The sequence below is a fragment of the Copadichromis virginalis genome, linkage group LG17 (assembly GCF_057382275.1).
Source record: "Copadichromis virginalis isolate Kocher_CV1m ecotype Utaka linkage group LG17, C_Virginalis_male_GT1.1, whole genome shotgun sequence".
Lineage (NCBI taxonomy): Eukaryota > Metazoa > Chordata > Actinopteri > Cichliformes > Cichlidae > Copadichromis > Copadichromis virginalis.
The window spans coordinates 17,969,991-18,099,192 of NC_140634.1; the positions used below are offsets into that span (position 1 = coordinate 17,969,991).

The window sequence follows — 129,202 nt, forward strand, 5'->3', positions numbered from 1 at the left end:
GAGTATAACCAGAAGACTAGCAGCTGACTTAAGTCCTGTGTTGCAAAGAGTCACACTGCAGTCGAGCTGAGCTGATCAGACCGACTCATATGATGATGAGAATCTGTTCTCATCTATTAATTACACAGTAGTTACTTGCAGACCTGCTCCAGCCCATCTGATGCCGATTCCAGTCTTGCCGAGTCGGACCACAGTTGTTTGGAGACTGGTTGCCTCCCACTGAGCAACCTGTGCAATTATCTTGCAATCGAAAGTGTCCAACCAGAGGTTTAGTGTGTGGTTTGTCAAGAGTTGGTCACTGAGAGCAAAAACGCAGTCAGCAGGCAACAAAGCATTATAAACACAAACCTCAGACACGGCATCTAAACTCCAGAGAAAAGAAATACCCACTACTGCAGTCACAGTATGGTTCAGTCCACTTTCTTGGCCTCAACATCAGCTCCATCCTCATCTTCCTGTTTCAACAAACCAGGTAGGGCGGAGCAACAGACAGGTAAGGGTTCACTGTGATGTCAGAAACCTTGTTTGCTGTGTGATGGCATGGGAAACAAAGCTTCATGTATTATTTCTAAAGTGACTGTTGAGGATAAATATGATTCTGCATTTAAAAAATACAACAAACAGCAGATGAAACACATCTGAACTGATTAATCGGTTTAAACCAACTGAACACCATAAATATTATTTACAGGCCAAAATAACTCAAATTTACCAAATACCAATTCAAGAGTTTCATTTTTTAAATTTTACTGCCAAACATAATTTTCTGAACACATTCACCAGGTAGACCTACAACATTTAATGTTATTGCAGGTCTGTGAAGGTCCATAAAAACCAAGAACATCCACAGATACGGTGACCTGTGCAGAACAGGTCATCGTGGTTCATCATGTTCTCCTGATTGACATCGTGTGCAGTGTACAATTCACTGCTAGTGTTTGTGTGGCTGGATGAACAAATGAATGCATGAATGAATTTTTTAATGGTTGATTATATGAATGATTTTATGGCTCCTGGCTGCATAGGGGATATTTGAATATTGGACGCATTTACATTTGGATGGTTGTTTGATTGGGTGATGTATGAGTAGGCGGTATTTAGATGGATGGATGGCTATTTAAAGTGTCAGTTTCTTGATGGGTGGATGATGACTGGATGATGTATGGGTAGTTTGACATTTGAATAGTTTCCTGAATGAATGGATGGATTTTTATGAGAAGGCCGTTGGAAGCCATCCTAAAGCATGACAGAGATGTCTTCAACATTTTGGGATCCAGAAGAAGTTTCCATGCAGGACCAGCTGTCATTTGAATTTGGCCATTTAACGTTGCAGGTTGAAAAAAGAGGGAGTCGAGGGAGTTAATGGCCCACCTGATTTAAAGATGCATTACTCCACCCAGAGCAGGTTAATGCACCTCCGGAGAATTGGATGTGCAGTCCATGGTTTCACCTTATTGATCAGTACACTTTCGTCATGCCTGCTGCGCACTCGGTCCTGCACATACTCAATAAAGCTGTGACAACACATGATGACACTGAATGACTGGCGACTTTGACGGATTGTATGTCTGAGTCCGGACATGGAAACGCAGCAGCATTTCTCTGAACGACAGTCGACCTACACATGATTTATTTCCCTCCATCGACTGATGGATCAGTGAAATGTGACACTTTGTCAGATGGTGCCAGAGAAGAACGTTTTTAAATCTCTTCAAATGTCTTTAACATTTTAATTTCATGCAAATGATTTTATTCCATACAGCTGTCTGTTACAGTTAAACTGGAGGAAACTAAAACACTCTGGATGGGAACATGTAAAATTTACAGTGAAAGGCTTAAAATATACTGATTTAGCATCTGATGCTTTTATCTGTGGAGACATTTATTATACAAACTAAACTCTTAAAAACAATCTGTGTAATGTATGAAAATATTTTAACGTGATTTAATAAGGGCAGGAAAAACAAAAAATATAAAAACTACATTTTTAATTTGTATGGTAAATATTATCCTGGAATAATGCAGAGCCATGTTCTGTACGTGTTTGTTTAGTCCATTATCGAGTTGGGAAACAGCGACCTCTGTGGCCGTACTGGTAATTACAGCCCTGTACTTTCAAGCAGCGGTCCCCAACCCCCGGGCCACAGACCGGTACCAGTCCGTGGGTCATTTGGTACCGGGCCGCGATAGTTGAGGCTTGGGTGTGAAATTGATGGTTTTCAGGGTTTTTATTGTTTTTATCGGTATTTTTTATCGTTTTTATAGTTAACTTGGTTTCCCTGGCTCTTTCCCCGTGTGTTATGAATACATTTTCTTATTTATTTTTTTTGTACCAGTACTGGTTTTATTTTGTTGTAGTTATCCGCAACACCTTAAAGGCCGGTCTATGAAAATATTGTTGGACATAAACCAGTCCGTGGTGCAAAAAAGGTTGGCGACTGCTGCTTTAAAAGTCTGTAGCTGTGCCACTCTGATGGAGGAACAAACAAAATGTCATCATTTTAATGCTCTGTGGATTGCATCAATAAATCAAGTATATCTATTTACACAATCAAATATATCTGTAATCTGATTGGCTGTGGCCAGTTAGTGAGTTCCTTGCGTGTATCGCTGCTTTTCCTCTTCTTTATTACCTAACACGTGGCTCCCTGCTGTGGGCAGACTGATGCATCACCCACACCAGGTGAACAGGTCACCTACCCGTGCGCCTCCGAGTCTCCTCCACCACACATACATCTTCCCAGGCTTCTCCACCACCTCATCCTAACAGGCTGAACAGCTGCAGAGGTTAAGAAAGGCTCCACCTCAAACTTTCAACCTGCTCTAATGTTTGTTGTAAGCATTGCTTCAGATGCTCCACTTTGTTTCCTCCCCTTCTAAATTCCCACACGCTTGTCCTTCTGAGTCCATGCCTCCTGCACAAATGAGTGAGTGTACGAGGAGGGCAGAGAGAGGGAGTCCTGCAGAAGTGTCTCTGACAGCTGGAGGTTTTCCCGGCAGTCTTGTGTTAGAAGTGTAAAGAGGCAGATTAGAGTCAGTGTGGCTCTGAAGGACGCTGGCTGCAGCGCAGCTTTGATGTATTCTCTCACTAAAACGGCTTTGCAGTAAATAAAAGTGCCAGAAAAGAAAAAGAGAGCTGGAAAAACCGCTTTCGCTCTGGCAGGGAGAAGTTCTCTGGATACTCGGCTAACTGAGCACTCAGTTTGTTTTTCCCGTCCTGCAGAGCCCTGTCTTTGGCACGTCTGCCTGTGTTTGGATGAGGAACAGTTGGACGTGTTTTACTGACCTGGGCAGCTGCCCAAACATGAAACCCAGAAGAAAAGCCGGTTCCACGAGCCGTGCAGCCCACATACAGGATTATATTTAGTGTCTGCACAGAACCTCCAATTCTGCCACTTTATGCAAGTTACAGAGATTCTGAGACATCATCTCCATAAAAACATTTTTCACGTGTTTGAAAGTGAAGCTGAGACACAACCACTGCAAAAGGAGCCACTTTATAGTTTAAGTACAACTGATTTTTCTTCTTTACAAAACAGCGGCTACAACGTCTCCTGGGACTGCTCTTTATTTTAAACTTTAGCTTTAAGGTGTTTCTGAGGCCTTTTCTATCCACATCATAGATAAAGTGTGTCAGTGCTTTCCATTAAAATTCATACCTCTGTGGCATTTATCAACTTGCCAGCATTCAAGAGCATTCAGAACTAGAATGTCTGACCTGAAGAAGTCCACCTCTCTGGCTGTAAACAAGACTGAGAGTCTGCAGATGTGTTAAGTGGATGCTGACCAAGGTCACTTTGAGCGAGCCAGAGAAATCTGCGAGGACGCGAAGTGATTTAAATCTAAAAGTAACAGAGCTTTAAAAAAAGGAAAAGTGTAGCAGCTTCAGCTGAAATGTGAAAGTCTAAAGATTCCCAGCCCTGCGTTCACCCTGAAAAATCTCATTTCAGCTCTGATCTCTTTGGTCGCCAGCAGGCCCTGAAAGCATTTTTAAGTGACGGCTGTTAGGAAAAGAACAACTGGGTGTGACACGAGAGGCGGGAGGCTGCAGTGTCAGCTCTCTGTCACTGTTTGTTGCAGGTTTAGGATGAAGGAGGTCAGAGAAACAGATCTGATCCCCAAGGGCCAATCTGTCCCCTCCACCTTTCATCAAGAGTTTCTCTACAAAACTTTCCACTCGGCGAGGATGCAAGCGAAACCAGAGGAGGTTTGGCAGGAATGCATCTGTCTGGGTTTGGATACTTCACTCACCTCACTGAGTGACCTTCAGACAAGTCAATGCTGATGAGGAGAGAAACCATCTGACTCCACTCAGAGGGAAAACAGTCTAAAAATACAAGAATAAAAGTTTTGTGTCCCAATCAGACACCTCAGCGTGACGCAGTCTGAGTTTCCTGATTTAGCCGCCATTTGCCTGAATCGTTCTTCAACCTACACACAGACTCTGTGGAACCAAACAGAAAAGCTAGCCTTCAAACACAACGAGTTTTACTTAAAAATGTCGTATACATTGGGTTGCACTGAATCACAGCTCAGACACTTTCTGCTCAGTTTTCTAGTAAATATTTTTCTCCTGCCACACCTGGTCCCTCCATGGTTACAAGCCAGGTTTCCATTTCCTGAGGTTCTTATTTAGGTCCACTTAATGAGCTGATATCATCAAGACCATTAACTGCAGAAGCAATGTAACAGCGCTTCTTCATTAGCCCAGTTGTAGAACAAAGGAAGCTCTGTGAGGCTCATGCTAATGCTAATCTCCAATCTTTAAATTCAAATGACAAACACACATATAAATATACACCTTTCTAGATTTGCTTCTTTCCAACAGCTCTGGGCTCGTTGTGTAAAAGAAATAATGCATTAGGCATCAGTTTTTCTGTGAATCACCTGTATTTATTCCTTTACTTTGACAAATCTGCATAAAGTCAGCCAGGTCCTGGTTGGAGCACATGCTGCAGATGTTTTTGTCTGTGTGAAACAAACAGGTAGATGTGTACAGTCCGGTGAGTCTGGACATAATGTTTCTGTTTCCAGCTAAAAGACTCACTCTGGCTGTAATCTGTTTACTGAATTTAGTACAGTGATCTGTTACACAGGTGTTGGGTCATGTATTACTTGGAGGAGAGCTGGAGATCCTGTCTGTGTCTGTGCTTGGACTGCTGTACTGCAGTACAGACAAATGTAATTGGATTACAGTAGTGCATTACTTTGGAGCACATTACCTCATATTGGCTCATATTGCTTCATATTTGTCCTTCTGTGACTGCCAGCGTTAAATAAATCAGCAGGCATTTCTGGCAGCTTAACTACATATTTTACTTGATGATCTAGCAGCTTGTGGAGTCTGCAGGTCTGAGCTCGACAGTTAAACCTGACTGACGTTCCCTAAACAAAGCACGACAGCGAGCTGAGAGCCGCGTCCGCCAGCGTGGCGGGGAAAATGGAGCAGCGGTGGTGGGAGAAGTGACACATGAATTTTCTCTTTGGGTGAGACTGCTCGGTCTGGGAGAAACCCAGCAGCTGAAATCCTCCCAGGCTTTGTTCTTTCATCTTTTTTCTCCCAGCGTGACGTTCAAACACAATAACCAGGACACTTTGCGTATACGAGGTGGCCTACATACTGATTCATAAAGCAGCCTGGGTCTGAATGCTGTTCAGAGCTTGTTATCTGCGCGTTCACAAAAGCCAGAAACATTTGCGATGGAGCGAGTTCTCAGCAGCACGCACAGACCTGCTCGCTTTAGGCTTTAATAATTAGAAGGAACACCTGAAAGAACTTCAGCTGTGACGGTTGGACGTCAGCCTGAACAGTGTTACAGTCAGCTGGTAAATATATTTACTCTGAAATGAAATTAACTTGCCACACCTTTGAAAAATGAGTCGTTATTTCCCTAAAATACCTGAAAATTAGTTTCAGTTTAGATAAGAGCTAAAGAGCCTGTTTACATCCTGAATGGGTGTTTTTGACTTGGAGCAGGGAGGAGGCTGAACTGAACCTGCATAACCATCAGGAACGTTACGCACCCTGAGGCTGGGGGCTCGCTGTGTGTTCGTGTTCTTCTGACTGCTTACACATGTTTACAGATGTGATGTGACCATCTTTTATATCCACAGTGACCTCACCCACCGCTTTAAGCACCTCCATTAAAGCCATAGAGAATCACCTCCAGACAAGGACTTACTCATGTTTCTGACCACAAATAACCACATGAGGTTCCACCTATGTCCTTTAACACAACCTATACTCACAGCCCAGATGCAAAGCAGTCTGGAGACGCCGTGGCATTGGTCACATAATTACAATTCTGTACCTTTTTTAATGAACCAAGAGTTTCATTATGCAGCAGAACTAAGGGAGGGTTTAGAGTCGCCTGATCCAGTCTACAGGTTCGGCCTCTAGTTCAGCTTTTAGAACTCTGAGTACTTCAGACTGAAGACCTCTGTTAGAAGAACATGGATAATATAAGAGGAAAGTTTTGTTTCTTGGTTGTTGATTTTGTACTAGCTCTGCCCTCTCCTCCAAACATAGTCGCTGTTGATGACGACCATCCAGGGTGACCTCCTGAAACCCTGCTTTAAAACTGTAGTCCAAAACGCAGGTGGTGACGTGTCTTCAACATGACTTATGCAAAATAATAAACAGACCAACGCACAACCGCCTGTAATAAATCTCAGAGGTTATCTTGATGTAAAACGAGTCCGTCTGTGTGAATGTTTGGACAGTGTGGGTCTGAATATTATGTACCTGTCGCCTGCATACGTTCACATCTGAGAGAGAGGCAGATGGTAATCCAGGGGCCTGCAGGAAGAATAAATCACAGCGACACCTTTAAATGTGCAAGAGCTGTTATCAAGATAAAAACAACTGTAGTGCCTGGTTTAAGTCCTGAGGTGACGGGTGTGATGAATCTCTGAGACCTGACGGGCCGTTTCATTTCCAGCCATTCCCCTCTGGATGCAGACGGAGGTATGGCTGAATTAGCTGGCTACTCGGCCTGATTGACTTTGCCTCTCTTGTCATGTTTTATTTTCCTCGTTTTCTACAGGAATCCCCTCCGTTCTTCTCATCACAGCTGAAATTGATTTTGTCATTACGAATAGTCTGAAAACAAACCAGCAGCTCATCACGTTTTCTATTAAAGAAACAGCAGGACAGTTATTTCTGGATCTGTTGAGGTCAATAAGGCTGGCCATGTTAGGTTCAGCAGCATGTCATTGTTCAACCAAATCTGCCTTCTGCCTGTGATTTGAACCATGTGACATTGGAGCTCAGCTGGTATTGGCCCTGTTTCTGTTCCATTAAACCAGACCTTCCCAAAGTGTGGGTCCCGCCCCCTAGGGGGGGGGGGGGGGGGGGGGCGCAGAGCCATTGCAGGGGGGGCGCGGCATGAAAAGGGGAAAAAAAACAATGCTTGGACACTGCTAGCACCGGGCGCCCACACAAACGCAAAGCAGGAGATGAAGCATCGCTGAATATGTTTCCAAACCAACTTCATTCTAAGCCAAAGACTAGAAAATATGGTGAAGCATGTCTGCCCTTTGGCTTCACCTGCACAAGTGCCGAGGTAGGTCTCCCCTGCAGAATTGGTCTTTCCTTCGTCGGGAGCAGCGCTGGGCTGTTTAAATCACAGACAAACAGTATCCCACATTCTTGATTTTTAGTTCACAAACACTTGTTTTAATGACTAACTACTCCTGACATTTTGGTGATGTTAGCTCGTTATACAGTAAAGTTACAGTGGGATACAAATAATATCAGGCTGATCCTGCCACGATTTGTTCCCCCTGTCTAAATCACAGACAAACAGTATCCCACAGTTGTTTATGTTTTTAAACCCATTTTGCACAGAGAGGCATTTTTTGAAAAATTGATTGATTGCAATGTTGAATATTATTACACAGGAAAAACAACAACTACATGTAAAATAATCACACTGTGATGCCTCTGCCTTTCTAAATGGAGGGACAGAAACTGCGTGCATATATGTAAGCCTTTAAAACCTGAAGATAGAGACAAAATACTATTAATCTGACTATCTGCCATTCTGCAATTCATCTCATGTAAACAATAACGTGGCGCACAGCGTGATGTGGAAAAAGGCACATACCTTTAACGTTGCGTGACGAACTCTGTATTCCTCGTCCGTGCATAAACCCAAAAAAGGAGTTTTAAAAAATCACCGTTTTCGGTGATTCCAAACGCCGTTTACGTGTGGACGAAACGGCTGCGTTTTCAAAATCACCCGTGTACGTGCGGACGCAGCGTAAAAGAGGTAGTTTATTTTCTTACTACCTGCAGATTACTTGTATTTGCTTAATTGTTTACTAAATGTTTGAGGTGTGAAATAAACTGCAATGGAGCAAAATATGGGTGTGTGTGGTTGGAGGATGTGTTTGTGGGGGGGGGGGGGGGGGCGAATATTTTTCTTGTCAACCAAAGGGGGGCCCAGCAAAAAAAGTTTGGGAACCACTGGGTTAGAGTGCATCTGGGGAGATCTGGAGAAACTCTACAGAAAGGATTAGTTTTCCTGCTGTTTTTAATGAAATATCTGACCAATATTATAGCTGCTGTGAGGTTGTTATGCTAACAGACTGTCCAAGCAGTCTGAACTCCAAACTGGAGCTCATGCTTGGACTCTGTAAAATTCTACTATTTTATTGCCGGTTGTTTAACAGTAATTAGCAGGTACCCGTGTCTGTAGCTTGAAAACCTAGCTTGATAGTGTTTACTGATGAATGATCACTTTACCTTCTCATCCATATAAGAGAGCTTCTGGCTCCAATTAAGCAATGTGGCAACAGCTAATGCTTCAAAATGCAGTGAACATGTGATGTCACGGTGTCTGCGTCCATCTTTTATCCCATCTAGGCTAAGACCACACCTATCCTAGCTAACCGCCCAGCACACCATGCTAACTTGCCCACAGGTTCATAACACTGGAGGGCTTATATTTTTGAAAACAGTCTCTAATGATACTACTCCATGGACCCTGCACCACAAGACTGTCTGAGTTTAAAACCAAATAAAATATTGCTTTAAAAAATTTGACTGGACAAACATCTTAATAGATCAGCGTCAGCATCTGTTTAAGTCTGGTCTGGGGACGCACCATAAACATTTGAACAACGTTTGATACCAAAGCAATATCTGTTAACGGGATGATTCTGCTAGATATTCTGACTGAATCTTCTGATTTTAGAAGAATTTATTGGACGTTTCTTTTCTTTCTGCTCGGTTTGTCTTGCTGATGTGTAAGTCCATTACAGTCCAGATCCAGTGGTGTTAATCCCGTCTGAATGAAGCTTACATGCAGCTTTCTGCGTCCGGTGTGTGCATGTTTGTTAGCTTGCTTTGACCATCTTCAGTGAAAGGAAGCTGCCAGTCCATCACTGCTTATCTTTCCTGTGCAGCCTCCTCGTTGACAGTTCACCATTTTTTTAAAAGGTGACATCTGACCAAAGAGGAATCCCACCGCCACGGTGTCTCACCTCCCCCTGAGGATTATCCAGCCTATGAGCTGCAGTGTTGTGCTGATATTAGTTAGAAGCTGTGTGGCTGTGTCGCTCTGCTCACAGGTGAGGGTTTCTCTCTAGGCGTGACTGTCTGAATGCTAATGAGGTGGCGGATCGTGCCAGATCTGCTCACGATGTCTGAATGTGTGAGTCAGACCAGATGTGCAGGTCACAGCTGCTGAAAATAAATGCAAATCAGAAAGTGATGAATCACTTTTGAACTCTGGCAGCTCCTCTGTCATTTGTACAGACGTAAGCACACAGACGGCTCACAAGTGAGACTCGTGTCATGATATTTGATCAAGTCAGCTTTCACAAAGGGATACCCATCATCAAAAGTGATATACTAATGAAAGAGGCGAGAGTGTGAGTGTGGCATACCAAACACCATCCATGCTACTGTCAAAGGTATTAAATAACACTACACTACAAACCAACAAAAGGTGTCACAAAAAAATTATTTAAAAAAACTGGCCCTTAGAAAAGATAAGCATTACCCAAACAATATCGTGTGCCTACAAAATGAAATAAAATACAGCATGAAAGAGTTAGCTGCCTCCACAAGGTGCTGTCTGTATAAAAATATATAGCAGCGAAGGCTTCATAAATATGAGAACACATTTACTGAACATTAAATAATGACCTGTCTAAAAATGTCCAAACCTGGATAAATCTACATGAACAGCCACATCTATGCTTCCTGTTTCATATGGGACGCACTTGGATTCATTCAGAGTGAATGGGGCTCTGTGGAGCTGCAGGGAACTTTGAGAGGTGAGAATAGCAGCCTCCTGATGGCATCGCCTTCGCCAACAATTGCCAACTGCTTCTTCCACACACATGAAGCTTCTGCTGGACTTTAACTACACTGCTAACATCTGCACAACATAATCTCCAGCCATCAGCGGAGGATGCCCTGTCCTCAATCCTCAACCAACCAATCAGCACACAATAGGAGAATGAGGGTGTTTTTTGGACAAAATCGGCTTCACTGTGAGAAAACCTGAAAGATAAAAGTGTTTTTCTTCCAGCTTGTGCATGTTATGATTTATGAAAACTAAAATCAAATGTTTTTGTCTAGAAGTGGAAATCTTCATTTTTTTTACTCCATTAAAATTAACTAAAGGAATTGACTCCAATCATCTAGCACATTAATAAAAATGAAACCAATCTAGCTCATTATTACTTTTGTCTAAATTAGAACAGTTAAGCACCTGATTTAATTCTCCTTATCTAATCAGTCCTGTAATCCAGTCCAATCACATCATTAATTCAAGAGCTACGCCACTAACTACATTTCTATCAGTAGAAGAGGAACCATCTAGCCCATCACTGAAATCATCTGTGATAATGATTTCATTACCTCTCTCTGGAGAATTAATAGTTGACACCCTGCAGTCTGCAGAGGCAGGCCTGTAATTGAATGTGTAAGATGAAGAGTAATGTCAGTTAACTGGCTGTAGATTAGAAATGACACACACATGGAAGCCAGATTTGCTCTGTGCAGAACAAACCATCGCTTTAAGTCCTGAGATGATTCTGTGTGTCAGAGATGAAACTAATGAGTTTAAAAAGAATAACATCTTGGAGATAAGTAACGAGAAATGAAAATTAGACACCAGATTTTTCTTTATTTTATTATTATTATTATTTCTTTCTTTTATTTTTTGTTCAGAGACAGCAGCACTGACTCAGATCCTCCTCAGCCTGTGTGTGCTTACACCTTTGACCAAAAACTAAAACTTTATTTTATCAGAATTCAATGAGTAAAGTCTTGTTTTTATTTTTATTTAAGTGAATATTTGTATTTTGTTCCACAGACGTTTGGTTTGATGTTTTATGCATGTTTGATATGTGCATTAAAGTTAAACTGTACACATGACAGAAAATAAGGAACAAAATAATAGGCCCTCTTTAAAGGTTATCTAGCTCAGAGTAGTGAGGGTCAAAGGGGGCCGGATTTAATCCTTCTGTTCTATTTGAATCACTATTGGCCTCCTGTTATCCCCATGAAGTTCATGTGCTGAACATTTTTCTGGTGCAAGTGGAAATGGCGTTGGGGAGGGAGCGTGACTGTAAACCGCCACCCGGGTGTGTTGGTGCAGATAGAAGCGCCGCAGAGAAACTGGTATTAATTGGCGCTGGGAGTGTGAGGATATCCTTGCTGCCCAGAATGTCACCTTGAGATCGTAGCAACGGAAAATCAATTAGAGCCTGTGATGCAGCGCGGCAGGATGAGGAGCCGCCGCCGTCGCCGCTCACTGCTTTACATTAGCTGCTGGAGCCCACAGGCCCAGGGGCCGAGTGTTTGACTATTCAGCTGATCGTCTTCTTTGATGTCAGAGAACATTTAACACCAAATAGGACAGCTGATTACCTGTTAACATGTTTATTAATGCACTGTAATCAATAATTCCACATTTCCTCCTGGATGTAGTGCATACATCACAGAGACAACTACTCATCACTTCATTCATGCACCAACCCCTCCAGTCCAGGCTTCTGTTTTTCTGCCTTAAGCTGTTTCCGCCATTATTTAGACTCTCCTTCAGCTGCTTCTCCAAAAACGATCACTCAGACTCAAAACCAGGACTCACAGCTGCAATCACTGCTGGAGGAGCTGGACATCATCTGCAGGACGAGATCACACCAACATTATTGCTCACAAACTACCAGGTACATAAAATATGTGCAGAAATTATGAAAAAAAGTTATCAATAACTTATAAATAATGAAAGCAGCACTAAGAGGAATGCCCCTGTCTGCCCAGGACAGTCCACTCGAATGAATGTGTGTGACTGAGGAGACTCGTCCTTGGAAACATCAGACATATGACAGAGATGGCGATCACTCATGGTGCCTGCAGCGGTCTGCAGTCTCAGGGAGGATGAACTGGGACATCCTGGTGGAGCTCGTAGTAGAAGCATCTTCAGGATGGAGAGGTCTAAAAACACCTCACGGTCCATCAGGAGGAACTGGAAGAACTTTGCTGGGGAAAATAATTAACTGCTTAGCCTGCAGCCACTAGGATGGATGGGTGGATGGATGATGCTTTGTTGTATATGAGGACAACAGTGTGGAGCTCTGCTAGCTGTGGTAGACATTTTGGACTGACTGCATGTGTCTTCTGTTTGCTGTTGACTTTTAGAAGCTTCTTCTCTGGAAACAGCTTCTGGCTGTTGTTGAAGGCGATCAGCTGATGAACTCCAGGGCTGAAATCTAAAGCCAGCATGAAGAACTAAAGCTGCAGTTCTTAGAGTTGTTAGATGCCCCCACAGATAAAAGGTCAGTGATGATGGACCTTTCATCTGTTCTAAAGGGTGCTGCCAGCATAATTAGCTCACGTGTGTGTGGAGTCTGTTTCACATTTTTGATGAAGCTTCAGGACTGAAGCATCATGACAGAGTGTGGATGGTTAAGCTTTTCTTCATGGCATCACATGAATCACACCTCCTGACATGCAGACTCTGGATGCTCCTTTGAAAGATTTAATATTGTCAACATTTGGATGCCCCGGGGTGTCTTTGGGGGTTGCCTGCAGCTCGGCCGCCGTGTGCTGCATTAAACTGTGGAGCTACTGTGCATGGAAACAGATAACGCTGTGCCCATACATCAGTGCACGCTGATTATCACACCGCTCGGGGTGGATTTATGAGTCTCAGTGCGAGCTGCTGTCTGCAGCTCTCAGGACACCATGAGGACGCTCTGCTGCAACACTGACATCTGCTGGCTGTTGAGCTGCATCGCAGGCTGCAGGATCTGCTGCTCAGAGGCAATCTGAGTCCGGAGAGGAGGATAATGATGGGTGAAATGAAGCGCTTAGAAAAGTCAGATTAGCAGAATTCACAGAGGAGCTCCTTTCACTTCATTCAAACAGTAAAGTGAGGAAAACGCTTCACACTGCTTACAGCAGGAGCACATGTTAATACACTTGTTTTGTGTACAGGGTGGGCCATTTATATGGATACACTGTAATAACATGGGAATGGTTGGTGATATTAAAGTCCTGTCTGTGGCACATTAGTATATGTGAGGGGGCAAACTCCTCAAGATGGGTGGTGACCATGGTGGCCATTTAGAAGTTGGCCATCTTGGATACAACTTTTGTTTTTTTCGATAGGGCTTTGGAGTTGACGTCACGCCATGTGAGGGCCATGTGATGTTACACCCCTGAAAACAGGGGGGAAAGAATCACAAGAGTGATTATGACTTGCGTCTCTCATGCAGTAGTTTATTGCAGTAAAAATGAGCAGAAACGTTTCACATTCTGTACTGCTAAATGTCACATGGTGGAAGAAAAACACTAAATAATAAACCGAAATACTAAAGTGCTTACTATACATATACTTGAGCAGGTTTCCTGACAAAATGGCTGACAATCGCGGCGTTTTTAGCTCCTGCCGTTATCTTAATGGCCATTACACAGTACAAAACTGAGGCTCAAAACCGCCACATACATGTGCACAAAACTGTAATATAATGCTTCTAAAGCTTACAACACAATGAAGGATTACCTCTTAAATATCTTAACAGTGTACACATTGGAAATATATCAACTTTTAAACACTTTTACCTGAAAACAGGGGGAAAAGAATCACGAGAGTGATTATGACTTGCATCTCTCATGCAGTCGTTTATTGCAGTGAGGAGAACGCGCGAAAGCCCCCTAGTGGAGAATAGAGACACTACTAATCGATCCCAGAAAAGGCTTACAGGCCGATTACTGATGTATAGATTGTAGTTCTCTTAAGTAACATGAAAGCCATTAATATAACATGAAAAATAATAAACTCTTAACCATTTTCTTACCATATTTACATTATTTTCGTCCTTATATCAACTGATATGAATTAGTATTAACTGAACAGTTTTATATGCAGTAGTCCTTCAACCTGTCACAGTGACACATCAAACTTATTGGTAATGTCACAAGAAAAACAATGGTATGCTTGGTTTCAACGTAACTTTATTCTTTCATGAGTTATTTACAAGTTTCTGACCACTTACAAAATGTGTTCACTGTGCTGCCCATTGTGTTGGATTGTCAATGCAACCCTCTTCTCCCACTCTTCACACACTGATAGCAACACCGCAGGAGAAATGCCAGCACAGGCATCCGGTATCTGTAGTTTCAGGTGCTGCACATCTCGTATCTTCACACCATAGACAATTGCCTTCAGATGACCCCAAAGATAAAAGTCTAAGTGGGTCAGATCGGGAGACTTTGGGGGCCATTCAACTGGCCCACGACGACCAATCCACTTTCCAGGAAACTGTTCATCTAGGAATGCTGGGACCTGGCACCCATAATGTGGTGGTGCACCATCTTGCTGGAAAAACTCAGGGAACGTGCCAGCTTCAGTGCATAAAGAGGGAAACACATCATCATGTAGCAATTTCAAATATCCAGTGACCTTGAGGTTTCCATTAATGAAGAATGGACCCACTATCGTTGTACCCCATATACCACACCAACCCATCACTTTTGTTGGTCCAACAGTCTTGGAGGGATCCATCCAATGTGGGTTAGTGTCAGACCAATAGCGGTGGTTTTGTTTGTTAACTTCACCATTCACATAAAAGTTTGCCTCATCACTGAACAAAATCTTCTGCGTGAACTGAGGGTCCTGTTCCAGTTTTTGTTTTGCCCATTCTGCAAATTCTGTGCACCGATCTGGGTTATCCTCATTGAGATGCTGCAGTAGCTGGAGTTTGTAAGGGTGCCATTTGTGAGTAGCTAATATCCACCGAAGGGATGTTCGACTAATGCCACTCTCCAGTGACATGCGGCGAGTGCTACGCTGTGGGCTCTTGCTGAATGAAGCTAGGACAGCCACTGATGTTTCTTCATTAGTGACAGTTTTCTTGCGTCCACATTTTGGCAAATCCAACACTGAACCAGTTTCACAAAACTTAGCAAGCAGTTTGCTAACTGTAGCATGGGAGATGGGTGGTCTCGTAGGGTGTCTTGCATTGAAATCTGCTGCAATGACCCGGTTACTGCGTTCACCAGATATCAACACAATTTCGATCCGCTCCTCACGTGTTAACCTCTTCGACATGTCAATGGCTGTGAACAAAGAGAAACTTGTAAATAACTCATGAAAGAATAAAGTTACGTTGAAACCAAGCACACCATTGTTTTTCTTGTGACATTACCAATAAGTTTGATGTGTCACATGGCCCTCTTCCTATTGAAAAAACAAAAGTTGTATCCAAGATGGCCAACTTCTAAATGGCCACCATGGTCACCACCCATTTTGAGGAGTTTGCCCCCTCACATATACTAATGTGCCACAAACAGGACTTTAATATCACCAACCATTCCCATGTTATTACGGTGTATCCATATAAATGGCCCACCCTGTACATTTAATTTAGTTATTTGGAGAATCGATGTGTTCATAATGGAAAGCACAGGGCTGAACCTCTAAACATATGGAAGAGTCAAAGCCTCATCATTGATATCATTTATTTTATTCAATATTATTTAAGTAATATTGATTATTTGACCGATGTGTTAGTAGAATTACTCCTCATTAGAGGCCCGTCAGAGGATCACAGGCTGCTGTGCTTCTTGTGCTGATCCAAGTCTTATAGACATGCGAGGCCATTTAATCAAACATGAACATTACTGTGGGAACTCACTGAGAACTAAGGAAACAGTCAAAAGTACCTTAAGAAGAATAATCATTTAATTATTAGGTTAAATGATCAGGTTGAACCTGACAGCAGCCATACTGTTGGTCATTAAAAATGCTCCAAAGTATACAACAGCACAAACACAGTCCAGAGGTCCAGTTCAGGGACTCCAATTAGCTGAGGTGAAACTGAGCAGGCAGGTCATAAGTGAGGGGTGGGGCAGTTTTCTGCTGGACTTTAGGAAAGAAAATTACAAGTTTTACATTTAAACATCAGCTTTGTATGACCATCTTTTCTCAGCTTTAGGCTGATGACTTGGATCTTCTGGGTAATAATGATCCTAAGCTTACTAGTTGCTGGCGTTGATGGATAGCTGAACTGTTAAACAGGTGTATCACCGGGCTGCCACTTGGCACTACTGAACTGAATGAAATCAGGTTCTTTTATTGCTGGATGACACAGAGGAAGTGTTGGATGCATGTTTAAGTAAAGGACATTTTTGGATGGTTGGATGGATGCCTCCTCTTGCATACATAAGACACTGAACATCTTCATCCTTTAGTCTAAATGTTACCTTCAGCATTTTTCGGCTTTATTCCCCCTCCATCTCTCCTCCCTGACTCTATTTATAGAGCCTCCATGGTGGAAGCACATAATGAAGAAGAGGATTCCCAGCTCCCTCTCTCACTATCTCAGGTATACACAAAGGCATGTGTTCTCTCTTTCAGTACAGTCAAATATCTCTGGAGGGCTTCTTCATCTCCAGGTTTCAATTCAATATTTTCGTGCCAAGTGTGAGTAGTTTTTTTCTATTTTCTCTCTAAAAAGAAACCCACTTTCCTCATAAAAAGAAATACAACGTTAGTTCTAGAAGAAGCTTAATTTTTACACCAAGGAAGTGACTGCGTGCTAATTGCGCTCATTTAAAAGATAAATCAGAAAATTCATACAGTGAGCTGCTCAGTTTATATAAACCCTCCTTTTTCCCTTGAACTATATTTAGATTTGGGGTGGTTGTAATCTTCCACTTGTACTCGCAGTCTTACTGTATGTGGAGGTGTCAAGTGTCTTCCTGCTTATGATTAGGCTCATCATTATTCCTCTCCATATTTGGGTCACATAGTCCCTATATACTTGATTTGCATAATCAGAGAATACCATATCAGAACTCTCTCCCCTTTGTGTCCTTGGCCCCCCCGCTGCTCTCAGATGGAGTTTGATGGTGCGTATTTTATTGTGTGGAGCACTAAACCATCTCCCCAGCAGTAAGCTCTTATATGTGAAGCTCTTATCATCATGAATCCATACAGTGGCTGTCGTCACGGGCTGATAAGCTAATAACGTGCATTATTCTGCTTGAGTGTGTAGCTGAACAGCCAGCAGATTATAATGAAGTCATACACGGTATCACCAGAGGGGGTTTCACGCCCCTCACCTGTTTTTCTAATGAGCAGGTCATCAGATTTGCCCCAGAAGCTCGTTAATATTCAGCGTCGACTAGAAACACACCCACGGTCTCGTGCCTCGTTTCTGATCATGTCAGCAGGAGTGGTGAACACAGCGGCCGTGAGCGTGCCGCCAAACATTCCTGGCTCTGAGGTCCTGACAGCCATCGCTGATTCCCCAACCTGACAGCTCAGAGTGCCGACCTGCATGTTTCCTGTGCTATAAACAGCTACTGTCTTATGTAATGGGGCTAATTTAACCCTTACAGCCTGAGGGGAGGGGCTGTAGTACAACTCTCAGAACACCCTGAAATATCAGAAGCATGCTGGGTTAGGATCTCATTGTGTGTGCATTAACAGACCTGATGAGGCGCCCACAGTTGGCAGTGCATCACACTCATTCCTTTGACTGTAATAAATGGCGGCAAATAGACTTCAGGTTTAGATGGAGCAGATCTTTGACCTGAAGCTTCTGCAGGTGAAGCCTGAACTCCAATACAGCTAAAGTTTTAAACTTAAGGCGTCCTCTTAGCTGCTGTTTCACTTAAAGAGTCCTGTCCTGTCTGTTGAGCTTCTGTTTTAAGACTTTCATTATTGCTCTAATGTTTCATTCAGCATATTTTACTTGTTAGCAGCATCAAGTTTATCCAGAGCTGATCAGGATCACCTCACACCAAGAAGGTTCACGCTTTGAATCCTTCTCTGTCTGTAGAGTACTCAGACTTCTCCCCACAGTCCAAAGACATGCATGTTAGGTGAACTGGTGATGCTAAATCATTTGTAGGTGAACCGGTGACAGTTCCATATCAAGTTACAGACTTCCAAGCTGCTGTAACATTAAAGGTGTTTCATTCCCTAAGTGCGTGTGACAAGAAGTGGTACTGTTGTGAGACAGGTACTCTGGTGTGAGGGATTTTTTTTTCTTTTATCATATTATAAACTCAATATTTTTGGTTTCAGACTGTTGGTCAATGAACATGCTGTTTTGTGCTCTCATGAACCATGTTTCACAGATATTGAGAAAATGTGTGATTTGCTGCTCAGTTTGAAAAAGAAATGTCAGTGAGCCCAGTGCCAGACCCTGAGGTACGCCACCAAACATCTGTAACATATGAGGGAACCTAAAATGCTACATTTGAATCTTATTTTGAGGTATGATGGGCTGTAAGAGTTTGAAGTCTTGATCTGATGGGTGATTTTAAGGCAGTACGTTTAAAAGAACTAATTTTAAAGGGTGAGCTGTGCAGAGAAGGCTTAATTTCCTCTGAACCGCCTCATTTGAAACAGCAGGCTTCTGTCTGACGTTACACTGTTTGTGTTGCTGATTCTTCAGTCTGCTGCCTTCTGTCTCGTGTAACTTCCTCTTTGTTCACCCATCGCTGAAACGCTGCCGGCTTCAGACCAAATGACAAAAACCTCTTTCTTGGAAATTTTTCCCCACAGAGTTTGTGACAGCTTTGCATATAAATGTGTTTGTGAGTAAATCCTTCCCTGCAGGATTTCCTTTTAAACTGCAGCGCCTCAGCAGGAGCCATCACACTGAAAGAAACCAGAGACGCTTCATATGTTCAAATGAGCTCAGAATTCAAATGAAAATCCAGCTCTGTCCTCCATAAAACTCCTGTCTTTCAGAGAGATCCACAGAGCGATAACAGCCACAGCGTACTCACCCAAACCAGATACACTCTGTTACATACGCATCATCTAACAGGTGAAGAATGCATGTTAATGCACAGACAGGTAGCAGAAAATATATCCTCTCTCTCCTGGGTTCACCTGATGAAGCTCAGAAGGGGGAAATGTTTCAGTAAAGTTAAAAAACAAACAAACAAACAATTTAAGGTGACCAACAGTTAAAGATGAGGGTAATTAGAGAGACTGTAAAGAGCATCAGAGGGAGGCAGCAGAGTCCAGCAGATGTCAGGCTTTCACAAGTTTCGTCCTGCAGAGAGTCTGAGAGGAAACCCTTTGATCTCCTCCCGAGGAGAACTCCAGCGGTGATGGTTTCTTCCCCAGGTGACACAAACCAAACCGCTGGCTTGGTTTCCTCTCCTTTGTGCTCTCTAATCCTGTTTCCTTCTTTAAATAAATCCCCAGTGTTAAATCCTCCCAATTCTTTCGATCTTTGGGCTGAAGGAAGGACAATACTCGGTGTATAAATGCTCAATCAACAATTACTTTATTACATAGAATTCAACACTTTTGAGCACAAACCATCCGGATGGGGAGGCAGCTAATCTCAAAACGGTGGAGGGTTCCTCTCTTATAGCCTCTGATGGCCCCCACCTAGTCGTAAAATCCTAACATTCACATGTTTTCTAACTCCTGGCTGAGCCTGACTTATGGCCTTGGCTCCCTGTCTTTCTGCTTGCAGAAAACAGGTGGGGGTGAAACTCTTGTGGAATGTGGTCCGTCTCCTCCGTTATCAGACAGCAAGGCCCTCTGCAAACAATATGCTCTTCATAACTCAGCAGTATGAAATGTCATGAAACAGTGTTATTCATTCACAGTAAATCAACAGTATAGGATAATATAAACCTATCTAAGAAATCTAATGATTTTCACATTTTCTTAATTCAGAAGTATAATGTAAACTAAAACTACTGATCATACTCTCTATAATAAGTATGATGGGGCTTACAGCAGTATAATGATTCACTCATTTCGATTACAGGCATAGGATAACATATGATAGAATAATAATCTCACACCAGCTTCACTTTCCTGATTTTCCTTTGGAGTGTAGGAAGGCTGTGACCTCCCTCTGTGATCACCTTCATCTATAAAATAGGTAATCGTGTAGTTTAAAGAACACACTGCTCACTTTGGAGAAAAATCCATGATTTAGGATTTCTGTGCACCAAACACCAGTTTAACTCTCTAAATGTTCTTATTGAATTTTATCTACAAATTTAAAAGGGGGGGGGGGGGGACCCCTGGAAAACATCAAATGTATTGAAGAAAATTTATTTTTAAGATAAACACAACAAAGAAAAATAAAGAAATAATATGGCATTAAAATTAGAAAATTTATTATTTGAAATAAAATAAATCCGAACGATAATGCACAAATATATATTCATGTGGTAGAAAACGCTTAAAATGTGACAAAATATTGACAAATTCAACGCACCACATGACTTCTGCTGCAACAACAGGAGGAAGAAGGTTCATCTCACAAATACAAAAAAAAGTTTGAATGAAAAATCATTTGAGGCAAAATAATTTGATCTGATGTTTGAAGCCTGATTCAGCTGCACTTTTACTGCCACGCGCTCATGCGTCACACTCAGGAGGAAATAAATCTTTAAAAAAGCAGTTCGATTAAAAATGTGATTCAGAGCCGAGAGCAAACGCTCACGTCAGGATTTAAATCTAAAAATGTTTCGATTACAAATATAAAAAATAAATAAAGTTCTGCTTTTATTAGTATATTTTTCCTTTTATTTTCCGGAGAGTCGCTGTGGGAAACCCCTGTGCTCTGAGCATGCGCAGAGCGCCGGCCAGCCCGCGGTAGTTGGAGGAAGTTTGGATGTTTGTTACCTGTGCGCTTGGCGGTTTGTAACGTCACCTCACCGGCCTCAGGTGAGTTTCTGGCCCCCTTCTCCTCCTCCTAGCACTGATTGGAGGGCTACGTGAACCGCGTGCAGCTAAAAAAAAACGGAAAAGAGAGCGCGCGCGGCGGGTAACCGCGAGTTTGAAGAGCAACTCAGGTGTTTTCAGGTGCGCTGTATAGGTTTCAGTTCGCTCCGGAGGGGTGTGTGTGATTGTTTGGTTTTTTGTTTTGTTTTGATCAGTCTCTGCTCTCTTCCAGCAGAATGAGCTCCTCGGCTGATCTGGAGCAGCTGGCAGAAATCGGTGAGTGTGCAGCGGCTTTCCAGGTCCTGGTTTGTCAGGTGCTTTCCTGGAAACTTCTCAGCGCTTCCTGTAGTAATGGGAGGGGGGTGTTGTATTGACTCTGTGGTTGGTGAGGTAGCTCTGAGAGCTTTTCTAGTCGTGTTTGTGGCTGTGTCATGTAGATTGTAAAGCATACTCGGCTCAGCAGTAAGGTTGAATGTAAACAGAGAGGAGAGCAGATGTTTGCAGGCTTAGGGACGTGGTGATGTTCTACCCGGTGGTTAGCTGCATGATGGAGGGTCAGCTGCTCACAGTACATGTTCATACTGATGTTCTCTAATGAAGAGAAACGACAGACCGTCACAGACAGCGTTTGAGATGATCCACAGCAGGAGGTCCGGCTTTAATCTGCTGCTGCGTGTTTCACTCTCTTCAATGAAGTCTGAGTCGGCCTGAGAAGAGTTCAGATGTTAGGAGTCGGTGTTGCTGTCAGCCCACATTAATGTAACAGAGCAGCACATGGCTGTGCTTCACTGTGAGGTGCAAGGAAAATGATTCGTGGTGTTCAGAAGTTTTTAGTAAAAATCTGAGAAGCATGTGAGTTCAGCTGTCTGGAGCTCGTTTGTGAGTGCCTTGATTCGGGTCTAGACTTGTATCTGAGCGTTCCTCTGCAGCACCGTCTGTTTTACCTTTGTCCACCTTCTCATCTGCCTGCTGGAGACGAGCACGATGCTCTGTTAGGTTCATGTGCAGTGTTGGGTTTGTGTTTTGGTCTCATGTGACCAGAGCCCCTGCTGTGTGTCTTGTACTTGAGGCTGACTCTAGTCTTCTCAACATTCTTGTTCTTATGGATCTAAGTTCAAGCCTTTGACACTCTCTCACTCCATCCTTCTAAACAGACTTTCCTCTCTTGGCATCTCTGACACACCTCTAGCCTGCTTCCAATCATATCTCCTTGACCGCTCCCAGTTTATCCAACTTAAATCATTCTGCTCTCGTCTATTCCCAGTCACTGCTGGTGTACCCTAAGGTTCAGTCTTAGGCCCTCTTCTCTTCATAATATACATCCTCCCTCTTGGTACCATTTTAAAGTTGATCCCTACTTTCACTGTTTTGCTGGTAACATATATATATATATCTATATATCCCAGTTATATCTCTCCCACAGGTCCGATTCCTCCCTCCAACTTCTTCTATTTCAGATTACTTATCCCAGTTAAAATCCTGGTTCAGCTCCAACTTTCTTAAGCTCAATGAGGATAAAACTGAAATTCTACTTATTGGCACTAGATCCAACCTACTGAAGGCAAATCATTTCACTCTCACTATTGACAACTCCACAGTTTTCCCTTCACATCAGGTTAAGAGCCTTGGTGTTATCCTTGACAGCTCACTATCCTATAAATTGCAGACCAATGATCTCACCCGTTCACATCCTTCTCTTTCGACTCAGTCTGTGTCCATTCTTGTTCATAGTCTTGTTACCTCCCACAGTGACTATTGTAATTTTCTCTTACATGGTCTCACCCAAAAATCCCTTCATAAGCTTCAACTGTTTCAAAACTCCGCTGCCCGCATTATTACCAGAACCCCCTCCTACCAGCGCATCACCCTTGTCCTTCAGGAACTTCACTGGCTTCCTGTGAAATTCAGAATAGTATTCAAGCTTCTTCTGTTCGCCTTCAAGGCCCTTCATAACCTTGCTCCTCCTTACCTTTCAGACCTGTTAAGCACCACCTCTTCTGCTCGCTCAATTCCATCTTTTTCTTCTAGCCAACTTGCTCTGCCTTCTTTTCGCCTCTTTCTGTGTGAACTTATTGTTTGTTTATTTTATCTTGTTTTTTATTGGTCTTAGTTTTGTCCTTGGGTGTCTTGAAAGGCGCTTTTAAATAAAATTTGTTGTTATTATTATTATGATTATTATAACTGATGACCTGTGGACAGACTGTGGATCTCAGCAGCTGCTCCACAGTGACTGTGTGCCTCTCAGCCATTGCTTACTCTTCCTGTGGATGACGGAGTGAGTGGATCTCTGTGAGGCTCTCAAAGCCTGAGATCTGTTTATAACCTCCGCTCCTTCAAACCCACCTGCTGTTTGTTCACTGCTGTTCTTTCAGGGACCTCTGAGGCTGTCACAGAACAGCTGGACAGAGGTGACCTGTTGGTGTCCTATTAGTGACCTGCGTTTGATCCAGGGGTCTTAGAGGAAAAGAGGCTGAAAATAAATGCACGCCACACATTTCAGATTTTTATTTGTAGAAATGTTTGAACAGCATGAGTCATTTTCCTCTTCAGGTCATTGTCACTGTGCTGTCCGGTCACATAAATAACACACGTGTCAGTTAGACATGGATCGATGGAAGCACAGCGGTCTGAGTTGGCCTGCGGTCACAGGATGCTGGCACACTTTAAAACCTGCAGACGAAGCTTTCGGTTTCTCCAGCAGGAAAACTACAGCCCAGCGCCCTGGCTCTGATTGTTGGGCAGCTCCTGCTCGGGGCTAAAGTCGGCCTTTGTGCGCTTGGGTCACTTCCTGTCTGTTATCAACCTTGCTGTGTGTTTACAACAAACTTCCCGAGCACAGATTACAGCTCCAGTTTCCACCCTGATAATCACTGATCTCAGGAAGTCATCTCGGAAATGGGCGGAGCTACACGTTTGGAATTCAGAACTAATCACCGGTCATTTCTAAAAACTCAGCCAAAACTCAGGTGGTGATGATGGTGACGATGATAATGATGATGATGTGTGTAACTGTGTTTGGATAGTCTTTGTGAAGCTGTGTCTGAGGTTGGGACCTCGGAGGGCAGCCTGACTTGAACATGGAGACCGAGAGCAGCAGATAAGACCTTGATGAGGTCAGAAGGAGCAGGTTCCTGTTACCAGTCTGGCTCAAGTCTCATGAATGAGGCGAAGTTATCAGCTGTTGACCAATTAGAAACAGATCTTCTGATAGCAGAGAGACTGATGTTACAGAGAAAGCTAAGATTAGAAATTGTGAAACAGTAACTTCAGGTCTGTGACAGTAACGTCAGAGGAATGTCCAGAAGTGGAACTGTTCTATTCTGGAGGTCTGTGCTGTGACGGGGAAACACTGATGTGTAATTTCTTCTCCTCAGGTTCATAAATGAGCAATTTATCACATGTGATTATTCTCAGGCTAAACTTTGACTTCTTCAAAGGAGAGGGGAGCAGCTTGGCGTCATATCAGGGTTATTAATCAGAATTTATAGCTCACACTGAAGCTGACGAGTGTCACGCCCACTTCACACTTTACTACAGACACAATGGTGAGGTCATTTTCCAGAGATCTGATTGGTCAGTTACTTTTTTAATCTCAAATATAACCAGTGGTTACATCTGCAGGTTTTTATTGTGAAGGATCTTCTGTTACTGACTAAATGTGGAAGCTCCTGATGGATCAGCTGATCAGTCAGCTGTAAAGGAAAACTTTAAAGAGTTCAAATGCACCTCAGACACACGCAGGCAGGCAGAGACACATACACACTCAATCAAACAGACAGACACTGTCTGTGTGAGTTACTCAGGTGGTTCTTCCTCTAACAGAGCTGCAGAAGGAGGAGGAGGGCAGTTGTGTCACAGACGGTCCATCAGCTCCTACAGTCAGCACACCAAGTCTCGACCCCTCCCACCCGTATTACGACGTGGCTCGACACGGCATCATCCAGGTTTCGGGTAAGCTCCGCTTCAGTCAACCAGTTCAGAACGATCCACCAATGCTAACGATCTGCTAATATTCTCGCCGTTTTTGGTTCCAGGGGACGACCACTACGGCAGGAAGCTGATTGTCTTTAGCAGCTGCTGCCTACCACCTTCGCACCAGCTGAATCACCGCCGCCTGCTCGAGTGAGTCCATGTTGCAGCCTGCCATGGTCAGAGACATACAGGTCCTCTGTGGTTGGTTTTCACAATGTTCTCTGTCTGCAGGTACCTGAAGTTCACACTGGACCAGTACGTGGAGATGGACTACATCCTGGTGTACTTTCACTATGGCCTGAGGAGCAGCAACAAGCCGTCTCTCAAGTGGCTACGAGAGGCTTACAGCGAGTTCGACAGGAAGTAGGTCACCTCAATTTCTTGTACTCTTTATGAGTCAAGTTCAGCGCTTTATTGCAGAGACCAGAACCTCAAGTTCAGGTCTGCTACAGAGCATGCTCAGTGTGACGTCAGAGTGTGTGGACCAGCTGCACCATCAGCTCCTATACAGCAGGAAACCCTTTCAGACCCTCCACAGTTTACTCCGAACTTCAGTCTCAGAGACGTTTTAGCGTTTCTGTGGAGAACTAGAACCTCCAGCTTTACTCCAGCCTTCAGTCAGAGGACGTAACAGCCGCCGGGGTCTACAGGCTGGTCGGTCGATCAGTTTTGCATTCAACTCGATTCAATCAGATTCTATTTATTTGGACCTTTTAATTGTAAAAGTGCAAAAAATGACCTTTTAAAAAATGTGGTACCGGGCTCTGCACTGAGGGACATATCTGGACCTCTTTAGCTCTTCAAATGTGCTTAAAGTTGTGTTGAGGTGCAGCAATGAGTCCTGAGGGGTGCATCAGGGTCGATTCTACCTGTTCACCTGTCTCTGAGAAGTGGTATCGATCAGGTTACCGTGGTATCACGATCCGTCAGGGAGAGCCACAGATCATGGACCGAGAACCAGACTGCTCATTTTAGTGGATTATTCAGCAGGTGTGTTCACATGTGTTTCAGGTACAAGAAGAACCTGAAGGCTCTGTACGTTGTCCATCCCACCAACTTCATCCGAATCGTCTGGAACCTTTTCAAACCTCTGATCAGGTACAGATGTACCTGAGCACACCTGAGGCTTAGCAGGAAGTTCTCTAGCTGCTCTCGGTCACGCTGCAGCTGATTCTTCTTCTTCTTCTTCTCTTCTTCTCTGTTTGCAGTCACAAGTTTGGGAGGAAGCTGACGTATGTGAACTACTTGGCTGAGCTTCGGGAACACCTGAACTACGAGCAGCTCTTCATCCCTCCAGAAGTGCTCAGGTCGGTGCTCCTCGGCTCGGACGCCCAACAGCTCGGACGCCCAACGGCTCCTCACCGTGTTTATCGTCTCTCCACAGACATGACGAGGAGCTGCGAGCGACTCAGAAAGGAGGACCCCCGCCCTCTGTGAAAACACCCCCGCCCCGGCCCCCCCTGCCCACCCAGCAGTTCGGCGTTAGTCTGCAGTAGTGAGTGTCACTCTGTAGTTTAGTCGATCGCTAACGAGCGGTTTTAATCAATGAAACATGTTTTCTGACAGCATCAGAGAGAAGAACCGAGAGGCCGTCATCCCACCTGTGATGACCCAGACTGTCACATACCTGAAGGAGAAAGGTGAGGCTTCATCTCAGAACAGTGAGTTCAGGGTCACCTGATCCAGTTGAGAGCTCTGTCTGGATAGTCAGATAAAGTGAGGTCAGTAAGGTGAGACCTGTGATCAGAGTTTGTGAGGAGATGATCTGCAGTCGACTGTAAACCGGAGAAAAACGTTGTCAGCTGATGTCAGTGAATGCATCACGGTGTGTTTCAGGTCTGAGGACTGAGGGGCTCTTCAGGCGATCGGCTCGGGTTCAGCTCATTAAGGAAGTACAGAAACTCTACAACCTGGGTGAGTGGGGTCTCCCTGCCTCAGCAGAAGGGGCTCTCAGATCGTCATAAAAAAAAAAAAAACAGACAGGAAGTCATGCTGAGGCCAATGTTGCATTAAATGAACTTCCTGCCGTGCGAGGTGACGCCTTCAGATGGAGATAACTGTGAGAAATGGGAAACAGCTCGTGTTCATGAACGTAACATTTAAGATCAGCATGATCACAGATCAATCTCCAGGTGATCAATCGATCACAGCTGCTCCTGGTGATTCTGATTCATGATTTTACTGTACTGCTCACCCAAAAAACCTCTTCAATCCTTTTTCCACTCATATAAGCTACACTGCTGTAGTTCCAATTTATTAATGTTATTTTATGAAGTTTGATTATATTTATCTTATGTATTATTTTTTGTTTCTTGTAGTTTGATTCAAATATTTGTTTTTGTTTCCATTTTTTCTATTGGACTATTTTTTTATTTTATAAAAAATATCTTATTTTTTATTTTATTTTCATATCTTCATTTTTAAAATTTGTGGATAAATTTGAGTTCAGGATCTGTGAAAAATAGCATTGTCAATAAAGTTAACTTTATTTAAACTCATGCAGGGAAGCCGGTGAACTTCGAGCAGATAGGAGATGTGCACGTTCCTGCCGTGATCCTGAAGACATTCCTCAGAGAGCTTCCTGAGCCATTGCTCACCTTCCGGGTCTACAGCCAGGTCCAGGAGCTGCTCCGTGAGTCCCGCACTTCCACATTTGTGCAGGAGAAGAAGAAAAAGGGGCTGTGTTCTCTAGAGACTAAAGTGGTTTTTGATTGGTTACAGATGTGGAGAGCAGTCTGCGGGTGACCCGATGCAAACAGATCGTCGAGAGTCTACCTGAACATAATTTCATTGTGGCAAAGTACCTGCTGTGCTTCCTGCACCAGGTGAGTCACAGCTCAGATGAGCATGAGAAGCACCAATCAGGAGGTGATCGATCAGACACACAAACAGCTGATTGGAGCAAACAGATTTTTATTGCTGTAAAGTTGAGACTGTAAACGGAGATGGCTGGTCAGATTTGTAAAATGAAGCAGTCTCAGCAGCTGATTTACATACTTGTGACGTCACATATGAAACGACTCAAACAGCAACGCCTTCGAATATGGAAATAAGTTACAATAAAAATCATCTTAAATATACAAAAACATCATTTGATCTGTCGGACTTGTTTGTGTATCGGTGACTTTACTCTAACAGTGAGACACCACTGCCACCAGCAGGTCAAACTGAATGCTGCAGCACCTTTCCAGTTTGTTGATGTCTTTTCTCTGTTCCCTCTCTCTCGCCTGTGCGGCGCCCCCTTCAGGTATCTCAGGAAAGCATCATAAACAAGATGTCTCCATCTAACTTGGCGTGTGTTTTTGGCGTGAACCTGGTCTGGCCTCGTCACGGCTCCATCTCCCTGACCGCTTTGACCCCTATCAACATCTTCGCTGAGCTCCTCATCGAGCACGTCCACACAGTGTTCGGCTCCCGCTGCCCACCTGCACAGGTGATGCCCTGAAGGACGGCGGCAACTGTTTTTTTTTTTTTTGTTGTTTTTTTTAACTCTTATCGTTTTTAAAAAGGTCAAATGCAAGGTGAACCTCCAAGCATGAACCTTCACGTTTGGACTCATGATGGTGATGTTACTGGTTTTATTTATAGTTTAAGTGTTTCATCTTTAATGAAGTAATAACACTGGAGGTGATCTGATTGGACGAGAAGCTGGAATCCGTTTCCATGTTTGTGGTATTTTGTGTTTCTGTCGAGTGTAGACCGCCAAATGTAAAAACTGATTGCAGTAAGTTTTGTTTTTGTAACAACCTCAAACCCTCAGAGCGCCGTCTTCATCAGGTTTGTACAGACAGAATGTTTTCCTGATAGAAGACACCCAGAGGTTTATCTTTTATATGTACCTTTATATGTGATAAATTCTCTGCTTTCACCTGTTTTTGTTTAGATTTTATTTTCCCACTGTTGGACTTTACGCATTATTGGAGAAAAAAGGTTGGTTGATGCTGAGCAGCTTCGTCCAAGAAGTGTATGTTCATTAGCCAATGAGCATGCAGGTACACGGTCAGCTTGCCCCATTTTCTGTCCCCAATTTAAATTCAGCCGATCTCACCTTCAGCCTCTCCTGAGGTCACTTTACCTGTAACTGCTCAAACTGAGCACGCTCTTATTTCATTGTGAGCCTCAAATTCAGAAAGTTCTGCTTCACACTGAGCAGAAATCAGAATCCTCATCTACAATTGAGTAAAATCCGAGCCTGAGGAGACCCGTGCGCAGGTGAGTTCAGGTTCAGCCCTCGGCTTTCTGGTGTGAAGGTGATTCATTCCTGCTCTGAACCACGTTTTCTTCAGATAAGAGGTGAACGTGAACCTTCAGGTGGTCTGAGAGCTGGAGGAGGACCACCAAAGCAAAATCCTCATCAGTGAGTCAGCTGCTAGGAAACACAAGGGCTGGACTTTCAAAATAAGAGCAGACTGTAGAGAAACTGCTAAGAATAAAACAAATTTGAGCCGTTTTTATTCTTGAATTTTGTTTATTAATGATTAAATTTTTCGTAAGAACTTGGTACAAAAAGGTGAGACTACTCTTTAACCATTTACCACCTTCCATCAATCCGCTTTTTAATGCATCATAAAGAAGAAAAACTACATTGGCATATTTAAGACAAACACTTTCCTATACACACTATCCACTGGACAGTCCCCTTATCAATGACAAAGAAAACTTCTACTTCCACAGCCAACACACACTTCACTTCCATCTAAACACCCTCGTATCGCCGTCGCCGCCGCCTCGTGGTTAAAATAATACACCGAAGCGAGAAGTCAGAATGCAGAACTGGCAAACAATAGAAAATCCAATGTTCTGTTTTCTCGTTTTGCTCCTCCATAAAAGAATATAAAAATGTTTTTGTTCAAATGTCGACTCGTGTATTAAAATAGATCTGTTTAAGCACTGCACAGTTTCTCCCGGAGAGGATTTCTAGAAACGGATGAAGAGGTTCGCTCGCAGGGACAGGTTTGTTCATTTTAAAGGGGCGGAGCATGGACGTGGCACAGAGCGCTGATATGGTTTCCTTCTGGTTTTATTTCCCTACTCGATATGCATCACATGGCATCATTCACGTCACCCTCAAAGATTTAATCTTATGTTTTTACACTTTACTGAAGGTTCGTCTCAAATTCAGAGCCAGGAAGAGTTTAGTTCAAGAGTTAAGTTACGTTAAGCTCTAATATCCACCAGAGGCAGCAGCAGTGAGTCAGTAAAAATAAACATGTTTACAGCCTGATACAAAAACTGTTGGTCTCTTTAGATAATTTCCCCCATTATAACAACTGTATGAAACTTTTGATACAGAATAAAGATAAGAGGAAGTAAAAGAGATGAATGAGTGTCTCCATATGCAGATGACAGTTTTGTATACTGGAGAAGAAGGAGACGTAACAGTTTGAGGTTCATATCTGGAGTCAGAGACAAACAACTGTAAGGGGAAGAAAGTTTTTATAACTCAACTGTTTTAAACTGTATTAAGGTTTAAAGTTTGCAGTTCGCGGGACCTCTTTGACTGGCAGGTGATGGTGGTGGCTGTAGCTACTAGCTGTCTCCTAGGCCTCACCTCAGCCAACTGGAGTCTGGACTGGACCAAATTTGTGCTGTTGGTGCCTTTTAAACAATATGGCTGCTGTGAGGTTAACAAAGTTAGTGAAAAAAAAGGTGTTGATGACCTTTTGTGTTGACTAATAATGCAGGAGCATAAACTGAACCGTTTTATTTTGAAAGGGCTGAATCCAAGACTTCTTTAGCTAAGGTAGCCACACAGATCCCCGTGCATCTCTTCGTCAATGTGCTGCTTTCCTCTGATGTAAAACATTTTATTTGCACCAGGACTCACTAACCTGAGCACATGGTTCAGAGATCAGCACTTTGGGGTCAGAATTTAGGAAAATTATTTCCTTCCAGGCTCTGTAATCGGACAGAGCTCTTATTCTGAAAAACTACTTGTTCATTTGACGATGGAGAGAACGACGGACGCAGGAAAATTTGGTGCTGAGAGACGTTCATCTGAGGTTGGGATCCCTCGGTCAGCCGAGGTGTCTGTCATCTGTGCACCTTCACAACCTACGCCTTCTTCTTACTCTCAGTAGTTTAAAATTAATCCTTTTTGATACCGTCTGTTCTTTTATTTATTTTGTCAGTTCATGTTACTGACTCTTGGAGTTACAAGAATCCATCATTATGAACATGTTCGCAGATTTAAGCCAAAATGAAAGCAGAACAAACCAAAAATCCTTTCAGTCTCTGTGCCCCTGATTTATTCGATTTGGGTTGAGGTTCTAAAATTCAATTTTTCTTTAAAACCTAATGGACGTGAAGGTGCACAGATTTCAGGCGTCAGCTTCAAAGCATCTTTTGGAAAAGTCAGGCTGTCGTGTTTCCGTGCCCACTTTTGTCTCTCAGCACGGTCAAAAGCCGATGGAGGCCTTTGCACGTGTTTTTGGAGTGAAGTCACTTTGGAACCGTTTTGCCGATGTATTGCTCATCGTTTCTTTCATTCAGAGTCGCTTGGCTGCTTTTTAATCTTTTGTGCAGATGATGTTTCTCCAACATTAAGGATCTTTTCGGTATTTTGGACTTGATATGACTCATAAAATAAAATCACGTCTTTATGTATTCCTTCCCGTCCTCCTGATAAAGCCTTTGTTTTTCTGACCGTTTCTTCATGTTTGTGCATCGACAGGAAGTTGAGAGCTGCATGATAAAGAAATAAAAAATGTACTAAATCTAACTTCATAACACTCAAATGGAACCTCTCTGGACCAGCAGGAAGACTAGCGAGACAAATGGACTGACAGCGGCGTCCCGGCCCGCCGACAGTTTGACAGAGCGGTCCCATTTCCGATCAACGTGTTTATAAAATGACGCAACAAAGACGCAAACCCTGGATTTCAAACAATTTGTACTTGAGGCAGTGTTCATCAGTCGGATTAACAGGCATGTCGCTGTTCGAAAAACACGAGTAAAAAAAGCGAAAAATATAAAAACGGGCAGGGGAAGAAAAAAGCACATTACTGATCCCAGTACAAAAACAACAAAATGTTTTTGGCATATTTTTTATACTGGTTAAAGGTGAGAGGGGGCGGGTGGGTCACATCGACTGAACGCCGGCGTGTTCGAGTGCAGCTGTGAGCAAACACGGCGGTCCCCGCCCACTTAACCAATCACTTCCTGTGACAGCAGAGCGGGATTTTTTTACTTTAGCTCAGCACGAAGAGAGAAGTACAGCTTACAGTTTATTCAGAGACTACTGAAGATCTGCTGGTTCTTAATATTAAAGCCGTGAATGTGTTTCTCCTGTGGTCTAACAGGACTTGACTCAGTATTTTGATGGGTGATGTTGAAATGAGACAAAAATCAGTTTGAGGTCACATCAGGAGTAAAACTCTCCAGATTAAACGTGTTGTGTTGACCCCTCGTAAATGTGGAAGCAGCTTCTTCTGTCTGCTTCAGCATACACGTATCTGATACTGAAACATTTTGGGCTTTTCAAACTGAGCATGATGCAGATAATGTGCTGAGGATGAATGAGGAGCAGCCTGTCCAGCAGAGCGTGCACTGGCTGCACGGTGAGCAGCAGACAAACTCAGTGCTGGGCCTGTGTGTGAACCTCCCGTAAGGTCTGTGTTGGTTCACTGGAGATCAAACATTTGTGGTCCTACTGTCGGCGCTCATGGTATCTGACCATCATGGTGTTTGAACCAATTAAATCCAGTTTAATGTCGGGCTCAGCGGTTTTTATAAATGGTTTTCTAATAACTCATATCATTCAGAGCTTCAGAGCAGTTTTGACTTTTTAAGTGCAGTCTTAGTTTTTCAAGAGCAAAGGTTAGAGTTTGCATGGTTTGTTTTCTGCTTTTCTTCGACTAAACCTTAAAGAGAATGTGAAGCTCTGCAGTTATTTTTACAATCTAGATGCATCAATATTTACTATTGATTTAAATAGGAAATGAATTTTAATGAAGATATGTCTGGCATGTTTCTCTGGCTCGGCTGTCAAACAGGAAGTGGATGTTTTAAACGAGCAGGAACTCGTCTCGTTCAGACGTGTGACTTCGGTAAAGTTTGAAAACCGAAAAAGAAAAACCCTGCGATGATCATGATGGTGATAATAATAATAATAATAATACAACATATGTACAGTGATCCCCTTGAATACTCCAAACTTACATTTTTCAACAGGCATCAGCATGAAAATACTAAAATCTCCACTAGAAATGCTAATTTCTGTAGTTTAATCTTAAATACTTTTTTTCTTTGACTTTAACTCTATTAATACTGAAAAAAGTTATTCTCTGCTTTTGTTTGAAGGCTCGTATGCGTTCACATACACGATGAAAACATTTTCCTGAATCATTATGGCAAAAACATTGTTCATAGGAGAATGAGAACAAACATTTACTCAGATATATCAATGTACAGTCCGTCCACTTCCATCCATCCTGGATCTACTCTAACTCTACTGTTCTCTCTCTCTATACGCAGGACAGGAATCAGACCTGTGTTTCAAAAAAGGGAAATATCTTCTGGGCCGCGCGTTCCCGCCGCCACGCTGTAATCGAACTTTTTGTAATAAATACATTAAGGCCAAGAATGTTAATAAATAGAAAAGAACTTAAAAAAAGAAATCTCGTAAGCACTGTAGGTGTTGGGTTTTAAAAAATACTTGAATCGTGTGGAGGATAGAGGCTCTTCATCAATATTTTTCTGACTAAAGAAATCATCACCGCTGCCCTCTGTGGAAAAACTCGGAGCTCTGGTGGGCGGGGCTAGATGTTGACGTCGTCCTGGCTGTGGCTTGTCTGCAGGGGCGTGGCCGAGGGGCCCGGCGGGGTGGCGGCGGCGGTGGTGCTGGTGGATTTGATCCAGGACTGTGAGAGCAGCGACGTGGCGATGGTGGCGGTGGTCGTCATGGTGACCTGGATGAGCTGGTCGCGTTGGATCAACCTAATGAGAGTTTTGAGACGGTCGAGCGACGCCTGAGTGTTTCTCTGCTGCCCCAGCAGGCGCTCCCGCAGGTCCATGCATTGCTGCAGCAACAGGAAACAGAAGAGCAACTTCCTGTCAGGTACAACAGGTACACCGGCACACCCAGCATTAGCATGTGAGCTGCATCCTGATCACTCATCTGGGGACATGTATTACGTGCTACAGATCAGGTGTTAAAATCAGGTATAACCAGGTGTTCAGTCCCATCTGCCTGAATGGAACGTGGGTTCTACCAGGGATGGCTACTGAGAGGCCAATGATACAATGCTTTAAAATGCCGGGCAGTATGTAGTGTTAACAGCTGAGGTCAATGAGCTATGAAACAGAAACGAGGCGTGCTAAACACAGTTGAACCCTTCTTCCATTCATCTGAAGGTGACAGCAGTTTAAAGTGCTTCGTTTTTTAGCTAGCTGCCTCGCCTTCATCAGCAGGCCCTTACACTCTGTTTAGCATGCCTTTTTCTGTTTCACAGCTCACTGAGCTCAGCTGTTTACTACTGCATACTGCCCTCTGGTGGTGTTTCCATGCAGTGCACTAATAAATGTGTAATGAGTCACCTTTCTGATTTAGTGCTGTTAATGATGGTGAGCTGGCCAGTGCAAGTGAAGCTTTTAGTAACTAAACTCTAAAAAGGAAAACACTTCAAAATGGAGAAACCATCTATGGAAGACAACAGGAGTGTTTTATCAGTTAAAACAGAAATCTAAATTAGGATTAATCAAGCTGTCTAAACAGGAAATGTCCACATCCTCTGGACCATACATTTCCTTAAGGCTTACTTGTTGTTCCTAGAAGTACTAGTGTTCCTAAAAGCAGAATGGGAAGCACAGCCTTCAGTTTTCGGGCTGCTCTTCTGTACTGTTCTCTACTTTTAAGATTAGGCTTCAAACTTTCCTTTTTGTTAAAGCATATAGTTAGGCCTGGATCAGGTGACCCTGAATCCTACCTTAGTTATGCTGCAATAGGTACTGGGGGATTCCCATGATGCACTGAGTGTTTCTTCTTCATTCTATTCATAAATCTTCATAATCTATTATTATAAAGTCACTCCAGTATAAAACACCATGAGGTGGTTATTGTTGTGAATTAACACTATGTAAATAAAATTGAACTATATATAATGTGTTTTTTTTAAAGTTAATTTGTGTTATTTTTCCCAAACTACAGCATCCATGTCCACATGAAAGTTTCACATTTAAGCTCTTGTAGAAATTGCAACCAAATCAGTTTTAAACCCACTGAAAGACTTATAATGTGAAGACTGCTGCTGCACCTACGAAGTTACGAAGGATCAAAAGCGCAGGAAAAGTTGGACCCAGACCTGTGACCACAGTGTGTCGCTGAACTCTGTGTGTGTTCGTACTTTGAGTGTCTTGTTGAGCTGCTTGTCTTGTTCCTCCAGGTGAGCACACTCTTTCTTCAGCTCGTTGTTCCTCCTCAGCAGCCGTCGCTTCTCCTCCTGCCTCACTGCTCACACACAAACATGTATCAGTGCACCGTCAGTACGCTCGGACAAACATGGCCGCTCACCGCGTGTCTTACCCGTCTTGTGTGTAACGTAGGACTGAACGAAGTTCTGTGGCCATGACATGTTCTCCTTATTCAGGACCTGGACAGCGAAAACAGATCGATGCTGTTAGACACACATGCTAAGCACCGAAAGCCAAAAACCTTTGAACCTGTGAGGACGGGAAGGTCGTACCTTCTTCTGGCACTTGGGGCAGTACCAGGGGCCTCTGGGTGGGGTTTTGAGCGGTGGGTGGAGGCAGGTGGGGTGAAAAGCTCGAGGACAATTGTGGCATTGCTGCAGCTCGCCGTCCTCCTTACATACGGCACAGTGGTCATCATGCTCCAAGTCCTGCTGTCAGAGCACGAAAAGCATCCATCAGTACCGGTCTCATCCACCAGGGTCTGCATTTTCTCTAACAGCCAGCAGGGGGAGCCTCCAGCCAGCTGACCCCTGAGCTCAGTGAACTCCATCTGATACTTTTGCAATAAAACATGTAGCTCATTTTGGAAATGACGTCCCATTAGAAGAGCAAGAAGCAGGGGACAGTTTAGGGCGGGGCTACCTGGGATTGACACATTGCTAGCCTATGATCTCGCAGTGTCAGTGACAGTGAAAAGAGAGACGGGCTGATGATTTAAATGAAGAACTTTAATGCACATCTGAAAACAGAAGACCTGAAACACGGGTATGACATCATGAATCACATGACCTACCTTCCAGCAGAAATCCTCAGAGTCTAGCATGTGGATTGAAGCAGAGCAGAGGTTAGTGGCAGGTTAGAGGAGAAGCCGTGCAGGCCATTCAGTTAAAACATCTCAGGTAGGTTAGTAACCGAGTCAAGATCAACCAATCAGATCACTGCAATCAATGAGCTGAGTGAATGAGTGAATGAAGGAATGAGTGAATGAGCATCAGCATGTGCTACTTCCTGCTGGCAGGTCAGAGGTCACCCTAGGGAGTCCAGTGATGTCTGAACCATGAATCGTGAGGACTTGAAGGTGAAATCGGCACATTCGGAACCAAATTTGAACAGTTCAGTTCAGGATCAGTGAAATAGCCCATGAGGTTAAAGGTCATGTTTCACTGCTTTTGCTGCTGGGTAATGAGAGATGAAACTGACTTTAAAACTGTGAGAACGTGGAGTTAAAGTGTTTGATTGTGAGCTGTGTAAACATGCTGATGCAGGCAGAGGATGGTGAGCTGTTCCTTACCTCGTGCTGACAGGAAGAGTGAGCTGCTCAGGTAATGTGACGCCAGGCGTTTACGCTGCAGGGACACGAGGGACAGAGTGAGAGCATGAACACAAGCACTACTCACATTCCTCATTTAATCTAGATTAAAGGCGATCGCAGCGTTTTTTGGCTCTCTTACCTCTGGCTCGAACAGACCGCTGTAGGCCGGGTTGGCTGTGCTTCTCCTCTTCCTTTCCTGCCTCTTCATCTGGATTTCTGTTCACAGAAACACAAACACTTTAAAAACTGCTGTTTCATCTGCTAACAGAGTGTACCTTCAGCTTTTTTTTAATGTTTTCTCTGAATTGTTCAAAATGTAATGAGGAGCAGCTGACACATAAAGTCGATCAGGTTAGTACTCGAGTAAAAGTACTTGGTTACTTCTGAGCAGCCGGAAACTCACCTTCCAGGTGCTCAGTGGTGACGAGGCCGAGGGCGACCATGAAGGCGATTTTCTGGAAAAGTGAGAGAGAGAGAGACGACGTGAGGATGAAGTTCAGTTGGATTTGACTGCTGACTGTAATGATGATGAAGATGAAGAGTAACGTCTCACCTCGGGGTCCTCGTCTTTCTTCAGGGATGTGGATTTGGGGGTGGATGGGGATTTGGGGGTGGGCGGGGCCGGGGACCCCTCGGTGCTGCTGGGCGCCTGCGGCTGGATGATAATCACCTGAAAACAAACAGGTGACGTCAGAGGAGATGTGACCTGCCCCGTGTAGATGACTTCCGGTTTCATTTATCCATCCATCCATTTTCTTCCACTTATCCGGGGCCGGGTCGCAGGGGCAGCAGCCCAAGCAGGGAAGCCCAGACCTCCCTCTCCCTAGCCACCTCCTCCAGCTTATCCGGGGGGAACACCAAGGCGTTTCCAGGCCAGCCGAGAGATATAATCTCTCCAGCGTGTCCTGGGTCTGCCCCGGGGCCTCCTCCCGGTGGGACATGCCGGAAAACCTCATCCAGGAGGTGCCCAGGGGGCATCCTTGTCCGATGCCCGAACCACCTCAACTGGCTCCTTTCGATTTCATTTAACCAGATTAAAAATCTTTAAACCAGCTTCAGTGAAGTCTGAGTTTAGCTTTAGTAATCAGACACAAACACATTGATCAACAGTAAAAACAGTTGAGTTTCAGCAGGCTCCGCCACCAGGGGGCACCAAAGAAAACTAACAAATGGCTCAATATGAAAGTTTGACTTAAAGGCTGGAAACATGTCCAAAGCTGTCCAAACCATTTCCCAGGAGGGGAATGGTTTATTATTATTATTATTATTATTATTATTATTATTAACGTGGTTTCTGTCTGTTTTTCGCACCTTGACAGCCTCGCTGACAGTAGACATCCCATTGCCGGTGGCGGGGGAGGCAGCAATGATGGCGTAGGCCACGCCAGGCCCCGCAGAGGCGTGGTGGACGGGGCTGCTAGAGTCGGGGCCCCCCGACGGGGCCGAGGTCGGTGAGGCATCGCTCTGGCCGTTGGGCTGGTGGTCGGGGCTGAAGGTGCTGTTGGCGGTGGGCAGGGTGGGGCCCTGGCTCTTGGGGCTGACCACGGCGGCGGCCCGCTGCAGGCTGAGAGGCTGCAGCTCCTGGCAGGGGCTGTGGGGAAGGCTGTCGGGGATCTGGGTCTTTGGCCTGACCTGCAGGGGGACATCAGGAGGACAGCCTTTAACAACACACACTCAACTTTTCCTGAAGCACTCGGACAAATCATTGAGACTGAGCATGACGTGTCACCCCTGATCCGAAGAATACCCGACGATGAGGAGGATGGTGAAGATGATGGTTTAAACTAGTCACACTGTGAGGCAGGAGTCAACACTGTTACACTGAGTTCAGACATTTATGAGAGGATTTTCTGATAAATGATGAAGGGACTGAAACTGTGAGCTCTGTGGTGCTGCTCTGGTTTCTGCTGCCCCCTGCTGGATGTTGCAGGTTCTTCAAGTGTGTCCAAACTTCATTTGATTTACTTCCACCTGGGAAAGACTTTCAAAATAAAATCCCATGCAAATTTATCCCATTCAAATGTTTCATTGAAAAAAGGAACCGTCCAAATAAAACTTTTATTTTCACTGATTTAGAGACACAACCCAGCTTCACAAAAAAACTCTTCCTCCTACTCTTCATCTTCTTACTCTTTTTAGTCTTCATCCAGTTAAGTAAGTAAGTAAGTAAGTAAAGTTTATTAAGCGCTTTTCGTAGACAGGTAGTCACAAAGCGCTGTACAAAAAGGTTAAAATAAACAGAAGGTTAAGTAATAAAATAGACAATATAAACAATACAAACAGTTAAAAGGGGTTGTAAAAAAACTCATCTTTTCCATCCTCCATTCCTTCCTTCTTCACTTCCTCTAGTTCCTACTTATCTCCCTCTTTCTTTTTCCCTGGTCTTCTCCTCCTTCATCTTCTTTTTCATCTTCCTGCTCCTCTTTTCTTTTTTCTCGTAATTGTTCTTTTTCCCTCCTCGCTCCTCAGCGGTCTTGTATTTACTGTTACAGTGTGTGAAGCAGCTCACAGTGTCACTGAAGCACAAAACAAAGCGACTCTGCAGCTTTTACAAAGACAGAAGAAGAAGTGGGCGTTCTCCCGCAGATCAAACCTGAAGCTCTGCTTTAAACTCTGCACTGAGCTGCTCAGCAGAAACACTTTGATTTCATCATTCTGGTGCTTTCAGCTTGAAGCAGCTACTGTTACAGACTCAGACTGTTCTGCTGACCCTGACACATTATCGTGATGTGGAGTCAGACTAACAAGGACGACCTAGCAAGTGGTTTTACCTGAGGTAGCACAGTGGCTGCTTGTCCTGCCAGCCGGTGCAGGGAGCTGACTTGAGGCACCTTGATGGGCACAGCAGTGAGAGTTCCCAGCATCTGAAACACACAAACGCAGTTATTCAGCAGGAAGCTCCTCGAGCACCAACACAGAAAGCACAAATCAACAAACTGATCACCCGCCTGAAGCAGGATTCAAACGAGTCCGGCGTCTAAATCCATCTGCTCAGCATCATCACTGACACACAACACGGGGTCAGTCTGCCACATGAACTCTTTAATTCATATAGTCCAGTGGGCTCATTCTGCTGTGGTAACAAACACTAACCACAAGGGGAGCTGCTCCTACATCAAACCACAGCACTCCTGCATGCTGGGAAACCGTTTCATTAACCTGAACCTGAGATTATTCTGCTCAGACAAGTCAAACCGCAGCAGTGGGGCGGGCCGTAACGAGAAGCTCCGCCTTTCTGAGCTGTTGCGCGGCTGGTCTCATGAAACTCACAACTTCATTAGAAGAAATCTTCCTCAGGAAGTCGTTCAGTTTCCAGCGTCTCGTTAGTCAGCAGCGTTTTACTTCTTCCTGTTGCCAGGCAACAAATAAATAACAGACAGAAAAGCAGCCGAGTGGGTCGTCACTTCAAACTAACGAGGACTTCTCTTTGTTTAAGTAGCTGCTGCTGCTCAGAGGAGCTCAGTGGAAACTTTAAAACATCTTCCACCTGCTGGAAGAGTCGGTACAGAATCTCAGGAGTGCCTAATTACAGTCAGATCACTGAATTCATTCAAAACACTCAAAGTTCAGTCTGTGTTTCCAAACTGTACAAAAATAAATACCAGAAATCGATTTTTACTGTTTAATGCATAAAATATTGCAGCAGTCAGTGAAATGACTCCTTTCTTCCTTCCCTTCCTCTCTGTTGGTCCTCTCCTCTCCCACCCCCCATCCCCCCTCCCTGTTGGTCGTCTCTGCTCCCTCTGTTTAATCTCCTTTTAAAGCGTGCTGCCCCGTCACAGCGCCCCCTGTCCCCCCTCTGATGTCTGCACCCTGATTGGCCAACTCCTTCTGTCAGACTAACCTATAAATGAGCCACAAGCGTCTCCTCCATGTTTCCTGGCAGCTCCCTCCCCTCCTTTCTTCTTCTATGAAAATCCCTTCGTTCCATTGTATTGAGCTGCGGCTCCATAGCGAGGAGGAGGACGAGGTTGGTTTCCATGGCAACTGCAGAGATGAAAATTCTTGCAGTGCTTTCATTTTGGTAATTGCTGCCTCTTTCCTCCAAGCCTAAGCACCCTCTCTTCAGGAGACCTTCTCCCCCTCCTCCTCGGCCCAGTGATTTCTTGTTTTTAATGAATTTTCTCTGCTTCCTTCTTTAAGTTTACACTATGACCGAGGCAGACCAAGGCTCTACAGCACATACACTGTCCTCCTCCCCTAGTCTCGCAGGCCTGCTGCGATAAACCAGAGAGGAGGGGCCGGGGTCACATTCAGACGAGGATACTGTGTTTGTGGCATCTACGAGAAGAACTGAAAACAGAAAAATAAAGCCAAACTCCTCTTCCGTCCAATCAGCTTTGATTTCATTAAACCGGATCTGTTTCTGGACCCTGCTGCAGCGGCTCGGTATGACACACGGATCAGAATAATTCTCCTGTCTCTGACCCACGGCTGCTCCTTTAGCTCCTCCCAATTCCTTCTGATTGGCTGTCCTTGTAAAGAAAAGGCTTAAGAAGCAGGTGGGTGGGGTTACTGTTCATACTCTGACTTCATTATTAGGAAGATGTTCAATGCAAACATCCATCTGGAACACTTGATATAAGGGGAAGACTGAAATATGAAACCACAACATGTGAAAGTCAACAAAGGAAGAGTTTTGTGTTTATTGAACTATTCTGGCTGTAATTAAAATAAATTAAAGATTGTTCATCAGTAGCTGATCCAGGAGCAGCTGTTTTACAAAGTACAGCTTCAATTCTCAAACTGTGGTGGTGACATAAAAATTAAAGCTCTGTGTTCACAGATCAGCTCAGAAGTTTCTCTGACTTTTCTGCGTCACATCCACTTTTGATGGGTAAACGCTGTAAACAGTGAGCAGTGTTGGAGTCTCAACAGGTCAAAGGACGGTTTATGGCCTGAGGCGGGCGAGCCTTGGAGGTTATGAACTTTGGTTTTTCATGACGACAGCAGCAGCGGCAGCAGGAAGAGGAGGAGGAGGAGGCGCACACACAGCAGAGACGACACATTTCAGAATCGGTTTGCAGCATCAGCAGCTTCAGCTGCACTCAGTGTTTCTACAAAAAACAGGGGGACTCTGTCCACCGGGGGCGCTGTTTCACAATCTGACTCAGCAGGAAAACAGAAAGCTGGAAATAAGAAGAGAATCTTTCTCATTTGAACCTGAAATCCTGAGTTTGACCTCTGTGACCTCTGTGACTTCTCTGTGAGCATGTTAGTGCAGCTCAGTGTTTATAACAACATAATTCAGACAGTCTTTGGTCACTGGCCTGAACCCTGCTAACCTCGGGGTATGGCCCGGCTGTGCATGTAAAATATTTGATTATTTATTCATACATGTACTGAATATGATGCTGTAGTTTAATTAAATGTGTTTTATGGTACAGGGGCACAGGTTTGCTTATTTATGAAACAGTAAACATTAAAAACTGGTACACATACAAAATAGTACACAAATGTTCCTTTCAAAAGGTTTTTAAACAATCAAATGTGATTTTTATGTTAAAAACATCTTTTTAAAATTGAACATTGATCAGGAAATATTATAATTCTGGTTCCGTCTGTGCTTCATACCGACTTCATTCACGCTCTCAGCGGTGAAACTTGAACACTGATGATGATGATGATGATGAAGACGCAGCAGACACTCGTTTCTGAAACCTGCACAAAACAAACGTGCTGACCGAAAGTAAAACTTCCTCCTCCTGCCCTTGAGTCTGTGATTGGTGCTGATTAAAGTGAACGTGCAGCGCAGCATGCTTGTTAAATACCTCCAATTATTAAAAATCAAATTAAAGCTGCCTTCAAACTTTATCACGAATCACAGAATTCATCGACTGGACCAAAACTGATCCATCATCAGAGTAGAATTAACCGTTTCTATCTCAGCAAACACAAAAATTCCAAAATATGAGAAAATGATTCCAACCCGGGAGGACTCACAGCAGGGCGACGATCCCCACCTCTAAATGTAGGTAAAAGGAGAGCTTTCATCTACTCCAACATGCTCTGATCACACCTCCACCCCACATGCCGAGACGACCCTTTAAAGTTTAGCCAGAATGCACTTGGTGAAGAAAACAGATCAGACAGAGTAGCGACGCAGATTTCAGACCCTGATCGATCGTCACTCTGACACTTAAAACTGATCTGACTGCAGTTTGTAATGAAGATAAACGAGCTGATGCTCATGCAGATGTCTGCGGGACTTATGAAGCTGTGAGGATCAAACAAGCTGATGATCAAAAAGGTCGATTGTTGCACGGCTTCATGATCTATACTGAGGTTTTAGCTGTAAGGAGGTCAATGAATAAAAAGGATCCATGTTTCCTCACGGACGCTCCTGTCAGGTTAACACTAATGCTGTTCCTGTGGTCGTCATGGTTACTGAAGTCACAGATGTTCATGGAAATGTTTAGAAGTCCTTGTTTAGCCCCAAATCCTGAGAAATGACTGAGCAGATCTGAGCCAGAGAGACTGAAGTATCACTCTGTGTTTCTGTGCTTCAGTCTGAGGCGCTCTCACTGAAGAGCTCTTTATGAATAAATCTATTTCAGCCTGTTTGGTCTGTGTCTATGACCTCGCACTTCTCCCTAGACACACACTTACATATCTCAAAGTAAATGATGGGCTGCAGATGAAACCCCGGTTTTGGGGTCTGGGAGGTGAAGCCTGAATCCTGAGTTCCTGTGACTGAACCGAGCCCAGCTAAATCAGCAGCAGATACAGCATGCGTGTTTGTCCTCTGCCTTCTCTTCTCTTCCAGCTGACAAATGAAATAATGATTAATGCGACCGTCGCTCTCTGCGGACCCTCTGTGCTCGTGCAGACCACTTGAAGGGGCCGTCTACCTTCCTCTGGCTTTGACGAGCCTTGGAGGCGGACGGCACCGATGACCTTGGCTGCTGTTTTTAAGAGGATAAAGATGTCTTTGGAAGGCGGCGAGAAGGAGAGTCATGAAAGAGAGAGGCAGGATTGGCGTTAAAGTGGACGACTTTCAAACAGATTTGGCCTCCTCGCAGCCTCTCTGTACCTCCACTTCAGCTAACATGCGCTGAGCTCAGCTCCAATCAGTAGCCAGGGTTCACAGCTGACTGAAACCAGCCCCAATTATCTCCAGCTCACGTAAAACTGCTGCTTTCTCACCGGCTTCATAACAAATCTGAATAAAATCCGACATTTTATGATTTCTATTTTGAATCCCTTCCTCTGAGGCAGCACTCGCTCATGCTGAATGTTTCTGATGTCATCTTCAGATAAACTCTGGCCCAGTGCTGAAGATGCAGATTTCTCCATTCTGTTTCGGCGCCGGCTGAAACGCTGTTTTAAATGCTTTTTTACAACCAGATTTCAGACATTCAGGGAGATGTTGATGATGTTGTTTGAGACTAGTTTAAAATCAGTTTCTGTTCAGGATGGTGTTTGGGTGTTTAGGGTAGTTTTAGGGCTGGATAAAGAGGCATTTAGCAAAGCTTTTCAACAATTTCTACTTTAAACATTGTTCAGGATGTTGATGTTGGTTTTTAAATGGGTTCAGACAAATTCAAAAGGTCAAATATTGTTGAGTTGTTTAAGATGGTTTGGGCATCGTTATGATGCACTTTTATATTTTGAACTTCTTTATTTGTTCTTAAGGATTTACAGCTGAGAAACTCCAGTACATGGAACACATGGCTGTAACACATTTACTTTAACTGTCTGGAGTTTTTAGGTTAGATTTTGCTTTGTTGAGTGAGCATTTAGTTTTCTTATTTGGGAGAAGCCAAATCACCAGCCTTCAAATAAAGATGATGGAAAAAGGTCCTCACCTCAAAGTGTTTGAAAAGCTTGAAATGATTAAAACAAATTCAAAAACTCGGAGCAAAACTTTCTACCAAATGCCCCAAACTGTTCGAGTCGTGTGTGAAAGACCGAGGCCTCACCTGCTTGGCAGAGATAATGAACCCCACCAGCAGGAGGGGGACGTCTGAACACAGTCTGATTTGAATTTGTAAAGCGGGTCACGGCGGCACCTCGGCATCCCCGTCTCTCTGCACAGAGAAACTGTGTGTGTGTGTGTGTGTGTAGCGGCACTCAGAGTTCACTGAAGTGCTGAAACAATGCAGCTGTAATGTGTGCACTCATGCAGAGCAGCAGTCCCATTACAACTCATTATTGATCTGCAAATTAGCGGCCAGGTGGTCGGAGTGACCTGCCTCCCCCCCTCCTCATCTCAGTTCACACATGAGCCACCGACTCTCAATTGATGGAGGCAAGAAAAGCGTCGGGGAGAGTGAGGGTTTATTTTTTCTTTTATGGCAGCTGGGTGAGGAGCGCTGGCTTCGGCTGAACAATGCAGCCATAAAGAGCTGAGAGAGTCCTGCTGCCCAAAGCATTCACCTCCACCACCTGACAGAGGAGGAGGAGGAGAGCCAGTCTGGGTTTGTCCAAAGTGACACGATGATGAAAAGCAGCTGCCTTATCGCACCAAACGTTCGACCTGCTTTGCATCCCAAGTAGAGGCAACGGCAGCTGAGCAGCTGATCGTCCACCTGTAAGAAGCCTCAAACTGACAGAAGACAGGAAGCACAAGGCCAAGGCCACAAGCTTCACAAAAAGCCTCTAAGTGCAGGCTGAGTAAACCTAATTCCATCAGCTTGCCAGGAACCTGCTTATCATCAGGGTCAGATTCACTTCATATAAAATTTAGACCTGAAATGCAAACCCACCCTGACCGGTCCCCTGGTGATGTGTGAAGAACAGTCAACACCATCGAGTGTCCAGTTATGTAGCCTGAATGTCGTGGGACTGTCAATTGTCACGTGTTCATTTTCTGGTCCGTGTTAAACAAATGGTAAAATGGCCTGCATTTGTATAGCGCTTTTCTAGTCCATAGGACCCCAAAGCGCTTTACACTACATTCAGTCATCCACCCATTCACACACACTTTCACACACTGGCGATAGCAAGCTACTTTGTAGCCACAGCTGCCCTGGGGCGCACTGACTGAGTTTTATGATTATCAGTGCAGCCCTGATGGAAGCTCAGACTCTCACTGCACCGCATGTAGATGCATGTATATTAAACAGTACATTATTTTAAACCTGTTTATGATGATGTTCTAAGTTGAGACATATTTTGGAAAGGGTTTGGGACATTGCTTCTGACATTTTGAGGCCTGATTTAAGACTCGTTTTGGACCATAGTTTGGGCTAGTTATAGTTTAATTCTAATGTTAGAAAGGCTTTGAACGTCGTCCAGGACATCATTTCCATTTAAGTCAAAATCCCTTTAGGGGCATTGATTCTTGCATTTTTAGGTGTTGATTTGGGTCTTCTTTAGAAAGCTTTGGACCTTGTTCATCATGGTGTTTAGGACTAGTTTCAGATGCAGAGCTTCCTCATGTTATTTCCTGTCAGACTGTGCAGCCTCTCTGTATGAGCCAGTCTCACATTAGCAGACGTGTTGCGTGTCATATGAGGTGTGCTGATGTGCCGGACAGACAGAGGAAGCATAAAGCCAGAGCCCAAGGGCCCCGAGGCTCGGCCCTCCTCCCTCTATGGTGCCGTGCAATTACAGTAATAGTGTGGAGGCTGCCGGTGTTGAGCGTGAAGCTCGGTTCCCGACTGTGTGCTGATGGAGGTGATGGTGCTGAATACAAAGTGTGGAAGAGGTGAGGTGCTGCGGCCTGAATCCTAACAGCTCAGAGGAGGAGGAGGAACAGTGGAAAACAGTCCCTGAGTTCAAACCATGAGTTCTCCTCCGTGCTGCACATTGTGTTCAGAATCACAACAACAATCAGCTGCTGCTTTAGCGGCGAGCTGCGGCACTCACGCCATCAGACTCTATGACAGGAAACTGACCGACATGAAAAAACAAGGCTGGCTCTGCTACATTCAGACTCAGTTTTCTGACCACACATACATGAGCTTTTGATGTGTTTTTCTCAGAGTTGAAGCTTTTAAAAAAATTGAGATTTCTTTGACGAAATAAGTAAAATGACACTTTAACAGGAAGTGTTGTGCTTGATGAATTTGTGGTTTTCAGGTCTTTGTCTGACTCTGAGCATTCACACGCTGAGCTGCATTCAAACACAATCATTCAGGATGTTAGAGCAGCTGGCACAAAATGTCAAGTTTTTGCAATTTCTTTCTTCTTCCAAGGTTGAGCAGTGACTCAACACAGAAGCTTCTGGATGCTCGACAAGGTGACGGCTGTAAAGAAAACACATTTACTCCCTAAACCAGCGACTTTAAAGACCAACGCGTAACGTTAAAGCATCTTTAAATCTGTAAACTCTAAACCAGTTTGATGTTCAGAGGGAAAATGTTTTTATAACTTCAGCTCTGCAGTGTAGACTAAAGACTGTAAAGAATAAAATACCTCTGAAAGGATCCAAAAAGCAGATGTTCTGTGAAGCTCCACAGATTCATCCGCTGTTGATATCCTTCATTATAGTTTCCAGGAAATAGGCAGACTAATACCAGGAACCAGGAACAAATGTTCTACATTTACTGTGGTAAATAAAGGACAAGCTAATCGTAGCACTGCGGACAGTACGAAAACATCTTCAGTGCCTGTGCTGCTGTCAGACGGCTCCATCCAAACCCACCAGACTCCATTCACAAAAACCCAAATTCTACCCATAGGAAACAAAGCTGCCTGCATCGGGTGCAGGTCTGTGTTACTGTGTGAAACCTATTAACTCATCGCTCACCTGGAAAACAGGTGAATCCACAATAACGTGTTTGAGACTCAATCTCCGGATGTGTGATGTAGTAATCCATCACATGAAATAAACTACTTTCTGTGTGAAAAAGTAAAGTAGTTTCTTTTTGGACACCTGTTCACCTTAATGACTGGAACAGAAACAGCTGGAACAGCTGCTCGCTGTGACCTCAGCAGGGACGTTACCTGGGAGGGGGGCAGCTCTCCGGCTCTCCTGCTGCTGCTGCTGAACGGGTGGACTCCAGCGGCCACGGCCCTGCCGCCCGTCTGAAGGTTGATGGGGGACGTCTGCAGTGGCTCCAAGCTCGCCACCGCCTTCTGTCCGTTAATGTGTGCGGTTACCATGGAAACGGGAGCCTTGGCCGGCACCACGGAGATGGCGATGCCCTGACTGGGAGGCTTGATGAGCGACAGCGGCTTAGTCGTCCCAACAGGACAGCTTCTGACCGCCAGCTTCTGCAGAGAGACAGGAGAGAGACAGACAGGTGAGACAGACAGATAACAGCAAGGGAGGGAGAGTGAGACGGAGATGCTTCTGTCTGTGTGTGAGGGCCTCAGTCTGTCTGTACTTTGAGTAAACCTCACACTCCTCCTGAAACTACATTTCCCTGCTGTATGAAGATGCTGCAAACAAAGCCGTGGCTGAGATTAAAAAGCTGTGTGCAGAGCGTCCTCCTGCCTTTAAGGTTACACCAATCAGGACACAGTCTGAAACACCTCCAAGCTCGCAGTCATGATACACAGTATCTGTATACACTGTGGATGTAGTGTATATGTTTACTTTTTAATTGACCTTTCATTTTAGTTTCAAGAATTAAATGTTAACATTTTAATTAACATTTAAAACCATTTACTTTACATTTTATTTTGGTAAAATACAAAAAGGTAAGCTTTGTAATACTAATTTTTTATTTCTTTTGTTAAATTCACTATTGTGATTTCAATAATTTATTCTATATTTTACTATTCTGTGTATTTTTCCATTCGCTTCATAATTTCTTCTTTGCATTGTTCTTCATTCTTGTTTATTTACTTATTTATTTTTGTATTTACTTTGCTAAAGTTTTAGGGTTTTTTATGTAGTTATTTTAAAAACCTAAAAACTTTACATTTTATTATATTTTCAAGAATGAACTCATCTTCTACTATAAAAGTGTTTAGGTTGCACTTTCTACATTAGTTTGTTTTTTACTTGGTATTTTGATATTTTAAGTATATTTTTAATATTTAATCTGAATGTTGTGTGTTTGTTAGGTTTTGTTAGGGTTTACTTTGTGTTCAAAGTAAGTATTTAGTGTACAAGCAGACTGACTGCTGTATAAATGCTGGTCATGCTCTCCGTGATCCTTTACATCTATCCTGCCTGTTAACAATGTAGCAGCAGGTGAACAGGTGACCTCTTCTAGCCTGAATCCTTGAGCAGATGTCTCCCCTCGACACAAACAGATTGAAAGTGTTCACACTGGCATTGACCTGAATCTGAAGCAGCTCACGATGACTTCGACTCGCACTCTGATGTTAAACTGGAAACACTCAGCATCCTCGTCCACATGAATACACATTTATGCCCCTCCCCCACCTCAGCGTGTACCACAGAAACATTTCCCCCGGCAGATCGGAGTAATCTCCCTTTTCCCTTCGTTTCACCCTCACACTCCTGAAGAAGAGCTCTCTAAATGTTTTATATTCCACTCACTGCTGCCCCTCTCATCCCGCCGCTGCTTCTTTCAAGCGTTTCTATAGACTACAGTGGGTGGGGCGGGGCAGGGTGTGTGTGGGGGGGCCGAGCCCAGCTGCTAATCACAAAGACTTTCAAAGTTTGGGTTTTATTAGGAAATGGCAGCAGCAACGACTGTCCATATGAGTTCATGTCAGCCGTGGTTACGATGTCACCTGAACAGAACCCAGTCAAATGAAACCTGTTGGCTGTTTGGGACGTGAAGCTTCTGGAACAACAGGAAAATCCTTTCTAGCTCAGAGTGGAGGCCTCCATGACTCTCGGTGCTCCCCCTGCATTTATTCACATGTTATTTATCAGCCCTCTCCACCATGATCGCAGTGAGGCCATTGTTTCAGGGGATCAATGTAATCCACAGGCAGCCCGGGCAGCAGCCTGCTACGGGGCCCGGGGACCGCCACTCGCCATTCAGGGTTTGTTTGAGCCGGGGCGCCTCTGATTGTCTCAAAGGTCACTCATTTAAAGGCTCTCCAGGCTGCAGAGCACAGCCTCGTCCCTCCTGCAGGGAGCTGAGGAGAAAGTGAATGAGGGGAGGAAGAAGAGAACGTGAGAGCAGCAGGGATCGCAGAGAGCCACGATTACGGTGCTCCGAGAGCGTTTCAGAGCCACCGGAGATCAGACTGAAGACAAACAATGCTGCCGCCGAGAACGTCAAGATTCATCAGCACTTCAGTCAAAGACCTGCTACGAGAAAAGAAACAACACAGGACGATAAAAAAGCCTCAACCACCTGCAGAAAGCAAAGCCTGACGAGGAAACACCTCAGATCACACTGAGCTTCTGACAGAGCAGAGAACGGCATTACTACCTGCAGTTCCTCTGACGTCCAGCAGAGGCAGCAGTGAGTCAGTCCCCATAGACTACCATGTTTAACTAAAACAGCAGAAATAAACATGTTTACAGGCTGATACAGAAACGTAACAAACACGTATACATGTTTGTTCTCTATCGATAAGTTCATCACATCTGTTTGGCCGCATTAGCTCCACCCTCGTCTCCAAATATGGTCACCTATGAAAAAAACTCAACATGGCAGCAGCCAAAATGATCCAAAACTACCCAACAGATGACGTCCATGTTTAATATCCAACTCACTAAAAATGTTCTTCAGTCTTACTTTAGTACCAGCCCACAAGTTATAGGGATTTTTGACAACTTTAGAAACATTTACCCTCCCTCCAATAAGTCTAAATTAAATTACCATTAAAACCCCAAATTTAGGTTGAAATTAATTTTAGATTTTCTTTGTTAGAAATTTAAGACAATCTGTGGTCCTCACAGAGTGCTGACATATTTCCACAGCCCACAGCTACACTTAAACGTAAATCGTAAATCCTTTTTATCAGCTGATGGAATGTATTCAGAGTCTTTGAGGATCCTGCAAAAACCTTTAAACCACCCTTAAGTGTCATTAAATGACCTTCCAGGTTCTTCAAACAGGCGAGGATTTATCTTCCAGAAAAAGGACACTCAGACTTGAATGTAATGACGTGTTGCTCGACAGCTGATATCCATCTGACTCTCAGGTGTAAAGGATTTCCCAAAATGTCAGATAATGGCAGCGTGTGCTGAACCTGACCTCGGCTGCTTTAAAGCTGTGGATAAAATCAAACGGAGCTCCTGCAGCGTCGCTCTGAAAAATGTTTTCAGTGCTTCGCTTTTCTTCGGTTTTTACCAACAGTTAGGCACAAGTATCTCTAAATGAAGGATTGATTGCACATGTTACTATCAGGAGGCTTCACTAATGCATGCAGGGTGTGAAAGAAAACACCATCTCGCATAGAGAGTGCCTCTTTCTATGGTGTAACATTGAGCAGAGTCACCGGTCGAAAGGTGACGATTTAAGGATTCAGTTCCCTGGTTTTATACTGTTAAGCACCAGGATGGCCTTTTGAGTGCTGTCTAACTCCTCTGAGATATGTCTGCAGATCGGGCCTGTGTCGGGCTGATTGGCGGATTGTAGTGGAAGACTTTGGGAGGACTCTGTGACCCCTGAGCAGACAGTTTTGCCTGATAGGCAACAATCTGAGAGAGGAAACGTTAACGATGTTTTAAGGTGTCTTAACGAGCCATTCCTCCAGCTATCGGGCTCAGTTAAATGAGACGCAGCCTGCAGAGGCTTTCATCAGCGTCCACTCTCTCCTCACCTTTTATCCACACAGAGCAGCTCTAATGACGGCCAGACAGTGTGATGGAGGAAATGGGCTTTCTGATGCATGCCCAATTTTCTGCCTTTGAGAGCCGATGATTCACTTTTGTAAATTCTCCATCTGTAAGCTGGTGCACATCAAAATGGTGTAAAGCAGCACCAACTGTCTAAACTAGAGATTGAAACCAATAAACAGTCAAATAAGTACGAAATAGCCTGGTAAGCTAAACTGGTTTGGATTTTATCAGCGTCCTATTTGCTGCATGTTTATTAATGCATTCTTGTGATGTTAGAAGTTCATATTTGAGCTGCTTATAGGCCAAAATGACTGAGAGGCCATCAGAAGTTAGTGTGGGCAGTCTTTGCCTATGCAGCTACATTTGGAAACTAAGAAACTACTCTAATGGTCATCAAACCACAACTTTATTGACATATACTGAGGCGTCAGAACTCATCATAAGGTTATTAAGGGTATCAAAAGTCGTCTTTAGGGGGAAAGAGCTAAAATGGTTTCCTGACATTGCTGATGATGTTTGAGACCTCTGAGGATTAGTGAAAGTAGAACTCCAACTTTTTGGTCTTCCTGTTTCTGGTGTTTCTGTTTGATAAGCCAATAAATGGAGCCCTGTGAAGCTGTAAACTAATAACATAACATTTTCTTGTAGAATCTTTCATCATTTTTTAATAGAAAGGATTGCTGAAATTAATAAAGGCTGATTTTTACATTTTGTATTGTTTCTATTACTGTACAAAAATACTGTATATCAGATCAGTCACAGTACAACAAGCTGCTTTACACCATCCTCCATTTAACTTCATTCACCTTCAACCTCCACAACCAGCTGCTTCTCCTGCACACATGTAGGTTTCTGCTGGGCTTTAAACTACACTCCTAACCTGTGCTGGGTTTGAGTGAGGATAACGATCAGCCAGCATGTACTAAGATGTACATATTCATATATATCAATACTGTATTTGCAACAACAGAAATAAAGCTTGTCCTCGTGCCTCAGGTCAGTGGTGTTTGGAACAACATTAAACAGAATCCGAGTTTTATTCCTGGATCAACAAGGTGAAAATTAAATGGTACGCTTGTAAGAAACTAGAGTCAACAGGATGGCTTTGCTTTGGAGGAAATCATCCATGTCCTGCAGAGCCTCATGCTGATTTATGTATTGTAATAACAATTTATTACACAGTGTGAACTCTACTAGAATGAAGTTACTTGGAGAAAAATGGTTAAAGGACATCTTGTTAAAACCAAAATAATGAACATATATTCAAATGACGCATGATTATGGCCTTCAGAGCGATTACGGCACATTTATGAAGAACAAGAACTCGTTTCTTGACTCTTGAAGTTCACAGATTAAAAACATCCAGGAGGAGAACAGGTTGTGTTAATTACGAGATTTAGAAGTTAATAATTAATCATATTTTCTTCAGTAATGTTTCCATGTATGATGAGATTACTGTTACTAAGACACAGAATTTTTGTGGTGCACTGATAAAGAATGAACAAGTTTTAAAATTCTTTCCTAATGATTTCTCTATATTTGTAAAGCTCGGAAAAAGAAAAGTATCAGGATGTTTGATTTGTTGCCTCTGTCTGGTTCTGGTTTCTTTTTCCTAAATAACCATGTCTTGTAATGCTGTCTGGCCTCGGCATATTTATGCAGGAAGGAATAATAATAAAAATCAATCAATAAACTGGGAGTGAGACAGCAGTATGTGGGTGTTTTTGTCCGTTTATGGAGAAGGTGGTTACCCATCACCTCTGGAGAATTTATAGTTGGGGCCGGATCATGTTTTACAATCTTGTTTTAGAGGTTTCTACAATCTAGAGACAATTTTAGGTATTTAAGAATGGAAAAAATAAAGCCCTGCAGCATCAATCACACACTTCTTTTTATTTATGAATGCACGCCTGGAGTTTTTCTCAGACCCGGCTGTGACGGAGCGGTCACACAGTGTTCCCTTCCTCCCTGATCTCTTCTGCTCTTTGCTGGCTGAAGAAAGATCGTTAATTGAAACTCTGGGAGAGGTCCCAGTGGAAGTGCTCGAGACAGACGAGTCAGCTGGAACCAGAAAGCCAGTCAGCTTTCCACGGGGAGGGAGCTGGCAGAGACCTGAAACAGCTGCAGTGTGTCAGCTGATGGGAACAGGAAAGACGTCAAGGAATTGAAGACCACGACTACTAACTCCTGACTCCTGAAGCTGTTCCTGAAACAGCATTTCCACTTTAACATGAGTACGGACTCTGCTGGAGCCTCTGCTGGACGATGAAGGACTTGCAGGTTTTAATGGATGCCAGGAAGCATCAACTTCTAGTAAAGCTCATGCTGCGGAACCAGAAGCTCCACCCTCTGGTCTAAATATGGTCACTTCTGACTCTGATAAACCAACATGGCGGCAGCAGGCTATGATGGTATCAGATTTGAACGTGTACCACAAAAACAAAAACATTCTTTTGATTTTGAGCATTTTTTGTTTCCTTGTGGATTCGTGAGTGTAATGATACAGAAGCACAAAAAATACTTCTGATTCGATGAAGCTCTTTTTAGCCTTTTTTCTCAAACAGCGACTTTTAAACAAGAACAAAGTGAACAAAGCTGTGAAACAAAGATGAATGCATGCCTCACATGAGTTGGAATGATTTAAATCTGAATATGACGTTACTGGGCTTTAAACAACTGTAACAGTTATTCTTCGGCTTCCTCTCCTTCCTGTTTCAGCTCCCGTCCACTCCCTCGACTTTGAAAGGCACATATAGTCTGCTGCATTCGAAGAAACAACCCGTAGAGGTGAAGTTTATTCAGCATTAGTCGACACTGGTTTTCTTTCTAATCTCTCATTCAGCAGTTAAACTGATCTCTGCGAGCTCGCCGTCTCTCTCCACTCCACTGGCAGAATTTAATTGAGAACGCCGCCGCCCGCTCCACGGCCACGGCTAAGGTCATCGCCAGCGCTGCCGATTCAGCGAGCGGGCCGGATTATCCACACTCATTATGTACTCTGGTTTGATAGTGGGCCTTTGAGATAACGGGGCTGCTGAAAAACACATTAGTAGCTGTTCAGATTTCCATCAGTGCAGCTGCCAGACGGTTCCTTTGTTTACACGCCATTTACCAGCAAGGCCCTTCAGGCCGCGAGGAGACGGACGGCTGCAGTTTGGCCTTTTCCATTCTGGTGAGACAGAAACACTCACAAACACCACCTTAAAAACGGTGAGACAAGCATAAACCCATCCAGGATCCCACCGTGGGGCCTACTTACAGGCAGGGCCAGATGTTTGATTAATTCCAGCAGGCAGGCTTCATCATAACCAGGAAGACTGTTTTTATTCAGTGCTTAATCTCGACTGAAATCCAAACTTTCAAAATAAAAGCTTTTATTAAATGAAGAAAAGAAAACAGATAAAATGTAAACAGGTTTAGGCTGAAGCTTTCCAAAGCCCACTACCATTAGACAGAGAGATTATTCCAGATTCATAAAGAGAGATTAGATTATATATTTGGTAGAAAAACAGTAGATCATGCAGTTGAAACCACCGAAGATAAAAGATTCTGACTGAAGCAGAGAAAATGTTAACGGATCAGAACCTCCAAAGTGTCCTTGGCTGCAGTTTCCGGGTAAATGGACTCCTACCAGCTCGTGTCTGGCAGCGGGACAGCTTATCAACAGGGGCACACAGGACAGAGTCTGGACCCTCGCCCACAGTTTGGCAAAAAGGGCCGTGAGGCCCCCGCTGCCCCACATGCAGAGGTGGAGCTTTAGCCAGCAAACACAGCGTGGAAATATGGCCGCCGGGTGGCTGCGACCCAGCAGGGAAAACACTGCAGAGCTGACCATCACTGCCACCGAGCCACACCTGCCCTCCCCGTCAGGAGGAGGTCTGATCATCTGGGACTCTCAGGTGGAGGTGAGACCTGTCCTAAACTATTACTGTAACAGCAGTTATGAAGCTGAAGCTCACAGGAAAAATATGAAACACTTCAGCTGATTAAACAAGATCCTAAACCTGTGTGTGATGTGAACTTTCTGAAGGTTCATCAACCCCCTTCGCTGATCACCAGGATTAAACAGAAACAGAACAGAGCTCCTTTATTCACCCACGTAAAGGATATCTGACATTAAAAATCACGTCTGTTTCAGGACAAACATTCGTAAAACACTGCGAACAAAGGCCATACTGACTATGTTTTTTATTTGTGTGCACAGATAAAAGGAAAGCACCCCAAGCAGAGATTTAACTATCAACAACCAACCAAACTGCCAGTACTCAGGTGCTGGTCATAGAGAAAAGATCAACCTAAGATTTTCAAAAACAAATTCTGATCTACAATGATGGACGAACACTTATATGATGTAATCATTTCAATTTCAGCTCGGTGAGCAGAGGTGATCTTGAAAAGACTATCGTGGTAATATTATTTATATCCCAGGAAATGAGTGGCAACCCTAATCTGGAGCTCTGAGGGAGAGAGCTGATGAGTAATTTAAAACCAGCTTACTGCGGTTAAAGTGTCAAAGGATTTAAGAAAGACAAAGAGCAGCTCAGTATATTTTACTGACTTTTCAAGACTTTTTGAAAGTGAAAAACTGGATCCTCACATGAGGTATAAGCCAGTTTCTCTCAGCTTCATCACCCTGAAGTCAGAAATGATGTTTCAGGAGTTACTCTAATTATTTTGACTTTAAGGCAGTTGAAATGAAGCTGATGTCCTGAAGAATCTAAAACATGAAACAGAGATTTCTACATTGGTTGACTTCATTAAAATACGCTGCAGGAAATATTAAAACACTCGGCACATCTTGTTTTTAAAACATTAAAATGGCGATGGTAGAAAACAAAAAAAACAAATGCTCAGCTTGAGGCTTTGCTGACCAATTACAGAGTCTATAATTCCACGTTATTCACTCCTCCTGAGCATCATCAGCAATTATCAGCTGGTCAATAAGTGAATCCAGCTGGTTAACTCGAGTAATTAAACCTGTTTCATGTAGTTTTAAATGAAATCAGAAAGAGTCCCCACTTGCTGTTCAGTGTTTGCTTTTTAACTTTAAGAGACAGAAAAAAATCCATGAAATCAAACTGAGTCGCGCTTCAGAGGCTCAATGACCACGACTCCAAGCTTCAGTAGAGCTTCAGCTCTGTCAGTATTGCTGCTCCTCACTAGGGCTGGGCCATATTATACCGTTCACGGTAATACCGGTATAATGTTAGGCAACGATAGGAAAATGAAATATCGCGATAGAATGGGAGTAAAACGCGCATGTGCAGTGCCTTTGTTTTCATACGCACATGGCCGATTGTTGAGTGAAACAGATGATCCAGAATTGGTTTGTAAAAATGGTGCAACTTCCGTGATGTGGAACTGGTTTGGTGTTTGTCCGTCAGATACACAACAAAGCACATTTTTTTGCAGAACATGCAAGCGGCCGTTGTTATTGTCGTATTTGTCGGACTAAGATGCTCTTAAATCTGGGAGTAATCTGGGTCCTAAACTCTGTATGCTTCAGGTCAAACAACACTGCAGCATCACTTAGAGTTAAAAACTGTCTAAATTCTTTCATCTTTAATAAAACGATCAGCATTGCTGCTTTACGAGGTGTAACTATAAAGTTTAACTTCCAGGCATCCATGAAAACAAAAGTTATTACATTTAACGGAGTTAGAAGTTAGCAGGAAGCTAGCGGAAGTTAGCTCGCTAGTTTCGCTAGTTACCTAAGCATGATATTGCATGTTCTGACTGAGAGATTTCTGAAAAAAATCAAACGTACAGCTCTGCTATCACTTCCAACATAAATGAAGACAGGAAACTAAACAGCAGTGACGTTTGTAGGGTTACTGAAGTTGGGCTAGCTGGTATATAATGATGTGCTACGTGATCGCTAGCGACACAGCTATGTTAGCATAACATAAACAGTGAAGCTGGAGGACGAACACTAACACTTTTCCACTTATAAAAGTTAACGTGAAGGTTCTTCATGGTTAGAGACAAATGCAATCGCATGGCAGGATGCTGTAAACGGACCAAACTTCAGTCAGGAGAACAACTGAGATAATCCATCCACAATACGAGGTTAGTCATTAATATACTGCAACAACATGGGAATAGAGCAGCTGCCAGAGAATTCAACATTAAGGAATCAATGGTACAGAAATGGAGGAAGGAAGAAGAATGAGTTTAATAAAGTTTGATTTATCTGACTGCTTTGTTTCGCTTAATGTGCCTTATAATCCCGTGCACCTTATGGTCCGAAAAATGCGTACTGCACACTGCAGTTTAATGTTGCAAAGCACCTCTTTTTAACTTCAGTGGATATTATACATGGTTATGCTCAGGACATGTCAGCCCATTTCTAGTGGAAATGCCTTTTGGTTAAACTTTCAGCAAGCAATTTGCATTTGTACTGTTACATTTTTATAAAGCTTTAATGTACATAAAAACCAGCTTCTTGTTTAAGTGAATATAAATGGAAGGTTGTCTTTTTGCGCTAGTAATGTTGTGGAGTTGTATTTTGTCTCGCATCAATTATATCGTCGGTTATATCGTTATCGCAAATTTTCAAATATATATCGTGATAAATATTTTTGGCCATATTGCCCTGCTCTACTCCTCACCCTCCTCCGCTGGCTTCCATCTGATAACAATCACATTAAAATGTTCATTATGCAGCCGAACGGGGCGCTCGGCCAAACCGTGCAGCACAGCTCCTCATTTCCTCTCATCTGATCATGTGGTCAGTCTCCACCCGTCACACCGTCAGTGGACAATAAATCCATTTAAATGCAAATCAAACGCGCCCCGAGTCTAATTTTCCCATGTAACTCGGACTCCATTGGAATGTGACAAGCTGCCGCACTGACCGACAGCTGGAAATGTCGACAAGAAGAGCCGAAACTATCGATCAATTTATTGGCCAGCGGATCAATGAAAACTCTGATGAGTAATTAAAGACCTCACAGATGTTTAACTGCAGATGACAACAGCTGTTTACTGTTTACATCGCTTTGTTTCTGACATTGCCTTTCATCACCCCTGACCTGATGACAAATAAAAGCTTCCTTAATGGTTAACTCGTGTCCTAATAAATCCACATGTGTCCTTACAGTTTGGATTTAAACCTGAGAAATATGTAAAAACACTCCCGGGAATCTGCAAACACTGCTTTCTGTTGCTGACAGACTTTTAATTTGAAATAATATATACACTCACCAGCCACATTAGAGACACTAACAACTAACTGATTGTTAAGGTAAATATTTAATCAGCCAATCAGATGGCAACAACTCAGTGCATTTAGACATATAGACATGATAAAAATAACCTGCTGTAGATCCAATTACTGTATTAGCATGATTAATTAAGATGATTTAAGTGACTTTTTTCTTGCTGATTTGCTTCGATTTCCCCATCAACCATTAAGAGCCACAGTTGTCTGGGAGAAATGACCTTGTTGAGGTCAGAGAATGGTCAGACTGCCTCGAGCTGATAGGAAGGTAAAAGTAACCCGGATAATCTCTCGTTACAACAAAGATCTGCAGAACAGCATCTCTGAACCTTGAAGCAGATGGGCTCCAGCAGCAGAAGACCACACTGATTTCACTCCTGTCAGTAAGAACAGGAAACTGAGGTTACACACAGACTCACAAAACTAGACAACAGAAGATGGAAAAATGTTTCCTGCTCCGATGAGTCTTAATTTCTGCAGTAATATTCACATGGTCGGCTCAGAGTTTTGACCTATATCAACAGTTCAGGCTGCTGGTGGTGTAAAGGTAGGGGAGATATACTCTTGGCAGATGTTGGGCCTTAGTACCAACTGAGCATCATTTAAACACCACAGCCTACCTGATTATTGTTGCTAACCATGTCCGTCCCTTTTTAGCAAGTGTACCATCTTCTGATGGTCGCAGCACATCTGCAGCAGCTGTGTGATGCTGTCATATCAATGTGGACCAAAATCTGAGAGTATTATTAATAATAAGATTATTATTATTAATAATAATAATAATAATAATAATAATCTTATTATTAATTAATTATTTAATTATTAATTAATTATTATTATTAATAATAATAATAATAATAATAATAATAATCTTATTATTAATTAATTATTTAATTATTAATTATTAATTATTTATTAATTATTATTATTATTATTATTATTATTATTATTATTATTATTATTATTATTATTAATAATAATAATAATAATAATAATAATAATAATAATAAGATATATGCTCCAAAAAGCCAATGTTGAGGCTTCAAAATGTGGAGTCTACAAACCAGTGAGTATTCTTGTCCATCTTTGGTATACAGTCTGAGTAATCAGCAGTTTTGTGATAGGGGAAAAAACAAAAACTGACTGCGAGCTTTTACTTCTTTGGAGAAACAGTTGAATTATTTTCTAAATACTAAGTGATGCTGATTTTCGCCCCCTAACGAGCTTCGTTACAGAGAAAGACAAAAGTGTTTACTCGGTAAATGGACTCAAAGACACAAACTTTAATTACACAAACAGAAACGGTGACAATACCTCTTCAATCGATCAGCAGCAGCGGCTCTAATCACTGTTTCTGCTGCCTTCGGCTCTTTGATTTCTCTCTTTTTTTTTTACTCAGGAGAGAAAAAACAGGAAATCACAGCAGCAGCTCCAAACTCTGATTTGTTTATCATCTCAATTAACTTTTCAGCAAAAGTGCCCAGAAGATATTTCACCGACTGAATGCCAACGCAGAGACAGAACTGAGCCGAGCCCGCTGAGATTCTCTGCCGCCCTCACCAAGATTTCAATCGCCCATCTCTGCTAATTGGGTTTTTCAGAAGTGACGGAGCCGCTCGCATGAATGGAAGATCATAAAAATGGGACTTCTTTTTAATGTGATTTGCCGAAACGTGATCGAAGCTGTTGTGACGCTGCCCGCTGTTCTCGCTGCGGCGCCTCTCCATGAAAAGTAAACGATCAAACCTCACCCCTCCTGCTCTTATTACCACTTAAATCAGCTCCTGTGACTTCACGCTGAAGGGAGGTTTCTCTCTTTGTTTCAATCCTGCAGCATCACACAGAAATGTTGCTATAGAGACGTGTCACTCCATCACAGCAGGAGGTCCGAGATGTAAATGGAAACAAGAGGAACGCAAAACAACTCAAGAAGAAGAAGCTTGATTTGACTCAGACATCTCGGGGTTTGAAAAAGGCATAAAGTTCAGCCTTTTTTTTCAATAAAAGCTCATTTTGTGCCAGAGAGCTGAGAACTCACAAAGGCCCAGCAGGCGAGCTTTTATTCTGAAGGGAAATCTGGGCTTCCTGCATAATAGATCTAGGAGCAGGCCTGAAACTGGGCTCCTGCATCTGCGTATAAACCGCAGTAACACACAGGCCTGTTTTGGAACTGGTTTCCCTCGGCTTTTGGAAACATGTTGACACCAACATTCAGGCCTGTCTGCGAGCCAAAACAACAACATAAAGCAATAAAGGCCATCAGCTGTAAGCTCATTAATGTGCTGTTGTAATGTAAGCAGGTAAGCACAGGTGTTCTCTCTGAGCGCCGTCTTTTGCCTGGATTTGTTCGTGCGTGTCACACAGGTGCCTTTAAAAAAAGCGGAGCTCCTGTGTGTAATGAGCCAGTGTCTGTACAAACAGTTAGAACTGGATTATTAAAACTATTAAAAACCTAAAAATGTCAAATCTTTTCTGTTTTCTCCTGTACAGTCCAGATCTTTTAATTTCACAAAGAAAGATGAATTAAATGAACACCACCTCCCAGAAACATGAATCCTGTGGGAACAGAGGCCTCAGAGCTTCTCAGAAAATGTTCACCTGTGAAAATCGAGTGTCTTTAATCTCCCGTCCTCGTCCCTCAGCGTTTATTGGAGGCCAAACAAAATCACAGGCTGAAGCAGAAACGATCTGAACGTCATTGAGAAGAAATGTGGCTCGGGGTCGTCGCTTTAATGAAGACATTTATTTGCCAACCGAACAGCTCGCACCTTCAGCGAGAGCTGAGAATATTGACCAGCGGCGGCAACCGGCACATAGCTCTGAAAGGTCAAACTCTATATTAAAAAATGAAGAGCCGGAGAGAAATTATAGAGCCACTGCTGCGTCCACCGATCATCTCAGCTCTGCTCTCCTAATCGCAGATAATAAGAGGATGAAAAATGGCAGAAAGAGCAGCAGCAGACGTTATTGGTGCTGATTAAATGGCCAGTTAGTGGCTGAATGAGCAGGTTGGGCTGGAGCTCGGCCGTGTTCACGCTGAGGAGTTAAAAATCTAATCTTTTCTCAACATGATTTGGGCTGTTTGGAAGAGCAGCTGAGGAAAAATGAAGACTAGCCTGAAAAGTCACCAAGGAAAACTACACTGATGGAAGCTGCCTCCCCTAAAAGACTTCAGACATAAAGTGGAATAAAAGCAACAATGTTCCCAGCAACTAATGTACTAGTTGTTTAGTCAAGATTTAAAAAGAAGAGCTCAAACTACTCGAGTAGTGGAAAAACACCAAGGAAAAAGAAAAAGAAAAACACTCAAAGCTGACTAATGAACAAGGTTAAACACTCCTGACACACCTCAGTGATCAGGTCACGTTTTAAATGTCACTGGACGTGGTGATAACGTGGTCATCAAACAGCCACCAAACACCAGCAGTTATTTTATTATTTATTCACATTTACTACAACAGAGGGAGGTTTTTAGGATGATTTTCCACTTTTCTGCATCAATTTCCATTGAAAAGCATTTACATCACTTCCTGTTTGTTCTCTGGTTATATAACACGAGTCACACATGTGGATGTTACACAGCTTGATTTTAGGAGGTTAAGTCTCTGAATTATCATCTGAATGCCTGATTTTACTAATCATCCATCGACAGCTGCTTATATTATTAAAACCCCACCAACGTATATTCTTGTTTATACTTTTAAATGTTTCAGGTTTCAGGTGTTTGTGAGGCCAAATTACAAATTATTCTTTCTAATCATGATCTTTGTTCCTCTAAAATCCTCAGCATGGAGATCATCAATGTTATTTTGATTTATGTTTGGCCCATTGCATGTGTGATATCCCCCAAAATATTTTAATGGATATCCAAGTTTCCCTTCAGAGTGCTGATGTTCTGACCCAGTTCATAGAAAGTCAGTTTCAGTGTTTTGGCTCTCAGCTGATGCAGAAGAGAGAGAAGGAAAGAGGGTGAAAATGAAGTCATTTCAGACCACGATTTATTCATTTGATGCCACAAATTATTAATCTGAAGGAACGAATCAGGTCATTTCAGGGTAAGAGCTGCTAAATTAAAGGCAGTGAAAGTTCTTTAAAGCCACTGATTTGAAATTTGAAGGTGCAGATGATTTATTTAAAGAACTGATTTATGAAGTGCGGCGCTCTGCTGTTGTCAGAGAAAACAGACTTTATTCAAAGTCATAAATGCTGAAGTGGTCACTCCTGAGCACTGATTATTCTTTATTTCACACTGCCACAGTCATCAGAAAAACTGATAATGGGACTGACCAGAAAAAAATATCTGATCAGATCACAAATCTTTTATATAGTTTTTGTAAAAGGTAAAAAAAAATTAACCTAGGGTTCTTTCCTGATGGAAACTTAAAAAGTTGTGTTATTCTTCCTGCTATGAGCTGTCCCCGCTCACATACGGCCTCAGAAACAGATACTTTATTAATTCAGCCTGTGCTTGGCACTGTGGTGAGGAGATGAGAGCACTAGACCAGGACCAGAGGGAGTCTGAGGGAGTCCAACTGGCCTGTGGGAAGCTTTAGTGCCAGGGTCGGCGCCCCGCGCTCGCTGCAGAGAAAACAACCGTTTAACATGTTGGATTAGACGGGATTAAGGACATCTGTTGAGCAAAATGAGGAGCTTCTGTTGGTTTTATCTCTCCTGCTGTGATGGCACAGAACAGACCGAGAGTTGGAGAAATTAAAAGTCAAACTCTGGAAGTCACCTGGAGGAAAATATGACAACTGAAGACGAATCCACTACTCTGGAGCTTCTTTAAGCTTTGTGAGCTCGTACACTTCAAATTCTCAGTATTTCATAGTATTGTATTGTACAGTATTGTAGTTGTGACTTGCAGAACTGACTTTAACTACTGAGACAAAACGAGTTTAGAAACTATCCAAAAAGCATCCATAATGTACAACCTGGAGCACCAAAAACATCAGTATCCACCCATTGTTTCAGGCTAAACACAGAATTAAGATACTAGAGTGATTGCTAATAAGGTTTCAGTTAGTTTGATCAAAACAGAATTTATTCTTTCTGAGGTCTGCTCCATCACATTACCATTACAGACAGCTTTAAGGGCACTTTGATCTTTTTTTTTTCTTAAATGGAAAACTGATAAAATGTTTGGTTTAGGTTTATTTATTTGAAATGCTTAAAACTGTTAATAAAAAGTTTTCTGACTTTTTATTAAAAGGTTAATTTAATTTGTCAAAGGTTTTCTGAATGAACCATGTTTTTAAACCTTACTATTCAGCCTGTTCTAAAACCACAAATTCTCTATTATGTTATACTTCAGACACTTTGGCTGATGGATCCTCATGTTTGTTTTGGCACAGACTTTATGCCGGATGTCCTTCCTATCCAGGTTTGTTACTGGCACTGATGAGATTTACATTTTGTTTCTTAGATGTAATACCGCTGCTGTTTGCAGTGAATTCCAACAGCTGATTTTTTTTTAAGATATAAATGCACCTATACGAGGAAAAATAAAAATATGTTCACTGAAGCTTTCAGTTCACAAGTTGCACTTCTCTTTATGCTGATGAGCTGCTTTTATTTTCAGTTGTTGTTGGTTTGTACGATTACATAAAAACTAATGAGATAAAAGTTGGAGATTTTGAGCCTGTGAAAGGGAAGAAACCATTATATTTTGTTGTGGATCCAAACTGCTTGGAAAAAAGCTTTTTTTATCATTGGCTTGGCTGCGGATCACATAGAGAAGAATGGACGACTGGCTTTGGCGGAGCTCTTTGGTGTCTGGTGCCTTTCTAGATTGTGTTTATAAATGTGTGCCAGATATTTATTGGACGTACATTTGGATAGCAATCACGTTTAGAAATGTGATGTATTCTCTCAGATATCCTTGCACTGCTTAATTTTACTCAGAGCCTGAAAAGTGTTCACCTTTGTCACATCCTTGTGGTCCTTTTTTGATGATTGTTTTAGTGTTTAAAAAAAAAAATTCCATTTGCTTACAAAAAAATGTCAAATTGTTCTCATAGGCAGGTCAGGTGATCCATGCAAAGCAGAGAAGTGACTGTCCAATATTGTTTGAATGACAAAAAGAAAAGAAAAAGTAGATGTTCTACCTTTGATTACATTATCTGTTGTTACTTTCATATTTTTAGTGTTTAGAGAGAGTAAAGTGAATAATGATGAATGCCATCCCATAAAACCAGCGGACAGTTTGAAAACTGCAACAAAACAGCAGCTGTCAGGCTGTGAGGCTTCCAGAAACACCAAAAGCTGCAAATTCAACACTGGATTTTTGTTTTTCAGCGCTTTCATTGATTCTTTCACTTTCTGCAGCTCCCTGTCCATACAGCTCCGTCTGATCAATACTCACAGTTGTCATTTTGAATTATTGATCCGCACACTTCACAACGTTAAGCTGAAGGCATTTATAGTCGACTAATGTTTTGATCTATCAGTGAAACAGCTCTGAACATCGCCATGAATAAACGCAATGCTTCAGCAACAGGACAGCATTCACAACTGTTTTCATTATCGATCAGTTTACCGGTCACTTCTCAGGTCATCTATATATCAACTGATCTTAAAATGTCACAGATTAGTGCGAAAGGCCAAATCTGGTTTCGCTAAAGCTGGCGATGATTCGCTAATCAATCATCATGTGTTTGTTTATTACTGGTCTCATCAATTAAAAGTGCTTGACAAACCGCTGACGAGCTCATAATCAGACCAGCATCCAAATGTAAAAAGCAAAACTAGCTGGGAAGGAATAAAGACAATAATAAATCATAAATAAACAAAATTAAAAGTAGAAACCAAGAATTTAAACCCTGAAAATATTCATCTTACTTTTAAATTTGCAGAAAAACTGTTTGGACCAATCAACCCGTTGTTGGACTATTTTTATGAAACCGCAGCAAAAATGTGTCATCTGGGATCCTACATAATAAACTGACAATAAAAAGAAATATAAGCAGCAGTTCTGCTCTGATACAGTCAGTCAGTAAAGTTATCAAAGTTTAATAACAGGCATGTCTGCTAGAGAAAGATGCATTCAGCAGGACACTGCTTCACAAATAGTTAATACTCATGTCGGAATAGCATAAGTTGACATTAGCAGGACATGACTGACAGCGGTTCAGACATGAAAAATCACAAGAGTTGTGAACAGAGTTAAGGATATTTTTACAGACATCAACATCAAGACTGTAAGCAGGTGCTGAAAACCTCAGAAATTCATCATCAGTGAAAACAGAGTTTCTTAAACTCGGAAAACATGATTAAATATGAAGATATTTTATTTGTGTACAAACTTTTTTACAGCCCGGCCCGTCTTCTCTTCTGAATGAAAGTCAAAGCATATCCACATCTACCTCTGCATCTTCCAGCAGAAGTGTTAAAATAACTTTTAGAAAAGTGCTGAAATATTCCTTTGTTTAATATGATTTTGCATGTGTTGGTTTTCCTTTCCTGACTATAAATGCCATCTACGTGCTGAGACTGTGTGAACCAGACTAATCACATTCATTTATTTCAGCTGAAGCTTTTTAAATGAAATTATCGTAAACGTAAGAATGCGCTCAGGCCAAGTTTTCTGAGCAGCCTCTTCAGCTCATCGGTGATGGAGCAATGGGGGAGAGTAAGGGGAGGACAGCTGGCTTTCCCAGCAAAGAGGAGGAGGAGGGGTGAGGCTAGAGGGTGTTGGTTGTCTGAGGCGAGGGAGGAGGGGCAAACTGGAGGCCAGCAGATGGACTCCTGCAAACAATAGAGGCAGACAGATGCAGCCACAAAGAGCAGCAAGCACACAGAGACACACTTCACAAAAAGCTGAGACGAAGCCTCAGCTCGACAAACCAAAAGACTCTGGAGGAGCAGCACTGCTCACAGCCACCAGGGACACACACATAAAAAAAACCCAAAGTTTATTCTAAAACCATGAAGTCACTCGTTTTTGTTCCTGATGAGATGGAAAAAGGTTTAAAAAAAAAAAAGTGGGCACAAACTGTGAAACTCTTTTTTTAACTTTGCAATCTGAAGGACTCTGGCTCCTTTTTGGGAACATGAAAATTTTTATTTTCCACAGAAAAAGATCTAACCATTATGACCATTATACAGATCTAACATAACCACTTTTTGGATTTTTACATTTTCCAAAAAGGGGTTTTTAGCACTACAGTGTAGTCTGATAAGAAAACACTGGAACATGACAACAAGTCCAAATACAAGGAGCCCTCTTTAAGAGAAGCATAAGCTTCCAGACCTCAGCATCAGTTTAGATCACATCACCAGAGGACAGAGAAAAACGTCTATGATGCTGCAAACCAGTGCTTAAAACTAGACTAAAACCAGTCCAGGACTGGAACAAATCAGCTCAAATTCAGTACCAAACTCAAATCTGAACAAATCAAAGTTTTAAACAAGGCCATAACCAGCACAAACCCTGCCCCTGAAACACACTAACAACCTGCAATAAAAAGAAGCCACTAACAGAGCCCTAAACCAGAGTGAAACCACTCCACAACCCAATCCATCAAAACCAACCCTAAAAACATTTTTGAACACATCACATCAAAAACACTGGAGTTATACCGTAAACATTACAGGAAATCATAAAAAAAGTGCAAAAAAGACTGAAATCACAATTAAGATCTTTATGAAAAAAAAAGATCTGACAGAGTGGAAACTTGTGATAGGGATTAGTACAAAAACACAATAAAAGTTTTTACTTAAATGTCTTGATAAAGTTTTACGGCCAGAGCTGCCACAAACCTGCAGCTTTGTGATTTTTCCAGAAATGTGGGTCATCAGAGAGGAGAAAAGATGTTAACACTCTAGCCCTGAAATGCACACACTTCTTCCTGTGCATTCACTCAAAGGTCTGGATGAAGTGCCCTGTGTAAACGGAGTGCTGTAATATCTGAACATCTGCTGTTAACAGACTCTCAGTGCATCTCTGCAGACATCTGAGAACTTCCTGCAGTCGCCAAGGGGGCTCCGAGGGGACAAAGGGAAGGACGGGCTTCTCTCTTTGTCCCCCACCGCCCTGCAGAAACAGAGAGGAAACATCCTAACACAGTCCGCCATGCATGGGAGGGGCCTGGGTGATGCTTATGAGGGGGGTGACGGGAGTGCACTGCATCAGTCCCTGCTGTGATGTGAAGTGCACACTAACAACTGGATCTATGTTTGCTCTCAGCTTTCTTTCCACATTCTGTTTTACTCTGGTTCATCTGCTCCATCGAGCACCAGGACATAACTCAGGACATCCAGAACCTGCATCAGGTTTACGCCCAAAACACCCCATCCTTACAGAAGCATCTGACTATGAGTCTGTTCCTTTATAGATGGGATTTAAACCAGCGACTAACACCAATTAAACCAGTCCAAAACCAGCCAAAAATAGACTAAAACCAGACCCTAACTCGGACTGAAACTAGTCCAGACTCATCAGTTGTTATGGATTCCAGTTGGATGTTTTGAGCCCAGCACAAAGAGTAATTCTCCACTTAGTTCATTAAAAAAGAAAAAACTTTGAAAACGGCGACTTGAGGGTTTCGCCATGCAAATATGCATTTATGCAGCTCACCTCGGTCTTTGTTCATTTAACCACATCTTACAGCTAAGACCTGGAGCCAGTGACGCCCGACTGAGCGCGCTCTGTGCCAACACGTGCTCAGGACAGATATGAGGACAGTTGCTCGGAGTGCGGGGTTGATGTAAATGTAGCGTTGTGTCCGAGCAGCGACAGCGGTAAACCAAACGCTGGGGGCAGCCTCGGCGTACGGTGTGTAATTAAACTCAGTGACAGAGGAGCAGAGATGAAGGCTGGACGAAAAGAAGAAGACCTCGTTACCCACTCAGCCGTGAAGAGGCACCTCCTCCTTCCTGTGCACCTGACAGGTGTTTCTCTGGTGGTTTATCTTTGTTCACAAAATCACCTTTAAGCAACTTAGCTTCAGAGCCAAAAGTATGCGTTTCAGTGGTGTGTGAGGCTCTCAGCCTTTGACCAGATGTTGAGCCTCTGTTGACTGCCTTTCAAACACCCACACATGAGAGCGTTCATCATTGTAGAGGCACAAGTTATTAGTTAGAGATGTTTTCTGATTCAGAGAGAAATAAACTAACTATTCCTCCAAACCACAGACAACCACGGACTTGTTACTGCCTGTTATTTAGCTGTGGTAGAACATCAACTGTCAGAGAACAAATGCCATTACATATATAAGCTGGTGTACTTCTAATGAAAATCCTGCTGGTTTTTAAAATAAAATGTTTCTGTCTACAGACAATGGTGAAAAGCTTTTATTTTGAAAAGATATACAAACTATTGAGTCAGACAAACCAAGTGATTTAGTAACTTCCAAGCAGGAGAAGATAAACATACTACAATACTATCATCTGCAGAAGACATTAGAAAAGGTCAGACAAACAGCCAAAATAAAGAAAGGTCAAAGGTCACTACAAGACCAAACAGAGTTCAGTTTAAACCAGTCAAAACCAAGAAGAGAGCGCTAAGCTACAGCAAAGCAGCTGTTCTTTTAAATGTACTCTAAGAAGTTTTAGTAGTACAGGAAAAACTAGTTAAGAGTACATGACAGATGTTTACTTTGATTACACAGACATGTAGGAGTAAGTCCTGCATAAGAGATATTGATTTGTAAATACCAGATATTATTATATAATGTTACACTACAGTTTATTTCCCTTTCTCTGGACAACACTGGCTTTAAAGATGTAACACATTTTGGTGTTGACTTAAAAGAAAGGCAGACGTGAAAAGGTCAAAGGTCAAATGTGACTCTAACCTATTATTATATGCGATTCTCTATATGCCCATGTGTTGTCAGTACAAACATTAAAAACACTTTTAAACAGTTCTATGTAGCTTTGTTATCACCTTCACCTTCACATAAATCTATTGACCTTGAGGGAGAGGTCAGAGGTCAAATGTGACACATTATTTTAACTCTTTACTTACTCTTCATTTTACTCTACCTACTATATGATGATAACACACACCACACATGTAAGAATCAGTTATAAATATAAGTCAGAATTCCTTGTGGAGGTCATAAAGCCTTAAAGCTGTTTTACAGGTTACCGCTTGTAAAAGGCAAATATGACATCACTTGAGCAGTTTGAATGAAGCCCGCTGGCTGACCACTGGCCAACCACTGTGTGCGAGTTCTGTAGTACCCGAGGAAGGATGGTCGCCACGGCGAGGCGAGGCGACTGTCTGTAAAACTAAGTCCAAAAGCAAATCACCCCTACAGTCGATGGAAGCTAACCTCACTGAGGCTCCAAAAAAGGTGACTCGACAGTAGGGCTGCCACAAACAATTATTTTGATAGTCGACTTGCACCGATTATTTTTGCGATTAGTCGACTAATCAGATCATGCATCCACTGGACGTAAAACTACAGCTTATTGCACCAGCAGCACCTGCTATTATATAACTATCATTAGCTTACAGCTTTAAGTGTTTAAGGTCTGTGCTAACTAAAAATAAAGACAGGATGATAGTTTATTAAATTTTAATGAAATTTGCAGATTGTTTTGGTGAAGTTTAATAAACTCCTTGCTATCTAAAATATAACAGGACACCGGAGTTTATTCTCGAGATTCTCACACTTCTGATAATCAGCTGTCTGCTTGACGTTTATTCAGCTGTGTAAAAACTATCCGGTTGTTCAGTGATGACGCGACGAATCCTACTTCCGGGTCTAAAGTAGTCTGTGTTTAATATGGCTTTTGTGTTGTTAACATGTTTAATGTTTTGTATTTTCTTCTATTTAATCTCAAAAAGCTCCTAAAACAGTCAGTGATCACTGTTGACCTCCCTCGGCTTTTATTACCGCTAATCATTTATTTAAGCTCAGTTTTTAAAACCTTAGGATGTAACTACAGCCCAGCCCATGCAGCAGTATATGAATGACTAACCTCGTACTGTGGATGGATTATCTCAGTTGTTCTTCTGGCTGAAGTTTGGTCCTTTTACAGCATCCTGCCATGCAATTACATTTGTTCCTGACCACCGAGAACACTCACGTTAACTTTTATCGAGTGGAAAAAAAGTTAGCTTGTTTATATTATGCTAACATAGCTGTGTCGCTAGCGGTTACGTAGCACATCATTATATACCAGCTAGCCCAACTTCAGTAACCCTACAAACGTCACTGCTGTTTAGTTTTCTGTCTTCATTTATGCTGGAAGTGATAACAGAGCTGTACATTTTAATTTGTTTCCAAAACCCCGCAGTCAGGACATGCTATATTGTATTTAGATAGACGCTAGCGAGCTAACTCCCTGCTAACTTCTAACTCCGTTAAATGTCATAAATTCCGTTTTCATGGATGCCTGGATGTTAAACTCAATTGTTACACCTGGTAGAGCAGAACGCTGATCATTTTATTAAAGATAAAAGACTTTAGACAGTTTTTCAACTCTCAGTAATGCCATAGTGATCGTTTGATATATGGACCTGCAGCGGAGTTTAGACCCAGACACGGCTAGTGACGTCAGACTGAACAACCGGATACCTTTAATCTCAGCCAAACCGATTTACTCAGGAACAAATAAAATACTGAAAAAAAAAGCCAAACAATAACATTTTAAAGTTATCTAAGTGACTTATATATCATGTTTAACCTGAGTAGTGAAAGACGGCAGTGGGTTTGAAAACGATTTGCCGGGAGTCCGGTGCTCTCACGGTGCTCTCACGGTGCTCTAGTGAGCCTTTAACCCCGGCTAGCTATCGAGCTAGTGGGTAACAGACGTCTCTGAAAACATCAGCGCGCTTTTAAAAATATGTGGTGTCTTGATAAACTGAGCAGATATTTGAAGTTTACACAGCTTCATTCTCGCCTGAAAATATGTTAAACCTTTATTTTGTGACCCAGAAAAAGTAATAAGAGCAATGTTCCCTCTAATTTTTCATGTGTCTGAGCGAACACACGAACTTCCTGAGCGGACCCTTGGAGCACTGTGAGCAACATCAGACGTGTGCACTGTGGTCACGCCAGCATCGAATCCATCCAAGTTACATGGTTTATTAAAATAATCAAATTACAGCGTTTACATTTATGTTACACTACTTTTAATTAACTGATTTAGCCCACTTACAATAAAAATGTAAAAGAAATCTTGTTCATGACCTGTGTAGTATGTTAACACTATTGGAAGTAAAAATAACTTGAACTCCAATTTTGAAAACACAACTTTCTTTTTTTTTTTTTTTTTTTTTTATAAAGCTCTGACTTGTATTATGAGTCTGTGGTCTGGGAGAGAGTCCTGTAACTCTCTGTCTGCAAAATACAGTAAATAATGACCAATGTTGGGCAATAATTATATAGTTACTTCTTCAAAAACTGAGTTATGCAAACAAAGTTTTTTGCAGCTGTTTACCTAAAAATGCAGCCAAGGCATTTTTTAAAATAAACGTTTCAAACTATTTACAGAAAAATCAGCTGTTCTGCATCAAATTTGATGTCACACAAATTATTTGTGCCACTCCAAAAAGTAATTTCTGTCCACTATGAGATAAAGGAGAACAACAGCCTGATACCTGCAGGCCTGACAACAGGAGGTGTATCACTCCTGTAACACCTGTAACATTCAGTAGTCGCCTCATTGTTCTGACACACACAACAAAACTATTGACTACACTACACACTAACACAAGATTTGTGCTAAACGTAGCAAATCTCTCACATCTCAAAACACTGCCGTCACTCCTAAAACTTCCCCCCTCCCTAAACAACTAAATGCCATGTTGCCAAATCATTTTTTGATTGGTTGACATGGTACATTTTTCCACCAATAGGAAAGGGTGGGGTCTTTTTGGTTTTGTTTTTCCTCACAGGCTGAGAGGGCTTTCCAGCGTTTTCCTTATAAAACGCCGTTTTTACCATTTCTTCGCAGTAAATATAAACAACAATAGTGCTCAGGAAGAAAACCAAACATTGCAAATATTTTTATCATAACTCTGGTTTTCGTGGCCTATCAACACAATTTCAAAACTGGTATAAAGTCCACACTTTTTCCGCCAATTGTTCCGTCTGTCCTGCTCACATCTCCAATGGTTGTCCACGTTGTCATTAACGTGGCTTCTCTCCACATCAGCCACGCCCCTTTGCTAGCTAAAACACCGGTGTCGGCACATAAGGACGCTGTCATAGCCTGTCAGCAACGTTGATTAGCTGCTTATATACGAATGTGAATCGCATTATTGGCTGGACTATGGGATAAGGTGACATCGTTCTAATCCCATACGGTAGCAGCCAGTCACTTACTGACTAACACTGCAAAAAATTGATTTTAATTTCAATTCAGGTTTGATTCTTTTTCTGTCCACAGAGACCATCCCAGCAGTGCGCAATTGTGCACGCGCGCAACTTAGAGGGAACAGTGAATAAGAGTAATATTAAAACTAACTAGCTGCCGCCATTGTTGGAAACTGAGCTGTGCTGCGCTATGAATTCTGGGATAGGTTGGGCCACGAAGTATACACCCGACCCATCCTTCAAATCTGGGGAAATGAAGGGCGCATTTGTCGGAGTCTTCATCGTAACGTAATTGGCCTACAAATGCAGGCACAGGAGGATGCGGTTCCTGAATTTGGACACGGCTACGATACCGGAGTTGCTTCTTCTTCTTCTTCGGGGTTTAACGGCAGCTGGCATCCTTGTACATGCAGTGCTGCCATCTTCTGTTTCAGTCCGTTATTAAACTCTTAAATCCTACTACTTATTCCTGTTTCTTTTGGGATCATACAAAGCTTCAAATGACGCATCGACTACTAAATAAGTCAGCGACGATTTTGATAGTCGACGTAATCGTGACTAGTCGACTAATCCTGGCAGCCCTACTTGACAGTCAACATTAGGCAATTACAGCCGACTCCCCTGAAGCCTTTGTAAGGTATCATCTCCAGGCAAAAACATGACTTCCTTTTTTCCCCCTCTTTCAGAACATTTTATCAGTTCGTCGCACTTCATGTGAAGGATGGCGTCCTCAAGGTGGATCCTTCATGTCTCCGCCTGAATCACCACCTGCTATGAGCAAATTAAATATTGACTCTTCTATTGACTCGCCAATCTAATTTGAAGTGATTGTGGATGAGCAGGAAAAGGGGGGGGGGGGGGGGGGGGCTTCAGTGGCTCGGCCGCTTGTTAAAGGCGCCATAATGGGCTGGATGGAGCGAATGATTGAGTCGGAGAGGGAAGTAGTTTAGGCAGATCTGTGAGACGTGATGGAGTCTGCAGAGAGGCTGCAGTGACAGGAAGAGCAGGTCAGAACCAGTTCAGCTGATGGCAGCGGCGTGAGTGGGACAGGTGTGGGGAGAAAATGATGATGGGAGGCCTCAAACTACCTTCCAAAAGTCCTCTGTTCTCTCAGCAGCGAGGAAAAGCTTTCATTCAGAGCCACCGTGTCAACATTTACCCGCCAACCCAAAGCAAATACACAGTCCTGAACACCGTCACAGTCGGAGGGGCAAGAAAAAAGGAAGAAGAAGAAGAAGGAGAGGGGGCTGCCTGCTTTGCCAAGTCCGATAAAAAGCCTCCAATAAGGAACAATCAGAGCTTTCTGGAGAAGGCTCACTTCACCCTTCGGCGCCCAAGCAATTTTACCGAGTGATGTGGCCGAGTGTGGGCATTATATTTTATCAAGAAACGAGCTTTTATCTATTCTAAACACTTTCAATGTTAACTCGAGGTTTTTAATCATTAAATGCAAAAAGTTAAAAAAAACAACGACAAAAAAACAACAATATTTTAAAACTGGAGACACGTTTGAGTGAATTCTGTGTTTAACACCAGAGTATATCAATGATCCGGTGCTTCCTTTCAGCAAGCTCCTCACAGTCAGGCTGGTTTTCATCCCCTCTTACCCCAGACTAAATCTGAACAAACACCTAGTTTGAACATTTGGTAGATTTGCTGCAGAAACATCGGAAAATATTTAGATTGTTGAAATATCTAAAAATAAGACGACATCATGATAAATGTCATTTCATTGTAATTAATCGCAACTTGTAAGGTTGAAAAACAGAAAACTTCCCCTGTCTGCTCACAGCTCACAGCACTGTGAAAGCAAATCATGCTGTACTGTGCAGCACAGGGATACACCAGCAGGGGGTGATATGTGCTGGTTATACATGTATGTGAAACTAGGATTTTATTTTCTAGTATTCAAAGATGGCATTATAAACTGTATAAAAGGATGGCCCAGGTGACAAAGATAATGATAATATAATAATGACTCACTGCTGGAGCTTCTAGTGGCCGTTTGAGGAACTGCAGGTTACTGAGCACTGGGAGTTTCTGTTAGCAAGCGTAAGCTGATAACTCCACCCACTTGTCCAAAAAAATAATAAAATGGCAGCCTGTACGTTAACACTGAAGCTTCAAAATGGAGTCCACATAAGTGGGTGATGTCACGCTGTCTATGACCATCTTTTGTATACAGTCTGTGGTTGAGTGTGCAGATGAAACAGGTGACTGGAGGTCGGAGGCACACGTCCTCGTCTCTGTTTGGAGGGAATTAAGCGAGCGTGGCCTCCCTTGATGCTGGCTGGCTGTTAAACACTGCAGCAGCTCCAGCAGGTCTCCTGAGGATCATTTAACAGCTTCACTCTGAGTCGTATTATGATGTTCAGAATTGATCTCCCTCTCTGGCTGTGTCTAATTATACCTCGGGGAGGTAACAAGGGAAGGTGTTCCACGCTGCACTCTTCATTTATTTGGCTGGGGGAGGACCGAGGGAGCCAATCAGAGTCTTTAACCACAGAAAAAAATAGCTGGAGTAAACTCTGTGTTTGTGTTTCTGCAGAAAGCACAGATTATTTTTTGTGGGCGCCCCTTGAGTGAAGGTTTTCAAGAAACTGCTTTAATGACCTTCCACGGTCACCTGTGGCGGTGATTGGACACCGTTCAAATGTGTACGAGTCCTGCAGTAACCATCCAAAGGGGGAAAACGCACATTTACAACCTGTAAAACAAATTCAGCCTCAATTACACACACTGATGCCTCACAACAATTATCCACCCATCACAGGGTTGGCCTTAATTAGGTTTGTTCTCTTTCGTCCGCCTGCTCGCCTCTGAGAGACCAAATAAATGGGAGGGCCTGCAGAAACCGCCGCAACGAGCGGCCAAATCGACTTCCAGCGCGTAATGAATCGCAGCTCTGAAATTAAACTGACGTGTAATGAATCTCCAGCTCTTATTCTCTCCTCCTTTTGTCTCTGCTCTCTGGAAGCATCCTCTCAGCCTGTTCACATTCCTCAGCCATCTCGCTGCCGTCACAAACGCTCAGCATCACCGGCACCGGCGAGCGCAACAAAGGAAACGGTTACGGCCGTGTTTCAGCTCCTGCCGCCTTTTATCAATGGCAGGAAAAATCAACAAACTTCAGAGAAAGTTAGGACATCATCCCGGAGACCCTCGGACTCACGTCACAGATCACACCGCCCAATTACACTACACCACAACTTCAAACCAACCACCGCCGACACATCCACATCATCCATGAAGTCAGCTCCACCTGCGGCAGCTCTGGCAGTGAAATGTGGCCGAAGCATTTTATTTTCACTGGTTTCTCCTCAGAGGACAAAGATGAGCCGCAGGGTGAAGAAGCAGACTTACAGCAGGAGCAGTGAGAGAGGAGGTGGGAGGAGCTTGTTCAGGTGAATGCACACCTCTAGAGACACCATCATGTGACCTACCTGTCCGTTCTGAAGTTCATTGAGGCCTTTGCACAACGTCTGATTCTGCAAAGAAAAAGGAGAAAGAAACGTGAGTAGAACTATGATTTCATGTCATTTCAAACAACTTTGCAAAGGTCAAAGGTCAGATTATTTTTCACGACTTTACACAAGCACACCTAAGCATCTTGAAGTGATGACAGTAACTGTTATATCTGATGAAGCCACGCTGAATTTAATCTTCATATTGTGAATATTTTCAGCTATCACTTGATAGCAGCAGGCCCTTCTTGCCTCCTCTTTCCCTACAGGTAGCCTGATCAGGCTGGTGAGAGAGACTCTTCTCACGATCAGAGCACCTCCTCCTCCTCCTGAATCTGACTATCCAATGGGTGTTCTGGGCCCAGGGCCACACACACAGCCCAGGAAATGAAAGAGACAAGCAAATAAAGGAGCAGATTTGATCTTGAATACAGTACATGAGTCCATGTTATGTCAGCCTGCCCCCCACCTGCAGGCTGAACCGTCATGTTTCTACTCGATGTGACTGACATGTGCTGATGGACCACGCCTGAAGCTTCACCTCAGACTCAGAGTCAGAGAAACCTACACGAGCTGATAGATGAGGGTCTCACAAACACAAATATTCGGTCGATGAAAAGGACTCACAGACATTTTTCAAACAGAAAAGAAATCAGTTTAAATAAGTGATTTTTTTCTCCGCTGAGATTTGTCCCTGCACACAAACTGAGATGCTGCAGAGCGCCGACTCAGAAACTGTAAATGAAATATTGCATAAATCAGTGAAGACGCACTCAGCTGGAAAACACTTGTAATAACATGCAGTAGCTGCAGAGTGAGGTCCTCGAGGTTAATCGAGGAACAAAATGATTTATCGGCGGCTGGTTTTGGTGTCTCTGCTGCAAACTTCCTCCCTCCTCACCCGCCCCGCTCTTTAACAAACACTAACAGCCGCCGGTGAAACCTCAGGAGGACGAAATGCCGTCACAGCTGGGCCGACGCAGTCGGCAGAGGAGGATCTGGGTCTATTTGTCATCTGTAATCTAACGGATAGGTGTAGAAACGTCTGGGGAGCCGAGCGGAAAAACTGAAGCTGCGCACAGGATTTATTTATTTATTTACCTCCCCGCAGTAGGCCGGCGTTAGGCTGCCGCGCGGCAAGCGTGTACAGGCGTGTGAGGATAGTCAGATAGATAAATAGAGGCGGATTCATTCTGTATGCATTGCTTTTCACACTGGGGAAATTTACAAGCCGAGCGCTGATAGTTTCCAAATCAGCTGCAGCGAGGACGTCAGAGAGAGAGAGAGTACCGCACTGCACAGCCCAACGACCCACCACGTCTGCCTCGTTTACACTTTACAACGCAAACTCATTCACTGCTGCTGCGTCTGAAGCCAGACTCAGTCTGCAGAGGGGTGGTCGCCAAGGGCGACCCTGACCACCACAGCAGCACTAGCGCAGAGCAAGAGGACGGAGCTTCTGCTTGATCTCCACTGTTACTGGGGTTAATGCTACACCACCTAAAATGCTTTCCTCTGTTGACTTGTTAGAGGCACAAAGAGCAGAGAGCAGGTTTGATCAGCTGGTACCACAAATTGCACCTCCTCTGACTTCCAGCAGAGGCTCCAACAGTAAGTCAGTCCCCATAGACTCCCATGTTAAAACTTAAACATGTTTACAGCCTGATAAAGAAAGTGGTTTATCCTTTATCGATAACTGTACCCTTCATAACTGTTTCATACCACACCTGTTTCAATTCTACTATGGCTTAAAGTTTGCCTTATAAGGGGCGTGGCCTATTTGAGTGGCAGGTGGACCTTTGAATGTTGAGTCCAAAAGTCAATGTGTGATGTCACAATGGTTATTATTTTCCATATACAGAACAGTATCATCAGCGTACATGCTGAACGCTGGCTCTCCTATTAAAGTTGCAAAGGTGACTTCATGGTGGCTTCACCCATCTTTATTATGCATCAAGACAGTCTAGTTCATTCAAAACATGGCGCGCCCACAAACACCAGAGATAACCACACATTATCTGCAACAAAACCAGACACGGATGGTTCACTTGTGTTATATTTTTCATATTGTCCATCATCTCAGGGTGTTCACAAGGTCCTGTGTGAACTGACGTTTACCTGCAGAGATACTTCTGACAATAGTATTTCTAAAACACACCGCTGTGGAGTAACTTTGGAAGAAAACAAAGCGTAAAAAACTAAACAACAGTGTTGTTTGGAGGGCTGGTGAAGTCAGGCTTGCTGTCTTATAATAGTGTGCTACCTGGTGGCTAGCTACAGAGCTGTGGTTAGGCTAAAATGAACACATTAGGACAAGGAGACAGAGGTTGAGGGTCTATGTTGAGGGTCCTGAACGGCAGAGACAAACACCATCACATGGCGCTGAAAATGGAAACTTCAGCACAGAGAACCTCTGACCTCATCCACAGCAGGGGGTCAATAATTAATCTGCTGCTGTGTTCTTGATCCTCAGCTTCATATCCACATGAAGTCAGCTGAGAACGCCAGGACACCGTGAGCCCACTGGCTGTAGATACACTGAGAGTTTTTACAAACTTAACACATGAACATATGAAGAGCGCATAAAAAGCTGAAGAGACTGCTCTAAAAACCAAGGGAGAAAGAACTGCAGCACTTTAAAAAGATAAGAGCTTCATCCAGCGCAGGAGATGCTCAGAAACACGATCGAGACCATCCCCCAAAAATATGAACAAGCAGCACAAACTGCAAAGCTGCAGTTTCTCCATGAAAGGCCAAAAAACAAAATACTATGAAAATGCTGTGTGTGTGTGTGTGTGTGTGTGTGTGTGTGTGTGTGTGTGTGTGTGTGTGTGTGTGTGTGTGTGTGCTCACACACTAATATTTGGTTTGCAGGCTCATTCAGAAGACCCGCTGAATCTGAATGGCTGTTTTCTTCCCTCCTCCCCCCGAATGCAACAAAATGAAAACAAATGGCACCCCCTCCTCCCCTCCTCCTCACCCCCCATATTTACAGCCAGAGCATCTGTTCAAAATGCACACAAACACAGCCGGCTCTGCTTTCCTGTTAGCGTTTGGAGGCTTTCTGGGGAGAGCATTAGCGCTGTTTGGCTAACTGTGACAGGCTTCATCTCTCAAAGCCGCCGCCGCAAAGCCTCGTGGGAAATGATGGCCACCTGTCCCGCTGCCTTATCGTCTTCTTCCCAGCGCCCTGCTGTCCAGTTCAGTCCAAAACCCAAAATCACAAATAACCCAGAGGGCAACACGATGCCTGAATCATCACTGAATAAATGCTGGTCATGCTAAAATAAGACTGATTTAACGTTGTCATGGTTATCGGGTACCAGGTGACAACAATGATGTTAAAGTTGGTGGTTTAAAGGTGAGATGCACGAGGTAGCGCTGCTCTAGTGATGCTGGCTTTAATTTCTCACGCGGACAAATGCAGCTGGTTTACAATGTATGAAGTTATACAGCTGTGACTGTTTCAATGGCCATGATTAAATGACTCTATAATAGTAGTGACATTTAAAGTATCTTAACATAACCGATACCTTTAGGTTCTAAAAGTGTTACAAACAGGTAAAAAAGAGGTTCTATTTAACCAAACAGTACGTTTAGGGGTGCTTAATTAACTGGTTGATGTTAGCAGGTTCCAGATCAGGCAAAGTGAGGCCTTGATAGCGATACAAAACTAACTTTAATTTAATGAAGTAAATAAACTTGTTTTTAAACTGATGTAAAACAGTTTGTACATGTTAGTCTCAGTGAAATTAAAACCAGAAACTTCAAAAGAAAGAAAAAGTATAAAATGTTCAAGTCCACAGATAAAATTAAATTCTGAGCTTTTTGTTGACGGGGGGAGAAAAAAAAAAAAAACACACACTGATCTTCATGGAACAAGCTCACAAATCTCTGAAGCTGATTTTGTAAAAAAGCAGACCTGGAGATGTTCCTCACGTTCGGAGTGCAGCAGGCCCGGGCAGGCGAGCCCGAAGATGGATTCACGATGCTGACTGAGGTGTTGGAGAGGCCAATCAGAGGAGACAGTAGGTAACTATCTGAGGACTAGAGGAGGTGTGAGGAGGCTGGGGCTCAGAGACGAGGAGGAGGTGATGAAGGGGGCCCTGTCCCTGGAGCAGCTGACTGCAGCATGAAGCTGAAACATGCTCCGACATGCCGGTGTTCAATTAGCAGCGTGGCTTTCGTATGTTTGCAGCTCCAGCAGGAGAAAGAGCCACTTAGTTACAGAAAATGACTGCTGGAGCTTCAGTGAGGACGCCTGTGGACACAGTTTCTACATGTTAATTAATCGAAGCTCCTGGAAGCTCCATTTGCCAGCTGCTCTGACAAGTTTTAGAGAAATCAGATTTTATATTTACAGCAGTGCTGGGAGGAAAGCAGCAAGGCCCTCCAAGCTGTGACTAACCAGTAAAGCCCATTATTTACTAGTTTTACAGGTTATAAATACACAAAATCAGAGTTCTTTTATATCAGCCGACATTCCCAGTACAACCTCTCACAGCTGAAAAACAGTCATGGCATTGCCTTCACTTTCCTAATAGGCACATTAATCTCACCCCTGGGGTTCCTGTTATCAAAGTGTGTGTTAAAGCTTTTTTATATGAGGAATGTGGAGAAGATGTGAAGAACTAGCTTGTAATTTTGAAAGGTTATTATTATGTCTTTGGTTTCTTATTTTCTGCTTAGATAACAGCTAAATGACTCACACAGGCCTAGAGATTGTTCAGTCACCCCCCACCCCAGCAAACTCAGGTCACCAAAATGTGTATTCTCCATCAGGAAACAAAAAGTGTGACATAAACCAGACACCAGAGTGTTTTTGTTTTAAAATGTGCTGTTTGCAGCCATGAGTCATGACTTTTATGGTGAAGGTAAACGTTCTCCATTTCCAGTTTGCAGACAAGCTAGCATCTTTCATGCAAACTGTGGTGACCTGCTGGCAACCAAAGCAATCACAGGGAAGTTATTGGCAGCACCCTTTGCAACCGATTTCATCTAGCAACTTCCAGCAGCCGCGCATACATTACCGACAGCAACCAGTGGTTGCCAGATCACCAACAAGCCTGAGTGACTGAGGTCTTAATAAGGTGGTTAAAAGTGGATTTATGAATCTCCCTATTCAGCTAAGATGCCACATAGGTACAAATACTACTCAGATTAGGGCTGGACTATATGGCCTAAAATCCATATCACGGTATAATTTGAAGCATGTGCGGTAACGATATATATTGTGATATATTCTTTTATTCTGTATAACGTAGTTTACACACTATAGGGCACACTTAAAATCGACGGTGTGCCTTATGTATGAATTCTGGTTGTGCTTACTGACCTCGAACCGATTTTATGTGGTAAACAGCGCTCAAAAATCCATCAAAAAATGTTTTAGTAAGACTTTGGTAAGCTATGAAGGCGCAAAGCTTGATGGACTGCCGGAGCATTACAGCTGCTGTAGTCAGAAGCCTCGCGAAGTAATCTGGGTCCTAAACTCTGTCGTCTTCAGGTCCCAAAGTCAAACGAACACTGCGGCATCACTGAGAGTTAAAAACTGTCTAAATTATTTCATCTTTAATAAAATGATCAGCGTTGCTGCTTTACCAGGTGTAACAATTAAGTTTAACATCCAGGCACCCACGAAAACATTAAATTCAACAGAGTTAGAAGTTAGCTCGCTAGTTTTCACCTAAACATGATATAGCATGTTCTGAGAGATTCCTGAAAAAATTAAAACGTATAGCTCTGCTATCACTTACAACATAAATGAAGACAGAAAATTAAAACAGTGAAAATTAAACAGCAGTGACGTTTGTAGGGTTACTGAAGTTGGGCTAGCTGGTATATAATGATGTGCTATGTGTCGCTAGAAAAACAGCTACATTAGCATAACATTAGCACAGTGTAGCTGAAAGATGAACACTAACTTTTTTCCACTCGATAAAAGTTAACGTGAGGATTCCTGGTGGTTAGGGACAAATGCAATCGCATGGCAGGATGCTGTAAACGGACCAAACTTCAGTTGGGAGAACAACTGAGATAATCTACTGCGAGAGAATTCAGTATTAATGAATCAATGGTACGGAAGTGGAGAATGCGCAGTTTTTGGCTTTCCCCATATTCCAAAACTGCTTCGTCTCTTTGCTATTACTGTCGCCCGGCATAATTTGCAGATGATGTTGTTTGCAGCCGCTGCAATGCTTCCAACCAAAACAGACGCAGCTTAATGACACCATCAACATGTGCTATTGCGGTAGAGCGGTATGGTCAAAATCTCTGCCGTTGGCCAAATTTATATCGTTTATACCGTATACCGTTTATACCGCCCACCCCTAACTCAGACTATTAAAATATAGTTACAATCTTTTGGGATTATTTATCAGCTAAAAATAGAAAGATTTTTCACAACTTATAAACTGTTTTAAACTGCAGCTGGAGTTCCCCAAGGCTCAACCCAGGGCCTCCTTCAGATTGCTCAAATTATAAAGAAATTCAACTCAATATTATGTGAAAGATTAGGCTGTCTATCACAGCAGCCTAAGACTGAAAGAACTGGATTTGGCATTCATGTCCAGAAATGAGATGAATCTGAGAGTTGAGGTTTTATTTCTGTTCCATTTTGTTTCAAACATTTCTACACAGCCTCGGCTGTTTTATCATTTTTTTATCTAACCCGAGATGGGTTTGATGCAACGACTGTGCAGCAGAGTGCCAGTGCTCAGCACTACATTGCAGGTGTCACTGATCTGTTTGCAGGTCTACACAGCTGTGTCCAGAGGCACTTATGGTGCCATTTGGATTTGAACATTTATCAGGTGATGCCAGGCCAACCAAATGACGTGACATGTTACAGTCCATAAAGTCCAAAATGGATTTTACCCTCTGCAAAACATGTCCATGTTTGACTTAAAGAGATGAGTCAATGTGGTCTTTTTTGAGGTTTTAGATTCCCATCAGGCCAAGGACAAGGAAAAGGAAGCGCTGGCTTTTAACACTGCAGTAACAGTTTGAAATAGTGCTATAAACTCTGCATGTGGCTAAAAAATAAACCACTTGTTGGGCTTTTACCTTTCAAATGAACAAAAAAGATGGCAGGTGGAACAACTTCGAGCACATTAGAATAAAGAAAGAATCCATTAAGACGCTGAATCCTGCCTGCATTTTACCTGGGTCTAAGTGGTCACTCATAGCAGGAGGCTTTTAAAATATCTTTCTGCTTTTCAGCTGCTGCTATAGTTTCCATCCGCTTCCAGTTTTTGCCATCATGCATCAAACCCCGGACGCGAGTTCTGAGAGGGGGCTGTTGATAGCTGGTGTCTAGCAGGTCGCTGTACAGAAACTGATTGAGTTTATGGAGCGGCAGACGTGGCATTGCCTCTCAGTTTGCCTCTGGGAGCTGCAGATGACACACTGCCATTCATTTCTCCTCCGAACCTGCAGGGATGACGACGCCGGCGTCCCACTCCATCTTCATGCTATCACACAACAAATTGCCTTTTCATTAGAAGCAGGTAAATGAAATTGTCTTTTCTCTCTGCTGCTGCACATGTGAGAGGGAAGTCGGCCATGTAGGGACTCAAAATCCATTACAGCCTCGACAGACTGAACTGTACATCATCGCCGAGGAGGGACACCACGCTGACCATGTTATCTGTGATGGAGGAAGAAACACCTGGATGCTGTTACTGCCACACATCAGTGGATGTGTGCTGTTCACTGCTTCCTGAAACATTTCTGAAGAATGAAGTGCCGCAGGGAGGGGATCAAACACTTCACTGTTTATGCCATGAGACAGTTTGTCTAAATCTGCAGAGAATACAATACAAATACCCAGAAAGCAAACAAGCTTCTCCTTCAATTAGCACGTGTAGAATCTAAAGCAGGATTCATTAGGACCAGGATCAACAAACAAATCTTTTAAAAAAAATACTTAGCGTACATCGTGAACTAGCCTCATCAGTCGAAGGTGCTCTGACCCTCATAATCTTCAAATGATTTCTTTAACTTTTTAAAAACTTTGCTTCTGGTCTTCCACCTCCAGTTTTCAGTCTGAATTACATAAGCAGCTGCACCATGATAGTGTTTAAATGTTTGTCCAATGGTTTCTTTGGTGAGTAAGATTCCTTGATTTAGACTGTTTTAGGGGTTTTCCTAGGGCTGGGCCATATTATACCGTTCATGGTAACACCGGTATAATGTTGGGCAACGATAAGAAAATGAAATAGCGCGATAGAATATGGGTAAACACACATGCGCAGTGCCTTTGTTTTCATGCGCACATGGCAGAAAAAGCATGGCGGAGAATGAGAAGGGCGAAAGCGGATCGTTGAATCAAACGGATGAACCAGAATTGGTTTGTAAAAATGCTGCAACTTCAGTGGTGTGGAACTGGTTTAGCTTTTGTCCGTCAGATACACAACAAAGCACTATTTTTGGTAGAGCATGCTAGCGGACCCTCATTATTACCATGTTTTTTGGGAAATACGGCACACTTAAAATCAATCCTTTGATTTTTCTGAAAATCGACAGTGCCCCTTATAATCCCGTGTGCATTATGTATGAATTCTGGTTGTGTTTACTGACCTCGAAACGATTTTATGTGGCACACGGCGTTCTAAAGTCTTTGCCAGAGCCTGATTTGCACTCAGTGTTTATTGTTAAATCACTCCTGCTAAACATTACCATGTTTCAACCCATTTTCACTTCATCTTCACCTTGACCGTCTTTAGATCAGCATTTACATGGTGTGACCTGGTAATGGACATGAGCGAAAGAAACATCCTCCTCGGCACAGTGCTACACCTTCAAATCTTTAATCCGCTCTGAGCAGCCAAACTCTTATCTGCAGGCCCTTGAGCAGCTGCAGATCGAAAGCACTGTGGGTAAAAGGTACCTGAGCAGCAGCGGTAACATTTACAGCCTCACCTCTCTGCCCAACACGCTGCTGCTGTTCTCATGCATGAAAAACAGAAACATGAGAAAAGAAGATGTGCGTCTTTCAAATATAAAGTAATTCACTCCTCTTAGTCAAAAGCTCTTGCACATTTCTCCGGTGCATTACATCATTAAGTTTCCCTCAGTCCTGTCAGCATCAGAAAATCTGCTCTCTGCCTCTTTGCTGTGCTTCTGTGCTGGCTGAGAATCACTGTAAAATGGCGGCTGCAGTAAAGAAGCTCTCTTTGATTTTCAGGTACTGAACCCAAAACGTTTGGCTGCTCTCCACAGGAAGAACAAAAATAGCTGTCCAAAAACAAGCCAAATGGTTCCTGGAATCCACTGAACATCCTGACTCGCCCTTTTTAAAACTCTTCCAGTGTTTCAGGTTCAAAGTCTGCATTTTCATCCTGAGCTGTGGGACAAGGTTCTGACTAAAATCAAGCTTTTGTACTCCACGTTCAGTTTTCTAACAATTCCTTCAGCCTTTGATCATTTCCCTGTAATGTTCCCGTACATAATGTTCCACAGGCTTCCAATTTTCACTGTGAACACTCGTAAGCAATTTTCTGACTCAATCTCAGTCCTCCTGATTTGTCTTTCAGAGAATTTCTCGTTAGAAGCCAGAAAGCTTTAACTGCTGTTAGAGGAAATGTGAGTACAGGAGCAGCAGAACAGCAGCAGCAGCTAATTTTAGGGTTTACGTGACATTAGACTGATGCAGAAAAAAACTATCAAAAGGTCAAATCAATCAGTAAAACAGGAAGGGCTGCACAGCAAGCAGAGAGCTGTGTGCATAACAACCTCAAATATGAAAAACAATTAAAGCTCGTTTATTCATCTATACTGGGGGATGCATCTTACAATTAAATTAAAATTAATTCCTTTTTACACAAAATCATAACTTGGTTTTAAGTAGTTTTCAGAGCAGATTTGTACTTTGTTTTGGTCTTCATTTGAGCTTGGTTTGATTTGGCTTTTGGTCCATTTTTGGGCTTTGTTTACAATGTTTTTAGACTTGCTTTAAAACCGAATTGGCCTTATTTTTGGGCTTTGTTTCAGACTGATTGTGGGATTGGTTCTGGGCAGATTTGGACTTCAATTAAGACTGAATTTGGTGTTTGTTTTGGACTATTTTGAGTTTTAATTATTGGCTCTGAACTTGGCTTAGTGTGGTTGTTGGACCGTTTTGGTTTTGGGTTGATCTTGGGCTTGGTTTAGATTGGATTTGGCTCGGTATCTTCTATCTCTTGATGCGATCTAGACTGACTCCACAATGCTCAGATCAGGACTGTGTGTCAAACCATCTGTAGAAGGACTCATTGTTCTGCTTATAGATGAAGATAGCTATTTCAGACTCTGGTTAAATGTTTGCGGCTTGTCCTCTTGCCACCACCTCATACTTATGCACAGGGCCATATGTTTACTGTTGCCGTCCTCAAAGCTGATAAAAAGCAGAAAAAGAAGAAACTGCATCCCTGTGAGGCGTTTGCTGCACCGTCCGGGCATCAGCATTCATGCCTTCATGTTTTATAGACCCGAGTTTCATCAGAGACACTAAGGCCTGCAGCCCTGCTTCAGTCAGCAAACAGCATCTGCGTCGCCATCTCTTTATTTTCATGCAAGCACAAGCCTTGTTATATTTGGCATGTTGCTACGGAAACTAGCTTTCGTTTAAGGACCACAGTTGCCTCTTCCACGAAGACAAACTCAGGTAGAGAAAAAGCTTTTGTCACATTACAGAGCCAACAAAGAAGGAAAAATCTGGCAAGCAGGTCATTATTTTTCATTAAGCAAAGGCGCACAGTAATCAGTCTGCAGGCAGGCATTCAGCTGACCCTCACAGAAACACACCCAGGGCTACGAGCACTTACACAGTCATCCCAAATAACAGGGCGCCTGAAGGCAGCCGCGTCACTTCAGCTTGCTCCAAATAATTGGGTTAATTTAGCCGTTTAGTGTGATGACGCCTCAGGACGGCGCCCAAAAAGTCCACAGCAGCTCCAACCAAAAACTACAAACTGCAGCAGCAAAAGCAGCTCTGCTTCCCTTTATCTCCTTCTCTGAGGCCTCTCTGTCCAAACCCCATTTATTTTTAATTGCTTTTCACGGTTTGTCCGCATCTTTGTTTACGTCTCTGCGACGTCTGATAAGCCAGCACAATAATGGCAAATTAATTTGACTACATTCACCGAGGTAGCAAAAATGTCAGCCTGTAAAATGAAACTCATGAGCAGTGATTCTTCTTCCTCCTCTTCTTCTCCTCGCAGCACAAACATAAGCTCATTCTGCTGCTTTCATTAGTTTTCTGAGCACATTTCCATTCGCCGGCCTGCCTGCAGAGCAGCTGGGGTGCCTGGCAGCCTCCATGTAAACACAATGCATGTCAGAGGGCGCCTCAACAAAGTCCCACAGAGGACTGAAACAAGTCTGTAAGAGCCACTGAAGTGATTCTCAGGAGGGGACTGAGCTCATTTCACCTAAAACACCTGCAGAGGGCTGAAAAAATGGCCGCCTCCTCCTCTTTCATAGGTTTGTCATTTTCATAGAGAAGAACTGAGTTTTAGCATCCAGCAACACACAAACACATCTTCTGTACCTACTTTTGGCCATACAGCATGCCACTACACTCCTCTTTAAGACTGTCTTTTTAACCATGTGACTCTCCTCTGTGTCCCAACATCAGTAAATTGAAGAAACTCGATTTCTGCCAAACTACAGATTTTTCACATTAAGCTTGGTGTGCTTCTAAACACTAACAACCCATAACCTTCATCAACCTGTCACATGAAGCCAACAACATCTTAAACCAAGTCCTCCTTTCTCCAACCACAACCACCCAAACTTGCTTTGTTTGGATGCAGTTTCTAGTGGCTGAACTGAGGCTTTAACTGCTCGTGTTTTTCTCCTCTTCGGGCCAACTCTACATCCCATCGCTGCCTTTCACCCATCACTCATGGCGACCTTGTCGAGAAAAAACAAATTAAAGTCCCATTTATTATGCGGCGCTCTTTGTTAGTGCCTGACTGCCAGTGCAAGGACGCCCCCACCTCTCCCTTTTGACTAAATTTAATCCCAAACCCCAACTGCTCCACCTGACACTCTATTTGGCTTGTTCTGATCAACAGTTTGTGGGTTTTAGTAGCTGATAGTTTGTCTTTCTCCTGCAGGAAGAAGACAAACTGGCCTCGCTCTCTGCTCTTTTTTCTTCCCTCTGTTCTAACACTCAGATCATCTACGGTTGTAAATCCTCGTCCCTGCTCGCACTCACACAGAGATGAATAAATCAAAACGGTCATTTTTCATTCAGGAGTTCAGCGGACACGCATCAAGAGCACTTCTTCTACCGGGTCGCCCTTCATCTCAAGGTTGTCCTCAACAGCCTTTAAACAAACACAAACCTCATGAAGTGTTTCAATCCTTCAGCACTAAATGTTCCCATCTCACAAAGAACCTCTGACGATATAAAAATAAATAAATAAGTTAATAGTCTAAATGTTTGGACACAAAAAGACCAAACCAGGGCTGTGGGAAGTGGATTTAAACCTCGATGTTTCTGTTTCAGTTATTCACAGGAAAAAGAAAAACGTTTGTTACAGACTTCAGATGTGACTGTTATTCCATCAGTTTAACACCAACTCCAGATGTTTCAAAAAGGTTTTTAGAATGTAAAATGTGAGCAACAAAATCATTGTGGTTTGACTGGAGCTGGCCTCAATTATAGCTTAGAAAACTACTGATGTTAAAAAACAAGCACAATAAGCATTTTTATAGTTTAGAACTTGGATTTGAAATGCTTTTGGCCTAATTTTGGGCTGTGATTTGGACTAATTTGTCATTTCGTTTAAAATTGAATTTTTGAGCCAGATTTGAACTGCTTTAGGATATAGATATTGGAATTCATTTAATCTTGGTTTTACTGAGCTTCACACTTCACACTAATTTAGGGAAAGATTTAGAGTAGTCTGAGACCTCATTTAGTGTTGGACCTAATTGCTGGAAAGGTTTTGAGCTTGGCTTGAAGCTGTTTTGGAAGTGGGCGCTGGGTTTGGTGGTGGTTTGTTGGATTAAAAACTGAATTTGGGAGCAAATTTGTGTTTGGGTAGTTTAGATCGGTTTTAGATGTGGCTTGACAGAATTGCTGCAGTTCCTGTTTAATGTTTATTTGGGACCAGTTTCAGTGGCATATTTGATCTAGTGGACATTACAGGAACTGCAAGCATTTGGTCATTCTTCATTTGTCAGCAATGTTGTGCTTGGGACCAAAACTTGGCTAATTTTGGATTTAATAATAATTAGAAAAGTGGAAAATAAAGTCTGACTTGAAATTCTAAATGAAATGCAATATAAATGTGGTCTTTGATTTCAGAAAAAAAAAATTTAATATTTCCAATTTTTAACATTTTCTCTTAATGTAAAAACATTTCAATTGAGGTACAGTTAACACTTGATCTTGACTCATCTCAGTTTTCTTTTAATGATATGAAGCATAATGTGATTCATCTGTTTCTGTTGAGTCTCTTTAATCCAAAGCAAACATTGCAGCTGTATCCAGCAGTCAAAGGGCTTTCTTCTTTGAGGCGTTAAGTGTACGTTAAGTACACATTCAAAGATCTGTAAGCCTTCACACCATCGACCCTCACGGCTCCACCGAGTTTCACAAGAATAAAGTTTGATTGTTGTAAAAAAGAAATCCAATAAACTCAGTGCAGTGATCCCTCCAGAGCACAACAGCCCGATGAAACCCTGACTTTGTGACTCAGTTGTTGCACACGGCTGCATTCAAGGCCATTTCTGAGGCCTTCGCTGTGAATATTCAAAGAAACTCTCCTGCCTTTATTCTTTGGTCTACCATTTCCTGTTTAGTTTCCAGGCAACTTGCCTTCACATTTTCACACTCAGGCGTGATTAAGCAAACATATTATTCTCCCTCTGAAGGCCCATCAAACACATTTTAATTCCTCGCATGCAGCTCTTTATCCGGTCAGAAACACTCACTGCTTCTGCTAAACCGAGTCCAGTGCTGAAGGTGAAGAAGACGGCGCCCTGCAGCCTAGCGAATCTGTCAGAAAACGGTCTTGGCAGAGGAAAGGTGACGCATTCGCAGCTTTAAATCTGGGCTCAACGTGGGAAATCCCTCCTTTTCAGTTTTAATCACCATCATCAGCCACTTACACAGCAATAAGCTGTCATGTTGCTTTATGTTTGCATCTGTGCGCCATTTTCCAGAGCAAGGCCGGCTTGTACAGCTGTGTTCCCTCCCAGTGAGCAGCACTTTATTTACACACACACATTTAAAGGCATGGCAGGGCTATTAATAGCAAGGCGGCCCTGATCTCTGCTTTGTGAGGAGACTGCATACGAACCATGCCATCTTCTGGCTACAGCAGAAAGAGGAGAAAGGGAGAAAGAGACAGAGCAAGAGAGAGAGAGAGTAATCACTGCCGATATGCAGCCGGCACAGAAGTAGAAGCTGAGATGCTGGGTGCTCTCAGACGATAAGGAAAAAGAGACTCGGGGAAGAAGTGTTAGTCCAACAGCATCTTACTCAGAAGCACCGCTCTGAAAAAACCAGCTGGATAAAAATCAGACGCAACAGAAGCCAATCAGAAACCTCCACAGAAAGCAAAAGATGCCACAGTGATGGTCTGATTAACATCAGTGTGGATGGTTGTTTTCGGTTTCATGTCAACTTCACTTACACATAAACATCAGCGTCATCGGCATAGAAGCTTTCCACAATTTACAGACATTTGATCTGTTGGTCAAGTCGAGAGGAGCAAACGTATGCAGTTAGGGCGACATATCAAATCGAAATAACTTCTTTGCATTAAAGAGGAACAAGAATATGTTGTCAGGTGGGAAATTCTGGACCAGTAAGTAAACTAATTTATTACAATTCCATCCATTAACGCAGTGTGGTCAGTAAATTCTGCTGTGTCCACACAGCTGCTGTTAGGGGGTATTTGATAAAAAATAAACACTGCAAGGCCTTTAAGGGGGTACAACATGGATACCAATGCTGTTTGCAACAAGTAGCAAGTCTCAGGTTTAATTCCTGTTTGCTCCCATTCCCAGTTTCCTCATATTTGCTGTCTGTATCCACTGGCCATTAAATGTACCGAAAAAAAAAAGGTGTTAAATAAAACCACAAACTTATTCACATTTCACATTTGTGAGAAACACAATATAATTAGTACCAAATGAAAGACACAGTCAGGGATTTGTCTGTGTTTCTGACTTTTCCCAAGGATTTTCACATAAATAAAATATTTGTGGAAAGTGGGATTTCATTTACTCAAGAACAAAACATATTTTTGTTTACTAAATGAACAAAAAAAGCAATAAAATCCACGTAGTGATTCAGCTGTATTCTACCTTGGGGCATTTCTCGCAGGCTGCAGCTAACAGCAGGATATTTATGAGGAAAAGTATCTGACAGAAGCTGAATAAACTGTCACCATCACATAAAAACGTAAACACATGATGACCTGAAGGAGGATATATACTCTCAAAACACAAGAGATTCTGCACTGAAGATACACTACAGACATTATCTACCAAATCTAATTTAGGATTTTTGTTTTCCCTAAACCTGAGCAACGAGTGAAAACAAGCAGCCACGGAAAGTGCAAATCACAAAGATTAATATCTGTGAACAGCAGGACTAGTCACAGTTGTTTTTTGTGTGTTTACTGCAAACACACACAAACACAATCCCAGAAATTCCACATAATGTGTTCATCTAAACATCTGCACCAAACGTCTTTCACATAACGGGGGAGATGCAGGCAGCATCTGACCAAACAGCCTTCAGCCTTCACACTTGGATACTAACCGAAACTAAAAATGATTATCCTCCAGCTGACACACAGCCCCTCCCCTCACTAGCAGCTGAACACACAAATAGCAGCACAGCAACAGTAACCATTTAACTTGTTAGTCAAGTTAATTGGCTACTGTTACAGTTAAGTTATTGTTTAGGCAGCAGCTAGCAGCTAAATATGAAACAACAATGTTAATGCTGGAGAGATACAGGAAACATTATCAGCCTCACCTTCCTGTAAGGTTAGTTTAACAGCAAAACAGGTTTTATGCTTTTCTAAAATCCCAAACTGAAGTTGACAAGCAGCTAGATTAGAAACTGCTGCTGTTGCTACCGTAGCATTCATCACCAGGAGCACAGCGCTACCTCAGAAAATCAGATCATTTTCTGAAAATTTAGACTTTTTAATTTGTGGATTTGTTGGATTTAACCTCATGTTTGATTGGACACCAGGTAGCAGGATCATTTCTATTCTTTGCTAGTACGGATGTTACAGATGATGCCCTTCTTTAAACTCGACTCTAACCGCGCCGCTGAGGTCTGATGTCACATGCCCACACAGAGATATAAATGCCATAAAAAGTACCTCAAACCACCTCCTGCTGCAGCATGTGGAGTGAGGCCTTTTTGTATTTCTGGGTCTCTGTACTATCCCAAGTTTCCTGTAACCATCCTTGCTTCCAGCAGCCATTTTGTTTCCGGCCTGCTGAAGCAGTGTTAGTGTTCTGAGCCTCCTCCTGCTCCTCCTTTCATCCACCTGCCCTCCGCCGGCTCTGACGCCTCCCCTGACAAACATTGTGTTCTCCGGTCAGATCACCTGGTTCCCCCGAACCTTTCCAGCTGGAGCTCTGACTCACAGGTCAGCGTAACGGCGGCAGGGAGAGCGGCGGCTGATATTTTTAGTGAGTGACTCAGACAGACACATCTCTCTTTTCTCTCCACGCTTTTGACTTAACGTCTTTGCAGAGCGGCTGAGCTGTAATGAGCGAACACAGGGAGGATTTGCAGCAGGATGAAAGGAGCCGCTCGCCGCTGGATGGAGTGTTTTCATGCTCAGCTCCATCAAAGTTACAGCCCCTTCTTTTGTTTCACTTTAAAGGGCGAAGAAACAAACTGAACTGTCACGTGTGATGAAGGCAGATTTGCCGATTTATTCTCTGAAATGCCAGCAGCCAGAATTAGACGTTAATCCACACCTGCAGGAGGTGTTGACGACTGAACAGCACGCTGAGCACAAATCAAATCCACATCTACAAAAAGAGATTATGAGAGTTCATTTGAAGAGATTATTTTATGGCAAGAAAAAAAAAAAAAACCCAGCTAATTACAGCCTGAGTGGGAAGAATAATCAGAAAGGTCTCAGGTTCACTTTGTCCTCCAGAAGCTGCTAAACAAAACTGAGAACATCAGACTGTTCAAAAATATGTTCATGTCCACGACAGTGCATGGCTGCAGGGTGGTTTAGCACGTTTTAAAGTCTTAATGTTAGCTTTCTGGATGCTGCAAAATAGGGTTTTGGAGTCCGAAGTGAGGATGGTAGGATGGGAGGGTGGAGTGCTGAGCTGTTGGTGAAAGAACTGTATCCACAGACGAAGAGAGCATCACACAGACACCTGCCAAATAAAATCCTACAACTGGAGCTCCGCCTTCCTGGACAGTCTGCTAGTCCAATAACCTCACAGCAGCCATATTATTGGTCACATGATTAAAAATGCTCCAAAAGGCTCCAACAGCACAAACACGCTCCAGAGGTCCAGTTCAGGGACTGATTTAGCTCAGGTAAGGCCAGCAGACAGCTAGCAGCCACAGCCGCCTGTCAGGTCAAATAGGCCACACCCCTTATAATAAAACCTTTAAATTTGCTACAGAGACCAAAACAGTTTGTGTACCAGAGTGTAAACATGTTTATTTCTGCTGTAAAGTTTTAACACGAGAGTCTATGAGGAGTGCCTCACCACTTGAGCCCCTGCTGGTGGAACAGAGGAACTGTAGGTTTTTGTGCTTCATGTTGCAGTTGCTTGGGTGGTGTTACCTTCAGGGTCACTAAAATCTTGGTGCCCCTCCACAAAGTGTGCAGATAAGAAAGTTCAGATGCACCTCTCATACAGATCACTCCAATAAAGCACAGCAAGCTGGAATGATTATCTAATTAACTGGTGACAGTTTTTAATGGTTTACCAGGACATTTAAACCAACCTTTATCCAAGTGAAACTTAACCAGCTTCCACAACCCAGCAAGGTTAATCATACAGCAACCTCCATGACGTTAAAAAACTGTTCTGGTTCTATTACAGAAAATAGAAATATAGTTCAAATCTGCAGACTCTCCCCTTTCAGGATCTTCTGCAGAGAGCGCCTCGTCTTCAGCTATCAGCTCCATATCTAAACCAGCATGTGACCAAAGAGCGGTCTGAATTAAAGCAGCAGACACGTGCGTTTAAACCAGATTATTTTAGGTTTATCTGAGACGCCTCACAGAACACTCTCACACTTTTGAGGCTGTTCATTTTCCTGACTGCTTTGCTGCCTGCAGACACCCAGCAGATTCATTTCACTTTCAAAGAACTTCTTTGACAGTCGGGACGCTCTGTCAGTGTTAGTTAGTCGGTGAGCCTCTGGGTACCCAGCCACAATAACAAATCTGGATATCAGTGCAGAATTAGCGAGTCAGGTCTGTTTTACAGTTCTGTGAGTGTACCTCTGTGACTGAAGCCCATTCTCAGTTCAAAGCTCCGAGACTTTGGAGGCACAAACATCCCCAACTTTGAAGCCGATCGGGGAGACTGCCAAGCAGAGGCTGACAGTGGGAGGGGTCTGGATGAAGGCTGAGAGCCTCCCTGGAGGCTCCTCCACTACTGCACGAAAGAAAACACTCGACTTCAAAGCACAGCTGAAACTCAACATCTTCACTGCCTCCACCATGCAAATCAGAGAGAGCAGAGGCTTCACCTTTCACATCTGGAGGCTCTATCTACATCTGCACTCCTGCCTATATTCATATGTTTGCAGAACCTGTCTAAGATACCACACATAGGCCACAGTCTTCATTGTTAATTCTTTGCTTCAGAACGGTTCATGGGCTAGGACGACCCACGTCTGGAAAAAAAGACCAAAGTATCGACCGGCAAAGTAGCTGAAAAGAAGAAGAAGAAAAAAAAAAGATCAATATGAGGTTTTTAGGAGGTCTTCACCTCTGTTATATCACCAAACTCCTTTGACAAATAACAGTAATTTCGCCCTGCAGGACTGCGCTCTTCAGTGACGTTTAGGATTAGTTCAGTGGATCCAGGCAGCAGCAAAGCAGAACTTCTGACATATTTTAGGGAACAGTTACTGGTTTTGTTAATGGAGTCTGGTGGTGATTTTAAAAAGGCAATTAAAATATTTTCAATAAAGCGAACTGTTTTCACTGTTCGCAATGCAGGGTTATGTGGGTCCATTTAACATTACAACACAACAGAAGAAAGGAGCGGGAGTGCTCCCGAATGTTCAGGTTCCACTGAAGGAGTCTGACAAACTAACACCATTTACCTTCACCAAACCAGGACCTAGAACTGGCTCTAACTTAATGGCTGTTCCGAAGGTTTAAACCACATAATTTACCCAAAGTTCAGCTGCCTTGAATTCAATCCTGAAGCCTGTTGAAATGTGGACCAGAACTGTCACTTTCCTGCATGCTATAATCTCCGTGTCATGTCCATGCAATCTGTCCAAAACAACAACAAACAAACCCCAAAAAACCCAAACAGGTTATCCAGCTTCGTCCAGGTCAGCTTGGCTGTCTTTATACTGATAATCAGGTATGCAGTATACCTCCTCTCTCAGCAGTTGGACAGCATCCTTGAGAAACAGTGTCTGTGTAGAGCTGGACTTCTTGAGAGCACTGCCAAAGTTCTGTATGTTTCCATTTGTTCCACGTTCATAAAGCTCCAGGCGATGCAAATGATTTCTAAACAATGTGTGCAGATAACTTTATTTATTCTGTCCAAACAGATATGTGTTTGGTTGTTAAAGTGAATTGAAGTCGTGTTGCTCCAGGTGGCTGGATCTGTCGTGAACACTGATGATTGTTCTTCTTGAAGAGAAATGAAAGGTTTTGTTATTAAGAACTCACAGAGGTAAACTCAGCCGGCAGGATTGCATGTGGAAACGGGGGAAACTCTCCGTGGCATTAAGTCTTTACTGGGCCGCTTTCCAAGGCGATGTTTGTGTCACTGCTGCTTTGATTAAAGGGATTTTCAAAGCTTATATCCCCCACAAACTAGGAAGGCATTATCAGTATTAAAGCAGCGATGCCTTGAGCTATGCTGAAGATCTGTGGATGAGATCAGATTGGAGAGGGATGGCAGGATTAGACGCACAGAGGCGTAGACCTGACAGCTCATCACAGCTTAACAGAGGCATGATCCCCAAGACACCGCCGATATCCCTCCATCTCCTGAATATCTGGACCCAAGACCAGATCTACACTGTAGGAGGGGAGGAGTCAGCATGCATTTTTCAGGAAAAGTTTCCCCTGAAATACACCAGCTGCCCTAATCTGAAAGTTAGACGCAAAACGTGTTTGTCACTACCAAGACCAAGCTCAGGGGTGTATACAGCTGGGAGTCTCAGGCAGCCTTAGCAGAGATGTCCGGACCTTCCTGTCCCCACCTGAGCACCTCCTTCAGGTCTTCTGGGGGGGGAGGACACCGAGCATGCCTAGAGATATTATCTCTCCCACCTGTCCTGGGTCTGTCCTGCTTGTTAATTCTGATATTATTACCCATCTCTGGGTCCAAACCTCTTCTTCAAGCTCCACAATCAAACTCTGAGGCACCGGTGAGATTTTAAAACAGTCCAAATTATTTTGGTTCAGTTCCTGTTACAGCAAAGACGAAGAAGAGGATTTACCAGCTTCATCCTACTCCGTGTACAGATGATATGTTCTGCTGAAAGACTACTACAACACAAAAAACAACCAGGTGCTTTATGCTAAAGAAAGAAAGCTGAACAGTTTCCTGACCGGACTCTCAGATATTTACTGTGGAGCACGTGATGTTTATTGTCGTATTTATGGTCATCATCTGGTGGAGGTAATTAAAAAAACGACCCCGTGACCTTTTACAGAGAAAAGGAGACCATGGAGGAGGCGGAGGGCACCGCTGAAACTTCACGCTCTCAGAAAAAACACCACACAAGTCAACAACAAGTAGGGATACCTGCACCAGGAGACCCTCACCTCCACTGCCTGTCTGGGACTCTCTGTAATAATAATAATGGATTGGATTTATATAGCGCTTTTCAAGGCACCCAAAGCGCTTTACAATGCCACTATTCATTCACTCTCACATTCACACACTGGTGGAGGCAAGCTATGGTTGTAGCCACAGCTGCCCTGGGGCAGACTGACAGAAGCGAGGCTGCCATATCGCGCCATCGGCCCCTCTGGCCAACACCAGTAGGCAGTAGGGTAAAGTGTCTTGCCCAAGGACACAACGACCAGGACAGAGAGCCCAGGGATCGAACCGGCGACCTTCCGGTTACAGATGCGATTCCCAACCCCCTGAGCCACGGTCGCCCATGTACAAAGTCACAGGTAGACTTTGACCATTAGTTCACGTCTTAGTATCATTTTCTTTCAGTCCATCAGTTCTCACTGATTAAACCAGTGCCTTATTATCACTCCTGCACTGTGAGTTAATGTTTGGAAAACATAATTAGGTCAATTCAAAAAGTCAAATGCGAACGAGCATAGAAACTGAAATCTGTGACGTGCAGCAAGGTTTGAATTATTATTATTACCCGAGCTTTATTCTTCTTCCAGGCCTCATCAGGTCAATGTTTCTGCTTCCTTTTGTTTGTAGGCGTCTCCGGGTTCTCCTGCTGGCTCCTTGTGTTTTGAATTTGTTTCTTTGGTCTTATTTTTCATTTTTTGTTATAAGCAGTTATAATATGTTAAACCTTCACCTTCCTGCCTATCTCCATTATTTTGGGTCAACTAAACATGATAATCAATAAGAGTAATTTATGCTCCCTGGATCCAGTTTGGCTCCATTTGCTCTGATCCTCTTTTCTTGTTTTTAAATACTGCAGATGATTAATCTGAGGATCAAAGCCTTGAGAAAAAAAAACAAGAGAGATGTGATCTTTCAAATGAGTAGCGACAGAGGAATTCTCAGCAGCTTTCTTCTCTTTCATGCACATAAATAAGTTCCTTTTCTTCTTCTTCCTGGTTGTGTTTTGTGTTGTTAACCTGATGAAAAGGCCGCAGCCTGAGATCTACTTTAGCTACAACCCCACCTGATCAATTTTTCAAAGGGGCTTTGAAGTAACCCTGGCTGAATGCAGAGTCCTACTTCCTTTTATGGCGAGGTCTCTACCCCCTTTTTAAGCAAGCTACTAGACTCAATAATGCATTAAAAAAAAAAAAAAAAAAAAAAAAGCAGGGCATTGTGGGATGCTGGCCTAAAAGGAGTATGTAAGTGAGCTCTAGGAAATACGGCCACTCCCACACATAGTTCAGGTCTAAATGGGGGGAAAACTGCAGGAAATTGTTTTCTGCAAGTTGTGAGTTTTCTATTCGGTTTGTTTTGAGGCAGCTGGAGGAAAACGGCAGCTCCATCACGACTCAATGTTCCCTTTTTTTTCCCTCTCCATCTCATGAAGCTGCGAGTGAAATGGTTTAAATCTTCAGAGATGTCAGACGTACAATCAGAGCCGGCAGGAGACGAGTTATGAAACGGTTTCCATAACAAAGACTAATCAGACCAACATTCACGTTTCTATTTTTTTAGTCCTTTACTATAATTGACCTCTTTCTGGTGATGTCTGTTTAGCTGGCTCACTGAGCCCATTGTTTGTTCCTAAAAAAGCTTTGACAAATGAACCACTTACACACACACACACACACACACACACACACACACACACACGCAACAAAAACCTAATCAGAGAGCACTGAATGAGGCCTGGACAGCCGGCGCTGAGAAGGAACCAGCTGCTGCAGAGAGACAAAAACATTCCTCTCTTTGCTCTGCTCGCTTTCTCACAAAGACAAAGACGAGCCAGAGACAAACGCCGCCGATCTGCATCCTCACGCGCCAATGAAGACGTCGGCCGTGGTTAATGTTTGGAAACACAACTTTGTTAAGGTCTGAAAGTCTCTGCTGTCACAGCTCGAAATAATAAATATTCGGTTATATTTCGGCAGCATATTAGCAAGGCTCTGATGGAGTCAGGTTTCTGCTAAGCACCAAAACAATGATGGAAAATATACACTTGTTTAAAAAGAAATACAATCTCCAAACAGCATTAAAACTAAACACTGCTACAGATAATGACACTGAAACTTGAACTTATTGAATTGTGAATTGTGCGCTAAAATCAGGATTCACCTGTGTCAGGTGGCCCCGCCTCACTGTGCCCCATCATCAGGTGATGAAGTTCACCTATGTAAAATCATCTTAATCTTCTGAGGTCTGCAAAATCACAGGTAAGAACCTAAACCCTATATTTTGGAGAAAGGCAGGAGAGACTTTTTTTTCTTTTTCTAAATGTGAAAAGTTTTTAATGTCTGTCAGAATTATGAATACGTTCGTGTTCCCTGATTGGGGAAACCTAAAGTTACACATTCTGATATCCTAGGGTCAAAATTAGGGTTCGGGTTGACTTCACCTGACTTCATCCTGTTTTCTTCATCTTGTTTGAGCACACCTGGTCTTTAAAATGTCAATAGTGTGGTCTGTGTTCAAAGGCAGTGCTATTATGTTATTTCACTCTCTATTATATTACTTATTAAAGTGTTATCAGAGTATATTTACTTAATTACATGAGATATTTCCGCCAAAAGAACTGAACTTCTTTCCACACAGTACATCAACCTAACAATAGACTGGCTCTGACTGAAAACCAGTATCTATTGTTGCCCTATTCAGGTAAAACCACCATGAAGAAGCCAAATCATGAGACAGTGTGGTGTTCAAGGCATCATCAGGCCCATCGTCCTCTAAATACTCACTGTCAGGTCAATCCATGAGGCTCACATTGAGGAGTATAAAAGCATGAATGTAAACACACATTTTGAGTTCAAAAGCTCAAGTAAAACAATTAATAATTTGTGGCAAGAAGTCATTTAACATCATTCACGCAGCGGCACCTCTGCCCCTTCCATAATTACCAGCTTAACAGAGCCATCTGAGCCAATCAGGGGTCAGGGTGCTGATGGAGACAGAGCCCACGCTGGCTGGATGGGTGACAGCAGGCGTGTGTTGGCGGTGTTTAATTATAACGCCAGTCTACATCTTCTCCTAATTGTTTCCTCTAAACGTTCTCCTCCTACAGTTAAAGAGGCAGGTCCAAACAGGAAGTAAGAGGCACTGACTTTTCTTTGTTTTGGACGCTGCTCAATCAGAATGACCTCTTTAGTTCAGCAGATAAATAAAAGATTAAAGAGGAGCCCTGTTAACACCAGGGCAGCTCAGAAGTTCACTCTGAACAAGTTTTTCTGACTTCCCCCAGCCTGAGCTGCTCACCAACAACAACAACAAGAGACCGACCAAACAAAAAGCTCTTATGTTTCTGCTCTCCCACCTTCAAAAGTAAAGCCAGGCAACAGTTTTATAGACTTTACACCTTAAATTTTTTTTAACTGACAACAACAACAACAACATGCAAAGTCAGTGAACAGAATTTAAAATCTTCAGAAAAGATGGTTTCTGATGCCTCAACTGTGTTAGATCAATTCAAAACACAGACAGCAAGTTTTCACACAGCAAAAAATATAACCCCACTGCACGTCAGAAACGTCAACATCTGAGGCTTGTAAGATAAGCAGAGTACTTCCTGGTGTAATCAGATCATTTCAAAGCACGTGTTGGCCTACGGGGATGAAAAACAAAGCTAGAAAACTGCAGTTCCTCTAACGTCCAGCAAAGGCTCCAGCAGTTAGTCAGTCCCCACAGTTTAAAGAGCCTAAATCTTATGGTCAGCAGGGGACAGTTATGTTGTTCCTGATAACTTATCCAAAACCTTTCAGAACTGGGTCTAATGAGTGCGCTTTCAGCCTGAAAGTCGGACAAACAACCCCACCAAGTGTCAGAAATGTTATATTTTAGATTAGGTTTTGCTGTCATTAGGACATTATCCTGTTTCATCTTACTGTAAACTATTTGAATGTTTCCCTAGACCTCATAAATCCTCTTGGTCACAGGTGTTGGATGTTAAAATTCACTGAAACACCTGAAAGACCATCCACACTGAGCTGAAAGAACCTCGACCATTTTAACCCTCAGTGCTTGTTTGATTTGAGGAAATGAAGGAGCACTGGACCCAAGTGGCACATCGGCAGCTATTTCCACCTACAAAAGAGCATGGACACCCCTACTATACTTGCTGGACTGCCCAGAGATGGTCACTGGTTTCAATTCCAAAATAAAAACACTCTGAGATGGCAGCTGTGGCTATAAAAATAAAACTGAACTTAACTGAATTATTTTTATTGTTCTGTGACTAAGTTGGAAGAAAGACACTTAATAGAACTTTATTTCTTGTTACACGACTGAGCTTACATCTGGATTAATTTTTCCCACCAGCTGTTTGCCACCACTCTCTCTCTCTCACACACACACACACACACACACACACACACAGTCTGCTGTGGAGGTGAGCTGCCAGCGAGTCGACTCAGCCAGCTGGAGTAACTTTCATGCGTTCACCACCCAACAGCATTTCATTCAGTCTATGTTTGTCACATGCATTTTAATGCTCTGCTCTGTCCCACCAACGCCACCCACACTCAGAGTATTTCACTCTAACGAGACACAGAGCCTATAGAAACAATGATGCCAACTCCTCATGCGCCAAATAATTACTGACAGGTAAAAACAGGAAGACAAAGACAAACATTTATCATCATATTCCAGCTGATTTACCGCCTCTGAGCTCACATTTCACTCCATGTTCAAACAGAAGCAATGATGCAAACACAGTCATTTCACTTCTTTTGTCATCATTGTCATGACCCGAGCAGCAAAATTTTGACAAACACAAAACCAGCAGCAAAAGATGCCCAACAACAGAAATGATTTCACTCTGAGGCCACGATGTGCTTCTCCTGTTCCTGTCAGACCTCACAATTTACTACAGAGACTTAAATACATCGTTGGGGATTCAAAGAAATGACCTGCGGTGATTTGTATCATCTGATAGATTCTAGTTTGACCAGGTAAACACAGAGTTCCTCTGGGTTGTGCGTGGAGGCTGATTACTTTTACATTATACATGGTTCCCTTGGGTAATCAGAAAACACTACGTTAGAGTCCTTTTTAACAAGGATGCATAAAGACTGTGTCTTTTAGGGAGGACTATTGTAATTCCTTATCATCAGCTTGCTCTAAAAGTTCTCTGAAAAGCTTTTAGTTGATCCAAAATTGTGAAGCAAGAGTACCAACGGGGATCAGAAAGGGCAGAAGATCCATCACCAGCTGCAGTCCAAGATGCGTTAAGAAAACCTATCAGCAACCAGACAAGTGAGCCAGAAAACATGAGACAGGAAGGGCAGGGGCTAACTTGTTTGCACTGACTGAACTTTCAAAATAAGAGTGAGGCCAGTGTCCATTACTGGATGGCATTGTTCTTTCAGATGGACAGAAAACATAAAAATAAAATGTGCTAAAATCAGTCTCCATGCGAGGCAGGTAGTGTATATATGTTGAAAAACTGAAGTTGTCCCTTTGAAAGGAGAAACTTTCTCTTCAGCTCAGAGCTGGCACCACCCGCCTGATGTGGGCTGAACAGTATATACATTTCTACCATCTGTCAGTCACAGTAATCCGTCATCTCCGCCTCCGTTCTCCATCAAACCTCGAGTTAAGTCTGATAAAATTTTATTTTAACTGTAAATCTAATCTGAATTTAATCTGATTCTCCTGTTTTTCAGGTTTCATCTGATGCTTTATTGTTGAACGGCACCAAACTTCAAGCCTCGCAGTGCATCACGGAAGTATCAAACATTTTCCTGCTGTTTGGAAAAGCAGCTGCAGGAACGTGATGAAAATCCGATGCAACGCTGTCAGGATGAGGCAGAGAAGCTGCACTGAGCTCTCTCTCGCTCTCTGACAGACGGCGGTGAAGTGGGTTATGGGAGCAGCAGGCTGCTGCAGCCGTCATCCTGTCAGTCTCAGGGTTAATTGAATCAGATGTGTACAGGAAGCCCCCACCACCACCACCACCACCACCACAACCCTGTCCATACACGCTCTCCTCCAACTGATCAAATCACCAAGCGACATCGGACCCAAACAATCCCACCTGTTCACGGAGGAGGATCAACAGTCAGTGTCAGAGGGTTCATCCGTCAGGTTTGGGACAGGTGGCATCAAAACAAGAGTTGGCCCATGTAAACCAATCAGAGCGTGTTCTTCGTTTTCTACCAACCCAGAAAAGGTTCCAGAATATAATCTGTTTCCATCAAAAATAAATCCATACAGAACCACAAACATGGTTCTCATCTGGAAGTTGAAACTACAGAGACCCCAAAAGGGGCAAACAGTCTGAAGTTTCTCGGTATTTCAAGTCAGGGTAGTCCAAAATGCTTTAGTCACTCTCCTCTGAAAGGCTTCCTCGGGTTAACCTGTTAACTTTTAACCTCCCGACACTCCCGAGCACGCCAGGCCATCTTTGTGAGTTGTTACCCGACTTTACCATACCCACATCATGGACCACCTCCATGTTTTTAATCTGACCTCGCTCTTATTTTGAGAGTTCAGTTGCTGCGCATCATATGGCCCCACCTCTTCCTGTCTCGTGTTTTCTGACTGGCTGGATTGCTGGTCGGGGTCATCTGATGTCATTCAGCTATTTCTTCAAAGTGTATTTGTCTCATGATTGGATCGACTCCGTCTCCACCAGGTTCTACTGTTTCTCCATTACACAGCAGCGTTTTGGATCAGGAGCTTTGAGAGCAGCCTGACGACTGAATATTCAGTTACTTGAAGATTCATTTGATATGTAGGTCCTCAGTTTTACATTTTGGGGCATGGATTATATGTTTTTTGGTGCCCAGCTCGATTTGTCCTTTTTTTTTTTCTTCCACTCTCACAATTGGTGAGTCTCTGTTCCACAGCTTCATTATCTCAAAGCTTAATTTGATGTGAAATATTCACCAAATAGGAACATGATATGTTCATAAAAATGAACACAGGTGCAAAGTTTCCTCTGTTGTCTTTAGGTTTTTGGGCATCGTCTTGTTCTCTGACTTCCTGCTGTGCGATGAAGCATGCTGACACTATGTAGCTCAGCGTTTGATGATAAACTGAGCCTTGTGGCCGGCCTGGCTGCTGACTGTGCACAGCGTCAGCCGGTAAGCCGCTCGCCGAGGCCTCAACCGGCCTGGCCGTGCCGTCAGGTTATCAACAGCGAGCCGAACTGGAAAACCTTATCAAGGGAAAAAGTCAATACCGTCGCCTCTCCTGATGCTGTGCCCTTTACAGGAAAGAAAAATGATTCAACGAGGACCTGATTCTAATCTCCGTGGAAAGAAGTCCTTTAAATTGCAGCTTTCAAGGTGAGTTCACACTCTGCAGGTTGCGTCTGTGGGTAAACAGCAGGACGAGTGGGTCCAGCTCTCTGATATCTGCTTGTAATTTCTCTAAAACAAAGCAGGCTATTGTGGTAGCTTTATTAAAACTTTAACAGAGATTCATGTAGGGTGAAGCTAAACTGACACCAAACTGCGGCAGAATAAAAAAGAAAAAGAATTTAAGACATTTCGGGCTGGCCCCGGGGCAGATCAGTGTAAAGAAGGCTGACATTTAATAAGAGAAATGTATTGGCAATGAATGAGATTTATTTATTTATGCATTTTTCATGTTGGTCTGATTTAAAGCTGCGGTTCATAATTTATTCAAATAAGATGGGAGAGAAGGTTAGAAACCCTGACCTGCGATAAAACACACGGATGAGCTCCTTTCGTTTGTGAAAATTTCTCGTTCTCGTTATTTGACTGTTAGTTTTATTTTTTGAGACTGTTACATGTTATATTTGAAGTTTTTGCTACTCTAACGCAGGAATTTTTCACTAGATCAAATTTTTGTCTTTCATGTCCTGAGCTTCTGCTGGAAGAATTTCTTCCTTCCCACCATCATTATCTTATTTGGGGAGTTTTCTCTCCAACATTGTAGAGTCTAATCACCTGTTGTTGTGAAGTGGCATTATACACATGAAATTGACTGAATTTGGTCCTGGTTATTAACTCATAATGAATCATAACGGTCTTTTGTCTTGTTGAATGGTTGAATATTCACTAATAAAGCTCATAGAGCCCAAAACGATCCAAGCCCAAACCTTCAGTTCTATATTGTTGCCTCCAGTGTCTCAGCGAACCTTAAAACAGAGCTCAAACCTGCAAGTTACTTTCAAATCTTCAGAAAAGTCAGATTTTCTCATCATATAGCATGAAGTCTGATGGGACTCGTTTCCTGTCTTCGCGGCAGGAAGTCATGAGGACACAAAAGTGAAAGCAGAGAGGAAGAGGTCAGTCGCTGACGAGCTCAGTCCGCCGACTGACAGACGAGCAGTGACTCAAACCTGAACTGTGATCTCTTATGCATGAAAGCACTCCCGTGTCAGGGAATCTGCTCGTGCCTCATCGTTCGCCTCAGAGAGACATTATTCATCGCGTCGGTCAGCTGGACGGCCAACACGAGGAGGACGCGAGTGGGAGGAAGAGAGTGGCTGAATACGAACCACGGGAATGTGACCACAACAAACAGACACATGAGCGAACGTCTGACTCAGAGGAGTTATAAAAACCTTTAAGTTTTAACCTTTTTAAAGGGATGTCAAATGCTGTCATTTTTCTGTAAAGCAAATTTACCTTGCCTTTAGGTATAAATAAAGTTACCTTACCTTACCCTCTCAGATAAAACCTTTTTATCTGCTGGTCTGGACGCACAAAAGTGAGGGCAGAGGACGGCGATAAAACGCCACAATAGTGAGGGCTGAGAAGTGTGAGGGAGTTCATTAAAGGAGAGGAAAACCAGTAAGCGAGGCTTTTGTCCCGACAGAGATCATTAACTGACCTCAGACAGGCCGACGGCACTGCACGCTCTCCACACGCTTTACCCTGAACCACTTCCTGTGAACCAGCACTTCCTGTCAGGTGCAGAAACTTGAGAGCTTTGAGTTCCACGCTGGACATTTTTGTTGCACTTCAGCTGCAACCCTATCAGCCTGCAGCTTTACGTTCATACTACGAAAATATTCAAGGTGTGAAGATAAACTGTGCATAGCTCATTAAATACGCTGCAGTTATTGTACACATGAGAGCTGACCTGCAGTCTTCCTGGACACTTTTACCACCGGGGTTAAACTGACCAGGTTTCTAGTCTAGGGAAGATCCCAACACTGAGCTGTGATCCACGCTGTGCTGATGGCGTTTTAAGGCCTGAAACGCAGCTCCAAAGTCTTCACAGACACTTGCTGATGGATAAATGCCTGCTGCAGGGATCAAACAGGTAAACATGAAACATATTTATAAAGCTAAGGTGTCCACTGGTTGGCTGACAGCTTTGCATTACCATGCAGCACCACTGATGAAGACTTTGGTGTCATTTTGCAAAAAACATGACTTTTATTTCCAAACAAAAGTCTGCATTTTAAAATACAAGCCAAGTGCATTGATTTTATTTAACGGATGTTGTCATAGCTGTAAGGCCTGCTGTGAACCTCTTACCCTCATAAAAAAAAAAAAAAAAAAAGCACAGGTGTATGTTTGTTAAGCCAGATTTACCTCTCTGACCTCCTGAAGCAGGTACATATGGGTGATATTTCACGTCGAAGCTGCAACAGTTAATTTCAGAGCGGCGTGAAATCGAGCAATGATTCGGGGCTGAAAGTGCCGCCACCACAAAGGCCAGCAGAGCTCGCTCATAAACAAACGAGCAGATTACAGAGCTGCTGCCGCTTTGTCTCCGCTACACAAACACAAATCCTCAAAACAGAAGAAGAGGCTCGCAGCGCGACGCGGGGAGGCAATTTCTGAATTATTACAGTGATTTTCACGGTTTTCTGAGCCTGATAATCAGAGCTCCGTGGCGCCTCAGTGCACGACTCTCTGGATTCCCAAAGGCCGACTGACAGAGCTGAGGGACATCTCCACCCGCCACCTTCAAAAGTCACCACAGAAGAAGAGAAAAATCACCACGTTTAATAATGTGTTTACACTGATTATGAGCATGTAAACTTTTATTAATGTTCAACTTTACTGTGGCAGAGAACTATTTAAATCCTGTGATCTAACTGTGTCTAAATTTAGCTTAATGGAAGTCACAGTATCATTTGAAAAGGCAACAAACTCAGATAAAATGTGAAAATGCCAGAAAATAAATATTTTAAAGCATAAAGAGACCTTGTGTTAACATAACGTCATATTGTTATACTAATAAAACTCTTCCTTTAAAAAAAAAAAAAAAAGATGGAAAAAGTGAAAAAAATGATCCTTTTATTTAAAAGTATAGTTAGATCATGATCTTAGTCACCAGAAAAGTTCAAATAATATCAAACAAATATTCACACACTTCTGAAGGATGTGTGCTCCCATCACTTCTTCAGCATTTCAGATACATTCGACCACATCAGCCGCTAGCAGACTGAAGATTCACCTGCTCTATAAATAAGAACAGCACAGCCGAGTCTACAAAATGACATCTGACCTGAACACACCACATACCTTGCTGGCTAAGAGCTATAAGGTCTGTAAGAGTCTCAGACTGTTCATATATAAAACAAACAGTAGCAGCCCCAGTACTGAACCCTGGGGAACGCCTTCAGTTACATTAAACAAGCTGGAAGTGATTCATTCTGTCTGTACACACTGACATCTGCCCGATAAATCATTCCCAAACCAAGTCTGTGCTTTACAGCTGCAGGATCCACTCTGTGAGATGCCTTAAAAAAAGGCCACATGCCACTGCTTGTTGATTGTTTTATCGATAAAATCATTCAGCACTTTTAAGACCGCTGTAGTTTTGATTGTTCCTGACACTGAGTGGGAGCTCAGAGAATACATGCTAACAGACAGGAGCTAGAGTTTCCTTAACAGGAGAGGATGGTAGCCGCTTAAACCTGAAGGATCTCCATCTTCACACTGGCAGTGCAATAAAAATCAGCCAAATCATCAGAATGGCTAGAAAAAGATATAATACAACAAAATAACCCTTTATTGTCATTGTACATGTGCAATGAAATTATGGTGGTGTAACCTTTCATTACAAATTTAATGGTTAATAATGCAGGACATGCACTTTTGAGAAAACTGTATATATAAGAAGTATATTTGCAAGAAAAGTCCCACAAGCAACTGATTATAATGATAAGAAAGGATCCATCTATGATTTCCTCCAGCTCTGTAAACTAGAAATCACTGCATTTGTTGTTGTTGTTGTTGTAGTAAAGTAATCGATCGGTTGCATGATGAAACACAAATACTGCATTTTTTCACAGAGGAAAAAACACGGCTGCAATCTGCTCCATCTGATTGGATCAAAGAAGCCAGATCGAGAAACAGTGACAGTTTCTTGGATTCACTTCCACCATGTCTCGCAGTAGAACAGCTTAACGTGGAAGATGTTTTTCATATCTCAGCAGCAGGCTTAAAACTCTGAAATAGTTTTGATAGAATCGGATATTTTCGGACGATCGATGGGCACGTCTCCGCTCCGGCCACTCGCACTCTCATCACACAACAGGAAAAAGCAGGCAACAGTAGCTTCCTTCTCCTGCAGAGTGCACACACTTCATACAGCTACAGTACAGCATGGAGCACTCACCTCATGCTCAGCACTCATATCGATCCCTCCCAGTTTATCCAAACTTTCCCCTCATTACGATTTCCTCTCCGTTCAGCTCCAAACAACAAATAAAGCTACAGAAAGATGGACTTTCTGAATCTACAGATTCAAGGTTACTGAGGGTCACTCAGGAGGCAGAAAGAGTTCACCTCACAGTAAACAACAAAAACTCGTCTGCAGGACAGAAAAAGAGCAAAAGTCTGGGTGAACTGTTGTCAGGGTGTAATTCACCATAAAGCATTTAATACCAGTCAAAGTCAGAGAGACTCTGAGTCCTCGAACATAAATCAGGGAGAAAGAGGCCAGTGAATCCGGCCACCGAGCTCAGACCTGGTTTAAAAAGCTGGCCCTTCAGACAGGTCTGCATGCTACCTGTAACAGCTCCACATGCATGAAGCTGAGATTCTAACGTGGTCCATGAGAGCCTGCTTTCATGTGTGCACCACCTGTAAAACCAAAAGAGCTCAGATGTGTGTTTTGGTTTTACAGTGCGAGTCATGAGAAAAGAAAACATCTTTCCATTACGTCCTGCCACCGCATGCAGAGAGATGACAGAGTGCTGTGGCGAGGGAAACAGCAGCGCGGCAGTCAACACGGGTTAATTCATCGCAGCCTCTCGCCTCCCGCCGCATCAGCACTTTTCTCTGGAAATCGCTGTTTGCTGCTCTGTAATAAGGAGCTGTCACTCGGATGGAGGGCCGAGCGCCTGCAGCAGGTGATCTGCAACCTGTTTACCAGCCGCACACGGCTCCTCAGACAAAAGCACTGAAATACCTGCCATTAATAACACCTGTGATCAAAAAGGAAGTCAAGTTTTAATTTCACCTTGTGAGAAATAATTTGTGGTTATTTTATTTTGTGCAGCAGATAAAAAAGTATTCCCTTGCAAGACATTACAGTATTTCTATTTGACATGTTTGTAATTCCATGAATAATTACAGACTTTGGGTCAGATCACAGTATGTGTTGAATAGCAAGCAGCCTGTAAGGTCCTATGAGATGATGTTTTAATAAGCATGAAGTAAACCTGTCTAAAATGGACAGCGTGTGCAGGAAGTGGAGAGCTTTGTAGTGATTTGAATGAAAGAAAAACTGATTTCCATCTTTCCCTAAACTGTAAGCCGGCTCCTTGAAAGGCCGCCCCAATTTCCTGAATTCCATCTTGTCTTCTTTTCAGGACTTAATGAAGGTAATGCGGCCGAAAAGACGCCGCACAAACCGGCCGATCTCCACTTTCTGAAGCAGAATTAATCAAAACAAAGCTGGCGGCCCCGGTCCCGTCTGAAGGTATGTGATACACCCGGGTAAAGAACAGCCCTGCCCTCCCTCTGGAGGAGTCATCACAGGCTTTCCTGCCATGTTGCTCTTAATTAAAGCCGAGCGTGCCTTCCAGGAATGATTAAAACGAGTCTGCAAACAAAAAAGGGGACAATTTGCCGCTGCGACAGCACGGGGACAAACGAGAGCAGATTTACGCTCCTCTGAGACTCAACAGGGATCTGCTGCTTCGTGAGGCTGATATGTGGATGCCCTTTGGTTGTTATCCTATCAGCCTGAATACACACACACACACACGTCTCAAAAGTCAACTATGAGGATTTAAAGCTGCAAAACCACAAATTATATGAGCACAGATCAAACAGAAAGAGCTTAGCTAAAGGAAGTGTCCACATAATCAATGATGCCTTTTAAAACTTCAAAATAAGAGCATGAGAAGCACCAATATTTGCTGCATCACAAAGTAATTTGTCGGGTGCTTCTGAGACACATTTTACCTGCTATTAAAGCTAACAGGGACAAAAAGTCCTGGATGTTTGAAAACTTCATGACAAACATGAAGTACCGAGTCCTCCTCAATTGTCATAAGTTTCAGAAACTCAAATAAGGAAGGTGGAGATTGGGTCTACTATGGTTTCCATTAGGACTGGATTTTTGAAGTTCACTGTTCAATCTAATCAAAATGACCTTCACAAGATCTGACTCTAAGTATCTTATTTTCTCTGACCGTTAGTTTGAAACTCACAGATGTTCAGTTTGTTCGCTCAATGGATGAAATTTTTTTTTTTTTAAAGGTTTTATGGACCTTTCAGCAGCCCAGACTCCTCAAGAACCTTTGAACTTTGTATAAATACACCTCTTATTCACACCTCATCAAAAATCTCCATCACATGTTCCCAGAGTCAAAGGTGACAGCTGTGGATAATTAAAAGATTTCCAAGGATGTATCACCAATGCTTCATGGAGTTGTGGATGGTCAAACCTTTATGAATTCTCAAAGGATTTCTTGAACGCTCAGCTTTAACTATAGACAGAGAGAGTAAGCGGTCCATTTTTTCAGCTTCAGGACAAATAATTCAATCTGTAGGCTTAACCATGAAATGTGCAAATTCAGTCTAGATGGCGTCCACAGCAAACAGAATTGCTACTGTTTTTTTGGTTTTTTTGAAAGACGAGTTTTGGATTGTTTGTGGCACAAAATCAGATCTAAAATCACAAGGTTGAAAATGGGAACTCGTGATGCGTCCCTAAGTTTACAGTCCAATGAAAAGCTAATGACGTTCCGAGAAGAAACAGAACACAGTGGGAGTTTTAAGCATAAGATGAAAAACAGAGCAGTGGTTTTAATTCATCTGCTGCAATAACAAACTGAAGATCTGAGGTCTGGATTCTGGAAACCTGTGACAGCCAAAATAGTCATCATTGTGATTATCGTGATTGGCTGCAGCTGTCTGATTGAAAAACAGAGCTGTCAGTCACTTCCTGTCCCTCTCTCTAAAAGTGAGATGCTCTCTGTGGTAGCCATGCCTGTGAAATCGGCTCCTTAGTTTTCTCTAACCTGTTCAAGGTGATGGGACCCAGGTGTGTCCCAGCATGCACCAAGGTACCCTGGACAGGTCTCCAGCCCGGACGCTCCCGATCATACTGACAGATAAGTTAGCATCCTGCATTGGAACATCAGACTGAAGCACTTCCTGCTGAGGTGCTCAGTCTGAAATACATCACCGGGTTTAGAGTGTTTGAGCAGAAGAAGCAGAAGAAGGAGGGCCTAAAGGTGTCAGTGTGGAGAGGACACATCAGGAGGAAAAGTGAGGGGGTAACTGAGACGTGAGCTTTGGGCTGAGTTGGGCTTTAAACGGAGGACCTGGCTGATATTTTAGGGGAATCGAGTAAGCGTTTAATCCCTCATAATCCTTTGTTTGTATTTTTAAGATCATCACCTGCTGGCAGATCAATGCAGCGCACCAAAAACTATTATATTTACTTCTGTATAATAAAGAAGGGAACATTTCAAGTAAAGTACTTTTACATTTTAAGAATGTGCTGCTTTTTTGTACCGCTGCACATCGAGGCCGTGAAGGTAATTATCCAATCAAGGTTTCCTAAGACGTACAAGCAAAAAGAAAGGAGGGCAAAGTTATTAAAAACAAAAAAAAAAACTATAGATTGGCCTCAACAGAGAAAAGCCTGTCCTTTACACCAGTCTGCTTTGTTAAACCACGGTTAGTCCAGCAGAAATCCCTAAACCTTTACACGGCTTAATCAGCCCTGCAGAAGCTGGTAATGAGCCGCTGAGGGATTAGACCCCCGAGTTTGTTTTCAGATGCTGGGAAAGATCTCCTGCTCGCTGGTACAACCACGATGAGGAAAAATGGAGGGTACCGCTCCCTGAAATCCGGATGGATGGACGGACGTCATGGCCCGCCTCTGGCCCACGCTAATGTCCAGCTAATGAGCAGAGCTGAAGTCTGACTCAGTATACCAGGCTGACCTCTGACCCTCACTGACTAATCTATGTGCAAAACTGAAATAAGTGAATACCAAGGAGGCAGAGTCTTTAAACGGCTGTAAACTGTTTCTGAGGTAAGCAGGCAGTTTTTAACACCTGCCTCTCTGTATTTACCCCATCACTATTTCCCCACCTTCAGCCACGTCTCATGGCTCTAATCACCCCACCACTGCCTCACTAACCAGCTCCAAAAGTCTCAGCTGATTTTCACTGATTTCAATGAAAAATGAGCAAAGAACAGACTCCACAGCAGGTGGGCCTGATTTCTTATCTGATCTTAGACACCCCCCGGGGCCAAATCTGCCTTTATGCTCTTATTATTTCCATTTTATGTCCATATGTTGCTTATTTACAGATTAATCAGTGTAATCTTGTAATTAGACAGTAAACCAGAGTTTAGACTGGATCATAAAGGCCTTTGGGTGGGTGACAGAACTACACTGAAGGCGATGAGTCCTCCTGTTGTTCTGAGTACTTGGTAAATAAATTCTTCTCGGCTGACTGCCTGTTGTTGGTTTTTTAATACCTCCTCATTTGCTTTGCTTGTAAAATCTTACTTTTAATTAGTAACTTGTATGAACAGCTGCTGATCTGAGGACTTAAATGCAATACTTGGGTAAATATACTTGACACACTTTAGTAGTCTTACTAGTACCAGTATGGACAGTAAAAACTTGATCTTTACATACACTGGGAGCTGCTTAATGTCAAAAACCCTTCTCTTTTTTTTTGTTTTTAAACATTTTTAGTGGAAGTGATGAAAAAAAAAAAGTTGCATATATATATAACCTGACTGTTTATTACAGAACTGAGATTCAAAGCCCCAAAGAGTCCTTGAGAGACAAAACTCAGCTGACATGAAAGCTGCACGTTTGTATCCACAAGTTTAATCTGAGCGTAGCACTAACACACTCCGGATTACTGAGACGCTCCTGCATGCACACACCTGCTCTTCACAAACCAGGTTACTACAGCGCATGATGACCGATTTCTGAGTAACCTGGTTTCGTATGAGCGAGTAAACACAGTGACTGCCGTCCCACAGAGCGGCACACAAAGCAAACAGAGCAGCTGCTCACAGCTGGAGGAGAGAGCAGAGAGTGTGCAGCAGCAGCTCACACAAGCAGACGGTCAGGGTTGATTTTCTGCTGAAATCTACTTTAAAAAGCAGCAGAAATGACTTCAGCATGCATCACAAACATGAACCAGGATACACCAAAAAGCACAAAACAAAACAAAAAGCTGGCGACCTTTAGATTTCAGCTCTTCTCGTGGTTATGGAGCAGGAGGTGATCACTCCTGCTAAATAACACTGTCCTGTTTTAGAGTTATCAGAATCCTGGAGGCTCAGCAGCGATCACAGTGTACAAAGTTAAATAAATGATCATTTTTTATTCTGTGAAGTTTAAGCACCTCATCTGCCCGCCTGCTTCATTTAGAGTCGTCAAATCTCACTCGAAACCTTATGACACACGCCTGAGGCTGCATGACGTTTCCTGTTTCCACGCTGACCTCGACTCTGGAAGCATTTTAGTGAAAACAAACACAAACACATTACTGGTCGCATGACAATGATGTCAGCACAAACAGATACTGCTTACATCATTGTCACTGGAACTACAGACATGAACCTTCTCCTACTGGAGGTCTCTTCCTGCTAAAAAGTAGTTCTTCCTCCCCACAGTCACCAAGTGCTGCTCGATTATTGGAGGGTTTTTTCTAATACTGTGTCGTCTTTACAATATGAGGAGACCATGAGGAGACTGTAGTCGTGACTTGGTGCTACATAAGTAAAAGCAGCTTCAAGTTGGTGATGAGTATTGCAGATGCTGAGAGTGAGTTGTACGAGCTCGGAGGCTACAGAAGTCTTATCCTTCCAGTGTAGGCCGAGATAACCTCAAGCCAGGACAACATGCTGACGTCATTATCTCAGCTATAAATGCAAACATCAGCTCAGCAGCATTTCTCTGAAGCACGTTTACACTAAAGGCTGCAAACATGGATGGCCTTTGAATGTTAAAGATTCAGCCACTGCTGCGTTGGTTCATTGGAGCCAATACCTATCAGGACGACAGGTAAACTTAGTAAACTCTATATTGAACACTTAAAGGAGAGGTTCGCGTGGAAGATTTCCACTTTAAAAATAAAAGTTTACGTCACAGACTTAAACCATGTCTGGGAAATCAGTCCAGTGTTGTTTAGAAACAAACTGTGACTGTTTGGAAGCCTGATGAGGCTCAAGGGGAACAATTTTCAAAGGCCCAAAATGCAATTTTCTTATGGCTGAGGGTCAGGGATGCTTATTTTTGATGATGGCTGAGACCTCACAGAGTTCACCCAGTAGAAACAGCTGACAGCTTGTCAGGTTGTAAAGATGTTCATTTCCGCTGTAAGGTTTTAACCCTGGGCATCTGTGGGACTGACTCACTGCTGCCTCTGCTGAACGTCAGAGGAACAGTTGATGCTTCAGTGATGTCCTCTAACCTCACTGATCAACATGAGGTCATTCCAGCGTCACCCATCACCTTTAAAAAGCACACCATCCAGCAGTAGCCAATCAGAGGGCTGCATTCACACAAACACATTTCGATGAAAGCAGCCTTCCTCGCCCCCCTCTTCATCACATACATATATCTGTGCAGCTGCAGCCATGTGAAACTTTTAAAAAAGCCTTAATGACGCTCGCACACGGTTAAAGTGAGATGTAACCATGGTTACAGATGATGGCTTTGGTGTGGTCTTTGTTTCACTTCCAGCACAGAAATGGGACAAACATTAAAAACACACGTCTGATGGGCTCCGCCTGACGAGACCGCCATGACGCAACAGGGAGCAAGCAGAGCGGCAACGAATCAGTGAAGTCATTTTCTTTCCAGCACCAGCCAGGTGAAAGGTGGGCACGTCAGCCGAGGAGAGACGCTCACACTCACAGCACCACTTTCACCTTTTCTGCTTCAATTTATTTATGAAAAAAATAAATAAATCAAAAACTAAGCAGGTGATTCACTTCCTTGCAAGGTACATCGCCATGGCAACATTAAGCTGCAGACTTAACCTGCTCCAGATAAGAGATCAACAGGTATACACATTGCCTAGCGACCAATCAAATCAAAGATCCTGCAGTCAGTGCGCCTCCCTGACTTTACGGTTTTATTGTTTGGTTTTATTTTTTTGTTCTTTTCTCACTCGCCATCAACACACAGCGCACACTAATGTAAGGCCATCATCAGCCTATGTCAATGCACCACAACTAAACACTAGAGATACACTTAATGTTCAGTATTAAACTTTCAAGATGTGAATGTGAGAAGTAACCCACTGTGTGTGATAAACATGATGAGGATTGGGTACATGGAATCATACCTGTCGAGCATCATCTGGTGCTGGATCTTTAATGTGTGTGAAAGCATTCAGCTGGACTGATTTAAAGAGGTTCTACAGACATCCAGCCCTGCTGTCACAGATCACGCCACGTCTATTGTCATCAGTCTGTGCTCACCTGAGCTCCACATCCACAGACACACAGATTTACCTTCAGACACCTGAGCGAGCTCCACCTGCTTCTACGCAAGGTGAGGAACACGCCTGAAACCAGCCCGACCTTTAAGAAAATTCAAAACAGCAGAGACCTGAGCGTTTACATCATCCCAATTTCGAAATGAACTTAAAGAAGAAACGTTTCATACAAATAAAATCACTGAGCGGGTCTAAAACTGTGGGCCTGGGCCCCACTGATGGGGCACGAAACCACTGGAGGTTCAACATGGATCCTTTTTTTATTACTGAGAATAAATGATAAAAAAGATTTAATGATGATTTAAAAAATGATTTCATATGAAACTATAATTACAGATGCATTTTCTTTTAATGCTCTCTACTCTTAACTTCCTGTTGACTATAGAGGTGCTTTTGTACTAACTTGCATGATCATAACCACAGTTACTTTGGCCAAGACTGAGATCAGACTTTGGAAAACTGAGACTTCTCCAAACTTTAAAAGAAAAAGAAGAAACTAATCAGATTTCCTTGAACTTTAATTCTAAATCAGCTGAATAAACTAAATGAATAGATGAATGTGAAGCGAGCTAAAGCTGCCTTTATAGGGGACCAGACGACAGGATGTGCTAGAGCAGCGGTCCCCAACCCCCGGGCCTCGGACTGGTACCGGTCCGTGAGTCGTTTGGTACCGGGCCGCAAGAGTTGAAGCTCAGATGTGAAATGTATAGTTTTCAGGGGTTTTATCGGTTTTCAGCGTTATTTCGTTATCGTTTTTATCGTTAACTCGGTTTTCCTGGGTCTTTTCACGTGTGTTATGAATAAATTTTCTTTTTTTCGGTACCAGTACTAGTTTTATTTGTTGTATTTATCCGCGACACCTTAAAGGCCGGTCCGTGAAAATATTGTCGGGCATAAACCGGTCCGTGGCGCAAAAAAGGTTGGAGACCGCTGTGCTAAAGGCCTCTGAGGGATTGTGTAAACGATATCTGCCTGAAATACCAGAAACAACACTTCCAAACACAAAAACAGCTCTCGGCTCCATCACACCTCATCCTTCTTCAAACATCAGCTGCACCTGCTCAGTCTGTGATCCAGGCCCTTCCAGTCCCCCCTTCAAGGCTTTTAAAGAACTTTTTCAGGACCTGAAGCTGTTTAATCAATATCATATGCACAATTTACTACCACATCATGTTACAGCCCTAAACTTTAATCGTGAGTGTTAAACATTAAGTATAGCAAATAAATCACAACTTGAAGATGATCCTGGCATCACATGTAGGTGAAAGTAGAGCATTCAGGTGCCTCACAGACACCTCCACCGTCCTACATGCTGATACCAGCCTTCAAAACTTACCCAGAATGCACTTTGTGAAGGAAACAGATCAAACACCAGTGTTGGTTTCTGCTCCTCCATGTCACAGATCAAACTGCAGTTTATTCAGACTGTGATGGATCCTCACTGAAGGTCACAGTTCTTCAGATGGAAACTCTCACAGTGGGATAAAACTGATCTTAAAAATGTGTTGTTATTTTTTTTTGGTGTAGATATGAAGTTATGAGGGCTCAAAAATGCTGTAATAATAAATAAAGAGCTCTGAATGTTTGCACTTTGAAGGTAAACTGTGACATGCCTTCATCAAACACATTAAAGCTGGTTCTGGGGCGCCGTGGAGAAAGTTCTCTCAAATTTTTGCTTCAAATATTTGTGGATATCGAAGCCTTTCCTCCGACGCTCCTCACAAACATCCACCTTTAGGCCTCAAACCACGACCCTGAAATGACCTCCAGGGCTTTTCCTTTTACCTCTCTAACCCCCACCCTCCTGCTCGGCTGTGAGTTCATGTTATTTCTGTAAATGTAGATAAATGTGTTTAGACGTGTGCATGGAGGATTGAAGGCCGCTGTGTTTTAAGGAGGAAACATAAAGGTCACTAAAAAGAGAGAAAGAGGAGCGTGGTAATTAAAAACATCGGTGTGCCGTGCTGACTGAGCTTTCTGTCGCTGCCTCCCCTCCCCCTGCTCCTCCACACCAAAAACAGCATCAAAGCAATCAAAATGGTAATGTTAGGCATGAATGGGGCCCATCCCCCCTTTACTCCACCACCTCCTCCTCCTGCCTGAAACTCTGCAGACTTTTTTTCCTCTTCAGCTAGAGGAGGGGGAGGAAGAGGAAAAGGAGGAGTAGGAGGGGGGCAGGAGGTAGTAACCCCCCCCCCCCTTTTTTCCTCTCAAAATGGAAGCTTCCACTACCAAACTAAAGAAGAAGAAGATGGATTAGTTAAAGTTTACCAGCAGCCAATCAGGAGCTGAGGAAGCTGCACTGTGTAGGAAATAAAGTGAGACACAAACAGAAGAGAAAGAGTGCACGGATGGAGAGCAGCTCCTTCTTCTTCCTCTGATAAATGAGGGGGAAGTTGGGTGCGCTGCTGCCGGGCTGGGACCGGCCGGCGGGGCGGTGCAGCGCCGCGGAGGAGCTCCGAGGAGCTGTCCGCGGTGCTGAACACCATCCAGCCCGGCTCCACGCTCCGCAGCATCCGCCTCAAAGTTAACCAAACATCCGCCACCTCCACATAAAGACCGAGTATTAAAGAAAAGTGAAAGCGAATCAAAGGCACCCTCTGAGGTCATGTGACCAAGAGGGACTAACAGCAGCAGAGTAAACCGTGTCAAATACGCTGAAATTAAACTACTCCATGATGGTTCTGAGAGCTGTGTGAGGTACTCAAAGTCCGGCACAGCTCCTCCATCTGTCCGCCGAGCCGCTCCGCTCTCATCCCCGCTCTCCAGAAACATGTCGACCAACTCAAAATGGACGCTAAAATTCCCCCAACATTACACAACTTTGAGAGGCCGAGCAGGAGCCACTTCCAGCCCGCAGAGCGGGGCAGAGAAGCGGCCCCGGTATGCCCTTCAGAGACCCCCACCCAGCGGGGAAACTTCACGCAGAGCGGGTTTAAGCCGATAAAGTTTCTCACACAGTCCGGCCATAATTACCTGCGGCTGCCGCTTCATCTGCGCCACTACATGCAGGAAAAAGTGCCTCAAGTTAACAAAGCCGCACTCTTTGCACCTCTTCATAAATATTCAGGTCGCGTCCTGATCGCCACACAGCACCAGCAGCAGCACCGCATTATCACCGCTCCACATTCTTGTTGCTCGCAGAAAAACAGCCACGGCAATCAGACAAAGTGCTGCCCAAAGTGCCCTCGGTCAGCGGGACCGGGAAACGGCCGCCGGCGGACATTTTAAGCAGCGAGATGTCGCAGAGTTGCTCCCCGGGAGTGAGCAGCTCTGAGCCCGCTGCTCGGAACGCCACTGAAGGCGAGAACAACACGATGTTTCGTTTACCTGATGACATTGGATCTCTACTTTCAGCGCCTCTTGCAGGCCTTGTAGTTCCATGTTCCGACCAGGAAAGCACTTTTCTCCCACTTTCGACGCGGCCGAGACCAAGTTTGAGTGATTTTAAAGATTTTTTTAAGCGACAATAACAATTGAAAGAAGAACTACTCGGGCTGCAAAGCAAGTTCTCGCTTCTTTTTACAGCCCAGGACTCATCACCCACTTTCCGCCCGTCTTCAAAAGTGCTCCAAACCCGGCGGGAAGAGCTCGGGCTTCGCACGGCTCCTCTCCAGAAGACCACCGAGCGTCGACGGGTCTGACCGGGCAGCCGGGTCGCTTTTCTTTCGCTAATTTTAAGTTGAAAAACGGGGACTATATTTTGTCCGAGTCCGCGGCTTGATTTCACTTTGCCTGGGGAAAAGTTGCGCTTCGGCTGTCAATGGTAATTCTGAAGTTCCCGGATGGAGCAGCGAGAGCAGACCCCCTCCTCCCTGCTTCACTGCGCATGCGCAGTGAGCGGGGGGGTAGTTACAGTCAGGTTTTATGATTAAAAGTCGTGTTTTTACCCCTTTGGTCGCAATAAAACGGCACCTAGTCACACTCTGATGGTTCAGAGAGGTCTAGTTAAAAGAAAAGATAAATAAAAGCTGGTCAATGTGTGAATTACACTGAGCTTTTCACATTCAAACCTAAAGTGCTGGATTGTAAATAAAATTGCTTCATTACAGTCATTACAAAATCTCTAGTTATTCTACAGACTTCAATTATAAATATAACACATATATAACACATGTATAGAAAATCCACATAGATTTAGGATATAAGTTATAAAAAGTTTCTTCAGCTGCAACACTAACAAACTAAAGGCTTACCTAACATCCGAAAATGGTCTTTTATCCACAGGATGCCCACATATAATAATCACTTTAAGCTTAGATACTGTATTTTTATACCATTAAATGAGATTAAAAATAACACACAAAAACTGTGAGCAGCTTTACAGAAAATAAACATAATAAAGCTTTAAAAGTCATAACAGGGCTTTAATATGACAGCTACACCCAGTTCACACAAGCCAACCTGCATCACATGACCCTCACCTGTTTGGAAACTCACAGCAACTTTAGATTTCTCTACTAACCCTCATTAATACTTAATGTGCATGATAAATAATATGTAGGCTGTGTCAGCTGCTTCTTTGAGTCATAATGTTTTGATGTTAGGTACCACATGCACAGTTATTTTGTTAATTAAGCTGCATCAGGATACACAATATGAGTAAAAGTCAGAAATGAAAACCTGTTGATTTAATAAAAAATAAACTACACCAAACTCACATTGTGTATGTTTTTGTGATGTAAAGGTTTTGTCATTTTCACAGTTAGGCACATCTGCACTGATATTTTTAACACAACAAACAAACACACCAAAATATGTTCACTTAAAGTGGTTGAGTGGAAGGAAAAGAAAGGATGGGTATTTAAAGGCATTAAACAGTAAGTAGTGATGTAAATAGGTTGGATTTGAAGCATTCATAAAAGACTGATTTTTGTTACATGTGACATCAACTATACAAATTAAAACTATTTAAAAAAAAATAAAGATGACTTTAAGTGTGGATATTTATCAAAAATAAACCCAGTGTGGCTTTTTTTCGTGAACACATGTTATTCCTGTCATACATGTGAAATAATGCTTGTTTAAACTCCTGCCCAGCGTCGCAGTGGAGCTGACTCGGGCAGAACAGTCTTTGTGTTGTTTACTCCTTTAACATGGATGCTCTGCAGGTTTAAACATGGCAGCAGCAGCGTTCACTCCACTCTCAACTTCCTGAGACAGAGACGCGAGGGGGGGGGGGGGTAGCAGAAATGCCCCTCAGCAGGACGAACATCCACCCACACCTGCCCCTGTACACTTTCTACCTCGTCACATGAGCACAAAGAGCTCTGCTGGGTTAGTTTCTCCTCACAAATCTGCCCCTTCTCCCCCATTTCTGTCAGTCTGACTCTGGCCCCGCCCCATCTTCCTCCTCCCGCCCTCTGGCCGCAAGCCAAGCTGCGATTGGTCCAGACTGCTTGCAAATAAAAACGGGAGCATGGTTGATGGAGGAAAGCCAATCAGGAGTTGCAAAGGAAAAGCGACAAGAAGGAGAACCAATGAGCGTGAAGGAGGTAGCGGAGGTGGCGGGGCCGCCCCGGCAGTAAGCGTGATGGGAGATGAAAGAGCGGGGATGGCAGCCGGTAACGTCTGAATCCACCGAGAACTCCGGACCCTGAGCTGCACGCGGACTTCAGCTTGTCTCAGACCGACGCTGTGACGCGTCTCTGAGGCGCAGCACCGCGGAGGAGCCGACCCTAGCACCACGGACAGAGGCAGCCGCGTGGGAGGGACTACTTCTTCATGTGCTCTAAGTGTGAGGAGGTTCCGCTCACTGGTCCTCACACAGGCCGCAGAGAAGCCGCAGCACGGAACTGTAACACGGACCTGCCTCTGTCTGCACTTCCGGTCTCCACCAGAGTTGCTCTGAGGGGTCAACAGTCAACTGGGTTTATGACCAAAGGTGGCAGAAACAACAGACACATATTCAGATTTTCTACCGAACTAAAATAATTTTCTGTAATTATAAGCACCGTCTCCAGTTTGATTTGTTTTCCCCCATTATTTTCAACTTTTTCATAGCAGAGACCACAGGTCAAAGTCTAAGTCCTACACATGACAGTTGTTTACAATTAGTTTGTATTACTTATTAATACATTATTCATTCAAAATGCACTCTAAATTAAACTGCTGTGTGAGCTTTAAATAAAGTTCATATTTGGGGATAAAACAGTTGTCTTTGAAAAGTTTGTCCAGTTTATCTGGACAAAAGGCCATAAGAAAGTGACTCTGATTTTTTTATAGCTTTGATGAGGGTATGGCAGCATTTCCATCCAGAGCTGGATTAGTTTTAGAGCACTTATGGTGGGCACGTCAGATCACTGAAGTCAGTCCATCACAAAGATTCCGTGTGTGAAAGTGATGTCACGCTCCCTGCAGCACTCGGAGTCCTGTCACTTACTGATGGAGAGGCCTGCTCATCAGTATGTGCAGGTGTTGCAGCTGACCTCATTTTATTTCATTTCATTTTATTTCTTTTTGGTGGGAGAGTGTGCATACTTGTCACAAAATCATACTTCCTACTGAAGAACAAAATCATGCTGACTCGTGATGATTCGTTTCCATGAACACAAAGACGTAAATGAGTTGTTCACAGTGACACATGCTGATGTTTACAGAGGGGAAAGGAGAAACAAAGAAAGAAAGAAAATAAATCTTCCTCCAGTGTTTAACAAACTGAACCAGAGCAAAATACAGCAGTCATCACTGAAATACACCAGCAAGAACTAAAACAGGACAGGAGATGTTTCCCATCGTAACCACAGAGTCTAGAGGTATTTTGACAATAATTAAAAAGCAGGTGTATATAGTGTCTGATGGTCCATGAAGTAAACAGAGTAGAAGCACCACACCCTTGTGCCGAGCTCAGCGGTGGGGGGGGGGGAGTCTGGTCCTCTAACTGGAACCTGTTCTTCGGCTATCGTCACTATCGCCGTTAGCATGCACTTGAAGTGTGTAACTGTAAAGGTTAAACTTTCTGTTAGATTTTATTAGCTGCCTCTAAAAATAAACAAGTTAAAATAAATAAATAATAATCACTTTTAGACCCACAAATTTAATACTACAAAAGATTGAAAGATTGGTGGCATATGTGTGTGTGTCATTTTTTACATTTGAATATTTTCAATTATAACGTTATTTTTTTCCACATTGACTGGCACTTTACAACAAATACAAATAAAACATATGTTAATTTTTGGAAGAAGGTAAGTATAAATTCTGATCTATAAAATGGTGCATTTTTTACCGCTTAAACGTTTTTATTTATAATATTAAGTATTGGCAAATAAAACTTAAATAATAGTTTTGGTATGAGTTTTCAAACAAAGTAAAGCCAACAAAAATATCTGTCCTGAGACCAGGTGGAGCTCAGACAAGTTTTAATCGGATTTACTGAAAGCTCTCCACCTGTAACAGTCACAGGCAGCATGCAAAATATATGCAGAGCATCACACACTTCTCCAAAAATACTCTGTTTTTGTTGGTTATAATGATGATGATATTCTTACAAAATAAATAGTGTTTAGAAAAAATAATATAATTCGCAAGGCGCCTCCCTCAGACACATTTACTAAGCCCACCTGCTACCTCAGGTATCAGTGGGCTGGTTCAGTGTCAGCAGTGTGGGTGTGGGGAGTTGTGAGTGGGTGTGACCCAGAGGTGTCATCTGTGTGGCCTGGCAGCAGGTGAGTTCACATATGTGCAAAGAGTGAATGTTGGCTAATTAACACAAACACATTATTTTCTGTTAGAAATGAAGTAAGCTAGCTAATGCTAGGATACCAGTAAATACTCTTTTCTCTTTTTTAAAACCTCACCTCACCTTTTAATAGAGCCATCCTACCGTTTTACCACTCAGCATCACCTAAGAGCGCACCTGGACCAAACCAAATGAGGAGGGAGGAGGCGGGGTAAGGGGCTGAGTTGTTTTTTATTTTTTGCTGCCAAAAACAAAAGAAAACTAATGCTGGGAAACACACGTGTTTATAAAACAAGCAAACATTATTTTATGGCGATAGGTTAAAAATTTTCATTTAAAAAAGGCTAGTTTATGTTTTGTAGGGCCCCTGTCAGTCATGGGCCCTTACAGTCATCATCACTTTCTGACGTTATTAAGAGGCAAAAAGAGTTTGGGCAGTATTTTTTCTCCTGGATGAGGTAGATTAGACTTGGTGTGGGTTCACGTGTTTCTGTCTGCAAGCCTTTAAAGGAGAATGTGGTGGCAGTTAAGAAAAGGAAGCAGTCTGAAGTTTGCTCTGTGCTTTAACGCAAAGTTTTTGTGCTGCTAAAAGCAAGACGTCATAATGATGTAGATGTTGGATTTGTTGTGGGCCTGTTCCAGTTTACCTGACGGTTCAGGATATTTTTTTAAAGCATAAGTAGATTTGAAATGTAAAAGCTAGCAGCTGCTTGTATAGCTCGCTAATGCCCTGTCAGTTTCCCATCAAAGTCCACAGGTTTATCCACAATAACCAGAAAATGCTGCTGATCTTTCAGGGTGACAAGCTCTAGACTGTTTTTTTAACAGAACACAAACTCAGCAGAAACTTTAGATTCCAGTTGTTCCACGTCAAACCGAGTTCAGCTTCCTTCCCCAGACAATAGCCAAGACATTATAGTAGATGTTAATAGATGACACTTTTTTAGGTATTAAATTGTGCAAATATTTAGACTTCACTGGGCAAGTACAGAACACCTTGCTTGCCCTGACAAAATGATATTGCTTTTTTGTGACTTTTACCTACTTTTACTTCAGCCAGCAAAACCAGCTGCTTCTTCTACACACATGAAAGTTTCTGCTGGGCTTTAACTACACTCCTGACATCTGTTGGAGTTTTTGCCAGTCTAACTGTCCAATCAGCATGAGCATGAGTATCTATGGGGAAAATTAGCTTCACTGTGAGAGAAACTAAACCTTGAATGTCGTACTACAGTTTACGTCAGACACATTATCAATGCTAGATTTTTAACCCTCAGATGGTCATCGTCAAAAAAGGGACCCTTTTGGGTCCCCTTGGATTTTTGATTCTCAATATATCAGTCATTTTAAAGACTAGTTGCATGAAACTTGGCCAGGAGTTGCATTTTAGCATTATTTTTAAAATTCATTGATCCCCTCTATGGTGTTGTGTATAGTAAAGGAGATTCACACGGGGCGGTCGTGGCTCAAGAGTTGGGAGGTCGCCTTGTAATCGGAAGGTTGCCGGTTCGAGCCCCGGCTTGGACAGTCTCGGTCGTTGTGTCCTTGGGCAAGACACTTCACCCGTTGCCTACTGGTGGTGGTCAGAGGGCCCGGTGGCGCCAGTGTCCGGCAGCCTCGCCTCTGTCAGTGCGCCCCAGGGTGGCTGTGGCTACAATGTAGCTTGCCATCACCAGTGTATGAATGTGTGCGTGAATGGGTGGATGACTGGATATGTAAAGCGCTTTGGGGTCCTTAGGGACTAGTAAAGTGCTATATAAATACAGGCCATTTACCATAAGTGGTCTGTGGTCGTCGTACCATTTTGGGTCCCATTGACTCCCTTTATAATCACATATTTTCGATATACTGTAATCCTGACATGTGATAATTTTTTTCTCGTGAATACCTAATGGATCTAAGCCTCAGGCTTCAAAATAAAGGAAAAATATGTTTTGGATCCAATGAGCACAATATTAGGTACAGCACCACCATAGACATTTTCAGTGGTTTTGAATGCAGGACATGGTTATCTTATTATGCAAAATACATGACAATAAAACAGCTGACCACCATAAAATAGTCTCGATGTAGTGGAACTGATATAAGAGAGTGGTGTGAATGTGATTGAGAATATATTTATAATATATATTACGGGTTCCCCCCCCCCCCCAAAAAATAAATAAATAAAAAATAAACAGGGGTCTTTATGACAATAAAGCTATAAAAACATAAAAAATATTTACAAATTTATGAAAAACTTTATATCTGTGGTTAGGTCTGAAGTTGTTTAAAAGATCTGATGTGAAAAAAAATGAAAAAACAATTCATAAAATTCATTGCTATATCACCTTTTGGATGGGGACCATTTTGGGTCCCAAGTGATACCAATGGAAGTATATTGCAAAAACTCTTATTGCTCCAAAAATAATAATGCATCCAAATCAATTCTATTCTGAATTCTTTACCTATCCAAGGCTCTAATAACCTCATGCCAAGTAGTTCCATTTGCAACTCATTTTTTGAAAATATTGCATATTATGGTTTTTTACCCCCCAAAATATAAACAGGGGTCTTTATGACAATAAAGCCATAAAAACCTAAAAAAAATGTAAAAAAATTAAGAAAAACTTTATATCAGTGGATAGGTCTGAAGTTGTTTAAAAGATCTGATGTGAAAAAAAATGAAAAAAAAATTCATAAAATCCATTGCTATATCACCTTTTGGATGGGGACCATTTTGGGTCCCGAGGACCATAAAAGGGTGTAAATTTGAAAAACTCTTATTGCTCCAAAAATAATAATGCATCCAAATCAATTCTATTCTGAATTCTTTACCTATCCAAGGCTCTAATAACCTCATGCCAAGTAGTTCCATTTGCAACTCATTTTTTGAAAATATTGCATATTATGGTTTTTTACCCCCCAAAATATAAACAGGGGTCTTTATGACAATAAAGCCATAAAAACCTAAAAAAAATGTAAAAAAATTAAGAAAAACTTTATATCAGTGGATAGGTCTGAAGTTGTTTAAAAGATCTGATGTGAAAAAAAATGAAAAAAAAATTCATAAAATCCATTGCTATATCACCTTTTGGATGGGGACCATTTTGGGTCCCGAGGACCATAAAAGGGTGTAAATTTGAAAAACTCTTATTGCTCCAAAAATAATAATGCATCCAAATCAATTCTGTTATGAATTTTTTACCTATCCAAGGCTCTAATAACCTCATGCCAAGTAGTTCCATTTGCAACTCATTTTTTGAAAATATTGCATATTATGGTTTTTTACCCCCCAAAATATAAACAGGGGTCTTTATGACAATAAAGCCATAAAAACCTAAAAAAAATGTAAAAAAATTAAGAAAAACTTTATATCAGTGGATAGGTCTGAAGTTGTTTAAAAGATCTGATGTGAAAAAAAATGAAAAATTAATTCATATATGATATTGCTATATCACCTTTTGGATGGGGACCATTTTGGGTCCCGAGTGATACCAATGGAAGTATATTGTAAAAACTCTTATTGCTCCAAAAATAATAATGCATCCAAATCAATTCTATTCTGAATTCTTTACCTATCCAAGGCTCTAATAACCTCATGCCAAGTAGTTCCATTTGCAACTCATTTTTTAAAAATATTGCATATTATGGTTTTTTACCCCCCAAAAAACAGGGGTTTTTATGACAATAAAGCCATAAAAACCTAAAAAATATGAAAAAAATTATGAAAAACTTTATATCAGTGGATAGGTCTGAAGTTGTTTAAAAGATCTGATGTGAAAAAAACTGGAAAAAAAATTCATAAAATCCATTGCTATATCACCTTTTGGATGGGGACCATTTTGGGTCCCGAGGACCATAAAAGGGTGTAAATTTGAAAAACTCTTATTGCTCCAAAAATAATAAAGTATCCAAATCAATTCTGTTATGAATTTTTTACCTATCCAAGGCTCTAATAACCTCATGCCAAGTAGTTCCATTTGCAACTCATTTTTTAAAAATATTGCATATTATGATTTTTTACCCCCCAAAAAACAGGGGTTTTTATGACAATAAAGCCATAAAAACCTACAAAATATGAAAAAAATTGTGAAAAACTTTATATCAGTGGATAGGTCTGAAGTTGTTTAAAAGATCTGATGTGAAAAAAAATGAAAAAAAAATTCATAAAATCCATTGCTATATCACCTTTTGGATGGGGACCATTTTGGGTCCCGAGGACCATAAAAGGGTGTAAATTTTGACGTCCATCCAAGGGTTAACCCTCCTGCTTTCTTGGGACCGTTTTCGGCCATTTTCATGTTTTAAATGCCTGCCATTTCCACTGTGTTCAGTGGAATATAACCAAACTTGCCAAAGGATAGTTTTTTTCTGTCAATTTTAATATTTCAGTGTGAATTTCTTAAATCAGCCTAAAATGGCTGAGCAGCAAAAATCCTCACACCCGTAACCCTGGGGACCGTTTTCGGCCCATTGACTTCCATTATAAACGCTATTTTTCACTGCAAAATTATTACCGTTAAAGTAATCGTCATGATTTCTGTTTCAGTTTCGTTTTGAACTAGGGGCCTTAGAATTGTAATTTTTTTTATTTGTCCACCAGGTGGCGCCCTTGGTTCACATTTGACGCCTGCTCGAAAGTACACCTTTCCAGCGGGCTGCTGGAGACAGACCCGCGGGAGAGGGAGACGCATTCCCGGCGTGCAGCAGTAGCTTGGCCCGCTGCTCGGGCGGGACCATTTTCTCCCCTTAGGGATGTTAGAGGGTGCATTTTTTTTTTTAATCAACAGGAAATGACGTATTTGTTGTCACGTGGTATCGGACGTGTTTGCTGGAGACACGAGAACCAGCCATTTTGCCCGGGGCTGCTCGAGATAGACCCCGTGGGAGAGGCACTAATCCCGGCGTAGCAGCAGCAGCTTGGCCGCCTGGGGACCATTTTCTGCTCCTGCAAAAAAAAATAAAAGTAGATCGAAATGAATGTTGGTGCCAATCTTTTGTCCATCTAAAGGCCTAATTATAATAACAATCAAATATTACTTCAAATGTTTTTTTTTTTAAATATTTAGTTTTTTGGTTTTTGGGGCTAAAAACACAGGGCGCTCATGTAATACAACTGGGATTTAAAGGGTTAAGAACCAAGTTCTTCATGTTGCCAGCCTCAAATGCATGCTTAAGAGTGCACATTTCATACAGAACACACC

General features: G+C 42.8%; 2 protein-coding genes across 5 annotated transcripts; one reads left to right on the forward strand and one right to left on the reverse strand.

The window, feature by feature from the left end:
* The first annotated feature begins 21,103 nt into the window (after nucleotides 1-21,103).
* On the forward strand, nucleotides 21,104-29,027 carry LOC146689256 (rho GTPase-activating protein 8-like). 3 transcript variants are annotated; one of them, XM_085436376.1, is made up of 13 exons: nucleotides 21,104-21,185; nucleotides 21,415-21,458; nucleotides 25,005-25,133; nucleotides 25,217-25,304; nucleotides 25,386-25,517; nucleotides 26,166-26,252; nucleotides 26,363-26,461; nucleotides 26,539-26,649; nucleotides 26,721-26,794; nucleotides 26,991-27,068; nucleotides 27,658-27,786; nucleotides 27,876-27,979; nucleotides 28,402-29,027. In XM_085436376.1, exons 2-13 carry the CDS (start codon nucleotides 21,419-21,421, stop codon nucleotides 28,597-28,599), a joined length of 1,269 nt encoding a protein of 422 aa, XP_085292502.1. In that variant the 5' UTR covers nucleotides 21,104-21,185; nucleotides 21,415-21,418; the 3' UTR covers nucleotides 28,600-29,027. The 3 variants fall into 3 exon arrangements, with proteins under 3 accessions (XP_085292502.1, XP_085292501.1, XP_085292503.1); XM_085436375.1 differs by having other exon boundaries at nucleotides 21,418-21,458; XM_085436377.1 differs by lacking the exon at nucleotides 21,104-21,185 and adding an exon at nucleotides 21,196-21,323 and having other exon boundaries at nucleotides 21,418-21,458.
* A 649-nt stretch (nucleotides 29,028-29,676) lies between these two features.
* Nucleotides 29,677-120,134, reverse strand: phf21b (PHD finger protein 21B). Of its 2 annotated transcripts, none has more exons than XM_085436371.1 (14): nucleotides 119,666-120,134; nucleotides 76,426-76,470; nucleotides 47,770-48,039; nucleotides 39,648-39,740; nucleotides 38,188-38,508; nucleotides 37,430-37,546; nucleotides 37,280-37,331; nucleotides 37,016-37,092; nucleotides 36,856-36,910; nucleotides 36,358-36,380; nucleotides 35,837-35,995; nucleotides 35,677-35,743; nucleotides 35,498-35,601; nucleotides 29,677-34,174 (listed from the first exon to the last, which is right to left on the reverse strand). In XM_085436371.1, the coding sequence occupies exons 1-14, from the start codon at nucleotides 119,717-119,719 to the stop codon at nucleotides 33,914-33,916; spliced, it is 1,698 nt and encodes a 565-aa protein (XP_085292497.1). In that variant the 5' UTR covers nucleotides 119,720-120,134; the 3' UTR covers nucleotides 29,677-33,913. The 2 variants fall into 2 exon arrangements, with proteins under 2 accessions (XP_085292497.1, XP_085292496.1); XM_085436370.1 differs by lacking the exon at nucleotides 119,666-120,134 and adding an exon at nucleotides 119,312-119,625.
* Between the last annotated feature and the right edge of the window lie 9,068 nt (nucleotides 120,135-129,202).

Coding starts and splice junctions, on each gene's coding strand:
- LOC146689256 (XM_085436376.1), top strand. CDS start 21,419: ATGAGCTCCTCGGCTGATCTGGAGCAGCTGGCAGAAATCG. Junction 26,253..26,362: donor CTTTTCAAACCTCTGATCAG/GTACAGATGTAC, acceptor CTCTGTTTGCAG/TCACAAGTTTGGGAGGAAGC. Junction 27,787..27,875: donor CCAGGTCCAGGAGCTGCTCC/GTGAGTCCCGCA, acceptor GATTGGTTACAG/ATGTGGAGAGCAGTCTGCGG.
- phf21b (XM_085436370.1), bottom strand. CDS start 119,395: ATGAAGAGGTGCAAAGAGTGCGGCTTTGTTAACTTGAGGCACTTTTTC. Junction 36,911..37,015: donor GCGGTCTGTTCGAGCCAGAG/GTAAGAGAGCCA, acceptor GTGTCCCTGCAG/CGTAAACGCCTGGCGTCACA. Junction 35,996..36,357: donor CTGAGGATTTCTGCTGGAAG/GTAGGTCATGTG, acceptor GTGCTCTGACAG/CAGGACTTGGAGCATGATGA.